The 107,281-nt window shown below is 56.4% G+C and overlaps 2 protein-coding genes across 2 annotated transcripts in view; one reads left to right on the top strand and one right to left on the bottom strand.

The window, feature by feature from the left end:
* The window catches only part of MROH1 (maestro heat like repeat family member 1), a 101,282-nt gene extending 94,483 nt beyond the window's left edge, over nt 1–6,799 (top strand). The window contains exons 40-42 of the mRNA XM_069005627.1: nt 2,140–2,242; nt 3,832–3,897; nt 6,338–6,799. Of these exons, the coding sequence (XP_068861728.1) occupies nt 2,140–2,242; nt 3,832–3,897; nt 6,338–6,423 (255 nt within the window). The 3' untranslated portion in view covers nt 6,424–6,799. The remainder of the gene's footprint in view (nt 1–2,139; nt 2,243–3,831; nt 3,898–6,337) is intronic.
* Nucleotides 6,800–9,953: 3,154 nt separating this feature from the next.
* BOP1 (BOP1 ribosomal biogenesis factor) lies at nt 9,954–106,442 on the bottom strand. The gene is made up of 16 exons (XM_069005631.1): nt 106,287–106,442; nt 98,281–98,460; nt 83,203–83,313; nt 34,399–34,553; nt 31,782–31,899; nt 30,950–31,051; nt 29,529–29,741; nt 27,157–27,318; nt 26,924–27,004; nt 26,219–26,288; nt 24,259–24,391; nt 19,868–20,048; nt 16,621–16,909; nt 16,462–16,546; nt 13,266–13,373; nt 9,954–10,109 (listed from the first exon to the last, which is right to left on the bottom strand). The coding sequence occupies exons 1-16, from the start codon at nt 106,293–106,295 to the stop codon at nt 9,956–9,958; spliced, it is 2,151 nt and encodes a 716-aa protein (XP_068861732.1). The 5' UTR covers nt 106,296–106,442; the 3' UTR covers nt 9,954–9,955.
* Between the last annotated feature and the right edge of the window lie 839 nt (nt 106,443–107,281).

Here is a 107,281-nt window from a genome sequence, read left to right on the forward strand (position 1 = left end):
GGATTGGGATTGGGAATGGGGACATTGGGAGCGGGATCGGGAATGGGACATTGGGATCGGGAATGGGACATTGGGAGCAGGAATGGGACATTGGGAGCGGGATTGGGACGTTGGGATTGGGATTGGGAATGGGACATTGGGATTGGGATTGGGACACTGGTAGTGGGAATGGGACATTGGGAGCGGGAATGGGACATTGGGATCGGGAATGGGACATTGGGAGCAGGAATGGGATCGGGAATGGGAATGGGACATTGGGAATGGGACATTGGGATTGGGAATGGGACATTGGGATTGGGATTGGTACATTGAGAGTGGGATTGGGACATTGGGATTGGGATGGGGAGGGGGACCTTGGGATTGGAAATGGGGCATTGGGAGAGGGATTGGGACATTGGGAGCGGGAATGGGACATTGGGATTGGGAATGGGAATGGGGACATTGAGATTGGGACATTGGGAGCGGGATAGGGAATGGGACATTGGGATCGGGAATAGGACATTGGGATCAGGATCGGGAGCGGGAATGGGACATTGGGAGCGGGAATAGGACATTGGGGATGGGACATTGGGAAGGGGATTGGGAATGGGACATTGGGAGCGGGATTGGGGCATTGGGAGCGGGAATGGGATTGGGAATGGGATCGGGAATGGGAATGGGACATTGGGAATGGGACATTGGGATTGGGAATGGGACATTGGGATCAGAATCAGGATCGGGATTGGGAATAGGGGATTGGGATTGGTATCTGGATTGGGATCAGGATTGGGATTGGTATTGAATGGGATTGGGAATGGGAATGGGATTGGGATTGGGACACTAGGAGCAAGGTTGGGATCGGGAATGGGATCGGGATTGGGAATGGGATTGGGATTGGGAATGGGACACTGGGGGATGTGGAAAAGTGGGAATTGGGATTGGGATATGAGGATGTGGGAATGTGGGAATGGGATTGGGGATAATTGGGAATGTGGGAATGGGAACACCGAGGGGACTCCGAGGGCTCCCATTTCCCTGCGTGTCCGGAGTGTCCGGAGTGTCCGGAGTGTCCGCGGCTCCTCCACGTCCCGAGAGTCCCCATATCCCCAATGCCCTGATGTCCCCAAATATCCCAAATATCCCAAATATCCCAAATAGCCCCGAGGTCCCCAGTGGTGTCCCCGATGTCCCCGATCCCCCCAACATCCCTGACATCCCAAATCCCCCCCGATGTCCCCGATGTCCCCAACATCCCTGACATCCCAAATCCCCCCAATGCCCCCAATGTCCCCAATGTCCCGTCTGACCCCAATGTCCCAGACACCCCCAATGTCTCCAATGTCCCCTTTGTCCCTTCTGACCCCGCTGTCCCCAATGTCCCCAGTGTCCCCTCTGTCCCCTCTGTCCCGCCTGTCCCCAATGTCCCAGACGTCCCCACTGTCCCCAACGTCCCCTCTGTCCCCGCTGTCCCCAATGTCCCAAACACCCCCAATGTCCCCTCTGTCCCTTCTGACCCCGCTGACCCCGCTGTCCCCAATGTCCCAAACGTCCCCAATGTCCCCAATGTCCCCGCTGTCCCACCTGTCCCCGCTGTACCCAATGCCCCCAATGTCCCCAATGTCCCCAATGTCCCCTCTGTCCCACCTGACCCCGCTGTCCCCTCTGTCCCCGCTGTCCCCAATGTCCCAGACGCCCCCAATGTCCCCAATGTCCTGTCTGACCCCGCTGTCCCCACTGTCCCCAATGTCCTGTCTGACCCCGCTGTCCCCAATGTCCCCAATGCCCCCAATGTCCCCAATGTCCCCGCTGTCCCCAGTGTCCCCAATGTCCCCTCTGTCCCCTCTGACCCCTCTGTCCCGTCTGACCCCGCTGTCCCCAATGTCCCCCCTGTCCCCAATGTCCCAGACGTCCCCACTGTCCCCAACGTCCCCTCTGTCCCCACTGTCCCCAACGTCCCCTCTGTCCCCGCTGTCCCCAATGTCCCAAACGCCCCCAATGTCCCCAATGTCCCCTCTGTCCCCCCTGACCCCTCTGTCCCCTCTGTCCCACCTGACCCCAATGCCCCCAATGTCCCCAATGTCCCCAGTGTCCCCAGTGTCCCCTCTGTCCCCGCTGTCCCGCCTGACCCCGCTGTCCCCGCTGTCCCCGCTGTCCCCGCAGATGCGCAGCCACCCGGCGCTGCTGAGCCGCCTCATCTCCACCAACCTCTTCTACTTCAAGAGCCCCTGGCGGGAGCTGCGGGCGGCGGCGCCCATGTTCATCGGTGAGGGACCGGGACCGGGTGGCCTCGGTCGCCCCGGGGTGGCACCAGCCCTGCGCCTCAAAAAAAGACAGATTGGGGTCCTTCGGGGTATTTTCGGGGCTTTTGAGGTGTTTTGGGGGGTTTTGATATCTCTGGTGGCCCCCATCTTGTCCCCAGGTGGTTTCTGGTCCTGTCACCTCTCGGGGTCACGGTGGTGGCCGCTGTCACCAAGGGGTGACGTCACTCCTGGGGGGCCCCAGGGGAGTTTTGGGTGGTTTTGGGCGCTTTAGTGATTATTTTGGGGGTGTTTTTGGAGTAATTTTGGATGTTTTGGGGTCCCCGGTGACCCCAGTCTTGTCCCCAGGTGGTCCCTGGTCCTGTCACCTCTTGGGGTCACAGTGGTGGCCTCTGTCACCCAGGGGTGACATCGCTCCTGGGGTTCCCCAGGGGAGTTTTGGGTGGTTTTGTGGTAATTTTGGGGGTGTTTTTGGGGTAATTTTGGATGTTTTGGGGTCCCTGGTGACCCCAATCTTGTCCCCAGGTGGTTTCTGGTCCTGTCACCTCTCAGGGTCACGGTGGTGGCCTCTGTCACCAAGGGGTGACGTCACTCCTGGGGTTCCCCAGGGGAGTTTTGGGTGGTTTTGGTTGGTTTTGGGATTACTTTTGGGGTGTTTTTGGGGTAATTTTGGATGTTTTGGGGTCCCTGGTGACCCCAATCTTGTCCCCAGGTGGTCCCTGGTCCTGTCACCTCTTGGGGTCACGGTGGTGGCCTTTGTCACCAAGGGGTGACGTCGCTCCTGAGGGCCCCAGGGGAGTTTTGTGATTATTTTAGGGTTGTTTTTGCGGTAATTTTGGGGGTGTTTTGGGGGTAATTTTGGATGTTTTGGGGTCCCTAGTGACCCCAGTCTTGTCCCCAGGTGGTTTCTGGTCCTGTCACCTCTCAGGGTCACGGTGGTGGCCGCTGTCACCAAGGGGTGACGTCACTCCTGGGGGGCCCCAGGGGAGTTTTGGGTGGTTTTGGGCGCTTTAGTGATTATTTTGGGGGTGTTTTTGGAGTAATTTTGGATGTTTTGGGGTCCCTAGTGACCCCAGTCTTGTCCCCAGGTGGTCCCTGGTCCTGTCACCTCTTGGGGTCACGGCGGTGGCCGCTGTCACCACAGGGTGACGTCACTCCTGGGGGGCCCCAGGGGAGTTTTGTGATTATTTTAGGGTTGTTTTTGGGGTAATTTTGGATGTTTTGGGGTCCCTGGTGACCCCAATCTTGTCCCCAGGTGGTCCCTGGTCCTGTCACCTCTCGGGGTCACGGTGGTGGCCTCTGTCACCAAGGGGGGACGTCGCTCCTGGGGGTCCCCAAGGGGATTTTGGGGTGATTTTGGTCGGTTTTGGGGGTGTTTTTGGATGGGGTTTTTTGGGTCATTTTGCAGTTTTTCGGGAATTCTCCCCCTAAAAACGCTGGCTGAGGGCTGGAGCTGCCATTCCCGGCAGGATTTCCCCTCCCTGTGGATGTGGTGTTGGGGGCACGGAATTCCGAGGGCTTTTCCAACCTCCCCGGTTCCCTGTGGGGCTCCCGGGGGGCTCCATCCCAATCCCTGATCCCGAAATTCCCTCAGGATTCCTGGTGCTCCACGTGGACGAAGAGCAGGGCCAGCAGGTGGACCTGGACCAGCTCATCTCCGGTGAGTGGGAATTCCCGAATTCCCGACGGATCCGGAGCCTGATCCCATGGGATGGGGATCTCAGGGATTGGGGTTTCCCAGAGGGACGAGGCTCCAAGGGGATCCTGCTCCCTCCAGAAACTCCGGAGCTCTGAGAGCACTGGGAATATCCCCCCCCCCCCCCCCAAAAAACCCCAAATTAAAAAAAATCCCAAAAAATCCCGGGGAGACGTGGCCGGGATGAGCCTGGAATGTGCGGATTTGGGATGTCGGGATTTTGGGATCAGAGTGGGGACAGCACCGGGGTCATTCCATGGGGGGAATCCGTGGGGATCCGGGCAGATCCTACCCTGGGCTCGGAATTCCGGGGTCTGGGAGCCCCCGCGGTGTCCAGAGGGATCCGAAACTCCCGGGAAGGGCCCTCACCGCCCTCCCCTCGGATCCACCGGAGCCGGGAGCGGGGTGAAGTCACTTTCCTGGATTTCAGGGATTTTTTCCCTGTCACCGCTGACCTCATCCGATGGATCCGAGCCCGGAAACTTCCCGAGCCTTCCAAGGGAGCCGCAAAAACTCTAAAAAAGGGAAAAAGTCTCTTTCCGTTGGCTCCGAGGCCCTTCCAGGAGCACGGGGCCGCTCGGAGCCACGGGCAGCCGGAATTCGTCTGGCTCAGGAATCCTCGGGATTCAGCGGGATCCGGGGGGGCTCCGATTCCCCCGGAGCGGCCCCGGGATGCCCCAGGAATGAGGGAAAATCCCGAGGGATGCGGAGGCCGGGGTAAACAAGCTACTGGAAAAAGCTTGGAAAAAAGACCTGGATGCGTTCCCGGCTCCCGGGAGCCGCTCCAGGCGTCGGGAATGGGGGGATGGGAGGGGGTTTGGCCGGGAGAATCCCATGGGATTCACTGCCAATCCAGCCCTGGATTCCCGGGATCAAAGGGGCCCCATCCCGGTGCTCCCAGGAGCTTCCCAATCCCCCCATCCCAGGAATCCCAGCAATCCCAGTCGGGCTGGATTTGCCAGATCCGGGGGAATTTTTGCGGATGGAGGATTTTATTGCCGTGGTCACCCAGGATTTGAGGATTGACCGGGAAAGGTTCTGGTGGGAGAACAGGGGGATGAAAAGGGAGGAAAATCCAGGATGAGCCGAGGGATGTTCCCGGCTCGGCTCCTGCTTCCTCCCTGTTTGTCCCGGGATTTTTTTTGGGATGGGAAGAGTGAAAATTGAAATGAAATGGGATTTAAACGAATGGCTCGGGATGATCCCGAAGAAATGAAAACCACAGGATGTTCCGGCTGATCCCAAATAAATTGAAATCGGCAGCGAAGGCATGGGATGATCCCAAAAAACTGAAATGAAAAGCTCGGGATGAAAGTTTTGGGGATTGGGAAGTTCCTGGGAGCACCGGGATGGGGCCCCTTCGATCCTGGGAATCCGGGCCTGGATGGGGAGTGGATCCCATGGGATCGTCCCGGCCAAAGGTCCCTCCCTCCTCCCCCCCCATTTCCAATGCCTGGACTGGCTCCCGGGAGCCGGGAATGAATCCAGGGGGAATTCAGTGGGAATTCAGTAGGAATACAGCAGGAATCCAATGGGAATGCAGCGGGAGTGGGAATACGGGGGGGAATAGGATGGGAATAGTGGGAACACAGCAGGAATAAAGTGGGAATGCAATGGGAATATGGTGGGAATTCCTGGGGCTTCCATGGATGTATCCTGGGATGGGGGATCCCAGTCCTGACCCTGATCCCGACCGATCCCAATCCTGGCCCTGATCCTGATCCCAATGCTGACCCTGATCCTGATCCCAATCCTGATCCTGATCCTGATCCCAATCCTGATCCCAATCCTGATCCTGACCGTGATCCTGATCCCTATCCTGATCCTGATCCCAATCCTGACCTTGATCCTGATTCTGGCCCTGACCCTGACTGATCCTGGTTCTGATCCTAATCCTGATCCCAATCCTAACCCTGATCCCAATCCTGATCCTGACCTTGATCCTGATTCTGGCCCTGATCCTTATCCTGATACTGGTTCTGATCCTGATCCTGACCCTGATCCCGATCCTGATCCCAATCCTGATCCCGATCCTGATCCTGACCCTGACCCTGATCCCAATCCTGACCCTGATCCTGATCCTGATTCTGGTTCTGATCCTAATCCTAATCCTGACCCTGACCCTGACCCTGACCCTGACCCTGATCCTGACCCCAATCCCGATCCCAATCCTGACCCTGATCCTGATCCTGACCCTGATCCTGACGCCAATCCCAATCCTGACCCTGATCCCGATCCTGACCCCAATCCTGACCCTGATCCCAATCCTGATCCTTATCCTGACCCTGATCCTGATCCTGATTCTGGTTCTGGTCCTAATCCTGATCCCAATCCTGACCCTGATCCTGATCCCCATCCTGATCGCCATCCCGATCCCGACCCCGTCCCTGCTGTGCAATTCCAGCCCTGAAGCTGCTCCTGAAGGATCCCGTTCCGGCCGTGCGGATCAAGGTGGCCGAGACCCTGGGACGCCTCGTCCGCCTCCTGTGAATCCTGGCATTCCCGGAATTCCTGGGAATTCCCGGCTCCGCTCAGCAATACCCCGGGGGACTCCCATTCCACGGGAAAAGTCTTCCTGCACCTTCTTCCTCTGCTTCCCACGGGGGGCGAAAAAGTGGGAAAACGGCCGGAATTTGGGATGGGATCCGGGTGGGAGCATCCCGGGATCCGGATGGAGCCCGATCCCACCCATCCACATCCCCCCTGCTGCTGCTGCTTCCCGATGGATCCGGGATCCGTTCCCACCCCGGCAGCCCCCCCCCAGATCCCACTCTGCTGCTTCCCGGTGGGTTTTGGGATCCATTCCCAGAATTCCCACCCTGTACAGAGACCTGTTTTTAAATAAAGCTTTTGGCTCCTGATCCCACTCTGGAATTCTGGGATTCCTTGGGATTTGGGGGATGGGAGGGGGTCACTCCCCCTGTGTCTCCATGGGGATGATCCAGGGGTTCTTCCCGGCCTCTCATCCGTAGGAAAAACCTTGGAATTCTGCAGCTGATCCTGCCTCGTTTCCGTCCCACCTCTGGCTTTTCCTTTGGGATCCTGATCCTGCTCCTGCTCCATTCCCTGACCTCTTTTCCTGGGATAAATCAGATCCAGGGAATCCCATTCTCTGTTTGGGTCACTTCCAGTTTTTCCTTTGGGATCCTGGTCCAGATCCTATTCCAGGTCCCATTCCAGGTCCTGTCCCAGATCCTTTTCCAAGTCCTATTCCAGGTCCCATTCCAGGTTCTATTCCAGATCCTATTCCAGATCCTATTCCAGGTCCCATTCCAGGTCCCATTCCAGGTCCCATTCCAGATCCCATTCCAGATCCCATTTCAGATCCTATTCCAGATCCTTTCCCAGGTCCCATTCCAGATCCCATTCCAGGTCCTTTTCCAGATCCTTTTCCAGGTCCTCCTCCCTCCCAGGGCTCCTTTCCTGGGACATCCCAGATCCAGGGAATCCCATTTTCCATCCTTCCACCATTCCCTGCCTGTCCCACCCCCTTCCCTCTGCCCGGGGTCGCTCTGGATATCCCAGAATATCCCCAGGAAAGCCTGGGAAGCTCCCGGGAATGCCACTGGGAGCATCCAGTGGGATCGGTTTGGGATCCCACCCCTTCCCAGCGAGGCCGAGTTGGGAATTCAGGACACGAAAAACCTGGAATTGTATCCGAAAAAAGCTTTCCATGAGCCCTGGGAATTCTGATGCCGGCAGATCCCAGGAATGCTGCGTGTAGGGAATGAGGGGATGGGATGGGGATGGGGACACTGAGGGATGTGGGAATGGGATTGGAGCTGTTGAGGGATGTGGGAATTTGGGAATGAGAATGGGATTGGGGACACTGGGGGATGTGGGAATGGGGACACCCAGGGGATGTGGGAATGGGATTGGGATGGGGATACTTGGGAATGTGGGAATGGGGATGGGGACATCAGGGGATGTGGGAATGGGGACACCCGGGGAATGTGGGAATGGGATTGGGATGGGGACACCCAGGGAATGTGGGAATGGGGATGGGGACCTCGGGGGACGTGGGAATGGGATTGGAGCTGTTGAGGGATGTGGGAATTTGGGAATGAGAATGGGACTGGGGACACTGGGGGATGTGGGAATGGGATTGGAGCTATTGAGGGATGTGGGAATTTGGGAATGGGGCATTGGGGAATTGAGGACACGAAGAGCCCGGGATTGTATCCATGAAAAGCCTTTGCTGAGCGCTGGGAATTCTGATCCCAGTGGATCCTGGGGGATCCCAAGAATGCTGCGTGTGGGGAATGTGGGAATGGGGATGGGGACACCCAGGGAATGTGGGAATGGGGACGGGGACATGGGGGGATATGGGAATGAGGACACCCAGGGGATGTGGGAATGTGGGAATGGGATGGGGACACTTGGGAACGTGGGAATGGGGATGGGGATATTGGGGAATGTGGGAATGGGGACACCCAGGGGATGTGGGAATGGGGATGGGAACATGGGGGGATATGGGAATGGGGACACCCAGGGGATGTGGGAATGTGGGAATGGGATTGGGATAGTTGGGAATGTGGGAATGGGGATGGGGACATTGGGGGATGTGGGAATGGGGACACCCAGGGAATGTGGGAATGGGATTAGGATTGGGATGGGGACACCCAGGGAATGTGGGAATGGGGATGGGGATGGGAACACTGGGGGACGTGGGAATGGGGATGGGGACCTCGGGGAATTCAGGAGACAGAGAGCCCGGGATTGAATCCAGAAAAAGCCTTTATTGAACACTGTGAGCGGGAACTCCGACCCCGGTGGATGCCGGTGGATCCTGGTGGATCCCGGTGGATGCGGGTGGATGCCGGTGGATGCGGGTGGATGCCGGTGGATCCTGTTGGATGCCGGTGGATGCCGGTGGATGCGGGTGGATGCGGGTGGATGCCGTTGGATGCCGGTGGATGCCGTTGGATGCGGGTGGATCCCGTTGTATGCCGGTGGATGCGGGTGGATCCTGTTGGATGCCGGTGGATGCCGTTGGATGCGGGTGGATCCCGTTGGATGCCGGTGGATGCGGGTGGATGCCGGTGGATGCGGGTGGATGCGGGTGGATCCCGTTGTATGCCGGTGGATGCCGGTGGATCCTGTTGGATGCCGGTGGATGCCGTTGGATGCGGGTGGATCCCGTTGGATGCCGGTGGATGCCGGTGGATGCGGGTGGATGCCGGTGGATGCGGGTGGATGCCGGTGGATGCGGGTGGATGCGGGTGGATCCCGTTGTATGCCGGTGGATGCGGGTGGATCCTGTTGGATGCCGGTGGATGCCGTTGGATGCAGGTGGATCCTGTTGGATGCCGGTGGATCCCGTTGGATGCCGTTGGATGCCGGTGGATGCCGATGGATGCCGGTGGATGCCGTTGGATGCGGGTGGATGCGGGTGGATGCCGGTGGATGCCGGTGGATGCCAGTGGATCCTGTTGGATGCCGGTGGTTCCTGTTGGATGCCGGTGGATCCCGGTGGATGCCGGTGGATGCCGGTGGATCCTGTTGGATGCCGGTGGATGCCGTTGGATGCGGGTGGATCCCGTTGGATGCCGGTGGATGCCGGTGGATGCGGGTGGATGCCGGTGGATGCCGTTGGATGCGGGTGGATCCCGTTGGATGCCGGTGGATGCCGGTGGATGCGGGTGGATGCCGGTGGATGCGGGTGGATGCGGGTGGATCCCGTTGTATGCCGGTGGATGCGGGTGGATCCTGTTGGATGCCGGTGGATGCCGTTGGATGCAGGTGGATCCTGTTGGATGCCGGTGGATCCCGTTGGATGCCGTTGGATGCCGGTGGATGCCGATGGATGCCGGTGGATGCCGTTGGATGCGGGTGGATGCGGGTGGATGCCGGTGGATGCGGGTGGATCCCGGTGGATGCGGGTGGATGCCGTTGGATGCGGGTGGATCCCGGTGGATGCCAGTGGATGCGGGTGGATGCCGTTGGATGCCGGTGGATGCCGTTGGATGCCGTTGGATGCCGGTGGATCCCGTTGGATGCCGTTGGATGCCGGCGGGGCGCGTCAGGTGTAGAGGCGCAGGGTGCCGTCGGCGCCGGCGGAGAAGAGCCAGGGCTGGTGGGGGTGGAAGGCGACGTCGAGGACGCCGAGGTCGAGCGCCGGCGCGTGGCCCTTGAGCACCTTGAGCGGCACCAGCAGCGCGTTCTGCAGCAGGTCACTGCCGGCAGCCGCCGGAGTCAGCCACAACGCCCCCGGAACGGGGCTCATCCCAGCGGGAACGGGGCTCATCCCAGCGGGAACGGGGATTGTGGGGGTGGGAACGGGGATTATCCCAGCGGGAACGGGGATTATCCCAGCGGGAACGGGGATTGTGGGGGTGGGAACGGGGATTGTGGGGGTGGGAACGGGGATTATCCCAGCGGGAACGGGGATTGTGGGGGTGGGAATGGGATTGTGGGGTGGGAATGGGGATTATCCCAGCGGGAATGGGGATTATCCCAGTGGGAACGGGGCTCATCCCAGCGGGAACGGGGATTATCCCAGCGGGAACGGGGATTGTGGGGGTGGGAACGGGGATTATCCCAGCGGGAACGGGGATTATCCCAGTGGGAACGGGGCTCATCCCAGCGGGAACGGGGATTGTGGGGTGGGAACGGGGATTATCCCAGCGGGAACGGGGATTATCCCAGCGGGAACGGGGATTGTGGGGGTGGGAACGGGGCTTATCCCAGCGGGAACGGGGCTTATCCCAGCGGGAACGGGGATTGTGGGGTGGGAACGGGGATTATCCCAGCGGGAACGGGGATTATCCCAGCGGGAACAGGGATTGTGGGGGTGGGAACGGGGATTGTGGGGGTGGGAACGGGGATTATCCCAGCGGGAACGGGGATTGTGGGGGTGGGAATGGGATTGTGGGGTGGGAATGGGGATTATCCCAGCGGGAATGGGGATTATCCCAGCGGGAACGGGGCTCATCCCAGCGGGAACGGGGATTATCCCAGCGGGAACGGGGATTGTGGGGGTGGGAACGGGGCTTATCCCAGCGGGAACGGGGCTTATCCCAGCGGGAATGGGGATTGTGGGGGTGGGAACGGGGCTTATCCCAGCGGGAACGGGGCTTATCCCAGCGGGAACGGGGATTGTGGGGGTGGGAACGGGGATTATCCCAGCGGGAACGGCGATTGTGGGGGTGGGAACGGGGCTTATCCCAGCAGGAACGGGGATTGTGGGGGTGGGAACGGGGCTCATCCCAGCGGGAACGGGGATTATCCCAGCGGGAACGGGATTGTGGGGTGGGAACGGGGATTATCCCAGCGGGAACGGGGATTGTGGGGGTGGGAACGGGGCTCATCCCAGCGGGAACGGGGATTATCCCAGCGGGAACAGGGATTGTGGGGGTGGGAACGGGGCTCATCCCAGCGGGAACGGGGATTGTGGGGGTGGGAACGGGGCTCATCCCAGCGGGAACGGGGATTATCCCAGCGGGAACGGGATTGTGGGGTGGGAACGGGGATTATCCCAGCGGGAACGGGATTGTGGGGGTGGGAACAGGATTGTGGGGTGGGAATGGGGAATACCACACTGGGAATGGGAATTATGGGGGTGGGAATGGGGATTGTGGGAGTGGGAATCGGGATTGTGGGAGTGGGAATGGGAATTACCACACTGGGAATGGGATTGTGGGAGTGGGAATGGGTATTATGGGGGTGGGAATGGGAATCACCACAGCGGGAATCAGCCGCCACCGCCACCGGAACGGGGCTTATCCCAGCGGGAACGGGAATTGCCGGGGTGGGAACAGGATTGTGGGGGTGGGAATGGGATTATGGGAGTGGGAATGGGAATTACCACACTGGGAATGGGATTGTGGGGGTGGGAATGGGGATTGTGGGGGTGGGAATGGGGATTGTGGGAGTGGGAATTACCACACTGGGAATGGGAATTACGGGGCTGGGAATGGGGATTGTGGGGGGGGTGGGAATGGGAATTATGGGTGTGGGAATGGGGATTGTGGGGATGGGAATGGGGATTATGGGAGTGGGAATGGGAATTGTGGGAGTGGGAATGGGAATTATGGGGGTGGGAATGGGAATCACCACAGCGGGAATCAGCCACCGCCACCGGAACGGGGCTTATCCCAGCGGGAACGGGGATTGCCGGGGTGGGAATGGGATTATGGGAGTGGGAATGGGAATTACCACACTGGGAATGGGATTGTGGGGGTGGGAATGGGGATTGTGGGGGTGGGAATTACCACACTGAGAATGGGAATTATGGGGGTGGGAAGGGGGATTGCGGGGGTGGGAATGGGGAATACCACACTGGGAATGGGAATTGTGGGAGTGGGAATGGGAATTACAGGGCTGGGAATGGGGATTGTGGGGGTGGGAATGGGGATTATGGGAGTAGGAATGGGGAATACCACATGGGGAATGGGATTATCGGGGTGGGAATGGGGATTGTGGGAGTGGGAACGGGAATTATGGGAGTGGGAATGGGGATTGTGGGGGTGGGAATGGGAATTGTGGGGGTGGGAATGGGGATTGTGGGGCTGGGAATGGGAATTACCACACTGGGAATGGGATTGTGGGGTGGGAATGGGGATTGTGGGGCTGGGAATGGGGATTATGGGGCTGGGAATGGGGATTATGGGAGTGGGAATGGGAATTACCACACTGGGAATGGGATTGTGGGAGTGGGAATGGGAATCACCACAGCGGGAACGGGGATTGTGGGGCTGGGAATGGGAATTATGGGAGTGGGAATGGGGATTGTGGGAGTGGGAATGGGATTGTGAGGGTGGGAATGGGATTGTGGGGCTGGGAATGGGAATCACCACATGGGGAATGGGATTGTGGGGGTGGGAATGGGAATTGTGGGGGTGGGAATGGGGATTATTGGGCCAGGAATGGGAATTATGGGAGTGGGGATGGGGATTGTGGGGTGGGAATGGGAATTGTGGGGGTGGGAATGGGAATTGTGGGGGTGGGAATGGGAATTGTGGGAGTGGGGATGGGGATTATTGGGCCGGGAATGGGAATTCCTGTGGCGGGAATGGGAATTCCTGGAGTTCCGCCCACCATGGGGGTCCCAAAACGCTGCTCCCACCCCCAGAGCCCAACGGGAGGGACCCGATCCTGGAGATCTTTGGGATCCAATCCCGGAAGATCTTTGGGATCCAATCCTGACTTATCCTTGGGATCCAATCCTGACTTATCCTTGGGATCCCCCAAACCACCCCAAGGAGCCCATGGGGAGGGATCCGATCCCGGATATCTTTGGGATCCAATCCCGGGTAATTCCGGGATCCCCCAAACCACCCCAAGGAGCCCAGAAAGAGGGATCCGATCCCGGCGATCCCGGCGATCCGTACTTGTAGACCATGCCGTGGCAGACGATGACGGTGCCGTCGTCGGAGCCGGAGGCGAAGAGCGGATAGCGGCGGTGGAACGCCACGGAGCGCAGGGCGCGGCGGTGGTGCCTGGAAAGCGGGAATCAGCGGGAAAACGCCGGGATAACGGCCCGGGAAAAAGCAGGAGAACAGCCGGGGAAAACTGGGATAACGGCCTGGGGAAACCGGGATAACGGCCTGGGATAATGGGGGTAACAGCCCGGGAAAACCGGGATAACGGCCTGGGATAACGGCCCGGGAAAACCGGGATAACGGCCTGGGATAACGGCCTGGGATAATGGGGGTAATGGCCCAGGGAAACCAGGATAACGGCCTGGGAAAAAGCGGGAGAAGAGCTGGGGAAAACCGGGATAACGGCCTGGGATAACGGCCCGGGAAAACCAGGATAACGGCCTGGGATAATGGGGGTAACAGCCCGGGAAAACCGGGATAACGGCCTGGGATAACGGCCCGGGGAAAAGCGGGATAACGGCCTGGGATAATGGGGGTAACAGCTGGGAAAAACCGGGATAACGGCCTAGGAAAACTGGGATAACGGCCTAGGATAATGGGGTAACGGCCCGGGAAAAAGCGGGAGAACAGCCAGGGAAAACTGGGATAACGGCCTGGGGTAACAGCCCGGGATAACGGCCTGGGATAACAGGGGTAACAGCTGGGGAAAACCGGGATAATGGCCTGGGATAACGGCCCGGGGAAAACCGGGAGAACAGCTGGGGAAAACCGGGGATAATGGCCTGGGGTAACGGGGGTAACAGCTGGGAAAAACTGGGATAAAGGCCTGGGAAAACTGGGATAACGGCCTAGGATAATGGGGATAACGGCCCGGGAAAAAGCGGGAGAACAGCTGGGGAAAACTGGGATAACGGCCTGGGATAACGGCCCAGGGAAAACCGGGATAACGGCCTGGGATAATGGGGGTAACAGCCCGGGAAAACCGGGATAATGGCCTGGGATAACGGCCCGGGGAAAAGCGGGATAACGGCCTGGGATAATGGGGGTAACAGCTGGGAAAAACCGGGATAACGGCCTAGGAAAACTGGGATAACGGCCTAGGATAATGGGGATAACGGCCCGGGAAAAAGCGGGAGAACAGCCAGGGAAAACTGGGATAACGGCCTGGGGTAACGGACCGGGATAACGGTCTGGGATAACGGCCCGGGGAAAACCGGGATAACAGCCTGGGGTAATGGGGATAATGGCCTGGGAAAAACGGGGAGAATAGCCTGGGATAATGGCCTGGGATAACGGAGGTAACAGCTGGGAAAAACCGGGATAACGGCCTGGGATAATGGCCCGGAAAAAACTGGGGTAACAGCCTGGGATAATGGGGATAATGGCCCAGGGAAAACTGGGATAATGGCCTGGGATAATGTGGATAATGGCCCGGGGAAAACCAGGATAACAACCTGGGATAACGTGGGATAACAACCCGGGACAAGGAGGGAAAATACGGGATAACAACCCTGGATAATTTGGGATAACAACCCCGGATAATTCTGGATAACAACCCCGGATAATTCGGGATAACAACCCCGGATAATTCAGGATAACAACCCCTGATAATTCGGGATAACAACCCCCGATAATTCTGGATAACAACCCCAGATAATTCGGGATAACAACCCCCGGTAATTCTGGATAACAACCCCGGATAATTCCGGATAACAACCCCCGATAATTCGGGATAACAACCCCGGATAATTCCGGATAACAACCCCGGATAATTCGGGATAACAACCCTGGATAATTCTGGATAACAACCCCGGATAATTCAGGATAACAACCCCTGATAATTCGGGATAACAACTCCGGATAATTCGGGATAACAACCCCAGATAATTCGGGATAACAACCCCCGGTAATTCTGGATAACAACCCCGGATAATTCCGGATAACAACCCCCGATAATTCGGGATAACAACCCCGGATAATTCCGGATAACAACCCCGGATAATTCGGGATAACAACCCCGGATAATTCTGGATAACAACCCCCGATAATTCCAGATAACAACCCCAGATAATTCAGGATAACAACCCCGGATAATTCGGGATAACAACCCCCGATAATTCCAGATAACAACCCCGGATAATTCGGGATAATAACCCCGGATAATTTGGGATAACAACCCCCGATAATTCCGGATAACAACCCCAGATAATTCAGGACAACAACCCCTGATAATTCGGGATAACAACTCCGGATAATTCTGGTTAACAACCCCGGATAATTCGGGATAACAACCCCTGATAATTCGGGATAACAACTCCGGATAATTCGGGATAACAACCCCGGATAATTCCAGATAACAACTCCCGATAATTCCAGATAACAACCCCCGATAATTCTGGATAACAACCCCGGATAATTCCAGATAACAACCCCGGATAATTCCGGATAACAACCCCGGATAATTCGGGATAACAACCCCCGATAATTCCGGATAACAACCCCGGATAATTCTGGATAACAACCCCGGATAATTCGGGATAAAAACCCCCAATAATTCTGGATAACAAGCCCGGATAATTCAGGATAACAACCCCGGATAATTCAGGATAACAATCCCGGATAATTCCGGATAACAACCCCGGATAATTCCAGATAACAACCCCGGATAATTCGGGATAACAACCCCCGATAATTCCGGATAACAACCCCGGATAATTCTGGATAACAACCCCGGATAATTCGGGATAAAAACCCCCAATAATTCTGGATAACAAGCCCGGATAATTCGGGATAACAACCCTGGATAATTCAGGATAACAATCCCGGATAATTCGGGATAACAACCCCGGATAATTCCAGATAACAACCCCCGATAATTCGGGATAACAACCCTGGATAATTCCAGATAACAATCCCGGATAATTCGGGATAACAACCCCGGATAATTCCAGATAACAACCCCGGATAATTCCAGATAACAACCCCGGATAATTCGGGATAACAACCCCGGATAATTCAGGATAAGGGACCAACCCGGGCCTCCCATCCCCACACAAACCCGGGGCCAAACCGGGATCTCCGGCTACCACCGAGCGCCGGGACGCTCCCGGCATAACCGCGGCCGATCGCAGCCGATCGCAGCCGATCGCAGCCGATCCCAGCACCTCCACAGCCTCGGGAACCCCGCGGGAACGCCGGGACTCACCGGAGCAGGCGGTAGGGCCGCGTGGACAGGTCCAGGTCAAACCAGGCCAGCTTGCTGTCGTAGCTGCCGCAGATGACGTTGTCCCCTAGGGCAGAGCGCCGCCGTCAGCGGATCCCGCGGCAACGGCGGCGCTCCCGGGAATCCCGGCCCCGCCCGCACCTCCGGGATGCACGGCCATGCTGGAGATCCACTGGCAGTTGCTCTGGAGCTTCTTGGCGAGCTCCTGGCGGAGCAGGTTGTAGACGCGCACGGAGCGCTGCGAGGCCACCAGGAAATAGGGCCGGAGCGGGTGGAAGCGCACGCACTGCACCGCTCCCGGGCTCTTCCGGAAGGGATCCTGGCTCCAGCGGCGGCTGCTCTGGTGGATCAGCACCTGGCGGCTCCCGGGGTTCCGCTGCACCGAGGCCCAGTAGTCGCCCTTGGCGTGCCACGTCACCTGCGTCACCGGCTGCCGGCGGGAGTCGGGATATGGGAGTCGGGATACGGGATACGGGGGGTGGGATACGGGATACGGGATATGGGGGGTGGGATTCGGGATACGGGATACGGGGTGTGGGATACGGGATATGGGATATGGGATACGGGAATGGGATATGGGATGTGGGATATGGGATACGGGATGTGGGATATGGGATACGGGAATGGGATATGGGATGTGGGATATGGGATACGGGATGTGGGATATGGGATACGGGAATGGGATATGGGATGTGGGATACAGGATATGGGATGTGGGTACGGGATGTGGGATATGGGATGTGGGATACGGGATACGGGGGGTGGGATACGGGATACGGGATACGGGGTGTGGGATACGGGATATGGGATACGGGATACGGGGGGTGGGATACGGGATATGGGATATGGGATACGGGATACGGGGTGTGGGATATGGGATACGGGGTGTGGGATTCGGGATATGGGATACGGGATACGGGATACGGGGTGTGGGATTCGGGATATGGGATACGGGATACGGGATACGGGGGGTGGGATACGGGATATGGGATACAGGATACGGGGTGTGGGATTCGGGATACGGGGTGTGGGATACAGGATATGGGGTGTGGGATACGGGATACGGGGTGTGGGATTCGGGATACGGGGTGTGGGATTCGGGATACGGGGGGTGGGATTCGGGATACGGGGTGTGGGATACAGGATACGGGGTGTGGGATTCGGGATACGGGGTGTGGGATACGGGATGTGGGTGAGATCCCGACCCTCCCAGAGCTCCCCAGGGCGGGAATAGGGATGGGATACGGGATATGGATTATGGGATACGGGATATGGGATAGGGGTGAGATCCCGTGATCATCCCGGGGCTCCCTGGAGCGGGAATGGAGGGATTTGGGAAGGGGTGGGAGCGGGGTTCGGTCGGAGGCTCCAGGGATGGAAACGGGATGGGATTGGGGATGGGAATGGGATGGGAATGGGGATGGGAATGGGAATAGGATGGGAATGGGATGGGGATGGGAATGGGAATAGGGATGGGACTGGGATTGGGATTGGGATTGGGATTGGGATTGGGATTGGGATTGGGATTGGGATGGGAATGGGATGGGGATGGGAATGGATAGGGGTAAAATCCCGACCCTCTGGATCATCCCGGGGCTCCCCGGAGCGCGAATGGAGGGATTTGGGAAGGGGTGGGAGCGGGGTTCGGTCAGAGGCTCCAGGGATGGAAACGGGATGGGATTGGGGATGGGAATGGGGATGGGAATGGGATGGGAATGGGGATGGGGATGGGATTGGGGATGGGAATGGGAATAGGATGGGAATGGGATGGGAATGGGAACAGGAATGGGATGGGAATGGGATGGGAATGGGGATGGGGATGGGAATGGGATGGGAATGGGGATGGGAATGGGAATGGGGATGGGAATGGGATGGGAATGGGGATGGGAATGGGGATGGGGATGGGAATGGGATGGGATGGGAATGGGAACAGGATGGGAATGGGGATGGGAATGGGATGGGGATGGGAAGGGAATGGGGATGGGAATGGGATGGGAATGGGAATAGGTATGGGATTGGGATTGGGATTGGGATTGGGATTGGGATTGGGATGGGAATGGGATGGGATGGGATGGGATGGGAATGGGATGGGATGGGATGGGATGGGGACGGGAATGGGGATGGATAGGGGTAAAATCCCGACCCTCTGGATCATCCCGGAGCTCCCCGGAGCAGGAATGGAGGGATTTGGGAAGTGGTGAGAGCGGGGTTTGGTTGCTGGGAATGGGAAATTCCCGGGAGTGGCCGGGGGGGCTGATCCCGGAGAAAAGTGGGATTGAAGGGATCCAGGGGGGATCCAGGGCGGGATCTGCTGGCAGGGAACAGGGACAGGAGCAGAGGGAACGGCCTCGGGCTGGGATTTTCGGGAATCTCCCCCTGGAATTGCGGGCAAACGGGGATGGGCAGCCTCGGGAAGCAGGGCAGGGACTGAGGCCGGGGATTCCCGGGAGAAGCTGGGAAAAGGGGCCGATCCCAGCTGGAATTCCGGCGGCTCTGAGGCACCGGGAAATGTTCCCGGGGATCCCTGGAATGTGGGGCTGGGGAGAATCCCCCTCCCCCACCCCCTGGGAAAGGCTCCGGGACTGCCGGGAATGGGAAGGGATTCAGGGATGGACAAGGAGCCTCCGGACTCTCGGGATCCCTCCCTTGGGATCCAGAGCAGGGACCAAGGATCCCCTGGGAATTCCGTCCCTCAGGATGCAATGTGGGAACGAGGATCCTCCAAGGATCCCGGGCTGGGATTGATCCCACAACCTCCCAGATCCCGGGAACGCCGATCCCACCCAGATCCTGGGAACGCCGATCCCACCCAGATCCTGGGAATGCCGATCCCACCCAAATCCCGGGAACGCCGATCCCACCCCGATCCCGGGAATGCCGATCCCACCCAGATCCCGGGAATGCCGATCCCACCCAAATCCTGGGAGCGCCGATCCCACCCAGATCCTGGGAATGCCGATCCCACCCCAGATCCCAGGAATCCCAATCCACCCCTGATCCTGGGAATCCTGATTCCCCCAAATCCCGAGAACGCCAATCCCACCCAGATCCCAGGAATGCTGATCCCCACCAGATTCTGGGAATGCCAATCCCCCCCAGATCCTGGGAATGCCGATCCCCCCAAATCCTGGGAAAGCTGATCCCCCAAATCCTGGGAAAGCCGATCCCCCCAGCCCTGAATCCCGGGAATGCCGATCCCCACCAGATTCTGGGAATGCCAATCCCCCCCAGATCCTGGGAATGCCGATCTCCCCCAGATCCCAGGAATGCCAATCTCCCCCAGATCCTGGGAATGCCGATCCCCCCCTGATCCCGGGAATGCCGATCCCATCCCGTTCCCGGGAAAGCCGATCCCCCCAGCCCTGAATCCCGGGAATGCCGATCCCACCTTGCCGTGCTGCACCAGCAGCCGGATCCCCTTCCCGCGCTCCTCGGGGCTGGCCGGGATCCAGCGGACGGGCTGGATCCGCTCCTCCTCCGGAGCCTCCCAGGAATCCAGGAGCTGATCCGTGGCCGCCACCAGCAGCCGGTCCCCGAGGCCCGGATTCACCAGGAGCACCTGCTCATCCCTAGGGAATGGGATCGGGGGAAATCCGGGATCAGTGGGAAATCCGGGATCAGGGAGCACTCCTTTGGAACTCCTGCTCATCCCTAGGGAACGGGATCGGGATTGGGACCAGGGGAAATCTGGGATCAGGGAACCCTCCCTGGAGCTGCTGCTCATCCCTGGGGAATGGGATTGGGATCAGGGGAAATCTGGGATCAAGGAATCCTCTGGGATCAGGGAACCCTCCCTGGAGCTGCTGCTCATCCCTAGGGAATGGGATTGGGATCAGGGGAAATCCGGGATCAGGGTGAATCTGGGATCAGGGGGAAATCCAGGATCAAGGAATCCTCTGGGATCAGGGAACCCTCCCCTGGAGCAGCTGCTCATCCCTAGGGAATGAGATCGGGATTGGGATCAGGGGAAATCCAGGATATGGGGAAATCTGGGATCAAGGAATCCTCTGGGATCAGGGAATCCTCCCTGGAGCAGCTGCTCATCCCTAGGGAACGGGATCAGGATCAGGGGGAAATCTGGGATCAGGGGGAAATCTGGGATCAAGGAATCCTCCTGTGGGATGGGATGGGATCAGGATGGGGACTGGGATTGGGATGCAGGGAGGGATTTGTGGGATCTGCCAGGTGCCAGGACTTTCCATGGGGAGGGAATGAGGAGGGAATAAAGGTGGGAAAAAGGAGGGAATAAACTGGGAAAAGGGAGGGGAAAAAAAGAGGGAATAAAGAGGGATAAGGAGGGAAAAAGGAGGGAATGAGGAGGGAATAAAGAGGGAATTGGGGTGGGGAAAAGTCGGGAATAGAGGGGGGATCGGGAGGGAATGAGGAAGGAATGAGGAGGGAAAAAGGAGGGAATTGGGAGGGATAAAGAGGGAATAAGCAGGGAATGTTAGGAGGGAATAAAGAGGGAATTAGGAGGGAAATGGGAGGGAATAAAGAGGGAATTGGGAGGGAATAAAGAGGGAATTGGGAGGGAATTGGGGTGGGAAAAAGGAGGGAATGAGGAAGGAATTGGGAGGGAATAAAGAGGGAATGAGGAGGGAATAAAGAGGGAATGAGGAGGGGATAAAAAGGGAATGAGGAGGGATAAAAAGGGAAAAAGGAGGGAATTGGGAGGGAATAAAGGTGGGAATAAAGAGGAAATAAGGAGGGAATTGGGGTGGGAAAAAGGAGGGAATGAGGAAGGAATTGGGAGGGAATAAAGAGGGAATGAGGAGGGGATAAAAAGAAAATGAGGAGGGATAAAAAGGGAAAAAGGAGGGAAAAAAGAGGGAAAACCAGAGGGAATAAAGAGGGAATGAGGAGGGAATTGGGGTGGGAAAAAGGAGGGAATGAGGAAGGAATTGGGAGGGAATAAAGAGGGAATTGGGAGGGGATAAAAAGGGAATGAGGAGGGATAAAAAGGGAAAAAGGAGGGAATTGGGAGGGAACTGGGAGGGAATAAAGAGGGAATGAGGAGGGATAAAAAGGGAATGAGGAGGGGATAAAAAGGGAATGAGGAGGGATAAAAAGGGAAAAAGGAGGGAATTGGGAGGGAAAACCGGAGGGAATAAAGGTGGGAATAAAGAGGGAATGAGGAGGGACAAGGGCGGGATAAGGAAAGGAATAAGCAGGGAATGCTAGGAGGGAATTGGGAGGGAATTGGGAGGGAATTGGGAGGGAATGGGGAGGGACTGGAGAGGGAATTGGGAGGGAATTGGGAGGGAATAAACGGAATATTAGGCGGGAATAGGGAAGGAATGAGGAGGGAATAGGGAAGGAGTTGGGAGGGACTGGAGAGGGAATGAAGAGGGAACTGGGAGGGAACTGGGAGGGAATTGGGGTGGGAAAAAGTCGGGAATAGAGAGGGGATCGGGAGGGAATGAGGAAGGAATGAGGAGGGAAAAAGGAGGGAATTGGGAGGGATAAAGAGGGAATAAGCAGGGAATGTTAGGAGGGAATAAAGAGGGAATTGGGTGGGAAATGGGAGGGAAAAAGGAGGGAATGAGGAGGGAATTGGGAGGGAATAAAGAGGGAATGAGGAGGGGATAAAAAGGGAATGAGGAGGAATAAAAAGGGAATGAGGAGGGAATTGGGAGGGAAAACCGGAGGGAATAAAGGTGGGAATAAAGAGGGAATGAGGAGGGAATTGGGGTGGGAAAAAGGAGGGAATTAGGAAGGAATTGGGAGGGAATAAAGAGGGAATGAGGAGGGGATAAAAAGGGAATGAGGAGGAATAAAAAGGGGAAAAAGGAGGGAATTGGGAGGGAAAACCGGAGGGAATAAAGGTGGGAATAAAGAGGGAATGAGGAGGGACAAGGGCGGGATAAGGAAAGGAATAAGCAGGGAATGCTAGGAGGGAATTGGGAGGGAATTGGGAGGGAATTGGGAGGGAATTGGGAGGGACTGGAGAGGGAATTGGGAGGGAATTGGGAGGGAATTGGGAGGGAATAGGGAAGGAGTTGGGAGGGACTGGAGAGGGAATAAAGAGGGAACTGGGAGGGAACTGGGGTGGGAAAAAGTCGGGAATAGAGACGGGATCGGAAGGGAAAAAAAGGGAATTAGGGAATTAGGAGGGGAATAAATGGGAATTAGGAAGAAATCGGGAGGGAATTGGGGGAGATGAAGGGAGTTAGGAGGGGATTAAGCAGTTAGGAGGGGATTAGGGAGTTAGGAGGGGATTAGGAAGATAGGAGGGGATTAGGAGGGGAAAAACTGGGAATTAGGAAGAAATCGGGAGGGAATTGGGAGGGAATTGGGGAGACAAAGGGAGTTAGGAGGGGATTGGGGAGTTAGGAGGGGATTGATTAGGGAATTAGGAGGAATTAGGAGGGGAAAAACTGGGAATTGGGAAGAAATCGGGAGGGAATTGGGGGAGATAAAGGGAGTTAGGAGGGGATTAAGGAGTTAGGATGAGATTAGGGAGTTAGGAAGGGATTAGGGAGTTAGGAGGGGATTAGGGAGTTAGGAGGGAATTAGGGAGTTAGGAAGGGATTAGGGAGTTAGGAGGGGATTGGGGAGTTAGGAGGGAATTAGGGAGTTAGGAGGGGATTAGGGAATTAGGGGGGGATTAGGGAGTTAGGAAGGGATTAGGGAGTTAGGAGGGGATTAGGGAGTTAGGAGGGGATTAGGAGGGGAAAAACTGGGAATTAGGAAGAAATCGGGAGGGAATTGGGGGAGATGAAGGGAGTTAGGAGGGGATTAAGGAGTTAGGAGGGGATTAGGGAGTTAGGAGGGGATTAAGGAGTTAGGAGAGGATTAGGAGGGGAAAAACTGGGAATTAGGAAGAAATCAGGAGGGAATTGGGAGGGAATTGGGGAGACAAAGGGAGTTAGGAGGGAATTAGGGAGTTAGGAGGGGATTAGGGAGTTAGGAGGGGATTAAGGAGTTAGGAGAGGATTAGGAGGGGAAAAACTGGGAATTAGGAAGAAATCAGGAGGGAATTGGGAGGGAATTGGGGAGACAAAGGGAGTTAGGAGGGGATTGGGGAGTTAGGAGGGGATTGATTAGGGAATTAGGGGGGGATTAGGGAGTTAGGAAGGGATTAGGGAGTTAGGAGGGGATTAGGGAGTTAGGAGGGGATTAGGAGGGGAAAAACTGGGAATTAGGAAGAAATCGGGAGGGAATTGGGGAGACAAAGGGAGTTAGGAGGGGATTAGGGAGTTAAGAGGGGATTAGGAGGGGAAAAAACGGGAATTAGGAAGAAATCGGGAGGGAATTGGGAGGGAATTGGGGGAGACAAAGGGAGTTAGGAGGGGATTGGGGAGTTAGGAGGGGATTAGGGAATTAGGAAGGGATTAGGGAGTTAGGAGGGGATTAGGGAGTTAGGAGGGGATTAAGGAGTTAGGAGGGGATTAGGGAGTTAGGAAGGGATTAGGGAGTTAGGAGGGGATTAGGGAATTAGGAAGGGATTAGGGAGTTAGGAGGGGATTAGGGAATTAGGAAGGGATTAGGGAGTTAGGAGGGGATTGGGGAGTTAGGAGGGGATTAGGGAATTAGGAGGGGATTAGAGAGTTAGGAGGGGATTGGGGAGTTAGGAAGGGATTAGGAGGGAATAAGAAGAGGCATAAGGAGGATCCAGCACCATTCCCGAGGCTGGGAATGACGGATGCGGCCCCGGAGGAGCCCCGGGCCGGGAAATGGGAACACCGGGAGGGATCCGGCCGATCCCGACGGAACTCCGGGAGAGGATCCGGGATCGCCCATCCCGAGGGAATCCGGGAAGGATCCCGGGGAACTCACACGGCCACGGCCACCAGGGAGATGCCGGGATTGGGATTCCAGGCCACGCTCTTGACCACGGATCCGACGGGAAGGGTGCGGAGGCAGCGGGCGCTGCTCACCTCCCAGAAACGCAGCGTGCCGTCGTCGGAGCCTGGGAACGGGACGGGATTGGGATTGGGATTGGGATTGGGATTGGGATTGGGATTGGGATTGGGTATGGGATTGGGATTGGGATGGGATTGGGATGGGATTGGGAATGGGATTGGGATTGGGATGGGATTGGGATGGGATTGGGAATGGGATTGGGATTGGGATTGGGAATGGGATGGGATTGGGAATGGGATTGGGATGGGATTGGGATGGGATTGGGATGGGATTGGGAATGGGATTGGGATTGGGATTGGGAATGGGATGGGATTGGGAATGGGATTGGGATGGGATTGGGATTTGGATTGGGATTGGGACTGGGAATGGGAATGGGATTGGGAATGGGATTGGGAATGGGATAGGGATGGGGAATGGGATTGGGGATGGGAATGGGATTGGGATTGGGGTGGGATTGAGAATGGGATGGGAATGGGATTGGGATGGGATTGGGATGGGATTGGGAATGGGAATGGGATTGGGAATGGGATGGGGAATGGGAATGGGATTGGGAATGGGATGGGGATTGGGAATGGGGATTGGGATTGGGAATGGGATTGGGGATGGGATGGGATTGGGAATGGGATTGGGAATGGGATTGGGAATGGGATTGGGATTGGGAATGGGATTGGATTGAGAATGGGATGGGAATGGGATTGGGATGGGATTGGGATGGGATTGGGAATGGGATGGGATGGGATTGGGAATGGGATTGGGAATGGGATTGGGGATGGGATGGGATGGGATTGGGGATGGGATGGGATTGGGAATGGGATGGGGATTGGGATTGGGAATGGGAATGGGAATGGGATTGGGGATGGGATTGGGAATGGGATTGGGATTGGGAATGGGATTGGGAATGGGATTGGGAATGGGATTGGGGATGGGATGGGATTGGGAATGGGATGGGAGTGGGATTGGGAATGGGATTGGGATTGGGGATGGGAATGGGATTGGGAATGGGATGGGATTAGGATGGGGATTGGGAATGGGAATGGGATTGGGAATGGGATGGGGATTGGGAATGGGGATTGGGATTGGGATTGGGAATGGGATGGGGATTGGGATTGGGAATAAGAAAGGGATGGGATTGGGAATGGGATTGGGATTGGGAATGGGAATGAGAAAGTGATGGGGATGGGGATTGGGAATGGGATTGGGATTGGGATGGGATTGGGAATGGGAATGGGATTGGGATGGGATTTGGATTGGGATTGGGATTGGGAATGGGAATGGGAATGGGATTGGGATTGGGAATGGGATTGGGATGGGGAATGGGATTGGGGATGGGAATGGGATTGGGATTGGGGTGGGATCGAGAATGGGATGGGAATGGGATTGGGATGGGATTGGGATGGGATTGGAGTGGGATGGGATGGGATGGGGATGGGAATGGAACGGGATGGGGATTGGGATGGGATGGGATTGGGATTGGGATGTGATTGGGGTTGGGAATGGGATTGGGAATGGGAATGGGATGGGATTGGGATTGGGATGGGATCGGGATGGGATGGGATTGGGATGGGATCGGGACGGGATGGGATGGGATTGGGATGGGATTGGGATTGCTATCACGTCATCGTTTTTCCCGCCTGATCTCAGCCCCATTCCCAAACCAGAGCCGGGAATTCCAGGTGGAGCAGCCCGAGCTGGAAAACGGCTCCGTGGGCCGGGAATTGCAGCCGTTCCCAAATTCCAGCCGCTCCCATTCCCTGTTCCCAAATTCCAACCACTCCCATTCCCTGCTCCCGATTCCCAGTACCTCCCATTCCCCATTCCCAGTTCCCAGCCGCTCCCATTCCCGGGAATTCCCGATCCGGGGGCGGATCCGTACCTGACACCAACCACTGCCCAGTGGGGGACACGCTCAGGGTCCGGACCAGGCTGGAATGGCCGCGGTAAATCTGGGAAAAAAAAACGGGAATGAGGGAGAATCCCAAATCCTGGGAGTTCCGGGGCTCCTCCCTGGGAGCCTCCGGAATCCTCGGGAAGGGAGGAGGGATTTGGGATCTGGAGGGAGCACGGAATTTGGGATCTGGCAGCCCTGAACCCATCCTAAATCCACAGGGATGGGAAATCCTGGGAATGGGGATCCCAAATCCCAGCCCTGATCCCAAATCCACAGCAATGGGAAATCCTGGGAATGGGGATCCCCAAATCCCAGCCCTGATCCCAAATCCACAGGGATGAGAAATCCTGGGAATGGGGATCCCAAATCCCGGCCCTGATCCCATCCCACACCCCCAGCGATGGCAATTCCAGCCGGGAATGGCCGCTCCAGCCTGGAATTCCAGCCCGGGCAGCCCTTTCCAGGGGGATATTCCTGAAAATCCCAGCCCAAGGCCGTTCCCTCTGCTCCTGTCCCTGTTCCCTGCCAGCAGATCCCGCCCTGGATCCCCCCTGGATCCCTTCAATCCCACTTTTCTCCCGGGAATCCCCGGCCTCACTCCCTGCCCTGCTTCCCGAGGCCGCCCGTCCCCGCAATTCCAAGGCGATATTCCCGAAAATATCCCCGTTCCCGGCTCCGCTCCTCCCTCACCAGGGCCTGCGTGGTCGGGAAGGGCTGCAGATCCCGCGGCCTCGGAAGTTTGGGAATGAGATCCTCGGGATCCACGTTGACCTGCGGGATGGCCGTGACACCAATCCAGGCTGCTCCGACCCTCCGGAGCTTCCCGGGAAACCGTTCCCGGCTCCGGCCGGGAATCCCCCGCCCGCGTTCCCGGCGTTCCCGGCCCCGCATTCCCGGTTTTTTTCCCATCCCGGGATCCGCACCCGCATTTTGCGCTGCCGGGGGCACAGGTAGAGGTCGAGGCAGCGCTCGAAGCGCTCGTGGATGAAGCGGGAATAGGCGGGAACGGCGCGGAGGCTCCGGAATTTCTGCGGGATGAAGTTCAGCCGCCGCTCGGCCGGCTCCTGCTGCTCCCAGGCCAGCTTCTGTGGGAATGGGAATGCCGGGAATTCTGGGAATTCCGGGAATTCTGGGGATGGGGGATGGGATGGGATGGGATGGGAAGTGGGATTGGGATTGGGATTAGGATTGGGATGGGATTGGGAATGGGAATGGGATGGGATGGGACGGGATGGGACGGGATGGGACGGGAATGGGAACAGGAATGGGATGGGGACGGGGATGGGATGGGATGGAATGGGAATGGGGATGGGATGGGATTGGGATAGGGATTAGTATTGGGATGGGAATGGGATTGGTCTTGGGATTAGGATTGGGATTGGGATTAGGATTAAGATTAGGATAAGGATTGGGATTGGGATTGGGATTGGGAATGGGAATGGGATGGGGATGGGATGGGAATGGGATCGGGGAATGGGATGGGATTGGGATTGGGAATGGGATGGGAATTCTGGGAATGGGATTGGGAATGGGATTGGGGGATGGAATGGGATGGGAATGGGGGTGGGGACGGGATGGAATGGGATTGGGATTGGATTGGGAATGGGAATGGGAGGGGATGAGAATTCTGGGAATGGGATGGGAATTCTGGGAATGGGAATGGAATGGAATGGGAATGGGAAGGGAATGGGAACAGGAATGGGATGGGGATTAGGATTGGGATGGGAATGGGGATGGAATGGGATGGGATGGGATTTGGAATGGGATTGGGAATGGGATGGGAACGGGAATGGGATGGGAATGGGGATGGGATTGGGATTAGGATTGGGAATTCTGGGAATGGGATGGGAATTCTGGGAATGGGATGGGAATGGGACACGCTGCGCTCGGGAAGAGCCATTCCTGAGGATCGGGATCGCTCCCGTCGGCAGCTCCTTAGCCGGGATTTTCCACCCACCTCATCCCACCGGGATCCTTTCCATCCTCATCCCACCGGGATCCTTTCCATCCTCATCCCACCAGGATCTTTCCATCCTCATCCCACTGGGATCTTTTCCATCCTCCTCATCCCACCGGGATCTTTTCCATCCTCATCCCACCGGGATCTTTCCATCCTCATCCCACCGGGATCTTTTCCATCCTCATCCCACCGGGATCCTTTCCATCCTCATCCCACCAGGATCTTTCCATCCTCATCCCACTGGGATCTTTTCCATCCTCCTCATCCCACCGGGATCTTTCCATCCTCATCCCATCGGGATCTTTTCCATCCTCCTCATCCCATCGGGATCTTTCCATCCTCATCCCACCGGGATCCTTTCCATCCTCATCCCACCGGGATCCTTTCCATCCTCATCCCACCGGGATCTTTTCCATCCTCATCCCACTGGGATCTTTCCATCCTCATCCCACCGGGATCCTTTCCATCCTCCTCATCCCACCGGGATCTTTTCCATCCTCCTCATCCCACCAGGATCTTTCCATCCTCATCCCACCAGGATCTTTCCATCCTCATCCCACCGGGATCCTTTCCATCCTCCTCATCCCACCGGGATCTTTTCCATCCTCCTCATCCCACCAGGATCTTTCCATCCTCATCCCACCGGGATCTTTTCCATCCTCATCCCACTGGGATCTTTTCCATCCTCATCCCACTGGGATCTTTTCCATCCTCATCCCATTGGGATCTTTTCCATCCTCCTCATCCCATCAGGATCTTTCCATCCTCACCCCACTGGGATCTTTTCAATCCTCATCCCACCGGGATCTTTTCCATCCTCATCCCACCAGGATCCTTTCCATCCTCATCCCACCAGGATCTTTTCCATCCTCATCCCACCGGGATCTTTTCCATCCTCATCCCATTGGGATCTTTTCCATCCTCCTCATCCCATCGGGATCTTTTCCATCCTCATCCCACCGGGATTTCTCTGCCCCTTTTCCCCCGTCCCCTCTGGCTTCATCCCGCCAGGACAAATCCCGCTCCGGAACCTCTCCCAGTTATCCGGGGCCTCCATCAGGACCACCCCAATTCCTGGGAACCAATCCCAAACCTCCCCTTCAATCCATGGGATCCTGGCACGGTTTGGGTGGGAACTCGGAGCCGATCCCATTCCACGGGCAGGGACAATTCCCACTATCCCAGGACGCCTGGGACACTTCCAGGCCTGAAACATCCCACAAATTCCCTGGAAAAACACTTCCAGCCTCCACGGGATCCCCCAAATCCCCTCCGTGGATCCCAATCCCTGGGGATCTCCCCGGCGTTCCCGGGTGTCCGTTCCCGTCCCGTCACCTCCTCGGGGCTGAGCAGGAATTCCGGGGGGGGGTTGTAGGACTCGGCGTGTCCCGGCAGCGGGATTTTGGGAGCGGGGACGTGCATCTTGTGCCGGCCCAGGATGGAGTTGGGATCCTCCCGCGCCCACAGGTCGTAAAAGGTGGGAATGTTTTCCTTGGGTTTCCGGGGTTGGATCCAGCCCATCTTGATGGCGTGCACCAGCTTGGACACCTGTGGAGAAGGGGGTGAGGAATTCCCGGGATTTGGGATGCGGAGGGGAAGGGAGGGGTTTCCCGTCATCCTCATCCCACCGGGATCTTCCCAATCTCCTCATCCCACCGGAGCTTTTCCATCCTCCCAATCCCACCGGGATCTTCTCACTCTCCTCATCCCACCCTTCCCATCCCACTGGGATCTTCCCAATCTCCTCATCCCATTGGGATCTTCCCACCCTCCTCAGCTTTCCCGCCTTCACCCCACCGGGATCTTTCCAACCTCATCCCACTGGAGCTTTTCCACCCTCCCAATCCCACCGGGATCTTCTCACTCTCCTCATCCCACCGGGACCTTTCCACCCTCCCAATCCCACCGGGATCTTCCCAATCTCCTCATCCCACTGGGATCTTCCCACCCTCCTCAGCATTTCCATCTTCATCCCACCGGAGCTTTTCCACCCTCCTCGTCCCACCGGGATCTTCCCAATCCCCTCAATCCACTGGGATCTTTCCGTCCTCCTTGAATTTTCCATCCTCTTCATCCCACTGGGATCTTCCCACCCTCCTCAGCTTTTCCACCTTCATCCCACCAGAGCTTTTCCACCCTCCTCATCCCACCAGGATCTTCCCACCCTCCTCAGCTTTCCCACCTTCATCCCACCGGGATCTTTCCAACCTCATCCCACCAGGATTTTCCCACCCTCCTCATCCCACTGGGCCTTTTCCATCCTCCCCATCCCACCGGGATCTTCCCAATCCCCTCAATCCACTGGGATCTTTCCATCATCCTTGACTCTTCCATCCTCTTCGACTTTTCCATCCTCTTCATCCCATTGGGATCTCCCCACCTGCCTCATCCCACCGGGATCTTTCCAACCTCATCCCACCGGGATCTTTCCAACCTCATCCCACCGGGATCTTTCCAACCTCATCCCATTGGGATCTTCCCACCCCCATCCTGTTGGGATCTCCCCACCCTCCCCATCCCACCGGGATCTTCCCAATCCCCTCAATCCACTGGGATCTTTCCATCATCCTTGACTCTTCCATCCTCTTCAACTTTTCCATCCTCTTCATCCCATTGGGATCTCTCCATCCGCATCCTGTTGGGATCTCCCCACCCTCCTCATCCCGTTGGGATCTCCCCACCCTCCCCATCCCACCGGGACCTCTCCCCGCTCCCCCCCCCCGCCGGCGTTCCGGTCTCTCCCGCCCGTGTCCCACCTTCTCCTTCTCCACGAGGGAGGGGATGAAGCTCCGTTTGTCCGCGGGCCGGTTGGTCACGGGATGGATCCGCACCTCGTGGCTGAAGAAATCCACGGCCGGCTGGAAAACCGGGAATGCTGAGCCCTCAGACCACATTCCCACCAGGAATTCCGCTCCCGGGACCTCCCCTCCCACATTCCCGGTGGGAATTGCATCCCCAGGGCCTCCCCTCCCACATTCCCAGTGAGAATTCCACCCCCAGGGCCTCCCCTCCCACATTCCCAGTGGGAATTCCATCCCCAGGGCCTCCCCTCCCACATTCCCAATGGGAATTGATCTTGTTCCTGGTAGGAATGGCGCCCATTCCCGGTGGGAATCAATCTTGTTCCCGGCAGGAATTGCCCTCGTTCCCGGCAGGAATTGCCCTCATTCCTGACAGGAATTGCACCCATTCCCGGCAGGAATTGATCTCATTCCCAGCAGGAATTGATCCTGTTCCCACTGGGAACTGATCCCGTTCCTGGCGGGAATTGCACCCGTTCCTGGCAGGAATTGATCCCGTTCCCATTGGGAATTGATCCTGTTCCCACTGGGAACTGATCCCGTTCCCGGCAGGAATTGATCTCGTTCCCGGCAGGAATTGATCCTGTTCCCATTGGGAATTGATCCCGTTCCCGGTGGGAATTGCACCCTTTCCCGGCAGGAATTGATCTCGTTCCCATTGGGAATTGATCCCGTTTCCGGCGGGAATTGCGCCCGTTCCCAGCAGGAATTGATCTCCTTCCCGGCAGGAATTGATCCCGTTCCCATTGGGAATTGATCCCGTTCCCGGCGGGAATTGCTCCCTCACCTCGTAGGGATCGAAGTTGACGTCCCCGAATTGGCCCCTCTGGAGGCGCTGGATCAGCTCCAGCTGCTCGTCCGACAGCGGCACCTCCGCCCCCGTCAGCCGCTCCTGCACCGTCCGCCTGCCGGGACACACGGAACGCCGGGATGGACACGGATGGACAGGGATGGACACGGATGGACAGGGATCACAGGGATGGACAGGGATCACAGGGATGGGATCACAGGGATGCACACAGACTGCCGGGATGGACAGGGATCACAGGGATGGGATCACAGGGATGGGATCACAGGGATGGGATCACAGGGATGGACACAGACTGCCGGGATGGACAGGGATCACAGGGATGGGATCACAGGGATGGGATCACAGGGATGGACACAGACTGCCGGGATGGACAGGGATCACAGGGATGGACAGGGGTGGACAGGGATCACAGGGGTGGACACGGATCACAGGGATGGGATCACAGGGATGGACAGGGATCACAGGGATGGGATCACAGGGATGCACACAGACTGCCGGGATGGACAGGGATCACAGGGATGGACAGGGGTGGACAGGGATCACAGGGATGGACAGGGGTGGACAGGGATCACAGGGATGGACAGGGATCACAGGGATCACAGGGATGGGATCACAGGGATGGACACAGACTGCCGGGATGGACAGGGATCACAGGGATGGACAGGGGTGGACAGGGATCACAGGGATGGACAGGGGTGGACAGGGATCACAGGGATGGACAGGGATCACAGGGATCACAGGGATGGGATCACAGGGATGGACACAGACTGCCGGGATGGACAGGGATCACAGGGATGGACAGGGGTGGACAGGGATCACAGGGATGGACAGGGATCACAGGGATCACAGGGATGGGATCACAGGGATGGACACAGACTGCCGGGATGGACAGGGATCACAGGTGATGGACAGGGATGGACAGGGATCACAGGGATGGACAGGGATGGACAGGGATCACAGGGATGGGATCACAGGGATGGACACAGACTGCCGGGATGGACAGGGATCACAGGGATGGGATCACAGGGATGCACACAGACTGCCGGGATGGACAGGGATCAAGGGATGGACAGGGGTGGACAGGGATAGACACGGATCACCGGGATGGACAGGGATCACAGGGATGGACAGGGATCATAGGGATGGACAGGGACAGGACGGACACGGATCACCGGGATGGACAGGGATGGACATGGATCACCGGGATGGACAGGGATGACAGGGATGGACAGGGATCATAGGGATGGACAGGGACAGGATGGACACGGATCACCGGGATGGACAGGGATCACAGGGATGGACAGGGATGGACATGGATCACCGGGATGGACAGGGATCACCGGGATGGACATGGATCACAGGGATGGACACGGATCACTGAGATGGACACGGATCACAGGGATGGACATGGATCACCGGGATGGACAGGGACGGGATCACAGGGATCGCCAGGATAGACAGGGACAGGATCACAGGGATGGACAGGGATTGCCGGGATGGACACGGATCATAGGGATGGACAGGGATGGACACGGATCACCGGGATGGGGGACAGGATCACCGGGATGGACACGGATCACCAGGATAGGGGACGGGATCACTGGGATGGACAGGGATGGACTCAGATGGACAGGGATGGACAGGGATGGACACGGATCACTGGGATGGGGGACGGGATCACTGGGATGGACTCAGATGGACAGGGATGGACAGGGATCACAGGGATGGACATGAATCGCCAGGATGGACATGGATCACAGGGATTGCTGGGATTGCCGGGATGGACACAGATCATAGGGATGGACACGGATCACAGGGATGGACAGGGATCACAGGGATGGACATGGATCACCGGGATGGGGGATGGGATCACTGGGATGGACAGAGATGGTCAGGGATGGACAGGGATCGCTGGGATGGACAGGGATGGGATTGCCGGGATGGGGGACGGGATCACTGGGATGGACAGGGATGGGATTGCTGGGATGGGGGATGGGATTGCTGGGATGTACAGGGATGGACACGGATCACAGGGATGGACAGGGATCGCTGGGATGGACAGGGATGGGATTGCCAGGATGGACAGGGATGGAATGGGATGGACAGGGATCGCCGGGATGGACAGGGATGGACAGGGATCACCAGAATGGATAGGGATGGGATTGCCGGGATGGGGAATGGGATCGCTGGGATGGACAGGGATAGGGGCACAGGATCACAGGGATGGACAGGGATGGAGGATGGGATCGCTGGGATGGAACAGGGATGCAGAGGATTCCCGGGATAAGGACAGGGATTCCCGGGATGCAGAGGATTCCCGGGATGCAGCCGAGGATGGATGGATGGGAGGGAGGGCGGCTCCGTGCCAGATCCCAAATCCTCCTGTCCGGAATCACCCCGGGAGAGCCCAGGGAGGCTCCAGAACCCTGAATTCCGGGGAATTTGGGCAATTCCAAGCCCCAGCTTTGTGGCCACACAAACTCCCCGTGCGGAGCAGATCCGCGAGGCCACGGGATGCTTCGGGATCCTGTTATCCCAAGGTTTTCCAAACCCTTTCCCGCCCGGCCTGGGCCTCTCTCCCGGGATTTCTCACCAGTATTCCGGGTTTTCCATCTTCTCCAGGAACAGGTCCAGCTCGTCCTTGCTCCGGAGGGGTTTGTAGATCCTCCTCCCGTCCAGGTCGTAGCCGACGTGCGGGAATTCCTGGTACCATTCCATGGGAATGTTCCCCACCGTGTTCCGGATGTCCTGCGGGACAAACCCAGGGGACGGCGTGAGGGGAGGGCGCGGAATTCCGGGGAAAACCCCGGAGATGCTTCCAGAGGCTGAAGGGAGAGCGGGGGAGGGAGCCGGGAGAAGGATCCTGTTGGGATCCTGTCCTTTGGGATGTGGAGTTGGGGGTGAGGATCCCGTTGGGATCCCATCCCTGAGGATTCAGGGCAGGGCCCCAGATCCCGTTGGGATCCAATCCCTGAGGATTCAGGGCAGGGCCCCAGATCCCGTTGGGATCCAATCCCTGAGGATGCGCAGAGAGGTCCCAGATCCCGTTGGGATCCCATCCCTGGGGATGTGCAGAGGGGTCCCAGATCCCAGATCCTGGATTTGGGCTGTGATTCCCTGGATTTCAGCTGTGATTTCCTGGATTTTGACCATGATTCCCTGGATTTCGGGCATCCCTGTGCCCCCAGCCTCTGACCGGGATCATCTCCGTGTCCCTGGCTGTGATTCCCTGGATTTGGGCTGCAATTCCCTGGATTTTGACCACGATTCCCTGGATTTCAGCTGTGATTCCATGGATTTGGGCTGTGATTCCTGGATTTTAGCTGCCATTCCCCGGATTTTGGGCATCCCTGTGCCCCCAGCCTCTGACCGGGATCATCTCCGTGTCCCTGGCTGTGATTCCCTGGATTTGGGCGGCAATTCCATGGATTTTGGGCATCCCTGTGCCCCCAGCCTCTGACCGGGATCATCTCCGTGTCCCTGGCTGCGATTCCCTGGATTTTGACCATGATTCCCTGGATTTGGGCTGCAATTCCCTGGATTTGGGCTGTGATTCCCTGGATTTTGGGCATTCCTGTGCCCCCAGCCTCTGACCGGGATCATCTCCGTGTCCCTGGCTGCGATTCCCTGGATTCTGGCTGCGATTCCCTGGATTTTGGCCGCGACTCCCTTGATTTTGGCCGCGACTCCCTTGATTTTGGCCGCGACTCCCTGGATTCTGGCCGCAATCCCACGGATTCTGGGACTCCCCGTGCCCCCCGCTCCGCTCCGAGCTCAACCTCGACCCCCACCTGCCCCGGGGCTCATTCCCAAACCCCAGCCTGGAGCGGAACCCCCACCGATCCGGCCTTTTCCCCGGGAAATCTCCCGGCTGGAAGCTGCCGGAGCCGAGCCGGGATCGTTCCCGGCTCTAAACGAAAGCAGATGGCTCCGGGAGCTTCCAGAGGGCCGGGAAGGGGATGACAGAGGTTGGATTTCGGAAGCTGCCGAGACAGGGATTAAGTGCGGGAGCGCACGGAAGGTGCCGCGCTCCGGCCGGGAACGAACCTCCCGTGCCGAGCTCCTGGGAGGCGCCGCTGGAAAAGCGGGGGGGGAGAGCTGCGGATTCCCGGGAAAAGCCGCCATTCCCGGGGGTTGTTATCCCTGTCTGTCCGCAGGGATGGGGTGAACTGGGAGGGAGGTGGGGGGGGGAACCAGGGAATGGCTTCCCAATGGAATTTTGGGATGTTGGGAAGCCATTCCTGCCCGCCAAGGGAATTCCCAGAGAATCCCTGGAGCAATCCTGGGGTAGCGGGAGATGCCCGGTGGGAATGGGCTGATCCCTAAAATCCCTTCGCGCCCAAACCATTGCAGAATTCCCGGATTTTAGGGTGCCGGGAGCTGTGTCCGGCTCCATCCCAGCTCCTGCGGCTCCTTCCTGCCCATCCCTGGCGGCTCAGCCGGATCTCCCAGGGCTGCCTTTGGGATGGATCCCGGAGCCGGCAGCTCGGGGGGACGGGAAGATCCCTTGGGACACCCCCCGGGATCAGGGATCCCATGGAGCTGGGAATGAGCTGGGAATGAGCAGGGGGAGCCGGGGAATTCCAGGAGAGCCCGGAGCCCCTTGCAGGGCCTTTTCCAGAGGTTTTTCCAGCACAGCTGGAGAGGGCCTTGGGATAAAGGCTGCAGGGGCAGGAGCCAGGCAATGGCTTCCCTATGGAATTTTGGGATCTTGGGAAGCCATTCCTGCCCGCCAGGGAATTCCCAGAGAATCCCTGGAACAATCCCGGCACAGCGGGAGCCGCCGCTGCCCATGGAACGGGATGGGAACGCCACCTGGCACCTCTGGAATTCCCGTGCCCCGATTCCACCCTCGCTGCCCCGGGCAGGGAATTCCAGCGAATCCCAACTGCGGCTCCTGAAGGGTTAATTCCTCCCTCCTGCCGCAGGAGCAGCGGGAATGGGAAGGGGCCGCGATTAAATCCCGATTCCCAGCCGGAATTCCTAGCGGGAATGGGGGGAAGGGGGGCTCAGGGATGGGGACGACGCCAGCGGTGCCATCCCGGGATTGGAATTCCCGGCAGGGAAAAATCCTCTGGGAATCCTCAGGGAGCCCGGGATGGGATCAAGCGGGACACCGGGAATGTCGTGGGGAGCGAATTCCCTCGGCTCCGGTGGGGAGAATTCCAGAGGGATCCCAGAGATCCCCCCCCTCCCGGCTGCTCCGTGGGACACAGGACCGGGATAAGGGAATTTCTCGGGAGAACAGGTTGGGGGACGAAAGGAAAACCGGGAAAGAAAGCGGCGAATTGGCCGGGAATGTGGTGGGGGGCGAATTCCCTCGGCTCCAGGCGGTCCCGATTGGGGAAGGGGCGAAAATTCCAGAGGGATCCCAGAGATCCCCTCCCCTCCCCGGCTGCTCCGTGGGACACAGGACCGGGATAAGGGAATTTCCCGGGAGAACAGGTTGGGGGGGAGAGGGGGGACGAAAGGAAAACCGGGAAAGAAAGCGGCGAATTGGCCGGGGAATGCGGCGAAGGGGTTAAAGCCGAGCCTGCAGGGTGAGCTCAGGTAGGCCGGGCCTGGGGCTCCCCTTTCCAAAGGCTCCTTTTCCAAGGAGCCGGGCGCGGAGGAGGGGCCGGGCCGCCCATCCCCGCCGCTATAAAAACCCCGCAATTCCAGCGGCGGCTCCCGGAGGACGCGCACGTGCGCCGGGAGCGGCGGCGGCGAGCCTGAAAACCGGGAATAAAACACCCCAAGCGCCGGGATAGAAACCCGCGATAGAAGCGGGATAAAAAAAAAAAAAAAACAAACCGAAAAGCGGGAGGAAAGCGGGAGAAAAGCGGGAGAAAAGCAGGAGAAAAGCAGGAGAAAAGCGGGAGGAAAGCGGGAGAAAAGGAGGAGAAAAGTGGGAGAAAAGGAGGAGGAAAGGAGGAGAAAAGGAGGAGAAAAGGAGGAGAAAAGCAGGAGAAAAGCGGAAGAAAAGCGGGAGAAAAGGAGGAGAAAAGGAGGAGAAAAGGAGGAGAAAAGCGGGATAAAAGCAGGAGAAAAGCAGGAGAAAAACGGGATAAAAGCGGGAGAAAAGCAGGAAAAAAGGAGGAGAAAAGCGGGAGAAAAGGAGGAGAAAAGCGGGAGAAAAGCGGGAGAAAAGCCCCCCAAAACCGGGCTAAACCGCCGCGCTCAAAGCCCCCGCGCCCCGCAGCGCAGCCCGGAGAGAGCCATGAGCGCCCGGAGCAGCTGAGCGTTCCCTCGGCGTTCCCGCGGCGTTCCCGCGGCGTTCCCGCGGCGTTCCCGCGGCGTTCCCGCTTTCCCAAGCATGTCCTTCGCCATGCTGCGCCCGGCGCCCAGCCGCTTCCTGTACCCCGACATCAGCGCGCTGTCCGAGGACGAGGAGAACAGCGAGAGCTCGGGCTCGGAGGAGAAGCCGTTCCAGGTGGACGCCGAGGGCTTCGCCGCGCAGGGGGGCAAGCGGCGCAGCGGCAAGAGCCGCGGGAGGCTGGCCCGGGAGCCCCGGCAGCGGCACACGGCCAACGCCCGCGAGCGCGACCGCACCAACTCGGTGAACACGGCGTTCACGGCGCTGCGCACCCTCATCCCCACCGAGCCGGCCGACAGGAAACTGTCCAAGATCGAGACGCTGCGCTTGGCTTCCAGCTACATCTCCCACCTCGGGAATGTGCTGCTGCTGGGAGAAGGAGGTGGAGGTGGTGGTGGTGGAGGTGGAGGAGGAGGTGGTGGTGTGGGGCAGCCGTGCCACGGGACTGCCGCGGGGATCTATCCCGGAGCCGCGTCGTCGCCGCCGGCCGGCCGGGAGCCCGAGGGGTCGCAGCCCAGACAGATCTGCACCTTCTGCCTCAGCAACCAGAGGAAGCTGGTGAGGGATGGGCTGGGAATGGGCTGGGAGTGGGGTGGGAGTGGGGAGTGGGGTGAGGGAAGGGATCCTGGAGGGATGGGGAGTGGGGTGAGGGAAGGGATCCGGGAGAGAGTGGGGTGAGGGAAGGGATCCTGGAGAGAGTGGGGAGTGGGGTGAGGGAAGGGATCCTGGAGGGAAGGGGGACCGGGATGAGGAGAATGAGCGGCAGGGAGCCGGGAATGGGGAGTGGGATGAGGGGAATGAGCCGGGAATGGGGAGTGGGGTGAGGGAAGGGATCCTGGAGAGATGGGGAGTGGGGTGAGGGAAGGGATCCTGGAGGGAATGGGGACCGGGATGTGGAGAATGAGTGGCGGGGAGCCGGGAATGGGGAGTGGGATGAGGGGAATGAGCCGGGAATGGGGAGTGGGGTGAGGGAAGGGATCCTGGAGGGATGGGGACCGGGATGTGGAGAATGAGCGGCGGGGAGCTGGGAACGGGGAGAGGGGTGAGGGAAGGGATCCTGGAGAGAGTGGGGTGAGGGAAGGGATCCCGCCGGGAATGGGGACCGGGATGCGGAGAATGAGCGGCGGGGAGCCGGGAATGGGGAGAGGGGTGAGGGAAGAGATCCCAGAGGGAATGGGGAGAGGGATGAGGGGAATGAGCCGGGAATCGGGAGAGGGGTGAGAGAAGGGATCCCGTAGGGAATGGGGAGTGGGATGAGGGGGATGAGCCGGGAATGAGCTGGGAATGGGGAGAGGGATGAGGGAAGGGATCCTGGAGGGAATGGGGAGTGGGATGAGGGGGATGAGCCAGGAATGAGCTGGGAATGGGGAGTGGGGTGAGGGAAGGGATCCCAGAGGGAATGGGGAGAGGGATGAGGGGGATGAGCCGGGAATGGGGAGTGAGGTGAGGGAAGGGATCCTGGAGGGAATGGGGAGCCTGGGAGCCGGGAGTGAATCCCGCCGGGAATGGGGAATGGGAGCCGGGAATGGGGACCTGGAGCCGGGAATGGGGGCCTGGAGCCGGGAATGGGGACCTGGGAGCTGAGAGTGAATCCCGCCGGGAATGGGGAATGGGAGCCGGGAATGCCGCGGGGATGGAGGGAATGGTGTTGCCGGGATTGGGGCTGGGAATGCCGAGTTCCCGTGCGGAGCTTCCCAAAAAAGCGGCGATTCCCGTGTTTATCCCAGTGTTTCCCCGCTCCGAGGGGCAGCGGGACGCGGGGAATTGCGTGCCGGGATGCGGGAATGCCGCGGGGGGATGCGGGATTCGGGCTGGGATGAGGGAATGGCGATCCCAGGATGCGGGATTCGGGCTGGGATGAGGGAACGGCGATCCCGGGCTGCGGGATTCGGGCTGGGAATGCCGAGTTGCCGTGCGGGGATTCCCGGAAAAGCGGCGACTCCCGGGTTTATCCAGGTGAAAATTCCCGTCCGCGCACTCCGAGGGGCAGCGGGAGGCAGGGAATTGTGTCCCGGCGAGGCGGGAATGCCGCGGGGATGCGGGGAGTTGTATCCCGGGATGCGGGATCCGCGCTGGGAATGGCGAGCTCCCAGATTCCCAAAAAAAAAAAAGGAAAAAAGCGGGTTCGTGGCAGAGTTTGTCCGCTCCGAGGGGCAGCGGGATCGAAATCCATGGGAAATCCATGGGAAATCCATGGGAAATCCAGGGAGATCGAGGGAGAAGCGTCTGTGCAGCCGCTTCCAGAGGCGCAGGGAAAGGGACGGGAGAGCAGCGGGACGGAGGAGCCGGGAACGGGCACCGGGAAGAGCTTCGGGAACGCCGGGGAGCGGATCGGGGATCAGCGATCCGGGATCTGGGATTTGGGGTCTTGGATTTGGGATCTGGGACCAGCGGATCCGGGATTTGGGATCCGGGATTTGGGATCTGGGACCAGCGATCCAGGATTTGGGACCTGGGATTTGGAATCTGGGATTTGGGATCTGGGATCAGGATAGCACAGCCGCGGCTCCCAGACTCCCCATCCCAGTGCTCCCAGTCCCTGAGTGCCGGTGCTCCCAGTGCTCCCAGCGCTCCCAGTCCCTGAGTGCCGGTGATCCCAATCCCCCCAGTGCTGAGCTCCCAGTTCCCAACCCCAGCGCTCCCAGTCCCTCCAGTGCCGGAGCTCCCAGTTCCCAACCCCAGCGCTCCCACTCCCCCCAGTGCCGGAGCTCCCAGTTCCCAACCCCAGCGCTCCCAGTCCCTCGATCCCAGTGCTCCCAGTCCCCCCAGTGCCGGAGCTCCCAGGGACACTGGGAGCCGCCCTGGCCATCCCAGTTCTCCCAGTTCCCCCAGTGCTCCCCCAATTCCCTGGATTTCGGGTCTCCCTCCCCTCCCCGTGTCCCTCCGGCTCCGTTCGGGGCAGGTGGAGCAGGGAAAATCCCGCGGGAATCCCTCGGGAATTCTGAGGGCAGGAAGGAAGGATCGGGATCGGGATCGGGATCGGGATCAGGATCGGGATCAGGACTGGGATCAGGATCGGGATCAGGATCGGGATCAGGATCGGGATCGGGATTAGGATCGGGATCAGGACTGGGATCAGGATCGGGATCAGGATGGCCCTGGCACAACCCAGCCCTGCTGATCCCAACAAAGCTGGAGGGGACGGAAAAGTCCTCGGGGAGGATTTCGGAGCGGGAACGGCCCAAATCCCGGGAATGGCCCTGCCCAGGCCGCTGGGAAGAGGCGGGAATGGGATCCCAGCTCATTCCAGCCGGGATCGGCGCTCCGGCTCCTGGGATCCCAGGTTTGGGAATCCTGGAATGCTGCGGCTGGGGAGGGACCCTAAAACCGATCCCTAAACCCGATCCCATCGCAGCATTCCCAGGGATTTTTCCGGGCCCGGAGCGCTGCACGGGCAGGGAGCCTTCCCCTATCCCGGGATATTCCCAGGGCTGGGATTCTCCGGGAATTCCATCCCTGAGCCTCGGCATCCCCACAGGGAAGGATTCCTCCTTCCCGATATCCCGTGGAAGCCGTGGGAAGCCATTCCTGGAAAGGGGGAATCCAGGGAAATCAATGCCAATAAATCCCCGTCTTTAATTTGGGATCAATCCCAGTAAATCCCCATCCTTAATTCGGGATCAATCCCAGTAATCCCTGTCCTTAATTCGGGATCAATCCCAATAATTCCCATTCTTAATTCGGGATCAATCTCAGTAATCCCTGTCCTTAATTCGGGATCAATCCCAATAATTCCCATCCTTAATTCAGGATCAATCTCAGTAATCCCCATCCCTAATTCGGGATCAATCCCAGTAAATCCCCATCCTTAATTCAGGATCAATCCCAATAATTCACGTCCTTAATTCGGGATCAATCCCAGTAATCCCTGTCCTTAATTCGGGATCAATCCCAGTAAATCCCCATCCTTAATTCGGGATCAATCCCAATAATTCCCCATCCTTAATTCGGGATCAATCCCTATAAAATCCCATCACCAGTTTGGATCAATCCCAATAATTCCCCATCCTTAATTTGGGATCAATCCCAATAAAATCGCATCACAAATCCTGGATCAATCCCAATAATTCCCATCCTTAATTCGGGATCAATCCCTATCAATCCCACTGTCAATTTTCCATCAAACCCAAGAAATTCCCATCGCTAATTTTGCACCAATCCCAATAAATCCCCATCCTTAATTCGGGATCAATCCCAATAATTCCCATCCTTAACTGTGGATCAATCCCTATAAAATCCCATCACAAATTCGGGATCAATCCCAATAAATTCCCATCCTTAATTCCGGATCAATTCCTATAAATCCCCATTCTCAATCTCACAATTCCCATAAATTCCCAGAGTCAATTCTGGATCAATCCCAGTAATCCCCATCCTTAATTCAGGATCAATCCCAGTAATCCCCATCCTTAATTCGGGATCAATCTCAGTAAATCCCCATCCTTAATTCTGGATCAATACCAGTAATTCCCATCATTAATTCAGGATCAATCCCAATAATCCCCATCCTTAATTGTCCGTCAATACCAATAATTCCCATCACCGGGGCTGGAATTGGAATTAGGGCTGGATTTAGGGCCGGATTTAGGGCTGGAATCAGGGCTGGAACTGGGACTGGAATTGGGGCTGGAATTGGAATTGGGGCTGGATTTAGGGCCGGATTTAGGGCTGGAATCGGGGCTGGAATTGGGGCTGGAATTGGGGCTGGAATTGGAATTGGGGCTGGATTTAGGGCCAGATTTAGGGCTGGAATCGGGGCTGGAATTAAGGCCGGAATTGGAATCGGGGCCGGAATCGGAATCGGGGCCGGAATTGGGGCTGGAATTGGAATCAGGGCTGGAATTGGGGCTGGAATTAGGGCTGGAACTGGAATCAGGGCTGGAATTAGGGCTGGAATTGGAATAAGAGCTGGAATTGGGGCTGGAACTGGGGCCGGAATCGGAATAAGAGCTGGAATTGGGGCCGGATTTAGGGCTGGAATTAGTGCTGGAACTGGAATCAGGGCCGGATTTAGGGCCGGAATCAGTGCCGGAATTGGAATCAGGGCTGGAATTGGGGCTGGAATTAGTGCTGGAATTGGAATCAGGGCCGGATTTAGGGCTGGAATTGGGGCTGGAATCGGGGCTGGAATCGGGGCTGGAATTGGAATTGGGGCTGGAATTGGAATTAGAGCTGGATTTAGGGCCGGATTTAGGGCCGGATTTAGGGCTGGAATCGGGGCTGGAATTGGGGCTGGAATTGCAATCAGGGCTGGAATCGGGGCTGGAGCAGCCGCTCCCGAGCTGTGCTGCCGTTTTTGGGATGGATTCCCACGGGATTGGGGTTTATGGGGCGTTAAAGGAATCCAATCCCACTCTTTGATCCCGAGGGTGTCGGACAAGGCCGAGGAAATGAGATCCATCCCCTCCGGAGCCGGAAATCCTCTTCCCACCCCAAAGATCCCTAAAATCCTTCCTAAAATCCTCTCCCCGTCCCAAAGATCCCAAAAATCCTTCCTAAAATCCTCTTCCCATTCCTAAGATCCCAAAAATCCTCCTTAAAATCCTCTTCCCATTCCTAAGATCCCTAAAATCCTCTCTAAAATCCTCCTCCTGTCCCAAAGACCCCGAAAATCCTCCCTAAAATCCTCCTCTCATCCCAAAAATCCTCTCTAAAATCCTCTTCCCGTCCCAAAAATCCCTAAAATCCTCCCTAAAATCCTCTTCCCACCCCAAAGATCCCAAAAATCCTCCCTAAAATCCTCCTCCCGTCCCAAAGATCCCAAAAATCCTCCCCAAAACGCTTCTCCTGCCCGGAAAATCCCGAAAATTCCCAAAGCGGCGGCTCCAGGGGGGGTTGATCCCGGAAGCGCCGGGAGAGGGACCCCGGCGTTCCCGACATCCCAGCCCGGGGGAGCCGGGATCTGCTCAGATCCCAAAAATTCCCCATCCAAGGCAGGAAACGGGGATCTGGGAACGAAGGGATTCCCGGATCCCGACAGCGCCGCGTCCCTTCCCAAGGGAATTCCGGGTTGGAATTCCGGGAGCCAGCGGAGTCCTGGGGCCCGGAGAGGCTTTCCCGGGATGAGGGAGAGGCCGAGGCGGGGAAATGGGAAAGGTGGGAGCAGCCCTGGGGTCTCCGGATCACCGGGATCCTTGGGATCCTCGGGATCCCAGCCCCTTCCAGGGGGAAGGCGGGGAAGGGAGAGCGGAGCCGGGTCTGGAGGGGGATCGGGATCCGGAGGGGGATCGGGATAAAGGAATTCCCCTCTGGAATCTCCTCGGGATCCAGAGGGAATTGGGATATGGAAGAATATTGGGATCCAGAGGGGATTGGGGTAGAGATGGATTTGGGATCTGGAGGGGGATTGGGATCTGGAGGAGAAATGGGATCCAGAGGGGTTTTGGGATGGAGACGGATTTGGGATCCAGAGGGAATTGGGATATGAAAAGTTCTTGGGATCCGGGGGGGATCCAGGATCCAGGGGGGGATTGGGATATGGAAGAATATCGGGATCCAGAGGGGACTGGGATAGAGATGGATTTGGGGTCCGGAGGGGGATTGGGATCCAGAGGGGGATCGGGATCCGGAGGGGGATTTGGATAAAGGAATTCCCCTCTGGAATCCCCTCGGGATCCAGAGGGAATTGGGATATGGAAGAATATTGGGATCCAGAGAGGAACTGGGATAGAGAAGGAACCGGGATCCAGAGGGAACCGGGATCCAGAGGGAACCGGGATCCAGAGGGGGGATTTGGATCCCGAGGGAATCGGGATCCAGAGGGAACCGGGATCCAGAAGGGAATTGGGATAAAGTAATTCCTCTATGGAATCCCCGAGGATCCAGAGGGAACTGGGATCCAGAGGGGGATCGGGGTCTGGAGGGGATTTGGGATCCTGAGGGATGAGGGATCCAGAGGGATGAGGGATCCAGGGGGGATTCAGGATCCAGAGGGGATTCAGGATCCAGGGGGAATTGGGGATCCAGGGGGGGATTTGAGATCCAGGGGGAACTGGGATCCAGAGGGGATTTGGGATGGGATCAGGGTTTTGGGATCCAGAGGGGATTCGGAATGGGATCAGGGGGATTTGGGATGGGATCAGGGATTTGGGATCCAGAGGGGATTCGGGATGGGATCAGGGATTTGGGATCCAGAGGGGACTCGGGATGGGATCAGGGGGATTTGGGATGGGATCAGAGGGATTTGGGATCCAGAGGGGATTTGGGATGGGAGCAGGGGGATTTGGGATCCAGAGGGGATTTGGGATGGGAGCAGAGGGATTTGGGATGGGATCAGGGATTTGGGATGGGAGCAGGGGGATTTGGGATCCAGAGGGGATTTGGGATGGGATCAGAGGGATTTGGGATGGGAGCAGAGGGATTTGGGATCCAGAAGGGATTTGGGATGGGAGCAGGGGGATTTGGGATCCAGAGGGGATTTGGGATGGGATCAGAGAATGGATTTGGTCCCTCTGGAATTTGGGGCAGCAAAACCTCTCCGGAGCCTCGGGAAAACCCTCCTGGATCCAGCGGGGCCGGGAAGCTCCCCCAGACCCAAATCCCAGCAATCCCTGCCCGCCGAGCTCCGGGCGCTCCCCACATCCCAAATCCAGCTTTTCCATGGAAAACCCCGGATTTCGGTTCAGGACGGTGAAAATTCCATGAGATTCCCAAAGCTCTGGGAGCCTCAGCCATTCCCACTTTTCCCCCTTTTCCACATCCCCCTTTTCCATGGAAAACCCCGGATTTCGGTTCAGGACGGTGCCAGGAGCGGGAATTCCGGGAGATTCCCAAATCACCGGGAGCTTCCCGGAGCTTCCTCAGCCATTCCCGCTTTTTCCCCCTTTCCCCCCCTCCCGAATCCCGGGATCCTCGATCCCGAATTCCCGCCGCGATCCCGAATTCCAGCCCCTCCTGGCGGCGGGGGGGGGAGGGGGGGGAAGGTGAGATGGAAAAGCGCGGCGGGATTTTCCCAATCCCCATTTCCGCTCCAGACGGCCCCGAACTCCCGGGGCTGGAACATCTGGGAAAATCGAGGCCGGCGCGAGCAGAATTCCCCCTTTTCCCTCCCCTTCCCACCCTCGGGAACAAAGGGAGAGCCGGAGCCGCACGTGCGGGGAGGGGAAAGGGGGGAGGGAGGGAGGGGATGGGATTGGGAATTGGGGATCCCGAAAAAAAATGGGGATGGGGAAGGGGGGAGGGCTGAGATTGGGGATCCCAAAAAATGGGAATGGAAAAGGGGGGAAGGCTGGGACTGGGAATTGGGGATCCCAAAAAACAGGGATGGGGAAGGGGGGAAGGCTGGGATGGGGCTGGGATTGGGAATTGGGAATCCCAAAAAATGGGATGGGAAAGAGGGGAAGGCAGGGATTGGGAATTGGGAGTTGGGAATGGGGGATCCTGAAAAATGGGATGGGAAAGGGGGAAAGCAGAGATTGGGAATTGGGGATCCCAAAAAAAAACGGGGATGGGGAAGAGGGGAGGGCTGGGATGGGGAATTGGGATCAGGAGAATCCCAAAAGAACGGGGATTGGCAAGGGGAGAAGCTGGGATGGGGCTGGGATTGGGAATTGGGGATCCTGAAAAAAAATGGGGATGGGGAAGGGGGGAGGGCTGGGATTGGGGATCCCAAAAAATGGGAATGGAAAAGGGGGGAAGGCTGGGACTGGGAATTGGGGATCCCAAAAAAACGGGGATGGGGAAGGGGGGAGGGCTGAGATTGGGGATCCCAAAAAATGGGATGGGAAAGGGGGGAAGGCTGGGATTGGGAATTGGGGATCCCAAAAAACAGGGATGGGGAAGGGGGGAAGGCTGGGATGGGGCTGGGATTGGGAATTGGGAATCCCAAAAAATGGGAATGGAAAAGGGGGAAAGCAGGGATTGGGAATTGGGGATCCCAAAAAAAAACGGGGATGGGGAAGGGGGGAGGGCTGGGATGGGGAATTGGGAGTTGGGAATGGGGGATCCTGAAAAATGGGATGGGAAAGAGGGAAAGCAGGGATTGGAAACTGGGGATCCCAAAAAACGGGGATGGGAAAGAGGGAAAGCAGGGATTGGGAATTGGGGATCCCGAAAAATGGGATGGGAAAGGGGGGAAGGGCTGGGATGGGGAATTGGGATCAGGAGAATCCCAAAAGAACGGGGATTGGGAAGGGGAGAAGCTGGGATGGGGCTGGGATTGGGAATTGGGGATCCCAAAAAACGGGGATGGGAAAGGGGAGAGGGCTGGGATTGGGGATCCCAAAAAATGGGAATGGAAAGGGGGAAGCAGGGATTGGGAACTGGGGATCCCGAAAAACAGGGATGGGAAAGGGGGGAAGGCTGGGATTGGGAATTGGGAATCCCAAAAAACGGGGATGGGAAGGAAAACCCGGCTGGGGGAGGGGTGGGGGGATACTGGGGGTACTGGTGGTGCTGGTGGGGTGGTACTGGTTGTACTGGGAGTGGTACTGGGGTGGTACTGGTTATACTGGGGGTGGTACTGGTTATACTGGGGGTGGTACTGGGGGTGGTACTGGTTATACTGGGGGTGGTACTGGTTATACTGGGGGTGGTACTGGGGGTGGTACTGGTTATACTGGGGTGGTACTGGTTGTACTGGGAGTGGTACTGGGGTGGTACTGGTTATACTGGGGGTGCTACTGGGGGTGGTACTGGTTATACTGGGGGTGGTACTGGTTATACTGGGAGTGGTACTGGGGTGGTACTGGTTATACTGGGGTGGTACTGGTTGTACTGGGAGTGGTACTGGGGTGGTACTGGTTATACTGGGGGTGCTACTGGGGGTGGTACTGGTTATACTGGGGGTGCTACTGGTTATACTGGGGGTGGTACTGGTTGTACTGGGAGTGGTACTGGGGTGGTACTGGTTATACTGGGGGTGGTACTGGGGTGGTACTGGTTATACTGGGGGTGCTACTGGTTATACTGGGGGTGGTACTGGTTATACTGGGGGTGGTACTGGGGGTGGTACTGGTTATACTGGGGTGGTACTGGTTGTACTGGGAGTGGTACTGGGGTGGTACTGGTTATACTGGGGGTGGTACTGGGGTGGTACTGGTTATACTGGGGGTGCTACTGGTTATACTGGGGGTGGTACTGGTTATACTGGGGGTGCTACTGGTTATACTGGGGGTGGTACTGGTTATACTGGGGGTGGTACTGGTTGTACTGGGAGTGGTACTGGGGTGGTACTGGTTATACTGGGGTGGTACTGGTTATACTGGGGGTGCTACTGGGGGTGGTACTGGTTATACTGGGGGTGGTACTGGTTATACTGGGGGTGGTACTGGTTGTACTGGGAGTGGTACTGGGGTGGTACTGGTTATACTGGGGTGGTACTGGTTATACTGGGGGTGCTACTGGGGGTGGTACTGGTTATACTGGGGGTGCTACTGGTTATACTGGGGGTGGTACTGGTTGTACTGGGAGTGGTACTGGGGTGGTACTGGTTATACTGGGGTGGTACTGGTTGTACTGGGAGTGGTACTGGGGTGGTACTGGTTATACTGGGGGTGCTACTGGGGTGGTACTGGTTATACTGGGGGTGCTACTGGTTATACTGGGGGTGGTACTGGTTATACTGGGGTGCTACTGGTTATACTGGGGGTGGTACTGGGGTGGTACTGGTTATACTGGGGTGGTACTGGGGTGGTACTGGGGTGGTACTGGTTATACTGGGAGTGGTACTGGGGTGGTACTGGTTATACTGGGGTGGTACTGGGGTGGTACTGGGGGTGGTACTGGTTATACTGGGGTGGTACTGGTGGATTTAGTGGTGGCGTTACTGGTGCTACTGGGAGATTCAGTGGTGGGGATAATGGTGGCACTGGTGATACTGGGAGGGACCAGGCTGATACTGGGGATACTGGGGGTGGCACTGCTGCTACTGGGGATACTGGGAGCACTGGGGGTGGCACTGGGGGTGACACTGCTGCTACTGGGGATACTGGGAGTACTGGGGGTGGCACTGGAATGCCAGGATCGGGAACAGCTCCAGGGGATCCCGGGAGAATTCCTTGGGAAGGGATCCTGGGAGAATTCCCTGGAAAAGGATCCCAAGAGAATTCCTTGGGAAGGGATCCCGGGAGAATTCCTTGGGAAAGGATTCCGGGAGAATTCCCTGGGAAGGGATCCTGGGAGAATTCCCAGAAAAGGATCCCAGGAGAATTCCTTGGAAATGGATCCCGGGAGAATTCCTTGGGAAGGGATCCTGGGAGAATTCCCGGAAAAGGATCCCAAGAGAATTCCTTGGGAAGGGATCCTGGGAGAATTCCCAGAAAAGGATCCCAGGAGAATTCCTTGGAAATGGATCCCGGGAGAATTCCTTGGGAAGGGATCCTGGGAGAATTCCCGGAAAAGGATCCCAAGAGAATTCCTTGGGAAGGGATCCTGGGAGAATTCCCGGAAAAGGATCCCAGGAGAATTCCTTGGGAAGGGATCCTGGGAGAATTCCCAGAAAAGGATCCCAGGAGAATTCCTTGGAAATGGATCCCGGGAGAATTCCTTGGGAAGAGATCCTGGGATAATTCCTTGGGAAGGGATCCTGGGAGAATTCCTTGGGAAGGGATCCCGGGAGAATTCCTTGGGAAGGGATCCCGGGAGAATTCCCAGAAAAGGATCCTGGGAGAATTCCTGGAGAAGGATCCAAGAGAATTCCTTGGGAAGGGATCCCGGGAGAATTCCTTGGGAAGGGATCCCGGGAGAATTCCCAAGGCCAGCCCTGACCCCTCCTTTCCCTCCCACAGAGCAAAGACCGGGACAGGAAAATGGGACAGCTCCGGAGCTAGGCCGGGAATTGCAGCCGGGAATTCCAGTTGGGAATTGCAGCGGGAATTGCAGCCGGGAATTGCACCGGGAATTGCACCGGGAATTCCAGCCGGGAATTGCAGCCGGGAATTGCAGCCAGGAATTGCAGCCGGGAATGCCAGCCGGAAACTCCAGCTGGGAATTCCAGCCGGGAATTGCACCGGGAATTGCAGCCGGGAGCTGCACCGGGAATTGCAGCCGGGAATTGCAGCCGGGAGCAGAAGGAGAAGCCAAACTCAGGGATCCGCAGATCCAGGGACGTTTCCCGCCCGATCCCGCCAGGAAGAGCGGCACGGCCACAATTCCAGCGGCACTCGGAATTCCGGGATACCCAGGGAACGGCACCGGAGAGCCCCGGGGATGGGGGAGCCGCTCGGGAATCCCTGGGAATCCTTGGGAATCCTTGGGAATCGCCGCCCATCATGGAACACTCGGATCTCACGGATCCACTCCGGGAATCCTTGGGAATCCTGGGAATTCCCTGCCCCTCATGGAACACTTGGATCTCCCGGATCTGCTCGGGAATCCTTGGGAATCCCCACCCCTCATGGAACACTTGGATCTCCCGGATCCACTCCAGGAATCCCTGGGAATTGTGGTCCCAGGATTCCTGCTCGTGGAGCACTGGGATCTCCTGGATCCATTTCCCACTTGGGAATCCTGCCCTGGGATCTGTGGATACTCATGGAACACTCGGCTCTCCCGGATCCGCTTCCTGCTTGATCCCAAAACTGATCCCGGAACTGATCCCAGAACTGATCGCAGAACTGATCCCGGAACTGATCCTGGAGCTGCTCCCAGAACTGATCCCAGAACTGATCCCAGAGCTGATCCTGGAGTTGATCCAAGAACTGATCCTGGAGCTGACCCCAGAACTGATCCCAGGGCTGATCCCACAACTTATCCCGGAACTGCTCCCAGAACTGATCCCGGCATTGATCCCAGAACTGATCCCAGAACTGATCGCGGGGCTGATCCCGGAGCTGATCCCAGAACTGATCCCGGAACTGATCCCGGCGCTGATCCCAGAACTGATCCCAGAACTGATCCCGGGGCTGATCCCGGAACTGATCCTGGCGCTGATCCCAGAACTGATCCCAGAACTGATCCCGGGGCTGATCCCGGAGCTGATCCCAGAACTGATCCTGGTGCTGATCCTGGGGCTGATCCCAGAACTGCTCCCAGAACTGATCCCAGATCTCGGGATCCGGGTGGGGGTGTTTTTTGGGTGGTTTTTGGGTGTTTTTTGGGTGTTTTTTGGGAACGATCAATCACACTCTGGAATTCCATGAATTAAAGGCGGAATTGGCGTCGTTCATCGGGAACGCGATTCCCCCTCGCGGCCCCCGAGGGAATCCCTGGTTCCCCCTTTCCCTTCCCCCCAGGGGATTCCCACGACGTTCCCTGGGCTGGAAGTGCCAGGGAAAAACCAGGGAAAAACCAGGGAAAAACCAGGAATTCGGGAAAACCCCGGAGTTTCCCGGGAAAACGGATCCCAACTTTTCCCAGTGCTGCTCCAATGGGATGGTCCTGGGAAAATGGATCCCAACTTTTCCCAGTGCTCTCCAGCGGGGTGGTCCTGGGAAAAGGGATCCCAACTTTTCCCAGTGCTCTCCAGCGGGATGGTCCCGGGACCAGCAAATGAGGGACCTGAGGGCAGGGAAAGGGAGGGAATGAGGGGATGGGAATGAGGGGATGGGAATGAGGGGATGGGAATGAGGGAAAGGGAATGAGGGGATGGGAATGAGGGGATGGGAATGAGGGGAAGGGATGGGAATGAGGGAAAGGGAATGAGGGGATGGGAATGAGGGGAAGGGAATGAGGGGATGGGAATGAGGGGAAGGGATGGGAATGAGGGAAAGGGAATGAGGGGATGGGAATGAGGGAAAGGGAATGAGGGGATGGGAATGAGGGGATGGGAATGAGGGGATGGGATGGGAATGAGGGGATGGAAATGAGGGGAAGGGAATGAGGGAAAGGGATGGGAATGAGGGGATGGGAATGATGGGAAAAGGAAAGAGGGGAAAGGAACGAGGGAAAGGGATGGGAATGAGGGGAAGGGAATGAGGGGAAAGGGATGAGGGGAAGGGAATGAGGGGATGGGAATGAGGGGATGGGAATGAGGGGATGGGAATGAGGGGATGGGAATGAGGGGATGGGAATGAGGGGAAGGGAATGAGGGGATGGGATGGGAATGAGGGGATGGGATGGGAATGAGGGGAAGGGAATGAGGGGATGGGAATGAAGGGATGGGAATTATGGGATGGGAATGAGGGGATGGGAATGAGGGGATGGGAATGAGGGGATGGGATGGGAATGAGGGGAAGGGAATGAGGGGAAGGGAATGAGGGGAAAGGGATGAGGGGATGGGAATGAGAAAAAAGGGCTGGGAATGAGGGAATGGAAATGAGGGAAAGGGAATGAGGGGAAGGGAATGACAGGAAAGGGCTGGGAATGAGGGGAAGGGAATGACGGGAAAGGGCTGGGAATGAGGGGATGGGAATGAGGGGATGGGAATGAGGGGATGGGCCGGGAATGATGGGCAGCAGCAGAGGAAGGAAAACTGGGATGGGCTCCAGAGGCAGGAGGGAAACTGGGATGGGATCGAAATCAGAACTGGGATGAGATCGGGATCAGAACTGGGATGAGCTCTGGGATGGGCTGAGAACTGGGATGGGCTCTGGGATCAGAACTGGGATGGGCTGTGGGATCGGGATTCCCATGGGATTCCCTGAGCCCCTGGATCCTGAGTGATTCCCATGGATTGTCCAAAGGCGCCGGTGCCAGGGGGGCTGGGAATGAGGGGAGGGCTGGGAGCGGGAAGAGAATTCCAGGGAAAAGGGCGCCGGGTCCGTGGGAAGAGAATCCTGGAATTGCTGAGCTTGGAAAAGCCCTCGGAGCCTCCCAAATCCACCCCCGACCCTGATCCCATCCCACACCCCCAGCAATGGGAAATCCTGGGAATGGGGATCCCAAATCCCAGCCCTGAACCCATCCCAAATCCTGGGAATGGGGATCCCAAATCCCGGCCCTGATCCCATCCCAAATCCTGGGAATGGGGATCCCAAATCCCGGCCCTGATCCCATCCCACACCCCCAGCGATGGCAATTCCAGCCGGGAATGGCCGCTCCAGCCCGGAATTCCAGCCCGGGCAGCCCTTTCCAGGGGGAGATTCCCGAAAATCCCAGCCCGAGGCCCTTCCCTCTGCTCCTGTCCCTGTTCCCAGCCTTTCCCAGCCTTTTCCAGCCCCACATTCCGGCCCCAGCCGCTCCGGATCCGGCCGGGAATGGCTGATCGCATTCCCTGCTCCCAGAAATCCCGAGGGGGCCGGGCTCCGTCCCCTTCTCCCGGCTTTTCCCAGCGCCGGGATCCCATCCCGGGAGCTCCGGGAGCATTCCCGGCTCATCCCCGACTCATTCCCGGCCCCCGCCGGGGCCCGGCCCGGGATTTTCCGGGACATTTTTGCTCCATGAAATCACTGGAGGCTCCTGGATCAGCACGTCCCGGGCTCGGCTCCCCCGGGATTGGCCGCGAGCCCGATCCCGCTGCCAGCGCGGCTCCTGGAATTCAGGAATTCAGGAATCCGGGCCCGCGGCCCGGGATGGCTCCGGAGCGGGAGGATTTTTGGGATCCGCCACCATCCCGGGCTCGCTCCAAGGGCCAGGAGCTGCTCCCGATTTCCCTGCGGGCCCGGGACACCCAAACTGGGAGGGGAAGCTCCAAACTGGGAATTCTGGCCAGCCTGGAGATTCCCGGGAGGAGATTCCGCCTCATTCCCAGCTCCCGGGGCACGGCACGGGGCAGATCCAGCGGGATTGCCCCGGGAATCGGCCTCTGGAATCTGCCCATGGAGCTGCCCAGGGGCACCGGCCCCTCCAGCCCCAGGGACTCAGGGAATTCCTGAGGCTGAATTCCCAGTCCCAGGGAGGGATTCCCAGTCCCAGAGAGGGATTCCCAGCTCCAGGGATCGATTCCCAGCCCCAGGGAGGGATTCCCAGCCCCAGGGATCGATTCCCAGCCCCAGGGAGGGATTCCCAGTCCCAGGGAGGGATTCCCAGTCCCAGGGATGGATTCCCAGCTCCAGGGAGGGATTCCCAGTCCCAGGGATCGATTCCCAGTCTATTCCCCCAATCCCAGGAAGCCGCCGGTGGCGTTCGGGAGGGAATTCCCCAATCCCAGGATTTCAGGAGCTCCGAAGGAGCCGCTTCCAATCCCATGGGAATAAAATCTCCTTAGAGGATTCCATGGAGAGGATTCCATGGATGGGGATTCCATGGATTGGGATTCCATGGAAAGGATTCCATGGATGGGATTCCATGGATTGGGATTCCATGGAGAGGATTCCATGGAGAAGATTCCATGGAGGGGATTCCATAGAGGGGATCCCTGGGAGAGCTTTGGGATAAAGGAACCTTTCACTCCTTCCCAGCCCAGGGCTTTGTGCTCCTGGCAGGAGCTTTCCCTGCTCATCCCGGGAATCCTGGCTGGGAATGAGCTGGGAATGAGCTGGGGATGAGCTGGGAATGAGCAGGGGGAGCCGGGGAATTCCAGGAGAGCCCGGAGCCCCTTGCAGGGCCTTTTCCAGAGGTTTTTCCAGCACAGCTGGAGAGGGCCTTGGGATAAAGGCTGCAGGGGCAGGAGCCAGGCAATGGCTTCCCCATGGAATTTTGGGATCTTGGGAAGCCATTCCTGCCCGCCAGGGAATTCCCAGAGAATCCCTGGAACGATCCCGGCACAGCGGGAGCCGCCCCGTGGGAATGGGATGGGAATTAAGGTCCCCTCCATCCCAAACCCGTCTGGAATTCCACGGACATCCCTGGAAATGCTCCCAGCCCGGCTGGAGCACCCCAGGACAGCAGGAACTGCTCCCTGCCCATGGAATGGGATGGGAATTAAGGTCCCCTCCATCCCAAACCCGTCTGGAATTCCACGGACATCCCTGGAAGTGCCCGCGGCTGGGCTGGAGCACCCTGGAACAGCAGGAAGTGTTCCCTGCCCCTGGAATTGTTGGGAATGGGATCATCCTGATGATCCCTTCCCACCCAAACCCATCTGGAATTCCATGGACATCCCTGGAAGCGCTCCCAGCCCAGCTGGAGCACCCCGGGACAGCAGGAACTGCTCCCTGCCCATGGAATCGTTGGGAATGGGATCATCCTGATCCAAACCCGTCTGGAATTCCACGGACATCCCTGGAAATGCTCCCAGCCCGGCTGGAGCACCCCGGGACAGCAGGAACTGCTCCCTGCCCATGGAATGGGATGGGAATTAAGGTCCCCTCCATCCCAAATCCGTCTGGAATTCCATGGACATCCCTGGAAGCGCTCCCAGCCCGGCTGGAGCACCCCGGGACAGCAGGAACTGCTCCCTGCCCATGGAGTGGTTGGGAATGGGATCATCCTGAATTTCCCCTCCATCCCAAACCCGTCTGGAATTCCACGGACATCCCTGGAAGCGCTCCCAGCCCAGCTGGAGCACCCCGGGACAGCGGGAACTGCTCCCTGCCCACGGAGCGGGACAATCCTTCAAGCCCATCCATCCCAAACCTTCCAGAAGGCTCCAAGCCGGCCCCAGCCCCCATTCCCAACGAATCCCAGCCCCCATTCCCAATCCCGGCTCTGGGAATGAGCTGCCAGGGCTCCCACCTGATCCATCAGCAGCTGCTCCCGGCCATTCCCGGCCCCGCACCTGCAATTCCTGCCGGGAACCACATGTGACCCCTCCTGTGATCCCTGATTTATTCCCTGCCAGCCCCTCTCCCCCTCCTCGGGAATGGCTGCCAGCTGGGAATCACCCCCTTCCCCCCGCACCTCATCCCAAAGAATCCCGGAGAAATCCCGGAGCGCATCCCAGGGAATCCCACTCGCCACGGGCAACCGGGGGCCGCGCTCCGTGCCCTTTTCCCCCTCCCGCTTTTCCCGGTTTTTCCCCGGTTTTTCCGCCCCGTTTTTCCCGAGGCTCTCCCGGCGCCGCGCCCCCCTCCCCGCGCTCCAGGCGCTTCCCGAGGCCGCTCCAGGTGCGGCGGGATCGTCGGGAAGCGCTGGAAGCGCCGGCCCCGCGCCGCCTCCCCCGTGTCCGTCTGCGGCGGGAGCAGGAAGCCAAATCCGCCTCTGGAATTCTTCACTCGCTCCTCGTTGCCGGCTCCCGCGGGATGCCGGGGTCAGGCTCCCTCTCCCGGTTTCCCGTTTTTCCCTGGATGAGCTCGGGTTACAATGCCGGCACTGTTCCCGGCCGGGCCCCCGCGGCGCCTTAATCCCGGCTCCTCTGGCTCCCGGATTTCGGGGGGTTTTTTGGGATTTTTCCCGGTTTTTCCTGCGCCTCCCTGGCTTTTTCCAGGCCTCCGCTGTGAGGTTTTTGTCCCGGGAAAGGGAGAGGGGACGGGGAGGGAAAAGGGGAGATGGGAATTGGGATATGGGGAGAAGGGAATTGGGATATGGGGAGAGGGGAATTGGGATATGGGGAGATGGGAGAAGGGATATGGGGAGATGGGAACTGGGATATGGGGAGAAGGGAGAAGGGATATGGGGAGATGGGAACTGGGATGGGGAAATGGGAATTGGGATGGGGACAGGAGAGAAGGGATATGGGGAGATGGGAATTGGGATATGGGGAGAAGGGAGAAGGGATATGGGGAGATGGGAACTGGGATGGGGAAATGGGAATTGGGATGGGAAGAGGGGAGAAGGGATATGGGGAGATGGGAATTGGGATATGGGGAGATGGGAACTGGGAAATGGGAAAAGCGAGATGGGATATGGGGAGAAGGGAAAAGGGATGGGGAGATGGGATATGGGGAGATGGGAATTGGGATATGGGGAGAAGGGAAAAGGGATGGGGAGATGGGAGAAGGGATATGGAGAGATGGGAACTGGGATGAGGAGAAGGGAGAAGGGATTTGGGGAGATGGGAATTGGGATATGGGGAGAAGGGAAAGGGAGATGGAGAAATGGGAATTGGGATGGGGAGAAGGGATATGGGGAGATGGGAACTGGGATGGGGAGAGGGGAACTGGGATGGGGAGAGGGGAGAAGGGATATGGGGAGATGGGAATTGGGAAATGGGAAAAGTGAGATGGGATATGGGGAGAAGGGAAAAGGGATGGGGAGATGGGAACTGGGATGGGGAGATGGGAATTGGGATGTGGGGAGATGGGAATTGGGATGTGGGGAGATGGGAGAAAGGATATGGGGAGATGGGAATTGGGATATGGGGAGATGGGAACTGGGATGTGGGGAGATGGGAATTGGGATATGGGGAGAAGGGAAAGGGAGATGGAGAAATGGGAATTGGGATGGGGAGAAGGGATATGGGGAGATGGGAATTGGGATGGGGAGAGGGGAATTGGGATATGGGGAGATGGGAATTGGGGAGATGGGAACTGGGAAATGGGAAAAGTGAGATGGGATATGGGGAGAAGGGAAAAGGGATAGGGAGACGGGAGAAGGGATGGGGAGATAGAGAAATGGGAATTGGGATGGGGAGAAGGGAAATGGGATGGGGAGATGGGAACTGGGATGGGGAGAAGGGAAATGGGATGGGGAGATGGGAACTGGGATGGGGAGAAGGGATATGGGGAACTGGGAACTGGGAAAAGGGAGAAAGGATATGGGGAGATGGGAATTGGGATATGGGGAGATGGGAATTGGGATATGGGGAGATGGGAATTGGGATATGGGGAGATGGGAAATGGGAAAAGCGAGATGGGATATGGGGAGATGGGATATGGAGAGAAGGGAAAAGGGATATAGGGAGATGGGAATTGGGATATGGGGAGATGGGAAAGGGGGAAGGGGAGAAGGGAGATGGGGAAATGGGAATTGGGATATGGGGAGATGGGAGAAGGGATGGGGAGAAGGGAGATGGGGAACTGGGAACTGGGAAAATGGAAATTGGGATATGGGGAGATGGGAATTGGGATGGGGAGAAGGGAGATGGGGAAGTGGGAACTGGGAAAAGGGAGATGGGATATGGGGAAATGGGAACTGGGAGAGGGAGAAGGGAATTGGGAGATGGGGAACTGGGAATTGGAGATGGGGAAATGGGAAAAGGGAGATGGCGAGATGGGAAATGGGATAGGGAGAAGGGATATGGGGAGAAGGCAAAAGGGATGGGGAGATGGGAAAAGGGATATGGGGAAAAGGGATGGGGAGACGGGAAAATGGAGATGGGGAGATGGGAATTGGGAGATGGGGAACTGGGAATTGGGAAAAGGCAGAAGGGATGAGGAACTGGGAGATGGGATATGGGGAACTGGGAGATGGGAAAAGGGAAATGGGAAAAGGGATGGAGAGAAGGGAAAAGGGATATGGGGAGATGGGAAAGGGATGGGGAGATGGGAATTGGGATATGGGGAACTGGGAATTGGGATATGGGGAGATGGGAAATGGGAAAAGGGAGATGGGGAACTGGGAAATGGGAGCAGGGAAATGGGTATGGGGAACTGGGAAAGGGATGGGGAACTGGGAACTGGGAGATGGGATATGGGGAACTGGGAAATGGGAAAAGGGAGCAGGGAAATGGGTATGGGGAACTGGGAAAGGGATGGGGAACTGGGAACTGGGAAATGGGAAAAGGGAGCAGGGAAAAGGGATGGAGAGAAAGGAAAAGGGATATGGGGAGCGGGGAAATGGGAGATGGGGAACTGGGAAAGGGATGGGGAACTGGGAAATGGGAAAAGGGAGCAGGGAAAAGGGGTAGGGAACTGGGAAATGGGATGAGGGGAACTGGGAAAGGGATGGGGGACTGGGAAATGGGAAAAGGAGATGGGATATGGGGAAAAGGGATCGGGAGATGGGAAAAGGGACATGGGGAACTGGGAAAAGGGAAAAGGAGAACTGGGAAATGGGAAAAGGGAGTAGGGAAAAGGGGTGGGGAACTGGGAAATGGGATGAGGGGAAGGGAAAAGGGCCGGGAATGGGCATCCAGGAGCCAGAGATCCCATGGGATGATCCCAGCCTGGAGGGACGGAGGGCTGGGAATGCTGGGCTGGGATTCCCTAATAAACCTCTCAAAATTCCCTAAAAAAGACCCCTGAAAATTTCCCAAAACCCCCTCAAAATTCCCTAAAAATCCCTGAAATTTCCCTAAAAAACCCCTGAAAATTCCCTAAAAATCCCCTGAAAATTCCCTAAAAATCCCCTGAAAATTCCCTAAAAGGACCCCTAAAAATTCCCTAAAAAACCAATCAAAATTCCCTAAAAAAACCCTGAAAATTCCCTAAAAAACCCTCAAAATTCCCTAAAAAACCAATCAAAATTCCCTAAAAAAGCCCTCAAAATTCCCTAAAAACCCCTGAAGATTCCCTAAACCCCCCCTGGCTCCTGCCCCTGCAGCCTTTATCCCAAGGCCCTCTCCAGCTGTGCTGGAAAAACCTCTGGAAAAGGCCCTGCAAGGGGCTCCGGGCTCTCCTGGAATTCCCCGGCTCCCCCTGCTCATTCCCAGCTCATTCCCAGCTCTCCCTTTATCCCATTCCCTCCATCCCGGGGGGTTCCAGCTGCCATTCCCGGCTCCCAGTGCAGGAACTCCGCGGCAGAACCGCGGCCGCTTCCCGGGAATCGCGCTCGGGAATGGCGGCCGGAGCCCCCCCCCGGCATTCCCGGCATTCCCGGCATTCCCGAGCGCTCCCGGCTCTTCCCAATCGCACCTGGAAAAGCGGGAGGGGCTCCCAGGGAGCTCCCGAATCCCAGCGGGAAAAGCGGGAAGAGGAGGGAGCCTGGAGATGCCCAAAAGGGGGTCGGGAAGACTTTCGGAATTCCATCGGAGGCCGGGAATGCCTGGTTTTCTTGGGAATTCCTGGTTTTCTTGGGAATTCTCATTTTTCTTGGGAATTCCTGGTTTTCTTGGGAATTTCCGTATTTTCTGGGAATCCCTGTTTTTCTTGGCAATCCCTGTTTTTCTTGGGAATTCTCATTTTTCTTGGGAATTCCTGTTTTTCTTGGGAATTCCCGTTTTTCCTAGGAATTCCCATTTTTCCTGGGAGTTCCCGTTTTTTCCTGGGAATTCCTGTTTTTCTTGGGAATTCCCCTTTTTCCTGGGAATTCCTGTTTTCGTGGGAGTTCCCGTTTTTCTTAGGAATTCCAGTTTTTCTTGGGAATCCCTGGTTTTTTTGAGAATTCCTGTTTTTCTTGGGAATCCCCATTTTTTCCTTGGAATCCCCATTTTTCTTGGGAACTCCTGTTTTTCTTGGGAATCCCCATTTTTCCTGGAATTCCCATTTTTCCTGGTCATCCCTGTTTTTCCCGGTCATCCCTGTTTTTCCTGGGGATCCCTGTTTTTCCTGGTCATCCCCGTTTTTCCTGGGAATTCCCATTTTTCCTGGGGATCCCTGTTTTCCCTGGGAATCCCCATTTTTCCTGGAATCCCCATTTTTCCTGGGAATTCCCATTTTTCCTGGGGATCCCTGTTTTCCCTGGGAATCCCCATTTTTCCTGGAATTCCCATTTTTCCTGGAATCCCCATTTTTCCTGGTCATCCCCATTTTTCCTGGGAATTCCCGTTTTTCCTGGGAATTCCCATTTTTCCTGGGAAGCAGCTCTGCCTGGGGCTGGAGGCTCCATCGCTGGAGGCTCCTGGGCAGCTGATCCCGCCTGGGAAATTCCAGGATCTCCAGGTCCGGGAGGAGATCCCAGCCTGGGAGCTGATCCTGAGGTTCAGGAATCATCGTGGATTCCTGGGATAACGCCTGTCTGGGAATCTGCACCACCTGCCACAGAAAGCCCTTGGAATTCCCCAAAATACCCTCAAAATTCCCTAAAAAACTACCTCGGAATTCCCTAAAAAAACCCTCAAAATTCTGTAATAAACCCCGCAAAATTCCCTAAAAAAAGACCTCGAAATTCCCTTAAAAACCCCCGAAGTTCCCTTAAAAAAGACAGCAAAATTCCCTTAAAAACCCCTCAAAATTCCCTAAAATACCTCTTAAAAGTTCCTAAAAAAATACCTCAAAATGCCCTAAAAGAACTCCCCAAAATTCCCTAAAAAAAACCCCCTCAAAATTCCCAAAATAACCCTCAAAATTCCCTTTAAAAAGACCTCAAATTCCCCAAAAAATACCTCGAAATTCCCTAAAAGAACCCCTGAAAATTCCCTAAAAAACGCCTGAAAATTCCCTAGAAAAAGACCTCAAAATTCCATAAAAGAACCCCTCAAAATTCCCTAAAAAAACCCTGAAAATTCCCAAAAGACGCCCGCAAAAGTCCCTAGAAGAACACCTCAAAATTCCCGAAAAAAACCCTCAAAGTTCCCCAAAAAAACCCTGAAAATTCCCTAAAAAATGACCTTGACATGCCCTAAAAGAACCCCTCAAAATTCCCTAAAAACCCCTGTCAAAATTCCCTTAAAAACCCCGAAAATTCCCTAAAAAGACCTCAAAATTCCCTTAAAAAAACCCCTCAAAATTCCCTAAAAAACCCCATCAAAATTCCGCTAAAAACACTGAAAATTCCCTAAAAAAGACCTCAAAATTCCCTAAACCCCCCCCTGAAAATTCCCTAAAAAACCCTGTAAAAATTCCCTTAAAACCGCTCAAAATTCCCTAAAAAAACCCTCAAAATTCCCTAAAAAAATACCTCAAATTTCCCTAAACCCTCCCCTCAAAATTCCCTAATAAATCCCTGAAAATTCCCTTAAAAAGCCCGCAAAAGTCCCTAAAGAAAGACCTCAAAATTCCCAAAAAACCCCTCGAAATTCCCTAAAATACCCCTCAAAATTCCCTAAAAAACCCTCAAAATTCCCTAAAAGGAACCCGAAAAATTCCCAAAAAAATACCTCGAAATTCCCTAAAAACAACCCTAAAAATCCCTTTAAAAAAACCCTAAAAATTCCCTAAAAAACTCTTAAAATTCCCTAAAAAACCCCTCAAGATTCTCTAAAAAGGACCCCTAAAAATTCCCTAAAACACCCTTAAAATTCCCTAATAAAAACCTCAAAACTCAAAAAAAAAACTAAAAACCCCCTCAAAACTCCCTAACCCCCCCCAAAAATTCCCTAAAAAAAACCCTCAAAATTCCCTAAAAAACCCCTCTAAATTCCCTAAAAAAACCCTAAAAATCCCCCAAAACCCCTCAAAATTCCCTAAAAAAAACCCTTAAAATTCCCTAAAAAAACCCTAAAAATCCCCCAAAACCCCTCAAAATTCCCTAAAAAACCCCACAAAATCCCCTAAAAAACCCTTCAAAATTCCCTAAAAAAACCCTTAAAATCCCCCCAAAAAAACCCACAAAATTCCCCCCCAAACCCCTAAAAGTTCATTAAAAAAACCCTTAAAATTCCCTAAAAAAACCCCTCAAAATTCCCTAAAAAAGATCCTGAAAATTCCCTTAAAAAACCCCTCAAAATTCCCTAAAAAAACCCCTCAAAATTCCCTAAAAGGACCCCTAAAAATTCCCTAAAAAGACCCTCAAAATTCCCTAAAAGGACCTCTCAAAATTCCCTACTAAACTCCTGAAAATTCCCTAAAAAAAACCCCTGAAAATTCCCTAAAAAAAACCCTTAAAATTCCCTAAAAAAACCCCTCAAAATTCCCTAAAAAAGATCCTGAAAATTCCCTTAAAAAAAACCTCAAAATTCCCTAAAAAAACCCCTCAAAATTCCCTAAAAGGACCCCTAAAAATTCCCTAAAAAGACCCTCAAAATTCCCTAAAAGGACCTCTCAAAATTCCCTACTAAACTCCTGAAAATTCCCTAAAAAAACCCCCTGAAAATTCCCTAAAAAAAAACCCTGAAAATTCCCTAAAAAGACCCTCAAAATTCCCTAAAAAACCCCCTGAAAATTCCCTTTAAAAACCGCTCAAAATTCCCTAAAAGGACCTCTCAAAATTCCCTAAAAACCCCCTCAAAATTCCCTAAAGAACCCCTCAAAATTAATTCCCTAAAAGGACCCCGTGAAAATTCCCTAAAAAAACCCTGAAAAATCCCTAAAAAAAACCCCTCAAAATTCCCTTAAAATACCCTCAAAATTCCCTTAAAAACCCCTCAAAATTCCCTAAAAAAAACCCTGAAAATTCCCTTAAAAAAACCCTCAAAATTCCCTAAAAAAACCCCTGAAAATTCCCTTAAAAAAACCCTGAAAATTCCCTAAAAAAACCCTGGAAAATCCCTTAAAAAAAACCTCTGAAAATTCCCTAAAAAACCTTCAAATTCCCTAAAAACCCCTCAAAATTCCCTAAAAAAACCCTGAAAACTCCCTAAAATCCCCTCAAAATTCCCTAAACCCCCGCTGGCTCCTGCCCCTGCAGCCTTTATCCCAAGGCCCTCTCCAGCTGTGCTGGAAAAACCTCTGGAAAAGGCTCCGGGCTCTCCTGGAATTCCCCTTCTCCCCCTGCCCATTCCCAGCCTCCTCTCCCCGCCACATTCCCGAGGAATTTTTTCCTTGGGAAGGAGCCGGTGAGGCCGGACAGCTCCAACATTCCCGGCTCTGCTCCAGCTCGGGAAGCGGATCCGAAGGATCCCAAGGATCCCAAGGATCCCAAGGATCCCAAGTTTGGGATTGGGGGCCGGAGCCGGGCCGGGATTCCAGACCCCCCTTCCCGAGGCCCTCGGGAAGAGCCTCCCACAAACGGAGCCGGCGGCGCTCGTTAAAGGTTATGGATGGAAAAGGGAAAGGAGGGAAAGGAGGGGAAAAGAGGGAAAAATGGGAGAAAAGAGAAAAAAGGGAGGGGAAAAGGGGGAAAAGAGGGGAAGGAGGGGAAAATGGGAGAAAAGAGGGAAAGAGGGAAAGAGGGAAAAAGAGGGAAAGGAGGGGAAGGAGGGGAAGGAGAGGAAGGAGGGAAAGGAGAGGGAAAAGAGGGGAAGGAGGGGAAAATGGGAGAAAAGAGGGAAAAAGAGAGGGAAAAAGGGGGAAAAGAGGGAAAAGAGGGAAAAGAGGGGAAGAAGGGAAAAGGGAAAGGAGGGAAAAGAGGGAAAGGAAGGGAAAAGAGGGAAAGGAGGGAAAAGAGGGAAAAATGGGAAAAAAGAGAAAAAAAGAGAGGGGAAAAGGGGGAAAAGAGGGAAAAGAGGGAATGAGGGAAAGGAGGGAAAGGAGGGAAAGGAAGGAAAGAGGGAAAGGAGGGAAAGGAGGGGAAGGAGGGAAAAGGGAAAGGAGGGGAAGGAGGGGAAGGAGGGAAAGGAGGAAAAAGAGGGAAAAAGAGGGAAAGAAAGGGAAAAGAGGGAAAAAGAGGGAAAGGAGAGAAAGGAGGGGAAGGAGGGAAAGGAGAGGGAAAAGAGGAGAAGGAGGGGAAAATGGGAGAAAAGAGGGAAAAAGAGAGGGAAAAAGGGGGAAAAGAGGGAAAAGAGGGAAAGGAGGGAAAGGAGAGAAAGGAGGGAAAAGGGAAAGGAGGGAAAGGAGGGGAAGGAGGGGAAGGAGGGGAAGGAGGGGAAGGAGGGAAAAGAGGGAAAAGAGGGAAAAAGAGGGGAAAAGGGGGGAAAAGAGGGAAAAGATCCAGTGGGAGGAGGAGGGGAGAGCGGGATAAAGGAACGGGATAATGGGATCGGGATGGGATAATGGGAATGGGATGGGATAATGGGATTGGGATGGGATAATGGGAACAGGATGGACTCATGGGATCGGGATGGACTCATGGATTGGGATGGGATAATGGGATTGGGATGGGATAAAGGGATCGGGATGGGATAATGGGATTGGGATGGGATAATGGGATCGGGATGGGCTCATGGATTGGGATGGGATAATGGGATTGGGATGGAATGGGATGGGATGAGAGGGAAGCAAGAGCAGCTGGAATGGGATGGGATGGGAATTCTGGGATGGGGATGGGGATGGGATGGGATGGGATGGGATGGGATGGGATGGGAATTCTGGGATGGGGATGGGATGGGATGGGATGGGATGGGATGGGATGGGATGGGATGGGATGAGATGGGATGGGATGGGATGGGATGGGATGGGATGGGATGGGATGGGATGGGATGGGATGGGATGGAGGGGATGGGCTGGGATGGGATGGGCTGGGCTGGGCTGGGATGGGATGGGATGGGATGGGATGGGATGGGATGGGATGGAGGGGATGGGCTGGGCTGGGCTGGGCTGGGCTGGGCTGGGATGGGATGGGATGGGATGGGATGGGATGGGAGGGAAGCCGGCCGGCAGCGGGGCCGTGGCCTCTGGCAGCCTCCGGAGCGGGAGCCGGGAAAAGCCGTTCCAGGGATTTGGCTCCGGAGCAAAGGCACGGCCCCGCTCCGGGGGCTGGACCCGCTCCAGGGGGCTGGACCCGCTCCAGGGGGCTGGACCCGCTCCAGGGGGCGGGACACATCCCAGGGGGCGGGACACATCCCAGGGGGCGGGACACATTCCAGGGATCCGGCCCTCGCCTCTGGACACGCTCCGGGATCTGGACACATTCCAGGGATCTGGACACGCTCCAGGGGTCCGGCCCTGTGCTCCCAACACTCCCAGGACCCAGTCCTTTGATCCCAATGCATTCCAGGGATCCATTCCTGTGATCCCAGACACTCCCAAAATCCGGTCCTGTGATCCCAGACACTCCCAGGATCCGGCCCTTTGATCCCAACACATTCCAGGGATCCATCCCTGTGATCCCAGACACTTCCAGGGATCCATCCCTTTGATCCCAGACACTCCTGGGATCCATTCCTGTGATCCCAGACACTCCCAGGATCCAGCCCTTTGATCCCAACACATTCCAGGGATCCATTCCTGTGATCCCAGACACTCCCAGGATCCATCCCTATGATTCCAACACATTCCAGGGATCCATCCCTGTGATCCCAGACACTCCTGGGATCCATCCCTGTGATCCCAACACATTCCAGGGATCCATCCCTGTGCTCCAGGGATCCGGCGCAGCTCCGTTATCCCGGGGTGCTCCAGCCCGGCCGGGGGCACTTCCAGGGATGTCCATGGAATTCCAGATGGGTTTGGGATGGAGGGGACCTTAATTCCCATCCCATTATCCCATCCCAAGGAATCTTCTCCTTGGAATCCTCTCCATGGAATCCCCTCCATGGAATCCCAATCCATGGAATCTCCATCCACAGAATCCTCTCCATGGAATCTCCATCCATGGAATCCCCTCCACGGAATCCTCTCCATGGAATCCTCTCCATGGAATCTCCATCCATGGAATCCCCTCCATGGAATCCCCTCCATGGAATCCCAATCCATGGAATCCCAATCCATGGAATCCCCTCCATGGAATCCCCTCCATGGAATCCCAATCCATGGAATCCCAATCCATGGAATCCCCTCCACGGAATCCCCTCCATGGAATCTCCATCCATGGAATCCCAATCCATGGAATCCCATCCATGGAATGACCATCCACGGAATCCCATCCATGGAATCTCCCATCCATAGAATCCCCTCCACGGAATCCTGGAATCCTTTCAGGATTTTAGGGATCATCCCGTTCCAACCATCCCACGGGCAGCCAACTTCCCGCTCTCCCGGGATACCCCAAGCTGCCCTCGGACACTCCCCGGGGTGGATCCCGGCCTCGGGAATGCCGGGAATAGTTTGGGAATTGCCGGGCGGCCGCGTCGCGCCGGCAGCTCCGAGCCCTCGCTCTCTCCCGGCCTTTGCCAAGGATCGTTTTTTGTTCCAGGGTTTTTTCCAGGAATCCCAGCTCGGCCCGGAGCTGTTTTTTTGGGACACGCTGTGCTCCTGGATGAGGAGAGAGGAATCTGAACTGTCCGAAAAATCCGGGAGGCCTGGGAGGGACGGGGGAGCGGGATCGGACTCGGAGATTCCCAAAGATTCCCTGGGAAGAGGCAGAGCAGCGGGAAGCGGGAAAGGCGGGCGGGATTCCCACACGGAAGCTCCTTCCCGAGGGTAAATCCTTCCTGGGATGAGCCTTGCCCTGCTCCTGCCTTTTCCCAGGAATTCCCAAACTTTCCTGGCTGGATTCAAAGATGGATTTGAACCCCTGGAATTCCTCGCTGGAGCCGGAATCCCGGAATTATCCCACCAGGAACGGGATGAATCCCACTGCTCCTTCCCTCCTGCAAAATCCCACCAAAACCCCACCAAAATCCCACCAGGCCGCGCTCCCGATCCCAGTTTTCCCGGATAAATCCATCCCGAGGGAATGGGATCGGCCAGGACTCGGATTTGGGATCATTCTGGGGTTTTTTTGTTGTGGATTTCATCCCATTTCGCCAAAATCCGGGAATGATTTGGGAGCTCAAGGCCTCCTTCCACTTCTCCTCCGGAAGCACAACTCCACGGACGGAATCCCGGGATTGCCGAGGCTGGAAAAGCCCCTGGAGCCTCCCCTTCCCCCCCCCCCCCTTCCCCAGTGCCGAGCTCTGGCCACATTCCCAAAGTGCCACATCCACAGGGAATCCAAGCCCCGGCGGCGGGGAGGCAGCGATTCCCAACATCCGACCTCGGGATAACGCCTTCCACGCCCGGCTCGCCCGGCAGGAAAAGCGGGAAAAGCAGGAAAATCGGGAATACGAGGGGCGGCGGGGCCGTTTTCCAGTGGAATTCGGGGCTGTTTTCCACTGGAATTTCCGGGCAGCTCCGGCTGTTTCGGGCTTCGCTCCCGCCAGCCTCGGATCCACGCCCATGACGAGAGCTCCGAGGAATCCACGCGGGCACCGGCGCCTCCGGAGCTCCCTCGGGATGGAGGAGCTGGCACCGGGATGCCCCCGGCCGGCCGGGAGCTCTCCACGTTGGATTCGCGTCAAGGCACGGCTCAAAAATTCCGTCGGAATCCGTTAAAAAAATCCACAAAAATCCGTACAGAAATCCATCCAAATGGGATAAAAATAAAGGAACAAATTCCCTCCCCCCCCCCCCCCCCCCCTTCCCTCCCCTCCCGTTCCCGAGCGCGGAATCCGGACTCGGCCGTCGCCACAGCAAAACCAGGAATCTTCCCAAAAATATCTCCGGGATCATCCGAGCCAAAGGCAGTTCTGGGTGGGATCCACATCCCGAATTTCCCCTCTGGATGCTCCCTGGCGGGCGCCCGGCCGGGCAGCAGCGGGAGGAGGAAATTCGGGATGGAGGAAAGGGCTGGAAAAGAGATTTCCCCAAATTCTCCCGGCGCGAATATTCCCGGGAATTTGAGGCAGCAAATCCCGACCTTTGCGGGGAATCAGCTCCGGCCTGGGGGAAACGATCCCGAGGCCTGGAGCAGCCTCCGGCTGCCTCCGCACATTCCCAAAATCCGGAGCCTGATGAGGTGGGAGCTTGGAAAAGCAGCCAGAGATTCCGGCCGGGAGCTGCTCCAGGGCCCCCCCGGTTTGGGATGGGATGGGATGGGATGGGATGGGAAGGGAAGGGAAGGGAAGGGAAGGGAAGGGAAGGGAAGGGAAGGGAAGGGAAGGGAAGGGAAGGGAAGGGAAGGGAAGGGAAGGGAAGGGAAGGGAAGGGAAGGGAAGGGAAGGAGGTGCCAATCCTGGGAATGTGGAGCTGCTCCAGGGCTCCCCAGTTTGGGATGGGATGGGATGGAATGGGATGGGATGGGATGGGATGGAATGGGAAGGGGGTGACAATCCCAGGAATGTGGAGCTGCTCCGTGTCCCCCCAGTTTGGGATGGGATAGGAAGGAGGTGCCAATCCTGGGAATGTGGAGCTGCTCCAATTTGGGATGGGATGGGACGGGATGGGATGGGGGTGCCAATCCTGGGAATGTGGAGCTGCTCCAGGGCCCCCCAGTTTGGGATGGGATGGGATGGGATGGGATGGGATGGGATGGGATGGGATGGGATGGGATGGGAAGGGAAGGGGATGCCAGTCCTGGGAATGTGGAGCTGCTCCGTGTCCCCCCAGTTTGGGATGGGATAGGAAGGAGGTGCCAATCCTGGGAATGTGGAGCTGCTCCAATTTGGGATGGGATGGAATGGGATGGGATGGGGATGACAATCCCAGGAATGTGGAGCTGCTCCGTGTCCCCCCCAGTTTGGGATGGGATGGGAATGGGATAGGATGGGATGGAATGGGATGGAATGGGATGGGATGGGATGGGATGGGATGGGATGGGATGGGATGGGATGGGATGGGAAGGGGATGCCAGTCCTGGGAATGTGGAGCTGCTCCGTGTCCCCCCAGTTTGGGATGGGATGGAGGTGCCAGTCCCGGGAATGTGGAGCTGCTCCAGTTTGGGATGGGGGTGCCAATCCTGGGAATGTGGAGCTGCTCCAGGGCCCCCCAGTTTGGGATGGGATGGGATGGGATGGGATGGGATGGGATGGGATGGGATGGGATGGGATGGGATGGGATGGGGATGACAATCCCAGGAATGTGGAGCTGCTCTGTGTCCCCCCCAGTTTGGGATGGGATGGGAATGGGATAGGATGGGATGGAATGGGATGGAATGGGATGGGATGGGATGGGATGGGATGGGATGGGATGGGATGGGATGGGATGGGATGGGAAGGGAAGGGGATGCCAGTCCTGGGAATGTGGAGCTGCTCCGTGTCCCCCCAGTTTGGGATGGGATGGAGGTGCCAGTCCCGGGAATGTGGAGCTGCTCCAGGATGGGATGGGATGGGATGGGATGGGATGGGATGGGATGGGATGGGATGGGATGGGATGGGATGGGATGGGATGGGATGGGATGGGAAGGGGGTGCCAATTCTGGGAATGTGGAGCTGTTCCAGGGCCCCCCAGTTTGGGATGGGATAGGCGTGCCAATCCTGGGAATGTGGAGCTGCTCCAATTTGGGATGGGATGGGATGGGATGGGATGGGATGGGATGGGATGGGATGGGATGGGATGGGATGGGGATGACAATCCCAGGAATGTGGAGCTGCTCCAGGGCCCCCCAGTTTGGGATGGGATGGGATTGGGATGGGAAGGGGGTGCCAATCCTGGGAATGTGGAGCTGCTCCAGGGCCCTCCAGTTTGGGATGGGACGGGACGGGATGGGACGGGACGGGACGGGACGGGACGGGACGGGATGGGATGGGATGGGATGGGATGGGATGGGATGGGATGGGATGGGATGGGATGGGATGGGATGGGATGGGAAGAGAAGGGGGTGCCAATCCCAGGAATACCCAGGACTGCAGGAATCCAGGGCCTGGAAAAGCAGCACCAAGCAGGGAAAGCCGGGAATGCTGAGAGCTCCATCCCCGTAGGAATTCCCAACCCCTTTTCCCGGATTTCTGGGCGCCACAGGGAGCAAAACCCTCTCTGCCTGGACATTCCCGGAGCTCATCCCAGCACCGGGATAACTCAGGACACTCCCAAAAGCCCCAGAACCTCCGGGAAAGGCTCAGCCCTGGATCCGGGCCAGGCGATTGCAGCCGGGAGCTGGCGCCGAGCCGGCGCTGCCAACGGAGCAGCTGGCAGGGATCGGGATCGGGAGCGGGATCGGGATCGGGAGCGGGATCGGGAGCGGGATCGGGAGCGGGATCGGGAGCGGGATTGGGATCGGGGGCCGCAATCCCGACCCTCTGGAGAGCCCCAATCCCGGATTTGGGATGCAGCATTTGGGATCAGCACCCCCCCAGCGTCCCCCTCGCCAGGCGGCTCCGGGGGGGGAATTTTTTGGGAAGGCCGTTCCGAGCGGGGCCGGCAGCGCCGACGGAGCCAGCGGAAAAAATCTCCCGAGTGCAGGAGGAGGAGGAGGAGGAGGAGGAGGAGGAGGGAGAGGGGGATAAAAAAAAAGCAGGAATATGGAAACAAAGCAGGGATATCCAAAAAAAAAGGAGGGGTGTGAAAAAAGCAGGAATATGAAAAAAGCAGGAATATGGAAAGAGCAGGGATATGGAAAAAGAGCAGGAGCATAAAAAAAAAAAAAAAAGAAGGGATATGAAAAAAGCAGGAATATAAAAAAAACCCCAGGGATATATAAAAAAAAAGCAGGAATATGGAAAAAAAGCAGGGATATAAAAAAAAGCAGGAATATGGAAAAAGAGCAGGAATATGGAGAAAAGCAGGAATATGGAGAAAAGAGCAGGAATATGGAAAAAAAGGTCAGGAATATGGAAAAAGAGCAGGAATATGGAAAAAAGCAGGGATATAAAAAAAGCAGGAACGTGGCAGAAAATCAGGAATATAAAAAAAACAGGAATGTGGAAAAAAAAGCAGAAATATAAAAAAAAGCAGGAATACGGAAAAGAAGCAGGAATATGGAAAAGAAGCAGGAATATGGCAGAAAATCAGGAATATGGTAAAAAAAGCAGGAATACGGAAAAAAAATCAGGAATATGGCAGGAAATCAGGAATATGGAAAAAAAATCAGGAATGTGGCAGAAAATCAGGAATACGGCAGGAAACCGGGAATGTGGCAGGAAATCGGGAATGGGGCAGGAAATCGGGAATGGGGCAGGAAATCGGGAATGGGACAGGAAATCGGGAATGTGACAGAAAATTGGGAATGGGACAGGAAATCGGGAATGTGGCAGGAAATCGGGAATGGGACAGAAAATCGGGAATGGGGCAGGAAATCGGGAATGGGGCAGGAAAATCGGGAATGTGACAGAAAATCGGGAATGGGGCAGGAAATCGGGAATGGGACCGAAAATCGGGAATGTGACAGAAAATCGGGAATGGGGCAGGAAATCGGGAATGGGGCAGGAAATCGGGAATGGGACAGAAAATCGGGAATGTGACAGAAGATCGGGAATGGGGCAGGAAAATCGGGAATGGGACAGAAAATCGGGAATGGGGCAGGAAATCGGGAATGGGGCAGGAAAATCGGGAATGGGACAGGAAATCGGGAATGTGGCAGGAAATCGGGAATGGGACAGAAGATCGGGAATGGGGCAGGAAATCGGGAATGGGACAGGAAATCGGGAATGGGGCAGGAAATCGGGAATGTGGCAGGAAATCGGGAATGGGGCAGGAAAATCGGGAATGGGGCAGAAAATCGGGAATGGGGCAGGAAATCGGGAATGGGGCAGGAAATCGGGAATGTGACAGAAAATCGGGAATGTGACAGAAGATCGGGAATGGGGCAGGAAAATCAGGAATGGGACAGAAAATCGGGAATGCGGCAGGAAATCAGGAATGGGGCAGGAAATCGGGAATGGGACAGAAAATCGGGAATGTGACAGAAGATTGGGAATGGGACAGAAAATCGGGAATGCGGCAGGAAATCAGGAATGGGACAGAAAATCGGGAATGGGGCAGGAAATCAGGAATGGGGCAGGAAATCGGGAATGGGGCAGGAAAATCGGGAATGGGGCAGAAAATCGGGAATGGGGCAGGAAATCGGGAATGGGGCAGGAAATTGGGAATGGGGCAGGAAATTGGGAATACGGCAGGAAATCAGGAATGTGGCAGAAAATCCGGAATGTGACAGAAAATCGGGAATGTGGCAGGAAATCGGGAATGGGACAGGAAATCGGGAATGGGGCAGGAAATCAGGAATGGGGCAGAAAATCGGGAATGTGGCAGGAAATCGGGAATGTGGCAGAAAATCGGGAATGGGGCAGAAAATCGGGAATGTGCGGCCGATCCGGAGAGGTTCCCGGCTCCTCCGCCGCTCCCGCAGCGCTCCCGGCACTGCCGATGACGTCATTCGTCATTCGCTCCTTCCACTCGGAAAAAGCTTTTCCTGCTCCAATCCCGGGATGGGGCAGCGGGAGCCGTTAACCCTTCCCGGGCTGGGTTATCCCGGGATGGACCCGCCATGGACCCGCGATGGTCCCAGTTAACCCTTCCCAGGCTGGGTTATCCCGGGGTGGACCCGCCATGGACCCGGGATTGTCCCAGTTAACCCTTCCCGGGCTGGGTTATCCCGGGATGGACCCGCCATGGACCCGCGATGGTCCCAGTTAACCCTTCCCAGGCTGGGTTATCCCGGGGTGGTCCCAGTTAACCCTTCCCGGGATGGGTTATCCCAGGATTGTCCCAGTTAACCCTTCCCGGGATGGATTATCCCGGAATGGTCCCAGTTAACCCTTCCCGGGCTGGGTTATCCCGGGGTGGACCCGCCATGGACCCGGGATTGTCCCAGTTAACCCTTGCCAGGATGGATTATCCCAGAATGGACCTGGCATTGTCCCAGTTAACCCTTCCCGGGATGGATTATCCCGGAATGGTCCCAGTTAACCCTTCCCAGGATGGGTTATCCCAGTTAACCCTTGCCGGGCTGGGTTATCCCGGGATTGTCCCAGTTAACCCCTGCCGGGATGGATTATCCCAGAATGGTCCCAGTTAACCCTTGCCGGGATGGATTATCCCAGTTAGCCCTTGCCGGGCTGGGTTATCCCGGGATTGTCCCAGTTAACCCTTCCTGGGATGGATTATCCCAGTTAACCCTTCCCGGGATGGATTATCCCAGAATGGACCCGGGATTGTCCCAGTTAACCCTTCCCGGGATGGATTATCCCGGAATGGTCCCAGTTAACCCTTCCCGGGATGGGTTATCCCAGTTAACCCTTGCCGGGCTGGGTTATCCCGGGATTGTCCCAGTTAACCCCTGCCAAGATGGATTATCCCAGGATTGTCCCAGTTAACCCTTCCCGGGATGGATTATCCCAGTTAACCCTTGCCGGGCTGGGTTATCCCGGGATTGTCCCAGTTAACCCTTCCTGGGATGGATGATCCCAGTTAACCCTTGCTGGGATGGATTATCCCAGAATGGACCCGGGATTGTCCCAGTTAACCCTTGCTGGGCTGGGTTATCCCGGGATTGTCCCAGTTAACCCTTGCCAGGCTGGGTTATCCCAGAATGGAGACAGGATTGTCCCAGTTAACCCTTCCTGGGATGGATTATCCCAGTTAACCCTTGCTGGGATGGATTATCCCAGTTAGCCCTTCCTGGGATGGATTATCCCGGGATTGGCCCAGTTAACCCTTGCCGGGCTGGGTTATCCCGGGATGGACCCGCGATGGACCCGGGATTGTCCCAGTTAACCCTTCCTGGGATGGATTATCCCGGGATGGTCCCAGTTAACCCTTGCTGGGATGGATTATCCTGGGATGGTCCCAGTTAACCCTTCCCGGGATGGGTTATCCCAGTTAACCCTTGCCGGGCTGGGTTATCCCGGGATGGACCCAGTTAACCCTTGCCAGGATGGATTATCCCAGAATGGAGACGGGATTGTCCCAGTTAACCCTTCCCGGGATGGATTATCCCAGTTAACCCTTGCTGGGATGGATTATCCCAGTTAACCCTTGCGGGGCTGGGTTATCCCAGGATGGACCCGGGATGGACCCAGTTAACCCTTGCCGGGATGGATTATCCCAGAATGGACCTGGGATTGTCCCAGTTAACCCTTCCCGGGATGGATTATCCCGGGATGGTCCCAGTTAACCCTTCCCGGGATGGATTATCCCAGTTAACCCTTGCCGGGCTGGGTTATCCCGGGATTGTCCCAGTTAACCCTTGCCAGGATGGATTATCCCAGAATGGACCCGGGATTGTCCCAGTTAACCCTTGCTGGGATGGTCCCAGTTAGCCCTTGCTGGGATGGATTATCCCAGTTAACCCTTGCGGGGCTGGGTTATCCCGGGATGGACCCGGGATGGACCCAGTTAACCCTTCCCGGGATGGATTATCCTGGGATGGTCCCAGTTAACCCTTGCCGGGATGGATTATCCCAGAATGGACCCAGGATTGTCCCAGTTAACCCTTCCTGGGATGGATTATCCCGGGATTGTCCCAGTTAACCCTTGCCGGGATGGGTTATCCCAGTTAACCCTTGCCGGGATGGATTATCCCAGAATGGACCCGGGATTGTCCCAGTTAACCCTTCCTGGGATGGATTATCCCAGTTAACCCTTGCCGGGATGGACCCGGGATTGTCCCAGTTCACCCTTTTGGGATGATCCCAGTTAACCCTTTCGGGATGGCTGATCCCGAAGGATGATCCCAGTTAACCCTTCCCGGGATGGTCACTTTTGGGATGGCTGATCCTGGGATGATCCCAGTTAACCCTTTTGGGATGATCCTGAAGGCAGGATGATGCTGGGATGATCCCAAAGGATGGCTGATCCCGGGATGATCCCAGCTCCTTTTGGGATGGCTGATCCCAGCATGATCCCAGCTCCTTTTGGGAGCTCTCCCAAATTCCAGCCCCACTTCTCCCAAATTCCAGCCCCACTTCTCCCACACTTCTCCCAAATTCTGGCTCACCCAAATTCCAGACTCAGTTTTCCCAAATTCCAGCCCTGGTTGTCCCAACTTCCAGCCCTACTTCTCCCAACTTCCAGCCCCACTTCTCCCAACTTCCAGTCCCGCTTCTCCCAAATTCCAGCCCCATTTTTTTCCAACTTCCAGCCTCAGGTTTCCCAACTTTCCAGCCCCAAATTCCCCCAACTTCCCATTGTCCTTTTATCCCCTTTATCCCGACACTTCCCAAACCACAATCCCTGTTATTGATCAGGAATTCCCCCTTCCCACTCTTCCCACCCTTCCCTAGGAGCATCCCGAATATCCATGGAATTCTCTGCACATCCACGGCTTTATCCCACAGGGAAAAGTCTGGAAAACTCCCATGGGATTCAAGACAAAAAACCAGTCCCGGTGCTGGGGTCTAATTCCCAAAAAATTCCACCCGTTCCCATTTCGGGAATGCCGATGGTTTATCCATGGAAAAGCGAGGACGGGAAGGAGCTTTGGGAAGAGCTCGGAATGCAGGTGCTGACCCCACCCCACCCCCCATTCCCACGGGATTTTCCTGCTTTCCCAAGGGATCCTGAAACAAAACCCTCGGGAAATCCTGGACTGGGGAAGGGCCTCAGCCAAGGGAACAAAACCGACGGATAACGGGGAAAAGCGGCGGCCTGGAGGGAATCCAGGGATGCAGAGAGGTGGGAAAGAGGGATTTGTGTGGAAAAATCGGGATCTGAGCTGTCGGAAAGAGGAGCGGAGGCCAGGAAGCCACAACGGCAGCAGGATCCGAAGGGAGCACGGGGAGGAGGGGGGGAGAGAGGCTGGAAAAGCTGGAAAAGGCCGGGATTCAATCCCAAAACGGCCGGAGAGGGATTGTCTTACACCGGCCTGGCCCACGGATTCCAGAGGTTTCGGAAACACCGGGAGAATGATGGGAATAACAACAGCAGCCGGAGCTGCGGCCGCTGGAAATCCTGGATCAAAGCTCTTCCCGAAAATCCGGCTGTGCCCGGAGCTGCCTGAGCGGGGGCAAAGCAGAACTCCAGGCAGCCGGATTGGCCCGGGATCCACGGGAATTTGGGATCAGGGAGGGTGGCATTGCCTCTGGAATTCCAAGGGGTTTCCCAAGGAAATCGCTGGATCCCAAAAAGCAGGGGGAGGTTCGGGATCGGCTCCTCGGGATCCTGGGGGATGTTGGGATTGTCCCGGTGGGAAGGGACGGAGCAGAGACTCCGGAATGGGATCCACTGGAAGGAGGGAAGGGTGGCGCTTCCAGCACAGGGAAGGGGGGAAATGGGGCTGGGAACGGGGAGAAGTGGGGCTGGGAACTGGGAGAAGTGGGGCTGGAATGCAGGAAAATGGGGCTGGAAACTGGGAGAAGTGGGGCTGGAAGTTGGGAAAAGTGAGGCTGGAATTTGGGAAAAGTGGGGCTGGAATGCGGGAAAATGGGGCCGGACACTGGGAGAAGTGGGGCTGGAAACTGGGAGAGCTGGGGCTGGAAACTGGGAGAAGTGGGGCTGGAAACTGGAGAACTGGAGCAGCCCCATTCCCAATCCCTCATTCCCAGTCCCAGTTCCCAATCCCCCATTCCCAGTTCCTAGCCCCATTCCCAGTCCCCATTCCCGGTCCCCATTCCCAATCCCCCATTCCCAGTTCCTAGCCCCATTCCCAGTTCCTAGCCCCATTCCCAGTTCCCAATCCCCCATTCCCAGTCCCCATACCCAGTTCCCAATCCCCCATTCCCAGTTCCTAGCCCCCATTCCCAGTTCCCAATCCCCCATTCCCAGTTCCTAGCCCCATTCCCAGTTCCCAATGCCCCATTCCCAGTCCCCATTCCCAGTTCCCAGTTCCTAATGCCCCATTCCCAGTCCCCATTCCCAGTTCCTAGCCCCATTCCCAGTTCCTAGCCCCATTCCCAGTTCCCAATCCCCCATTCCCAGTCCCCATACCCAGTTCCCAATCCCCCATTCCCAGTTCCTAGCCCCCATTCCCAGTTCCCAGTTCCCAATCCCCCATTCCCAGTTCCTAGCCCCCATTCCCAGTTCCCAATGCCCCATTCCCAGTCCCCATTCCCAGTTCCCAGTTCCTAATGCCCCATTCCCAGTCCCCATTCCCAGTTCCCAGTTCCTAGCCCCATTCCCAGTTCCCAATCCCCCATTCCCAGTCCCCAATCCCCCATTCCCAGTCCCCATACCCAGTTCCCAATCCCCCATTCCCAGTTCCTAGCCCCCATTCCCAGTTCCCAGTTCCCAATCCCCCATTCCCAGTTCCTAGCCCCCATTCCCAGTTCCCAGTTCCCAATCCCCCATTCCCAGTTCCTAGCCCCATTCCCAGTTCCCAATGCCCCATTCCCAGTCCCCATTCCCAGTTCCCAGTTCCCAATCCCCCATTCCCAGTTCCCAATCCCCCATTCCCAGTTCCTAGCCCCATTCCCAGTTCCCAATCCCCCATTCCCAGTTCCCAGTTCCCAATCCCCCATTCCCAGTTCCCAATCCCCCATTCCCAGTTTCCAGTTCCCAATCCCCCATTCCCAGTTCCTAATCCCCCATTCCCAGTTCCCAATCCCCCATTCCCAGTTCCCAATCCCCCATTCCCAGTTCCTAGCCCCATTCCCAGTCCCCAATCCCCCATTCCCAGTCCCCCAATCCCATTCCCAATCCCGCCCTGCCAGTGGCCAGCCCGGCAGCTCCGGAGCACGCGCGGGGCCCCTCCGGCCACGCTCCGGAGGCCTCGGGAAGCGCTGCCAGCGCCGCCTTCCCTCCTCTCCTGCCCCTGGAATTCTCCCCCTCCCGCTCCTCGGCAGCTCCCGATCCCGATCCCGCCGGGAGCCTCCCCCCCCCCCCCCCCCCGCGCGCCTGCGGAGGAGGGAACGGCCTTGGAAGCGCCGCCGGAGCGCTCGGATCCCTCAGGCATCCATTATCCCGCCATCTGGAATCCTCATTCCGGGAGGAAACGGAGCCCCCGGCTGCTTCCTCCCGCCGGCAGCCCCGGCACATCCATCTCCGCTCCGGCCGGGAATGCCACCGGGAATGCCGCGGGAGCAGCAGGAGGGGCGGGCCGGGGGAGCTGGGATTGGGATCTGGGCCAGAACAGGGGCACCGGGATTGGGATCTGGGCCAGCTCAGGGCACCGGGATTGGGATCTGGGCCAGCACAGGGAGCTGGGATTGGGATCTGGGCCAGCTCAGGGAGCCAGGATTGGGATCTGGGCCAGCACAGGGCACCGGGATTGGGATCTGGGCCAGAACAGGGCACTGGGATTGGGATCTGGGCCAGCACAGGGAGCTGGGATTGGGATCTGGGCCAGCTCAGGGAGCCAGGATTGGGATCTGGGCCAGCACAGGGCACCGGGATTGGGATCTGGGCCAGAACAGGGAGCTGGGATTGGGATCTGGGCCAGAACAGGGAGCTGGGATTGGGATCTGGGCCAGAACAGGGCACCGGGATTGGGATCTGGGCCAGAACAGGGCACCGGGATTGGGATCTGGGCCAGAACAGGGGCACCGGGATTGGGATCTGGGCCAGAACAGGGCACTGGGATTGGGATTTGGGCCAGCTCAGGGAGCTGGGATTGGGATCTGGGCCAGCTCAGGGAGCTGGGATTGGGATCTGGGCCAGAACAGGGCACCGGGATTGGGATCTGGGCCAGCACAGGGCACCGGGATTGGGATTTGGGCCAGCTCAGGGAGCTGGGATTGGGATCTGGGCCAGAACAGGGCACCGGGATTGAGATCTGGGCCAGAACAGGGAGCCGGGATTGGGATCTGGGCCAGCTCAGGGAGCTGGCATTGGGATCTGGGCCAGCACAGGGCACCGGGATTGGGATCTGGGCCAGCTCAGAGCACCGGGATTGGGATCTGGGCCAGCACAGGGGCACCGGGATTGGGATCTGGGCCAGCACAGGGCACCAGGATTGGGATCTGGGCCAGCTCAGGGGCACCGGGATTGGGATCTGGGCCAGCTCCGGGCACTGGGATTGGGATCTGGGCCAGCACAGGGAGCCGGGATTGGGCCCTGTGCGATCCCAAGGAACCGAGATACGGATCGGTGCCAGCCCTGGGAGCCAGGATCAGGCACTGGGGCCATTCCAGGGAACCGGGATCGGGCCCTGTGTCATTCCAGGAACCGGGATCGGCTCCGTGTCATTCCAGGAACCGGGATCGGGCCCTGTGTCATTCCAGGAACCGGGATCGGCTCCGTGTCCCGCCGGCGGGGCCAGGAGGGGCCGGGATCGCGGTGCTGCTTCCCGGGAACGCGGCCAGCGGCTCCGGCAGCTGCCGGGGGAGCGGGAACGGGGCCAGCACGGATCCGAGGGGAGCACGGGGGCAGCGGGGCCGGGAGGAGATTCCCAAGGAAAGCGCTCCCAGGAGAGGAGATTCCAGAGGAAAGCGCGCCCAGGGGAGGAGATTCCCAAGGAAAGCACTCCCAGGAGAGGAGATTCCAGAGGAAAGCGCTCCTGGGGAGGAGATTCCAGAGGAAAGCGCTCCTGGAGAGGAGATTCCCAAGGACAGCGCTCCCAGGGGAGGAGATTCCAGAGGAAAGCGCTCCCGGAGAGGAGATTCCAGAGGAAAGCGCTCCCGGAGAGGAGATTCCCAAGGAAAGCGCTCCAGGGGAGGAGATTCCCAAGGAAAACGTTCCCAGGTTCTGGAGCCACTCCGGAGCTTTTCCAGAGCTGCTGCTGGGGGGGAGGCGGTGCCGGAGCCGTGGGATCTCCGACTCCCTCGGGATTCAGGGAATTTGGGAATCGGCCCCAGCAATCCCCGGCAAGCGACGCTTCCCGATATCCCAGCCTGGGCCTGGACACTTCTGGGGATGGGGATCCTCTGGGGATTCCATCGCAGCCAGGAATGGCTTCTCAAGATCCCAAAATTCCATGGGGAAGCCATTGCCTGGCTCCTGCCCCTGCAGCCTTTATCCCAAGGCCCTCTCCAGCTGTGCTGGAAAAACCTCTGGAAAAGGCCCTGCAAGGGGCTCCGGGCTCTCCTGGAATTCCCCGGCTCCCCCTGCTCATTCCCAGCTCATTCCCAGCTCTCCCTTTATCCCATTCCCTCCATCCCGGGGGGTTCCAGCTGCCATTCCCGGCTCCCAGCGCAGCAACTCCGCAGGTTCATTCCCTAAAAACCCCCACAAAATTCCCTAAAAACCCCCTGAAAATTCCCTAAAAGGACCCCTAAAAATTCCCTAAAAGGACCCCTGAAAATTCCCTAAAAAGCCCTGAAAATTCCCTAAAAAAACCCTCAAAATTCCCTAGAAGGACTCTTAAAAATTCCCTAATAAACCCCTCAAAATTCCCTAAAAAAGACCCTGAAAATTCCCTAAAAAAGACCCTGAAAATTCCCTAAAAAAACCCTGAAAATTCCCAAAAGAAACCCTGAAAATTCTCTAATAAACCCCTGAAAATTCCCTAAAAGGACCCCTCAAAATTCCCTAAAAAAACCCCTCAAAATTCCCTAAACCCCCCCTGGCTCCTGCCCCTGCAGCCTTTATCCCAAGGCCCTCTCCAGCTGTGCTGGAAAAACCTCTGGAAAAGGCCCTGCAAGGGGCTCCGGGCTCTCCTGGAATTCCCCGGCTCCCCCTGCTCATTCCCAGCTCATTCCCAGCTCCATGGGATCCCTGATCCTGGGGGGTGTCCCAAGGGATCTTCCCGTCCCCCCGAGCTGCCGGCTCCGGGATCCATCCCAAAGGCAGCCCTGGGAGATCCGGCTGAGCCGCCAGGGATGGGCAGGAAGGAGCCGCAGGAGCTGGGATGGAGCCGGACACAGCTCCCGGCACCCTAAAATCCGGGAATTCTGCAATGGTTTGGGCGCGAAGGGATTTTAGGGATCAGCCCATTCCCGCGGGGAGGCTCCCGCTGTGCTGGGATGTTCCAGGGATTCTCTGGGAATTCCCTCCCGGGCAGGAATTGCTTCCCAAAATCCCAGCAAACCAGTGGGAAGCAGACGAAGCCGAGGCCAGGGAAATTCGGGAGCATCCCGAGCTCTGATCCCGGGTGGAATTTGTGCCGACGGAGCCACGGAAAACAGGGAACGGCACCGAGCTTTTCCCGGGATACCCCCGGAGCCTCCTGCCTCCAATCCAGCTTTTCCAGCCCCATTCCATCACCCCCATCCCAAATCCACAGGGATGGGAAATCCTGGGAATGGGGATCCCAAATCCCAGCCCTGATCCCATCCCAAATCCTGGGAATGGGGATCCCCAAATCCCAGCCCTGATCCCATCCCAAATCCTGGGAATGGGGATCCCCAAATCCTGGCCCTGAACCCATCCCAAATCCTGGGAATGGGGATCCCCAAATCCTGGCCCTGAACCCATCCCAAATCCCACAGAGATGGGAAATCCTGGGAATGGGGATCCCAAATCCCGGCCCTGATCCCATCCCAAATCCTGGGAATGGGGATCCCAAATCCCGGCCCTGAACCCATCCCGAATTCCAGAGAGATGGAAAACCCTGGGAATGGCGATTCCAGCCCTGGACAGGCTTTTCCAGGGGAACATTCCCTAAAATCCCACCCAAACCCTCCCCTGAGGGCCATTCCCTCGGATCCCAAGGATTCGGAGATCCCCAAAATCTCCATCATTTTCCTGAACTCCAGAAAAAAAACCGCTGGGATTTTCCAAGCCGAGTGGAGATTTTCCCGGAGCAAATCCCGCTGCATCCAAGCCCACCTCCCCCCACTCCCTGCCCCGCTGCTCGCAGGGGTGAAATCCATGGAAAGGAGCGGGAGAGGACGGAGCCGTTCCCTAAAAACCCAGGATAAGGAGCTCTCAAGGCAAATCCCGGCGTTTTCCCGAGCTCAGGCCGGCGGATTTTGGGAAGAGAAGAGGAACAAAGGCTCTGGAAGCGGCTGCAGGGCCGGGAGCAGCGCTCCCCCCACCGGCAGCTCCGGCGGAATTCCTGCCCGGCGGGGCGGGATTCATTCCCGAATTTCGGCTGGAGCGGGACCCCGCGGGGGCTTTTCCATGGCCACGCATCGCCCTCGATCCCAAAATGATTATTCCAGAGCAATCCGGGTAAAATCCTGCTCCGGGGAGCAGCCTCGGGGAGCCCAGCTCCGGAGGATCCTCTGGAAAAATCCCTGGGATGGGGACGGGACCCTGGGGATTTTTGGGATGCCCTGGAAGGCGGCGCTGCCATTCCCAATCCCATTCCCAACGCCATTCCCGGCTTTCCCGGGCTGCTTTTCCTGCCTCCTGTGGGAATATTCCGGAATTCTCCCCCTTCCCCGGACGTCTCCGAGCTTTTGTCCCGCTCGGGGCTGCGGCTCCCGGTGCCTTTCCAGGAGAATTCCCGGCTCCAGCCGCCCCCGGAGCGCCGGGAATTGCCGGGTGCTGCCAGGGCCGGTGATGGATCGAGCAGGGATTCGGGAAGAGCCGCGGGGTTTGTCGGGAAGGGCCGAGCCCTGCGGATGTTCCCGGGATTCCCAGCTCTTCCCGAGGTTTTTCCGAGGCCGGAGGTTGCTGCAGAGAGCAGGGAAGGGTCGGGAACAGGGATGGGATCCCGGGAAAGGCTCAGGGAGCAGCGGAACACCCGGAATTCCTGACAGGGAGCCTTGGGAGAGATCCCACACGGAATAGGCAGCATTCCCGAAAAATCCCTCCCGCCCCAGAACCGACAGCGAGACGGAAATCAGGGAATTGCTGAGCTTGGAAAAGGCCTGGGAGCCCCTGGGCGCCGAGGGGATGGGAAATCCTGGGAATGGGGATCCCAAATCCCATCCCAAATCCTGGGAATGGGGATCCCAAATCCCACAGAGATGGGAAATCCTGGGAATGGGGATCCCAAATCCCATCCCAAATCCTGGGAATGGGGATCCCAAATCCCGGCCCTGATCCCATCCCAAATCCCACAGGGATGGGAAATCCTGGGAATGGGGATCCCAAATCCCAGCCCTGAAGCCATCAAACAAATCCTGGGAATGGGGATCCCCAAATCCCACAGGGATGGGAAATCCTGGGAATGGGGATCCCAAATCCCGGCCCTGATCCCATCCCAAATCCTGGGAATGGGGATCCCAAATCCCGGCCCTGATCCCATCCCACACCCCCAGCGATGGCAATTCCAGCCGGGAATGGCCGCTCCAGCCCGGAATTCCAGCCCGGGCAGCCCTTTCCAGGGGGAGATTCCCGAAAATCCCAGCCCGAGGCCGTTCCCTCTGCTCCTGTCCCTGTTCCCTGCCAGCAGATCCCGCCCTGGATCCCCCCTGGATCCCTTCCATCCCACTTTTTCTCCGGGATCAGCTCTCCCAGCTGCTCCAGAGCTTTCCCAGCTCCATCCTTTTTTTGCCTGGCCACCAAATCCATCAGATCCACGACAAAATCCGGGAATTCCGTGGGATCCTACCTCCTCATCCGAGCTGTCTGCCTCGTACTCGTCCTGGACAAGCAACTCCTGCTTCCCTTCCAACGGGGAATCGTCTTCCAGGGTTTTCCTCTTCCCGGGAACCCCTCGGGCCTGGAAAAATCCGGGAAAATCCAGCTCAGGAAGATTTTAGGGAATTTTAAGGGAATTTTTAGGGAATTTTCAGGGGGTTTTTTAGGGAGTTTCAGGGGTTTTTAGGGAATTTTCAGGGGTTTTTAGGGAATTTTCAGGATCATTTTAGGGAGTTTTGAAGGAGTTTTTAGGGAATTTTCAGGGATCTTTTTTAGGGAATTTTGAGGGGTTTTTTAGGGAATTTTTAGAGTCTTTTTTTGGGAATTTTGAGGGGTTCTTTTAGGGAATTTTCAGGGTGTTTTTTAGGGAATTTTGGGGGGTTTTTTTAAGGAATTTTTAGGGGTCCTTCTAGGGAATTTTGAGGGGTTTTTTAGGGAATTTTGAGGGTTTTTTTAGGGAATTTTTAGGGGTCTTTTTTAGGGAATTTTCAGGGGTCCTTTTAGGGAATTTTCAGGGTCTTTTTAGGGAATTTTCAGGGGTTTTTTTAGGGAATTTTGAGGGTTTTTTTAAGGAACTTTCAGGGGTTTTTTAGGGAATTTTCAGGGGCTTTTTTAGGGAATTTTGAGGGGGTTTTTAGGGAATTTTGAGGGGTATTTTAGGGCGTTTTTAGGAGTCCTTTTAGGGAATTTTTAGGGGTTTTTAGGGAATTTTCAGGGGTTTTTTAGGGAATTTTTAGGGGTCCTTTTGGGGAATTTTGAGGGTTTTTTTGGGGAATTTTCAGGGGTCCTTTGAGTCCTTTTAGGGAATTTTCAGGGGTTTTTTTTTAAGGAATTTTCAGGGGTTTTTTAGGGAATTTTGAGGGGTTTCTTAGGGAATTTTCAGGAACATTTTAGGGGGTTTTGAAGGAGTTTTTAGGGAATTTTCAGGGGTCTTTTTTAGGGAATTTTGAGAGGTTTTTAAGGGAATTTTTAGGAGTCGTTTTAGGGAATTTTTAGGGGTCCTTTTAGGGAATTTTGAGGGGTTTTTTTTAGGGAGTTTCAGGGGTTTTTAGGGAATTTTGAGGGGTTTTTTAGGGAATTTTCAGGGGTCATTTTAAGGGAATTTTTAGGGGTATTTTAGGGTGTTTTCAGGAATCCTTTTAAGGAATTTTTAGGGAATTTTCAGGGTTTTTTTAGGGAATTTTTAGGGGTCCTTTTAGGGAATTAATTTTGAGGGTTTTTTTAGGGAATTTTTAGGGGTCCTTTTAGGGAATTAATTTTGAGGGTTTTTTTAGGGAATTTTCAGGGCTTTTTAGGGAATTTTCAGGGGTCCTTTTAGGGAATTTTTAGGGGTCCTTTTAGGGAATTTTCAGGGGGTTTTTAGGGAATTTTGTGGGGATTTTTAGGGAATGAACCTGCGGAGTTGCTGCGCTGGGAGCCGGGAATGGCAGCTGGAACCCCCCGGGATGGAGGGAATGGGATAAAGGGAGAGCTGGGAATGAGCTGGGAATGAGCAGGGGGAGCCGGGGAATTCCAGGAGAGCCCGGAGCCCCTTGCAGGGCCTTTTCCAGAGGTTTTTCCAGCACAGCTGGAGAGGGCCTTGGGATAAAGGCTGCAGGGGCAGGAGCCAGGCAATGGCTTCCCCATGGAATTTTGGGATCTTGGGAAGCCATTCCTGCCCGCCAGGGAATTCCCAGAGGATCCCTGGAACGATCCCGGCACAGCGGGAGCCGCCCCGTGGGAACGGGATGGGAATGGGATGGGAACGGGATGGGATGGGAATGGGATGGGAATGGGGTGGGAATGGGGTGGGAATGGGGTGGGAATGGGATGGGATGGGAATGGGATGGGATGGGAATGGGATGGGAATGGGGTGGGAATGGGGTGGGAATGGGGTGGGAATGGGGTGGGAATGGGGTGGGAATGGGATGGGATGGGAATGGGATGGGATGGGAATGGGATGGGAATGGGATGGGAATGGGATGGGATGGGATGGGAATGGGATGGGAATGGGATGGGAATGGGGTGGGAATGGGATGGGAATGGGATGGGAATGGGAACTTTGGGAAGTCGGGGGTCTCTTCCCGGTTTATGGATTCATTGAAAGGAATCCCAATCCCTGCTCCCTCGGAACTGCTGGAATTTGGGAATTTCGGGAAAATGCAACGGATCGATGAGGGGGGAGCTGGGGTTGGACCCCCCCTGTCCCTCCCTCAATTCCCAAATTCCCTGGCCTGCCCCAAATTACCAAATTCCCTGTCCCTCCCTCAATTCCCAAATCCCCTGGGCTGCCTCAATTCCCAAATTCCCTGGGCTGCTCCAATTCCCAAATTCCCTGTCCCTCCCTCAATTCCCAAATTCCCTGGGCCGCCCCAAATTCCCAAATTCCCTGGGCTGCCCCAATTCCCAAATTCCCTGGGCTGCCCCAAATTCCCAAATTCCCTGTCCCTCCCTCAATTCCCAAATTCCCTGGGCTGCCCCAAATTCCCAAATTCCCTGGGCTGCTCTGAATTCCCAAATTCCCTGTCCCTCCTTCAATTCCCAAATTCCCTGGGCTGCTCCCAATTCCCAAATTCCCTGTCCCTCCCCCAATTCCCAAATTCCTTGTCCCTCCTTCAATTCCCAAATTCCCTGGGCTGCTCCCAATTCCCAAATTCCCTGTCCCTCCCTCAATTCCCAAATTCCCTGGGCTGCCCCAAATTCCCAAATTCCCTGGGCTGCCCCAATTCCCAAATTCCCTGCACTGCCCTGAATTCCCAAATTCCCTGTCCCTCCCTCAATTCCCAAATTCCCTGTCCCTCCCCCAATTCCCAAATTCCCTGTCCCTCCCCCAATTCCCAAATTCCCTGTCCCTCCCTCAATTCCCAAATTCCCTGGGCTGCCCCAATTCCCAAATTCCCTGCACTGCCCTGAATTCCCAAATTCCCTGTCCCTCCCTCAATTCCCAAATTCCCTGTCCCTCCCTCAATTCCCAAATTCCCTGTCCCTCCTTCAATTCCCAAATTCCCTGGGCTGCCTCAATTCCCAAATCCCCTGCACTGCCCTCAATTCCCAAATTCCCTGTCCCTCCCTCAATTCCCAAATTCCCTGGGCTGCTCCCAATTCCCAAATTCCCTGTCCCGCCCTCAATTCCCAAATTCCCTGGGCTGCCTCAATTCCCAAATTCCCTGGGCTGCTCTCGATTCCCAAATTCCCTGCACTGCTCTGAATTCCCAAATTCCCTGTCCCTCCCTCAATTCCCAAATTCCCTGGGCTGCCCCAATTCCCAAATTCCCTGTCCCTCCCTCAATTCCCAAATCCCCTGGGCTGCCCCAATTCCCAAATTCCCTGTCCCTCCCTCAATTCCCAAATCCCCTGGGCTGCCCCAAATTCCCAAATTCCCTGTCCCTCCCTCAATTCCCAAATCCCCTGGGCTGCCTCAATTCCCAAATTCCCTGGGCTGCTCTCGATTCCCAAATTCCCTGGGCTGCCCCAAATTCCCAAATCCCCTGTCCCTCCCTCAATTCCCAAATCCCCTGAGCTGCCCTGAATCCCCTGGGCCGCCCCAAATTCCCAAATTCCCTTTCCTGGGATCCCCCCACATCCCAACCCCTCTCCCACCCCCAACCCCGACTCCGTGTGGGCTCCGGGAACGCTCCCAAACTTTCCCTGGAAAAACAAAACCCCCTCCCCCCCTCCCCTTTTCCGGAGCCCCCCCTCGGAGCGGGATCGGCTTCGGGGCCGGATTTTTGGGAATGATTGGAAAAGCAGCTCCAGGCCAAGGTTCCCGCTGGGAGCCCTAAAAGCCGGCCCGGGTGGGATCGGCCCCGGCCGGAGCCGGGAACGTTCCGCAGGCAGCTCGGGGAAGTTTTTTCCCAGGTTTTTGGCGCTGGGATGGGGCCGGGGTTGGGTTTCCCCCTTTGCCCTCCGCTCCCCCCCCCCCCCCCGCCCCTCCCCCGGCAGCGGGGGCTGGGAAGGATCCGGAGGGGCCGGATCGGGAGAGCTCCGGGTTTGCTGCTCCGGGTGGGACCGGTTTGGGGCAGTTTGGGGCGGTTTGGGGCAGTTTGGGCCAGTTTGGGTCGGTTTGGGTCGGTTTGGGGCAGTTTGGGCCGGTTCGGGGCAGTTTGGGCCGGTTCGGGGCAGTTTGGGGCAGTTTGGGCCAGTTTGGGGCAGTTTGGGGCAGTTTGGGGCAGTTTGGGCCGGTTCGGGGCAGTTTGGGTCCGTTTGGGCCAGTTTGGGCCGGTTTGGGCCAGTTTGGGTCAGTTTGGCTCAGTTTGGGCCAGTTTGGGTCAGTTTGGGCCAGTTTGGGTCGGTTTGGGTCAGTTTGGGTCAGTTTGGATCAGTTTGGGTCAGTTTGGGCCAGTTTGGATCAGTTTGGGCCAGTTCGGGTCAGTTTGGGCCGGTTTGGGTCAGTTTGGGCCGGTTTGGGTCAGTTTGGGTCGGTTTGGGTCAGTTTGGCTCAGTTTGGGCCAGTTTGGGCCAGTTTGGGCCAGTTTGGGGCAGTTTGGGCCAGTTTGGGCCAGTTTGGGCCAGTTTGGGCCAGTTTGGGGCGGTTTGGGGCGGTTCAGATCAGTTTGGGCCAGTTTGGGTCAGTTTGGGCCAGTTCGGGCCAGTTTGGGCCAGTTTGGGTCAGTTTGGACCAGTTTGGGCCAGTTTGGGTCAGTTTGGATCAGTTTGGGTCAGTTCGGGTCAGTTCGGGCCAGTTTGGGTCAGTTTGGATCAGTTTGGGTCAGTTCGGGTCAGTTTGGACCAGTTCGGGTCAGTTTGGGTCATTTTCAGTCAGTTTGGGCCGGTTTGGATCAGTTTGGGCCAGTTTGGCTCAGTTTGGGTCAGTTTGGGTCAGTCTGGCCCAGTTTGGGTCAGTTTGGGTCAGTTTGGGTCAGTCTGGCCCAGTTTGGGTCAGTTTGGGTCAGTTTGGGTCAGTTTGGGTCAGTTTGGCTCAGTTTGGGGCAGTTTGGGGCAGTTCGGGCCACTTCGGGTCAGTTTGGGTCAGTCTGGCCCAGTTTGGCCCAGTTTGGGTCAGTTTGGGTCAGTTTGGCTCAGTTTGGCTCAGTTTGGCTCAGTTTGGCTCAGTTTGGGGCAGTTTGGGGCAGTTTGGGGCAGTTCGGGTCAGTTCGGGCCACTTCGGGTCAGTTTGGGCCAGTTTGGCTCAGTCTGGCCCAGTTTGGCTCAGTCTGGCCCAGTTTGGCTCAGTTTGGGCCAGTTTGGATCAGTCTGGCTCATAAAAACGCAGCTTTTCCATAAAACCCCAGCTTTTCCACAATAAATCCCAGCTTTTCCATAAAAACCTGGCTTTTCTATAAAAGCCCGGCTTTTCCATAACAAAACCCGGCTATTCCATAAAAACCCGGCTTTTCCACAATAAATCCCGGCTCTTCCACAATAAAACCCGGCTTTTCCTTAAAAAAAATCGGCTTTTGCATTAAGAAATTCCTGTTTTTCCGTAAAAAAGCCCAGCTTTTCCATAAAAACCTGGCTTTACTATAAAACCCTGGCTTTTCCACAATAAATCCCAGCTTTTCCACAAAAAACTTGGCCTTTCCACAATAGACCCCGGCTTTTCCACAATAAAGCCCGGCTTTTCCTTAAAAAAAACCAGCTTTTCCACAATAAATCCTGGCTTTTCCATAATAAAACCCAGTTTTTCCATTAAAAAACCCCAGTTTTTCCATAAAAACCCAGCTTTTCCACAACAAATCCCAGCTTTTCCACAATAAAGCCCGGCTTTTCCACAATAAATCCCAGCTTTTCCTTAAAAACTCGGCTTTTCCACAATAAATCCCGGCTTTTCAACCAAAAAAAATCCGGCTTTTCCATAATAAGACCCAGCTTTTCTACAATAAATCCCAGCTTTTCCACAATAAAATCCTGGCTTTTCCACAATAAAACCCAGTTTTTCCATTAAAAAAAAACAGTTTTTCCATAAAAACACAGCTTTTCTACAATAAATCCCAGCTTTTCCACAATAAAATCCAGCTTTTCCCTAAAAACCCAGCTTTTCCTTAAAAGACCCCGGCTTTTCCATAATAAAACCCAGCTTTTCCTTTAAAAAACTCTGCTTTTCCATAAAAAAATCTGGCTTTTCCACAATAAACCCCGGCTTTTCCACAATAAATCCCGGCTTTTCCACAACAAATCCCAGCTTTTCCTTAAAAACCCGGCTTTTCCACAATAAATCCCAGCTTTTCCTTAAAAACTCGGCTTTTCCACAATAAATCCCGGCTTTTCAACCAAAAAAAATCCGGCTTTTCCATAATAAGACCCAGCTTTTCCACAATAAAATCCCGGCTTTTCCACAATAAAACCCAGTTTTTCCATTAAAAAAAACCAGTTTTTCCATAAAAACCCGGCTTTTCCACAATAAATCCCAGCTTTTCCACAATAAAATCCAGCTTTTCCTTAAAAACCCAGCTTTTCCTTAAAAGACCCTGGCTTTTCCACAATAAAACCCAGCTTTTCCTTAAAAAAAATCTGCTTTTCCATTAAGAAATTCTGGCTTTTCCACAATAAAACCCAGCTTTTTCTTAAAAAAACTCTGCTTTTCCATAAAACAACCCGGCTTTTCCACAACAAATCCCAGCTTTTCCACAATAAAGCCCGGCTTTTCCACAATAAATCCCAGCTTTTCCTTAAAAACTCGGCTTTTCCACAATAAATCCCGGCTTTTCAACCAAAAAAAATCCGGCTTTTCCATAATAAGACCCAGCTTTTCTACAATAAATCCCAGCTTTTCCACAATAAAATCCTGGCTTTTCCACAATAAAACCCAGTTTTTCCATTAAAAAAAAACAGTTTTTCCATAAAAACACAGCTTTTCTACAATAAATCCCAGCTTTTCCACAATAAAATCCAGCTTTTCCCTAAAAACCCAGCTTTTCCTTAAAAGACCCCGGCTTTTCCATAATAAAACCCAGCTTTTCCTTTAAAAAACTCTGCTTTTCCATAAAAAAATCTGGCTTTTCCACAATAAACCCCAGCTTTTCCACAATAAATCCCGGCTTTTCCACAACAAATCCCAGCTTTTCCTTAAAAACCCGGCTTTTCCACAATAAATCCCAGCTTTTCCTTAAAAACTCGGCTTTTCCACAATAAATCCCGGCTTTTCAACCAAAAAAAATCCGGCTTTTCCATAATAAGACCCAGCTTTTCCACAATAAAATCCCGGCTTTTCCACAATAAAACCCAGTTTTTCCATTAAAAAAAACCAGTTTTTCCATAAAAACCCGGCTTTTCCACAATAAATCCCAGCTTTTCCACAATAAAATCCAGCTTTTCCTTAAAAACCCAGCTTTTCCTTAAAAGACCCTGGCTTTTCCACAATAAAACCCAGCTTTTCCTTAAAAAAAATCTGCTTTTCCATTAAGAAATTCTGGCTTTTCCACAATAAAACCCAGCTTTTTCTTAAAAAAACTCTGCTTTTCCATAAAACAACCCGGCTTTTCCACAATAAATCCCAGCTTTTCCACAATAAAGCCCGGCTTTTCCACAATAAATCCCAGCTTTTCCTTAAAAAAAAATCAGCTTTTTCATTAAGAAATTCCTGCGTTTCCTTAAAAACCCAGCTTTTCCATAAAAACGCAGCTTTTCCTTAAAAACCCGGCTTTTCCACAATAAAGCCCGGCTTTTCCACAATAAACCCCAGCTTTTCCATAAAAATCCGGCTTTTCCACAATAAATCCCAGCTTTTCCACAAGAAATCCCAGCTTTTCCACAATAAACCCCAGCTTTTCCATAAAAACCCAGCTTTTCCATAAAAATCCGGCTTTTCCACAATAAACCCCGGCTTTTCCACAATAAACCCCAGCTTTTCCACAATAAAGCCCGGCTTTTCCACAATAAAGCCCGGCTTTTCCACAATAAATCCCAGCTTTTCCACAATAAAGCCCGGCTTTTCCACAATAAATCCCAGCTTTTCCACAATAAAGCCCGGCTTTTCCACAATAAACCCCAGCTTTTCCATAAAAACACAGCTTTTCCATAAAAACCCGGCTTTTCCACAATAAGTCCCAGCTTTTCCATAAAAACCCAGCTTTTCCACAATAAATCCCAGCTTTTCCACAATAAAGCCCGGCTTTCCCACAATAAAGCCCGGCTTTCCCACACTAAGTCCCGGCTGGAATCCCCCCGAGGCTCTGGGCACTGGGCTGGGAAGGGCCGGGCTGCTCCCGCTGCATTTCCAGCAGCTCCTGCCAGGACGGGAACATTCCCGGGGAATTTTTTGCTCGGGAATTTTTGGTCGGGAATTTTTTACTCGGGAATTTTTGCTCGGGAATTTTTTACTCGGGATTTTTTGCTCGGGAATTTTTTGCTCGGGAATTTTGCTCGGGAATTTTCGCGCCCCGCTCCACCAGAGGGCGCCCAAGGAATTCCAGACATTCCAAAATCCCTCAAATTTCCCCCCCCAAAAAAACCCCAACCCCTTCCCCATCCCGGCATTCCCAAATCCCAAATCCCAAATCCCAACTCTCCCCTCTTCCCCCGGGTCCATCCCGAGGCTCTCCCCCCTTTCCCAGCCGCCCCCTCTGCCCGCAGCATTCCCAGATTTTCCCGGGATGCCCAGGAGCAGCCGGAGCCCGGGAAGGGCCCCCTCTCCCCCCGCTTCCATCTCCGCATCCCGCTCGATCCCGCTCGATCCCGCTCGATCCCGCTTTTCTGGAAGCCTCTGGAAGCTCCCGGGGCTGCGATTCCCGAGCCAAAGCCGCTCCTCTCCCCCCGAATTCCCAAATTTTGCCCCCGCGGCCCTTCCGGGGGTTATGGAGATCGGGAGCTCCAGGAGCGCTTTCCAGAGGGGGAGGGAGACGGATCCCGGTGTCCCAAAGAAAGGGGGGGAACACCCGAAAGTGGGGCTGGGAAAGGGAGGGGAAAGGGGAAATTTGGGAGCTCTGGGAGCGGCCCTGGGGAAAAGTTTGGGAGCTCCGGGAAAAACCCTGGAAAAGTCTGGGAGCTCTGGGAATGGCCCTGGAAAAGTTTGGGAGCTTTGGGAACAGCCCAGGAGAAAAGTGGGAGCTCTGGGAAGAGCCCTGGAAAAGTTTGGGAAGAGCCTGGAAAAGTTTGGGAGCTCTGGGAAGAGCCCTGGAGAAAAGTGGGAACGACCCTGGAAAAGTTTGGGAATGGCCCTGGAAAAGTTTGGGAAGAGCCCTGGAACAGTCTGGGAGCTCTGGGAATGGCCCTGGAAAAGTTTGGGAAGAGCCCTGGAAAAGTTTGGGAAGAGCCCTGGAACAGTCTGGGAGCTTTGGGAAGAGCTTGGAAGAGCTGTGGGAGCTCTGGGAACGGCCCTGGAGTGGTGTGGGAACAGCCCTGGAAAAGCCTGGAATTGGTGTGGAGCTCTGGGAGTGGCCCTGGAAAAGTTTGGGAAGAGCCCTGGAACAGTCTGGGAGCTCTGGGAATGGCCCTGGAAAAGTTTGGGAATGGCCCTGGAAAAGTTTGGGAGCTTTGGGAAGAGCCCAGGAGAAAAGTGGGAGCTCTGGGAAGAGCCCTGGAAAAGTTTGGGAAGAGCCTGGAAAAGTTTGGGAGCTCTGGGAAGAGCCCTGGAATTGGTGTGGGAGCTCTGGGAATGGCCCTGGAAAAGTTTGGGAAGAGCCTGGAAAAGTCTGGGAGCTCTGGGAAGACTCCTGAAGAAAAGTGGGAACGGCCCTGGAAAAGTTTGGGAGCTCTGGGAAAAGTCTGGGAGCTCTGGGAAGACTCCTGGAGAAAAGTGGGAACGACCCTGGAAAAGTTTGGGAATGGCCCTGGAAAAGTTTGGGAAGAGCCCTGGAACAGTCTGGGAGCTCTGGGAAGAGCCTGGAGAAAAGTGGGAGCTCTGGGAAAAGCCTGGAATTGGTGTGGGAGCTCTGGGAAGAGCCCTGGAAAAGTTTGGGAAGAGCCCTGGAAGAAACCCTGGAGAAAAGTGGGAGCTCTGGGAAGAGCCCTGGAATTGGTGTGGGAGCTCTGGGAATGGCCCTGGAAAAGTTTAGGAAGAGCCTGGAAAAGTCTGGGAGCTCTGGGAATGGCCCCAGGGCGAGGATTCCCAGCGCCCAGGACAGGGCCGGGATGGCTCCCACAGAATCCGGGAATGGGAGGGAATGGGAGGGAATGGGAGGGAATGTCAGGGAATGTCAGGGAATGTCAGGGAATCCGGGAATGTGAGGGAATGTCAGGGAATGTCAGGGAATGGGAGGGAATGGGAGGGAATGGGAGGGAATGGGAGGGAATGGGAGGGAATGTGAGGGAATCCGGGAATGTGAGGGAATGTCAGGGAATCCGGGAATGCGAGGGAATGTGAGGGAATCCGGGAATGTGAGGGAATGTGAGGGAATGTCAGGGAATCCGGGAATGTGAGGGAATGTCAGGGAATGTCAGGGAATCCGGGAATGCGAGGGAATGTGAGGGAATCCGGGAATGTGAGGGAATGTCGCCCCTCAGAGCCGGCTCCAGACTTTGCACCTGGAAAAGCTGGGAAAAAAAAAACCCGGGACAAATCTCGACTGGAATTCATCCGGCTCTGGCAGCTCCAGGATTTCTCTGAACCCCCCAGCTCTATTCCCAAGCTGAATTCCAGGATTTTTTGGGATGGCTCCGGGGGCCCCACACCACCCTGGGACACGACCCAAAATCCCTTTTTCCATATGGAAAAGCGACGCTCCAAAGAGCAGCAGGGACCCAGCATTCCCGAATTTCCAGCCTGGAACCCAGTGTTCCCAAATTTCCAGCCCTGCACCAGCATTCCCAAATTTCCAGCCCTGCACCAGCATTCCCGAATTTCCAGCCCGGGACCCAGCATTCCCAAATTTCCAGCTGTGCACCAGCATTCCCGAATTCCCAGCCTGGGACCCAGCATTCCCGAATTTCCAGTCCCGCACCAGCATTCCCAAATTTCCAGCCTGGGACCCAGCATTCCCAAATTTCCAGCCCTGCACCAGCATTCCCAAACTTCCAGCCCGGGACCCAGCATTCCCAAATTTCCAGTCCCGCACCAGCATTCCCAAATTTCCAGCCCTGCACCAGCATTCCCAAATTCCCAGCCTGGGACCCAGCATTCCCGAATTTCCAGCCCTGCACCAGCATTCCCGAATTTCCAGCCTGGGACCCAGCATTCCCGAATTTCCAGCCCTGCACCAGCATTCCCGAATTTCCAGCCCTGCAATCCAGGATTTTTCCTCCCCACCTGCCCTCAGCACCTCCCGGCAGCAATTCCAGCTCCACAGCGAATTTTTGGGAATAAATCCCGCACCAGGCTTGGGAGGAAAACCGGGATGAAGGCACGGAATTCCTTGTGAGGAGCAGGGGGTGGGGAAGGGACCTCCAGGAGCATCCAGAGCCTCCCAACACCTCCCGGAATCCCGGGATGTTCCAGGGGTTGTTCCAGGGATTCTCTGGGAATTCCCTGGTGGGCAGGAATGGCTTCCCAAGATCCCAAAATTCCATGGGGAAGCCATTGCCTGGCTCCTGCCCCTGCAGCCTTTATCCCAAGGCCCTCTCCAGCTGTGCTGGAAAAACCTCTGGAAAAGGCCCTGCAAGGGGCTCCGGGCTCTCCTGGAATTCCCCGGCTCCCCCTGCTCATTCCCAGCTCATTCCCAGCTCTCCCTTTATCCCATTCCCTCCATCCCGGGGGGTTCCAGCTGCCATTCCCGGCTCCCAGCGCAGCAACTCCGCGGCTTCATTCCCTAAAAATCCCCTGAAAATTCCCTAAAAAAATCTCCTCAAAATTCCCTAAAAAGCCCCAAAAATTCCCTAAAACCCCCTCAAAATTCCCTAAAAAAGACCCTGAAAATTCCCTAAAAAAGACCTGAAAATTCCCTAAAAGGACCCCTCAAAATTCCCTAAAAAAAACCCCTAAAAATTCCCCAAAAAACCCCCCCTGAAAATTCCCTAAAAAACCCTTCAAAATTCCCTAAAAAAATCCTGAAAATTCCCTAAACCCCCCCCCCTGAAAATTCCCTAAAAGGACCCCTCAAAATTCCCTAAAAAAAACCCAAAAATTCCCTAAAAAAATCCCTGAAAATTCCCTAAAAAAGCCCCTGACATTCCCTAAAAAAACCCTGAAAAGTCCCTAAAAAAAACCCTGAAAATCCCCTAAAAAAACGCTCAAAATGCCCTAAAAACCTCCTCAAAATTCCCTAAAAAAAACCTTGACATTCTCTAATAAACCCCTGACAATTCCCTAAAAACCCCTCAAAATTCCCTAAACCCCCCCTGGCTCCTGCCCCTGCAGCCTTTATCCCAAGGCCCTCTCCAGCTGTGCTGGAAAAACCTCTGGAAAAGGCCCTGCAAGGGGCTCCGGGCTCTCCTGGAATTCCCCGGCTCCCCCTGCTCATTCCCAGCTCATTCCCAGCTCATTCCCAGCCCATTCCCTTTCCAGGGAATCTCGGCATCTGCTCCATCCCCTCCACATCCTTCCCAAGCTGAGGAGCCTCCCTGGGATCTTCCTCCCTCCAAAACCCCTGGAAAAACTCCCCAGAGGGAAAATCCAGCCAGGAATTCCCTGTGGAGCTTTTCCCACCTGGGATTTTGGGAATGGCAGCTCTGGGATTTCGGGAATGGCAGCTCTGGGATTTCGGGAGTGGCAGCTCTGGGATTTTGGGATTTCGGGAATGGCAGCTCTGGGATTTCGGGATTTTGGGAATGGCAGCTCTGGGATTTCGGGAGCAGGGAATGGCAGCTCTGGGATTTCGGGAATGGCAGCTCTGGGATTTTGGGATTTCCGGAATGGCAGCTCTGGGATTTTGGGAGCTGGGAATGGCAGCTCTGGGATTTCCGGAATGGCAGCTCTGGGATTTTGGGAGCTGGGAATGGCAGCTGTGGGATTTTGGGAGTGGCAGCTCTGGGATTTCGGGATTTTGGGAATGGCAGCTCTGGGATTTCGGGAGCTGGGAATTCCTGGGATTTGCTGGGATTGGGAGGCTCCTGGACAAGCCAGCACCATCCAGGAGGGAATTCTGCTGGATTGGCTCCTGTTCCATCGGCCCGGGAGCCGCCGGCATTCCCAGTTCCTCCTCCCAGTGCAAACTGGGATCAGGGAATGGCTGAGCTGGGAAAAGCCCTGGGAGCCCCTCAGTTTGTCCCAATCCCAAATCCCACAGGGATGGGAAATCCTGGGAATGGGGATCCCAAATCCCGGCCCTGATCCCATCCCAAATCCTGGGAATGGGGATCCCAAATCCCGGCCCTGATCCCATCCCAAATCCTGGGAATGGGGATCCCAAATCCCGACCCTGATCCCATCCCAAATCCACAGGGATGGGAAATCCTGGGAATGGGGATCCCAAATCCCGGCCCTGATCCCATCCCAAATCCTGGGAATGGGGATCCCAAATCCCAGCCCTGATCCCATCCCAAATCCTGGGAATGGGGATCCCAAATCCCGACCCTGGTCCCATCCCAAATCCTGGGAATGGGGATCCCAAATCCCGACCCTGATCCCATCCCAAATCCACAGGGATGGGAAATCCTGGGAATGGGGATCCCAAATCCCGGCCCTGATCCCATCCCAAATCCTGGGAATGGGGATCCCAAATCCCAGCCCTGATCCCATCCCAAATCCTGGGAATGGGGATCCCAAATCCCGACCCTGGTCCCATCCCAAATCCTGGGAATGGGGATCCCAAATCCCAGCCCTGATCCCATCCCAAATCCTGGGAATGGGGATCCCAAATCTCAGCCCTGAACCCATCCCACGCCCCCAGCGATGGCAATTCCAGCCGGGAATGGCCGCTCCAGCCCGGAATTTCCAGGAATTCCAGCCACTCCCAGGGGAAATATTCCCGAAAATCCCACCTGAAGCTGCCCCGGGAGAAAGGAGCCTGGAAAAGCAGGACAGGGATAACCCGGAGCAAATCCAGCAGGATGGGGCTGGAGCTCATCCCTGGAATTACTGCCTGGAAAAGCCCAATTCCCACGGGAAAAACACGGCAGAGAAGGAAGCTCCGGGGGGAAAAACGGGATTTGAGGTCAAACTTTGGGAAATTCCGGGAAAATTCCACGCTGGGGCAAAGGGAAAGTGGGAATTTTCCCAGGGGAATGCTGGGAATGGTGTCAGAGGCCGGGATCTGCCTGGGGTGGGGAGGAATCCCGGGAAAAGGCAGGGAATTCCTGAAAGCTGGGAATTCCTGAAAGCTGGGAAAAGGGCAGGGAATGGCTCAAAGTTGGGGGAAAAAGCAGGGAATTCCTTAAATCTAAAATAGGGCAGGAATTCCTGAAAGCTGGATAAAAACCCTGGGAATTCCCTAAACCTGGAAAAAACCCAAGGAATTCCTTAAACCTGGAAAAGGGGGCAGGAATTCCGTAAACCTGGAAAAAGCAGGGAATTCCTTAAAGCTGGAAAAACCCTGGGAATTCCCTAAACCTGGAAAAAGGAGCAGGAATTCCTTAAAGCTGGAAAAAACCCCAGGGAATTCCTTAAACCTGGAAAATCCAGGGAATTTCTTAAACCTGGAAAAGAGGGCAGGAATTCCCTAAACCTGGAAAACGCTGGAAATTCCTTAAACCTGGAAAAACCCAGGGAATTCCCTAAACCTGGAAAAAAGGGCAGGAATTCCTGAAATCTGGAAAACCCTGGGAATTCCTTAAACCTGGAAAAACAGGCAAGAATTCCCTAAACCTGGAAAAAGGGGCAGGAATTCCTTAAAGCTGGAAAATCCAGGGAATTTCCTAAACCTGGAAAAAGCAGGGAATTCCCTAAACCTGGAAAAAACCCTGGGAACTCCTTAAAGCTGGAAAAAGAGCAGAAAATTCCTCAAACCTGGAAAAAGGAGCAGGAATTCCTTAAAGCTGGAAAAAGCAGGGAATTCCCTAAACCTGGAAAAAACCCAGGGAATTCCTTAAACCTGAAAAAAGGAGCAGGAGTTCCTTAAACCTGCTCCCAGCCCGGGCAGCCCTTCCCAGGCCACCATTCCCAAAAATCCCAGCCCGAGGCCGTTCCCTCTGCTCCTGTCCCTGTTCCCTGCCAGCAGATCCCACTCTGGATCCCCCTTGGATCCCCTTCCATCCCACTTTTCTCCCGGGATCAGCTCTCCCAGCTGGCCTCTCCATTCCTGGATTTTGGGAGGCCGGAGAATGTCAGGAATGCGCTGGCAGCTCCCAAATCCAGGCCTGGGATCACAGTCACAGTCCTTACCTGGGTCTGGGGGGCTGAGGGGCTTCCAGGGGCTTCTTCCTCCTCCTCCTCCTCCTCCTCCTCCTCCTCCAGCTCCTCCTCATTCCCGGAGGATTCGCTGTCGCTTCCCGAATCCTCCAGCCCGGAATAAACGCTCTCCTCGCTCTCCGACAGCTCCTCGCCGCCTCCGGGGGGGCCGGGCTGGAAGGGAAAGCACAGCGGGGTCACAACGGGGAAGGGGCACAGAGGGGACCCCCACCCACGGCAGGGCCACACGACCCAACACAGACACCCCCACATTGCCGGGACCCCCCTCAGGAGCAGGCTGGACCCCTCCCCATTGCCGGGTGCCCCTCACCGGGATAGGGTCAGGTTCCCTTTCAGGAACCCAAACTCCTCCATATTCAGGGTTTTCCCTCTCAGGAACCCAAACTCCTCCATATTGAGGGTTTTCCCCCTCAGGAACCCAAACTCCTCCATATTGAGGGTTTTCCCCCTCAGGAACCCAAACTCCTCCATATTGAGGGTTTTCCCCCTCAGGAACCCAAACTCCTCCATATTGAGGGTTTCCCCCTCAGGAACCCAAACTCCTCCATATTGAGGGTTTTCCCCCCTCAGGAACCCAAACTCCTCCATATTGAGGGTTTCCCCCTCAGGAACCCAAACTCCTCCATACTGAGGGTTTTCCCCCTCAGGAACCCAAACTCCTCCATATTGAGGGTTCCCCCTCCTCAGGAACCCAAACTCCTCCATATTGAGGGTTTTCCCCCTCAGGAACCCAAACTCCTCCATATTGAGGGTTTTCCCCCTCAGGAACCCAAACTCCTCCATATTGAGGGTTTTCCCCCTCAGGAACCCAAACTCCTCCATATTGAGGGTTTTCCCCCTCAGGAACCCAAACTCCTCCATATTGAGGGTTTTCCCCCCTCAGGAACCCAAACTCCTCCATATTGAGGGTTTTCCCCCTCAGGAACCCAAACTCCTCCATATTGAGGGTTTCCCCCCTCAGGAACCCAAACTCCTCCATATTGAGGGTTTTCCCCCTCAGGAACCCAAACTCCTCCATATTGAGGGTTTTCCCCCCTCAGGAACCCAAACTCCTCCATATTGAGGGTTTCCCCCCCTCAGGAACCCAAACTCCTCCATATTACGGGTTTTCCCCCTCAGGAGCCCAAACTCCTCCATATTGAGGGTTTTCCCCCTCAGGAACCCAAACTCCGCCATATTGAGGGTTTTCCCCCTCAGGAACCCAAACTCCTCCATATTCAGGGTTTTCCCCCTCAGGAACCCAAACTCCTCCATATTGAGGGTTTTCCCCCTCAGGAACCCAAACTCCTCCATACTGAGGGTTTTTCCCCTCAGGAACCCAAACTCCTCCATATTGAGGGTTTCCCCCCCTCAGGAACCCAAACTCCTCCATATTGAGGGTTTTCCCCCTCAGGAACCCAAACTCCTCCATATTGAGGGTTTTCCCCCTCAGGAACCCAAACTCCTCCATATTGAGGGTTTTTCCCCTCAGGAACCCAAACTCCTCCATATTGAGGGTTTCCCCCCCTCAGGAACCCAAACTCCTCCATATTGCCAGTTTCCCCCCCTCAGGAACCCAAACTCCTCCATATTGAGGGTTTTCCCTCTCAGGAACCCAAACTCCTCCATATTGAGGGTTTCCCCCCCTCAGGAACCCAAACTCCTCCATATTACGGGTTTTCCCCCTCAGGAACCCAAACTCCTCCATATTGAGGGTTTCCCCCTCAGGAACCCAAACTACTCCATATTGAGGGTTTCCCCCCCTCAGGAACCCAAACTCCTCCATATTGAAGGTTTTCCCCCCTCAGGAACCCAAACTCCTCCATATTGAGGGTTTCCCCCCCTCAGGAACCCAAACTCCTCCATATTGAAGGTTTTCCCCCCTCAGGAACCCAAACTCCTCCATATTGAGGGTTTCCCCCCCTCAGGAACCCAAACTCCTCCATATTGAAGGTTTTCCCCCCTCAGGAACCCAAACTCCTCCATATTGAGGGTTTTCCTCCTCAGGAACCCAAACTCCTCCATATTGAGGGTTTTCCCCCTCAGGAACCCAAACTCCTCCATATTGAGGGTTTTCCCCCCTCAGGAACCCAAACTCCTCCATATTGAGGGTTTCCCCCCTCAGGAACCCAAACTCCTCCATATTGAGGGTTTCCCCCTCAGGAACCCAAACTCCTCCATACTGAGGGTTTTCCCCCTCAGGAACCCAAACTCCTCCATATTGAGGGTTCCCCCTCCTCAGGAACCCAAACTCCTCCATATTGAGGGTTTCCCCCCCTCAGGAACCCAAACTCCTCCATATTGAGGGTTTTCCCCCTCAGGAATCCAAACTCCTCCATATTGAGGGTTTTCCCCCTCAGGAACCCAAACTCCTCCATATTGAGGGTTTTCCCCCCTCAGGAACCCAAACTCCTCCATATTGAGGGTTTTCCCCCCTCAGGAACCCAAACTCCTCCATATTGAGGGTTCCCCCTCCTCAGGAACCCAAACTCCTCCATATTGAGGGTTTTCCCCCTCAGGAACCCAAACTCCTCCATATTGAGGGTTTTCCCCCTCAGGAACCCAAACTCCTCCATATTGAGGGTTTTCCCCCTCAGGAACCCAAACTCCTCCATATTGAGGGTTTTCCCCCTCAGGAACCCAAACTCCTCCATATTGAGGGTTTTCCCCCCTCAGGAACCCAAACTCCTCCATATTGAGGGTTTTCCCCCTCAGGAACCCAAACTCCTCCATATTGAGGGTTTCCCCCCCTCAGGAACCCAAACTCCTCCATATTGAGGGTTTTCCCCCTCAGGAACCCAAACTCCTCCATATTGAGGGTTTTCCCCCTCAGGAACCCAAACTCCTCCATATTGAGGGTTTTCCCCCTCAGGAACCCAAACTCCTCCATATTGAGGGTTTCCCCCCCTCAGGAACCCAAACTCCTCCATATTGAGGGTTTTCCCCCTCAGGAACCCAAACTCCTCCATATTGAGGGTTTCCCCCCTCAGGAACCCAAACTCCTCCATATTGAGGGTTTTCCCCCTCAGGAACCCAAACTCCTCCATATTGAGGGTTGTCCCCCCTCAGGAACCCAAACTCCTCCATATTGAAGGTTTTCCCCCCTCAGGAACCCAAACTCCTCCATATTGAGGGTTTTCCCTCTCAGGAACCCAAACTCCTCCATATTGAGGGTTTCCCCCTCAGGAACCCAAACTCCTCCATATTGAGGGTTTTCCCCCTCAGGAACCCAAACTCCTCCATATTGAGGGTTTTCCCTCCTCAGGAACCCAAACTCCTCCATATTGAGGGTTTTCCCTCTCAGGAACCCAAACTCCTCCATATTGAGGGTTTCCCCCTCAGGAACCCAAACTACTCCATATTGAGGGTTTCCCCCCCTCAGGAACCCAAACTCCTCCATATTGAGGGTTTTCCCTCTCAGGAACCCAAACTCCTCCATATTGAGGGTTTTCCCCCTCAGGAACCCAAACTCCTCCATATTGAGGGTTTTCCCCCCTCAGGAACCCAAACTCCTCCATATTGAGGGTTTTCCCCCCTCAGGAACCCAAACTCCTCCATATTGAGGGTTTTCCCCCTCAGGAACCCAAACTCCTCCATATTGAGGGTTTTCCCCCTCAGGAACCCAAACTCCTCCATATTGAGGGTTTTCCCCCTCAGGAACCCAAACTCCTCCATATTGAGGGTTTTCCCCCTCAGGAACCCAAACTCCTCCATATTGAGGGTTTTCCCCCTCAGGAACCCAAACTCCTCCATATTGAGGGTTTTCCCTCTCAGGAACCCAAACTCCTCCATATTGAGGGTTTTCCCCCTCAGGAACCCAAACTCCTCCATATTGAGGGTTTTCCCTCTCAGGAACCCAAACTCCTCCATATTGAGGGTTTTCCCCCTCAGGAACCCAAACTCCTCCATATTGAGGGTTTTCCCTCTCAGGAACCCAAACTCCTCCATATTGAGGGTTTCCCCCTCAGGACAAGGCCAGAACCCCTCTCAATGCTGGGATCCCCCTCACAGAGACCAGGCCGGACCTCCCCCATTGCCGGCTCCCCCCTCACCAGGACAGGGCTGGGTGCTCCTCTTAAGAGCCCAAACTCCTCCATATTAAGGGTTTCCTCCTCAGGACAAGGCCAGACCCCCATCACTGCAGGGTTCCCCCTCACAGAGACCAGGCTGGACCCCCCCCCATTGCCGGGTCCCCCCTCAGGAGCCCAAACTCCTCCATACTGAGGGTTTTCCCCCTCAGGAACCCAAACTCCTCCATATTGAGGGTTTCCCCCTCAGGACAAGGCCAGAACCCCTCTCAATGCTGGGATCCCCCTCACAGAGACCAGGCCGGACCTCCCCCATTGCCGGCTCCCCCCTCACCAGGACAGGGCTGGGTGCTCCTCTTAAGAGCCCAAACTCCTCCATATTAAGGGTTTCCTCCTCAGGACAAGGCCAGACCCCCCTCACTGCCGGGATCCCCCTCACAGAGACCAGGCTGGACCTCCCCCATTGCCGGGTGCCCTTCACCAGGACAGGGCCGGGTGCTCCTCTTAAGAGCCCAAACTCTTCCATATTGAGGGTTTTCCCCCTCAGGAAAAGGCCGGACCCCCCCCCCCCCATTACCAGGTGCCCCCTCACTGGGATAGGGTCAGGTTCCCCCTCAGGAACCCAAACCTCCCCTCATTGCTGGGTTCCCCCTCACAAGGACCAGGCTGGACCCCCCCATTACTGGGTCTCCCCTCAGGAACCCAAACTCCTCCATATTACAGGTTTCCCCCTCAGGACAAGGCCAGACCCCCATCACTGCAGGGTTCCCCCTCACAGAGACCAGGCTGGACCTCCCCCATTGCTGGGTGCCCCTCACCAGGACAGGGCTCGGTTCCCCCTCAGGAACCCAAACCTCCCCTCACTGCAGGGTTTCCCCTCACAGAGACCAGGCTGGACCCCCCCCCATTGCCGGCTCCCCCCTCAGGAGCCCAATCTCCTCCATATTGAGGGTTTCCCCCTCAGGACAAGGCTGGAGCCCCCTCACTGCCGGGATCCCCCTCACAGAGACCAGGCTGGACCCTCCCCATTGCCGGGTCCCCCCTCACCAGGACAGGGCTGAGTCCCCCCTCAGGAGCCCAAACTCCTCCATATAAAGGCTTTTTCCCCTCAGGACAAGGCCAGAACCCCCCTCACTGCCGGGTTCCCCCTCACAGAGGCCAGGCTGGACCCCTCCCCATTGCCGGGTGCCCCTCACCAGGACAGGGCCGGGTTCCCCCTCAGGAACCCAAACCTCCCCTCACTGCAGGGTTTCCCCTCACAGAGACCAGGCTGGACCCCCTCCCATTGCCGGCTCCCCCCTCAGGAGCCCAATCTCCTCCATATTGAGGGTTTTCCCCCTCAGGACAAGGCCAGACCCCCCTCACTGCCGGGATCCCCCTCACAGAGACCAGGCCGGACCTCCCCCATTGCCGGCTCCCCCCTCACCAGGACAGGGCTGGGTGCTCCTCTTAAGAGCCCAAACTCCTCCATATTAAGGGTTCTCCTCCTCAGGACAAGGCCAGACCCCCATCACTGCAGGGTTCCCCCTCACAAAGACCAGGCTGGAACCCCCCCCCAATTGCCGGGTCCCCTCTCACCAGGACAGGGCCGGGTGCTCCTCTTAAGAGCCCAAACTCCTCCATATTGAGGGTTTTCCCCCTCAGGAAAAGGCCGGACCCCCCCCCAATTGCCGAGTCCCCCTGACTGGGACAGGGACAGTTCCCCCCCTCAGGAACCCAAACCTCCCCTCACTGCTGGGTTCCCCCTCACAAGGACCAGGCTGGACCCCCCCATTACTGGGTGTCCCCTCAGGAACCCAAACTCCTCCATATTACGGGTTTCCCCCTCAGGACAAGGCCAGAACCCCCTCACTGCCAGGACCCCCCTCACAGAGGCCAGGCCGGACCCCCCCCATTGCCAGGTGCCCCTCACCAGGACAGGGCCGGGTATCCCCCTCAGGAACCCAAATCCCCCCTCACTGTTGGGTTCCCCCTCATGGAGACCAAGCCGGACTCCCCCCATTGCCGGGTCCCCCCTCAGGAACCCAAACCTCCCCTCACTGTCGGGTTCCCCCTCACAGAGACCAGGCTGGACCCCCCCCCATTGCCGGGTCCCCCCTCAGGAACCCAAACTCCTCCATATTGAGGGTTTCCCCCTCAGGACAAGGCTGGAGCCCCCTCACTGCCGGGATCCCCCTCACAGAGACCAGGCCGGACCTCCCCCATTGCCGGGTCCCCCCTCACCAGGACAGGGCCGAGTCCCCCCTCAGGAGCCCAAACTCCTCCATATTGAGGGTTTCCCCCTCAGGACAAGGCCAGAACCCCCCTCACTGCCGGGTTCCCCCTCACAGAGGCCAGGCTGGACCCCCCCCATTGCTGGGTGCCCCTCACCAGGACAGGGCCGGGTGCTCCTCTTAAGAGCCCAAACTCTTCCATATTGAGGGTTTTCCCCCTCAGGAAAAGGCCGGACCCCCCCCCCCCCCATTACCAGGTGCCCCCTCACTGGGATAGGGTCAGGTTCCCCCTCAGGAACCCAAACCTCCCCTCATTGCTGGGTTCCCCCTCACAAGGACCAGGCTGGACCCCCCCATTACTGGGTCTCCCCTCAGGAACCCAAACTCCTCCATATTACAGGTTTCCCCCTCAGGACAAGGCCAGAACCCCCTCACTGCCGGGATCCCCCTCATGGAGACCAGGCTGGACCCCCCCCATTGCCGAGCCGGCATAGGGTCGGGACCCCCCCTCAGGAACCCAAACCTCCCCTCAGAGAGACCAGGCGGGACCCCCCCCATTGCTGGGTCCCCACTCACCAGGACAGGGCTGGGTGCTCCTCTTAAGACCCAAACTCCCCCATATTAAGGGTTTTCCCCCTCAGGAACCCAAACTCCTCCATATTGCGGGTTTTCCCCCTCAGGAACCCAAACTCCTCCATATTGCGGGTTTTCCCCCTCAGGAACCCAAACTCCTCCATATTAAGGGTTCTCCTCCTCAGGACAAGGCCAGACCCCCCTCACTGCCGGGACCCCCCTCACAGAGACCAGGCTGGACCCCTCCCCATTGCCGGGTGCCCCTCACCAGGACAGGGCCGGGTTCCCCCTCAGGAACCCAAACCTCCCCTCACTGCAGGGTTTCCCCTCACAGAGACCAGGCTGGACCCCCCCCCATTGCCGGCTCCCCCCTCAGGAGCCCAATCTCCTCCATATTGAGGGTTTCCCCCTCAGGACAAGGCTGGAGCCCCCTCACTGCCGGGATCCCCCTCACAGAGACCAGGCTGGACCCTCCCCATTGCCGGGTCCCCCCTCACCAGGACAGGGCTGAGTCCCCCCTCAGGAGCCCAAACTCCTCCATATAAAGGCTTTTTCCCCTCAGGACAAGGCCAGAACCCCCCTCACTGCCGGGTTCCCCCTCACAGAGGCCAGGCTGGACCCCCCCCATTACCGGGTGCCCTTCACCAGGACAGGGCCGGGTCCCCCCCTCAGGAACCCAAACTCCTCCATATTAAGGGTTTTTCCCCTCAGGACAAGCCCAGACCCCCCTCACTGTTGGGTTTCCCCTTCTCAGAGACCAGGCCGGACCCCCCCCCTCATTACCGGGTCCCCCCTCACCAGGACAGGGCCGGGTTCTCCCTCAGGAACCCAAACTCCTCCATATTATGGGTTTTCCCCTCAGGACAAGCCCAGACCCCACTCATTGCCAGGTTCCCCCTCACAGAGACCAGGCCGGACCCCTCACTGCCGGGTCCCCCCCTCAGGAGCCCAAATCCTCTCTCACAGCCGGGTCCCCCTCAGGACAAGTCCAGACCCCCCCTCACAGCCGGTCCCCCCTGACGGGGACCAGGCCGGGCCCCCTCCCAAATCCCGATCCCCGCTCACCGGGACCAGACCAGCCCCCTGCCCGTTGCCACGGCAATCCCGTGAGTGTCCCCCTCGCTCCCCTTTGCCAGGACAACCCCCTGTGTGTCCCCCGTGTCCCCCTCCCAGGTCACCCCCGGACCTGCTCCATGCTGGCGGCTCCGCGTGCGCCGCCGAACACGTGGGCGCGGGTCAGAGGTGCGGCCACGCCCCCGCCCACCGCGCTTCCGCCTTCTCCCGCGCCGCTACCGAGGGCGGGAATGCCGCTCCTGAGGAGGGCACGATAACGGGAACGAAAAAAGATAACGGGAACGATAACGGCGAAGCGGGAAAGATAACGGGAAGGGAGAGGCGCGGCGGGAAAGCGCAAAAGCCAAGTGCGCATGCGCCGGAGCGGCCGCGCCGCCGGACGCGCGCATGCGCGCAGCGGCAGCGGCGCCAAATGCAGCGTGAGCGCCGGGAAAGGGGCGTGGTTTTTTGGGGGAGGGGGGCGTGGCTTGGGGCGTGGTTTGGGGAGGGGGCGTGGCCAACACCGCCGGGGGCGTTCCCTGCGGCCGCTGCCCGCGATGGGAAAGGGGCGTGGTCATGGAAAAGGGGCGGGGCTACGCCTTTGGGGGCGTGTCCCTGCCAGAGCCACGCCCAGGGATTGCCAAAAATGCCCGGAGGGTGGCCAGGTGTGAGGGGGCGTGGCCAGGTGTGCGGGGGAGTGTCCCTGTGGCCAGGTGTGAGGGGGCGTGGCCAGGTGTGAGGGGGCGTGTCCCTGTGGGCAGGAGGCGTGGCCATGTGTGAGGGGGCGTGGCCAGGTGAGCGGGGGCGTGGTTATGGCATAAGGGGGGGTGTCCTCGCGCTTACACCCTTATCAGAGACGGGGCTGGGCGTGGCCACCGTGCTGGGGGCGTGTCCTCGCACGATAGCCCCGCCCCCTCGTAGCAGAATGGCGCGGTGGGCGTGGTTATCGCACAAGGGGGCGTGTCCTCGCACTAAACCCCCTTATCAGAGCCTGAGCTGGGCGTGGTTATCGCACAAGGGGGCGTGTCCTCGCACTAAACCCCCTTATCAGAGCCTGAGCTGGGCGTGGTTATCGCACAAGGGGGCGTGTCCTCACACTAAACCCCCTTATCAGAGCCTGAGCTGGGC

Source organism: Aphelocoma coerulescens, chromosome 2 (genome assembly GCF_041296385.1).
Source record: "Aphelocoma coerulescens isolate FSJ_1873_10779 chromosome 2, UR_Acoe_1.0, whole genome shotgun sequence".
Taxonomy (NCBI): Eukaryota; Metazoa; Chordata; class Aves; order Passeriformes; family Corvidae; genus Aphelocoma; species Aphelocoma coerulescens.

Excerpts from the sequence above, each read along its gene's own strand:
- BOP1 (XM_069005631.1), bottom strand. Across the intron at positions 83,314-98,280 it reads CCTCAGCCCCCCAGACCCAG|GCCCGAGGGGTTCCCGGGAA; the intron begins GTAAGGACTGTG and ends GGATTTTTCCAG. Across the intron at positions 29,742-30,949 it reads CCCTCGTGGAGAAGGAGAAG|GTGTCCAAGCTGGTGCACGC; the intron begins GTGGGACACGGG and ends CCTTCTCCACAG.